The sequence below is a fragment of the Chamaea fasciata genome, unplaced genomic scaffold, assembly GCF_029207755.1.
Source record: "Chamaea fasciata isolate MVZ Bird 193981 ecotype frontalis unplaced genomic scaffold, bChaFas1.0.hap1 SCAF_13, whole genome shotgun sequence".
Lineage (NCBI taxonomy): Eukaryota > Metazoa > Chordata > Aves > Passeriformes > Sylviidae > Chamaea > Chamaea fasciata.
In genome coordinates this window covers 14,262,002-14,405,721 of record NW_027094098.1, presented here as the reverse complement: position 1 = coordinate 14,405,721, position 143,720 = coordinate 14,262,002, and the positions used below count along the sequence as shown (strand labels likewise).

The 143,720-nt window shown below is 44.0% G+C and overlaps 1 protein-coding gene across 6 annotated transcripts; it reads left to right on the top strand.

The window, feature by feature from the left end:
* Window positions 1-62,283: 62,283 nt before the first annotated feature.
* ADAMTS9 (ADAM metallopeptidase with thrombospondin type 1 motif 9) lies at window positions 62,284-142,889 on the top strand. 6 transcript variants are annotated; one of them, XM_066195540.1, is made up of 40 exons: window positions 62,284-63,151; window positions 63,259-63,647; window positions 64,857-65,019; window positions 77,478-77,764; window positions 78,737-78,820; window positions 78,923-79,044; window positions 79,402-79,442; window positions 79,563-79,668; window positions 81,516-81,662; window positions 82,522-82,663; window positions 82,879-82,983; window positions 87,470-87,615; window positions 93,489-93,670; window positions 93,771-93,907; window positions 94,934-95,051; window positions 95,315-95,410; window positions 97,934-98,100; window positions 98,209-98,338; window positions 98,904-99,030; window positions 100,691-100,901; window positions 101,631-101,795; window positions 102,899-103,063; window positions 103,931-104,050; window positions 105,847-105,951; window positions 106,097-106,264; window positions 106,443-106,727; window positions 107,370-107,531; window positions 108,101-108,277; window positions 120,290-120,457; window positions 124,488-124,661; window positions 129,765-129,935; window positions 131,420-131,614; window positions 133,840-133,972; window positions 134,218-134,312; window positions 134,465-134,559; window positions 134,654-134,787; window positions 136,272-136,363; window positions 137,833-137,937; window positions 139,923-140,017; window positions 140,313-142,889. In XM_066195540.1, exons 1-39 carry the CDS (start codon window positions 63,058-63,060, stop codon window positions 140,010-140,012), a joined length of 5,793 nt encoding a protein of 1,930 aa, XP_066051637.1. In that variant the 5' UTR covers window positions 62,284-63,057; the 3' UTR covers window positions 140,013-140,017; window positions 140,313-142,889. The 6 variants fall into 6 exon arrangements, with proteins under 6 accessions (XP_066051637.1, XP_066051636.1, XP_066051638.1 ...); XM_066195539.1 differs by having other exon boundaries at window positions 82,876-82,983; XM_066195541.1 differs by lacking the exons at window positions 139,923-140,017; window positions 140,313-142,889 and having other exon boundaries at window positions 62,436-63,151; window positions 82,876-82,983; window positions 134,654-134,753; window positions 137,833-137,930.
* The last annotated feature ends 831 nt before the right edge of the window (window positions 142,890-143,720 follow it).

Here is a 143,720-nt window from a genome sequence, read left to right as displayed (position 1 = left end):
GTGTATTCTTCTGGGCTGAGTAACTTACCACTGGACATCTGTAAAACACATTTATGTATCTAGAAGGTTTCTGTAGACAAAGATGGGTTAGCTCTAGCTACCCTCCCAGTTTAGCCCCAGGGTAGGTTTCTGCTGTGGATGTCTCCAGTGAGGAACAGCATTCAATTGCTAACAAAAGGCAAGAGAAGCATTTTTGGTCTGTGTTATCCATTAGTGTCTGGGTGCTTGTGCCAAACCAATTCTTATTGTTACATTTGATTTGTGTGTAGATATCAATGGATATACCTCTAAGAGCAATGGAATTCTTTATATAGGAACCCGTCTCCAACAGCTCACGTTTTTATGGCTTTCCATGCACTGCACTGGGTATTGCACATTATTAATACATGTGCTCTCTGATTGCTAAAACCCAGGAGGATACATTTGCTTTTCCTCATTCCTCCAACTTGCAAAAGTACATTCATATGTTCCAATTTTTGCTTGGTTACTGTCTTTATTGACTTCTTTGGACTAATCACAACATTTCATTAGACATACATGTTTTTTTGGAAGGATCAGAATCTTATTTCAACCTTTTTTACATAAACCAAGTAAGCTGTTAACTCTGAGACAGATATAATGCTGTTGGTCTATGTCCCTATGGTATCTAGTTGTGGATTCCTCAGCCACAAATCCTGTACCTGTGTACTGTAAATATTTAAGGAACATCTACAAAAGAGCTAAATGCAATGGAGCAGCCGGGGACACACTCTGCACACAGATATAGACTCGGAGCTCTTTTAGACAGGTGACATTGCTCACTGCACAGAAGTTGTGCATCACTTACACCTAAATGAATACGCTGGAAAATTTGATAACCATTAATAAATCTCACAAGTTCTTCAAGGTGCAAGCAATTTTTTTAATTTTCCAATGTAATTCAAAGAAAATCAAGCACCAACACCTTTTGTATTGGCAACGGCCTCTTAAATCTAGGAATCAAAATTACCTTCTAGCAACAGCTAATACTTGGCAAGCAAAAGTCTACTGAGCCCATTTGCTGGAACGTTTTATGCCTTGCTCTCAGTCTGTATGGGAAGTATATTGCTAGCATAGCACTCATCTAATTTAAAACTGGGAGTGAAGCCATTGTGTACAGCAGAAGGTATGAGTGGGGAAATCCAAAGATATTATTTTCTAGGCCATATTTGTTTTTAAATCCAAGACATGTTGCAGTCTAGTTATTCCAAAGGGGGACAGGAAAAGGGAAATTTCTCCAGAAGTATTTTTATGAACCATGAAGATAAATCACCTTTTTCAGAGCAGAGTTAGCAGTAGTCGAAGAAGCCAGAATTCTCGAGCGGGGAAGGAACTCAGTGTAACCCCAGTTCTCTGTATGCTGCACCCAAGAGTCCTTGTTTAAAAGCCCTGTTCCTCCAAAACCTAGGGGAATCCTGGTGAAAGGGAGCTCTAAAGATACCTGAAGTTTCTAACTACTATTAAAAGCAAGCCTGCAGTTTAAAGTTGGCACTGCATGAATCTTTTCTGATTAGAGGAAGAGCAGCAGATAACAAGATAGAGATACCAACCAGAGCTGGCTCAGAATATTTGCAGAGCAAAGATAACAATGGGGAAAGATGCTGCTGTGAAAAACCCTCAGTTCATCTGCCCCCTAACATTTCTACTGAGTGATGCCCCTGCTGTAATATGTGCAATTTAGCCACCAAAGGGCCAAGCAGAAGCTGTGCTCACCTCTGTGCATCCAGCTGCGATTGAATTTGATGCCTGTAGGAGTCAAATGAAAGCAGCCCTGTGAGAGCAACTTCCAGAGACATCTTAAACTACAAGTCTTGTTTGCTCCTAGTGCCTCAGAGCTCCAAAGCTCCAGGAAGAGGCTGAGCCTTTGGGAGGGGATGCATGAGGATCTGAGCCTCTTACAGTCCTTGCACCCACCCCAGTCTGTGCTCCTACTGTGGGACAGCCTTTGAATGGACACATTATCTTTTACAACTGAGCACAGGGGCCCCTCTCCTGGAAAGGATCTCCTGGGGAGGTATTTCTTCTGCCATCCAATCCCTTCCTGCTGGCTAAACTCAGTCAAAAGGCACCGTGGGATTAACCCTTGGAGGTCTGATTCTGTGACTTTGGTCAGGGATGGCTTTGCAGATTTTAGCCATAAGCAAGCACAAGATCACACCTTCGATTTTGGTCCCTGGTGTCCACAGCTGAAAATGGGGTTTTAAGTGCCCGAGAAAATCAGGGCAAAAATAGAGAATAGAAATGTGTAACTCATCTAAGGTACTAGACAGTGACAGACTATATAAAATGTTATTGTTCAACAAACACTGTCTCTAATAAACTCCATTTACTAGTGTTAGCAGCTTGGCAACTTGGAAACCCCAAACTCCAGTTAAGTAAGGAAACAAAAAGCAGAGCCATTTGATGATACCCATAAACTACGCAGCTGGTTTCTGTTTTAAAAGATATTCTACTTTCCATATTAAATAAAGCTGCTTAGAGTGCAAAAAAATCCCATATGGCCTTCTGGAAAATGAGAACCAAGTTCCAAACTAAAAAATCCCTGGCCATGTACCACCATTAAAAATAAAAGTGTGCTTTCTCTCTAACTCACTACTGTAGGACCAGAGATGAACCCACCTGGGTAGAGTGAGGAGTGGGAGAAACTGCTGCTTCTGATCTCTGGAGACATTTGGACCTCAGGAGACACTGCAGTGGAGCACCAGACACCGTGGTGCTCAGTATCACTGTGGTATTCATGTAAGACCAGATCTTGCATCCCTACCTGTCACAGGTTTCAGTAGGAATTGAAAGATCTCTGGGGTTTGCATGAAAAATCTAAGTTCTTTATAAGAAGCTGACCCTCTCTGCCATCCTTATTGGTGCCATTTGACCTCATATACTCATTGCTGGTTATACCCTGAGGTTTTTGACTAAAGATGATTAACAAAGCCATAAAAATAATTGCTTTGCTTTACAAATCTTGCATACATCTGTGAAATGAATATATATGAAGTATTGCTAATTTGTTTGAAAATATTTCAAACACCCCCTAATTAAATCTTCCGTTTAGCTACTGATGGCAGCGAAGAAGATGACTGCTAATTTTGCCTTTGGTTTGGCCAGTCTCCTCAAGTATTTCACTTGCAGTGCTTGTCTGCTTTTTGAGAATTCTGCTACATGGAAAGTCCTGGAAAGCACCCAGTTCTCTGTCTTGCAATCAACAGGCTAGACAGCCTCTGACAAAATAAAACTGTGGCATTAGCCTGTCACCACTGCCATGAGTTGGTTCTGCCTGTGCATACTGGTTTTACGTGCCTGTGGACAGGTAAAAGTAATTTAAGTCCTCTTTGTATGACTTTTTAAAAAAATACATGTTTATAAGTCTATTTATAACTCTGCCATGGGCTGGTAATGTTCTCCTTCTGCTGTGCTGGATTCCGTACAGACACAAGTCGTGGACCCAGGGGACACTTACAGGGGTATTCCAGTGTTGTTGACTTCTCAGATAGAATGGAGAGGTCATGTGGAAATATTTGTCTAAATCCACAGATATCTCATTCATCTGCGGAGGCTGAAAGAATCACCTGAAAATTTTTCATCCAAGTTTAGTTTGTATTTTGAACATTTCTAATCTTCCTATACTGTTTTCATCTGAAATTTCAGGTTTGAAGTCACCTTTCCTGGCAGTACCAGGGCTCACAAAGGAAATGTGATGTGGTACACCCCAGTCATTGCTTTTCTGGTGGGGAATTTGTCTACAAACAGCTGTTCCTTTGAAATCTGTCAGCAATTTAAAAAACATCCAACTGATGTTTTACTGAGGGTTTTATAAAAGAATTTTGAACATAGAGCACAATTTTCTTCTATCATACAATTTCATAAATAGCCTTTGAAGAATAACAAAACAATTTAAGCTGCAGCACTTAAAACTGGGAAGGAGTTTTGGCAGACTGAATAACTTTAGGAAGCAAATCTTTCCATAGGCATTCATGTAAGTAATACCACATTCATACACATGTGGATTAATATGACAGAGATTAAAAAAAAAAAGTTCAGAGAAGTTGTTGATGTTGGTGATCAGAATTGGAGACTTTGGGTGAACTGATGCTCCTTGCATGCAACTCTGCCCTCTGCTTCAGACAGCACAGCTCTCCAAAGTGTTGGCCCAACTATGGCTTCATTCAGACTGTGCTCCCAAAATGAGGAGTGAACAAAGCTGAAGGGAAGGCGATGAGGAGACTCTGGCTGCAGGATTCAGCCCATGGATGTCCCAGCTGAGTGCTGGAGGGTGGCTGGAGCAAGTCTGTGGATGGTTTCCTGGGTGAAGGGCTGGTTTGAGTTAACAGACCTGACACCACCACCGCCCTCCCCCAGTACATGGGCTACACTGGAAAATACAGAGCAGCATCTGGAGGGCTGGAAAGAGGAAAAAGCAGGAGGGAAAGAGAAGTAGCCTGAAGAGATTCAACCTCCCAGGATAAAAAGCCTTACACAAACTTTGTAGTAAGAGGCAGGTCTGGGTTGAGAACTGGCAACAGTGTTGGGGGAGATAAAGATGAAACATCATTTCTTTCTGTCTCATAGTGAGGAGATAAGGACAAGGTGAGCAAGCTGCTATTTTCAGAAGGGGAGCCCCAGATCTGCTTCCCAGGTGTCACATGAGCACATCAATCTCAAAGAGGAGGTGAATGATGTTTTCAGCTTCAGTAAAGAAGAAATGAGGAGGGATTCACTGGAGTGTGCAGGACTAGGTCTGCAAGTCTGGAGACAGAAAATCTTGCTAATTACAGATCAGATTATTTATGAGGTGTGGGACTGCATCTTGCAGGAGCCTGTGGTGAGACACACAGCTCTAATCCTAGAGAAATGCCTCCTAAGAGCCAGCAGCCTGGGAGATAAGCAGAGAGAGATCCCAAGAAAGGAAGAACATATGTTAAACAGAGGAACCAAAAGGCAAACAGAAGCTGTCTGGGGTCATGAGCATCCTGGGTCTCAGTATGTGCTGGTCCATCTCTGAGCTATGAGGCAAAGGTCGAGAGAGGAGCTTTGCCTCATTCCAAAGCGTCAGTGACTGCAAGAACTAAAAGAAGAAGAAGAAAAGAAATTAAGAGACTTGCAGTATTAAGTTTTCAGATCCAGACTCAATAATTCCAAGAGACAGGAGAGGACTGCCAACCACTTGGCTCCATTTGTATGTACGTTATTGAATCAACAACCTCTTCCCTGCCAACTGGACTGTCACCTAATAAGGAGAAAAAAAATAGGAGAAATACAATAAAACCATTCTGAGTGCAGTGGGGAAATGCAGGCTAGTGATAAGAAACCTCTAGAGCAAGGATGTTACCTTCTGGGTGCATGAGAGCTGCTGGCACAGAGCAGTGTCACCTCCAGCAGTGCAGGAGGGAGGCATGGATGTGGCTGCAACAAAACACTGTGATACCCCTAGCTTAAGCATAGGACAATATCCCTGTGCAGCTTATTTGAGACACAAGGCTTTGTCAGGGCTTATTCTGCAGAGATGGATGGAATCAGAGAGAATTCTGTTTAGTCTTGATGGAGCCGTTAAATAATGAACTGGCAAACTTTCACGGCAGACTCATTAATGCATGCATAAAAGCCAACATAGTCTGGATCAGCAGCCACATAAAGGAAAGAAAAACCTCGAGGAAAAGTAAAGAGCAGCTTATCTAAGTGGAGGAGCCACTCAGCCAAAGCTTTTTACCACTATCAGTGCTTCAGGACAGGCCAGTTCATCTGCCCCGAGGAAAGCATTCTGCAGCTGGGAGACCAAGAGCAGCTGCTGGCACTCTCAGCCAGGCAGGAGCAACATCACAGACCACTTCAGGGGACCTGGCTTTCTGAAAGATGAGCCGGGAAGAGCTGTGCCCAAAAGCCTGAAGACAAATTTTCCACAGATTCAGAACCCTCCATCAGCTTCCTGCTTCTGTTTTTGGGATGGATGTATGAACTAGCTTCAGGCGAACAGAGGTTGAAACATACATAAAATACCTTAGAGTATTAAGACTATAACAAATCAAAATGGATCAAAGCAGGCAGCTTCTGGGTGTAACACAGACTGCTGCAGTGCCAATTCAAAGATGAATTCTGCTCTGATTCAGCCCTGAACTTGCCCTGTCCCTAGCCACCTGTGTGTCTCTTGGCTTCCCTCTGACATCCAGGTCTCTCCTGCAAGTCCATTGAAGGTCCTGGTACATCACACATATTCTCCTTGAGCAAGTGGCTTCATCAGCCTCTCAAGAAGTCCCTCTGAGGAATATGAAATGTGTCTCTTCAGGCCTTTCTGTTCCTGCTTCCTCAAGAATGACAATGACATTTACACTTTGGACAAGCCCCTTTTTCTCTTATGCTGCGTCCAAATGTAACTGAAGAAAAAAGTCCTTCTTCTGCCCTCCAAAGCACAAGGAATAATTTTTGTGCGTAGTGTCATGGTACAATACATCTCAGATATTAGCCAGTCCAAAAGCTGATGTCTTTATGGCGGCGATCTACAGAAATATGCACAAGTTGCAGCTCATTTTCAAAGGAAGAAATGTTAGAGATATGACTTAGGTTTTTAAAGAAAACTGTAAGCATGTTCCCTGGCAAAGGGAGAACCTGATCAGAAGGGAAATGGGAAGTGACTCCCAGGGTTCATACAGGACCATACCCAAAATTGCCTATGCAACCCAGCAGACACTTTACCTTTCTCCTGAACTCCATTTAAATCAGAACGTGGATGTCTTTGGACCTCCCAAGTTCTTTAGTGCTCTCAGCCCAGGGAAAGGGTGATATATTTGAGACACGGTTTATTCAAAGAAGCCCTAGAGATTGTGAGCCTTGGAAACAACACAGCAGGAAAAAGACCAGATCTTTGGAGACAGCCAAGTGTGGCATAACCCCATGGAACAGCACTGCCAGGCACCAGCGAGTCTGACAGGGAAGAAAGGATTTGGCAAGGAGGAAAAGTAGGCCTGGTAGGAAGGAAAGGAGCAGATTGGACTGAGAGGCTTCAGTGTATAGTGGGTAACAGGAGAGCTTTGGGGAGAGCTCAACACATATTGGAAGCATTGTCACAGACTGAGTAACCCTGTAAAGCAGCTGGCATCTTTGGTAGGATCCAATGGTAATGTTTGAAAAGAAAAGAGCAGTGGCCAAGTTTCAGAGGCATGGGTTCACAGAGTGCCTGCACCTGCAGCCTGCTATATTACACACACTGCCCCTGCAAGCACATCAGCAGATTAAATGCAGACCTTAGGTGTACTCTTGGCTCGTGCTCTTCCAGGGAAATGCTCGGCACTTCTTGAAAGACATTGCAATGTGTTGTAAGTACACGGCCTTGCTTTCATCGTGCCTTCAACCACATCTTTTTCATAAAGAGTTTATTTCATTACTCGACTGACATCTAACATAATCCTTGTGACAGAAGGGGGTGCAGGTTGTAAATGACTGTACTGACCATAATGACCTTGCTCCATTACTCCTCATTTGCACGGCCCTTCCTGTTGCAGCTGTGATATTGCCAGGCTGGGACTTCACGATCTCCATTTTCACTGTGAGCATGCCAAGATGGTTTTTCAATACTGTGCTTTAATCACATTGTGTGTCCTTTAGCATGAGTGGAACCATGACTTTAAAACCCTGGCCCAGTACACTTCAGTATTAAAGGACCACCTTAGCACTATTCTTCTAAATTAGGTTCATTCTGAACCGTGACAAATATTGGAGATCTCACTTCTGGAAAGCACATCTGAGTTGTACCAGATACTGTTCATCCTTTGTATCCTTGCTTACTTATTCTGTTTGCTCATTCCAGTGTGCATTCCCTGCTGCACTAATGCTATGATGCTGGTTAAAATTGCTTCATCATTTGTCTATTAAATTAAAAAGTCATCAAAGCATTAAAGTGTTACTTAGTAGCTGCTGTTTACACAGATTGGTCATTAAAGATTCCAAGCTCCATTTAGCTCAGAGCTTACAAAGCAACTCATTAAGCTAAGATTGCAAGGCCCCCATTCAGCAAAACAACTACCATGTGCTCACATACCATTAAATTCAGTGAGTTTTAGGCTCATCATTTTGACTTTTGTCATTCTGTTCATTGGACATTGCAACTGTTCCTAGTGGTTATCTGAAATGATACCTTTTCTGATGCTACAAAAATCCTTTAAATATCATCAGAGTGTTGAAGGCTGTTTTAGAAACCAAAGTCCCTCCAGCTGTACCATGAAAATTTATTTATAATATTTGTATGTACAAGCTTTTTACTTGAGAGTGGAACTCAGAGTATGGTCTGTGTGTTGCCTTTGGAGAGGAGGCAGCCAAGAGACAATGACTGGGAGACACCTTGACCAAGGTGACTCAAGTGTTAACTTTCTGCAAGGCTGAAAAAATTAAACCCAGTCACAGAACACCTGCATCACTCATTTATTATGTTATTCAATAGAGCTTTTTGTGTCGGCTTCTTTGTTTCTCTGTCTCCACTGATGCTATCGTAGATTAATTGGCACCACTGCAAATGTTCACAGCTGTCTACAAGATGTTGGTGAGTGCAATCATGTCAGTCAAGCATGCTATCACCAAGGAGATGATTTCAGTCTTCAGGAAGACAGTTCTGTAATGTGACCTTATAAAATAAAATCTTTCAGCAAGTTTTAGGAGAATATGCATCAGTCTTCAGGTTAAACAAAACAAAAAAAAAAAAAAAAAAAAAAAAAAAAAGCTAAGCTTGTGCTGATGCTTTGTCATTTTAACAGTTAGGCACTGAAATTTTAATAAAGTGGTCAGGAGACAAATCATGTTAGATGATGTAAGCAAAATTCCTATTTAACTTGGGATATACAGAGCATGTCTCCAACCTGGCCAAAAAGGAGATGAGTTTACCTGTTTTATCTATGTATGCACACATACACTGGTGTGATTCCTAGGGATTATAAAGTAGCATTTTGTCTGGCAGGTAAGGCGATGGTTATTCACTTAAGCATTTCAGCCAGAGTGACACCATGAAGAGCTTGAGTTCCCTGCTGTGCTTTTGTACCTTCTACAGGCTGAAGCTGTTGCTTACAGTCACTAGAGATTCAGACCTTAAATATACAAATATTTATATACTGACTCAGTGAAACTACAACTCCAACTGGGACTGCCCCTGCTCATAGAGAAGTGCTGGGGAGGGGCATTAGGGCCAGCAGACAATGCCACCCACCTGGAGCCCCCCAGTGCCCTTGGCTAACCAACTCTAACAAGCAAGACTGAAGGTCAGATAGAGGTGCTTTCAGTCTGTGATTGAGTCCAGTTATTTCCTCTGAGAGGAGAGATTTGGGAAACTGGCTGATGGGTGTGGTGGCTCTTTCTGGTTGGAAGGTACCCTGTGGCACACTAGGTGAAGGAGGTACTCCTTCCTACATTCCCAGGAGAAAATTCAGTCTAGGCTACCTAAAGCCCTTTTTTGCATGAAGACAGAAGATTCTGCATGTGTGTGTTCACCCTAGGTAATGAATCTGTGTGTATCTTTTAACCTAAAATGTTGGTGGAATTGGAATAGTCAGCCTTATTTCGATTTTCTAAGGAGTCTTTGCAGAAAGTCTTGGGCTGTGCTTTCTGAAAAATTGTGTTGCTGTCTTTTTGCTATTGGCTTTTTATAACAAAGGCAGTATAATATATCCTGTTTAATGTTATATTGACTTACCATACCAGACTGCCTGCTAAGTGCAGCTAGAATGGAGTCATTACACCCTCTATTAAAGTAGTAACCTTCAATTATGTCTACAGAGACTTGTTTTTCAGATGACAGGATAATTTACCTAAGAACACTAACCAGATTTATTTTGATTTAGTTCTACTATCAGACTGAACTTATCTACCCAGAGCAAAAGCATTTGACCACCTATGAGATTTTTACTTTTTAAAGTCCAGCCTAAAATGCCTTTAAAGCATTTGTTCTGTGAGATCCCTGCTTTAAAGCATATTACAGGGTGATTGCTGTAGTATTTCTCTTGAATGATGAGCATTTTTTGAAATGACAGTGCATCTATGTCAAGTGCTGGTATGCTGTCAGCATTTCTAATTTTTTGGGGAAAAAAATAATAGAAAACCTAGGCAGTATGTGTAGGTTGGGGATGTATGGAAGGGGAAAAGGAAATTGGCTCATCAAAACCATTTTACATTACAAGTCTGAAGAACGACTCCTTCAAAAGAGTGGTTTCCTGAAGGCCATAAATCTTTCTGCTTTGGCAGCCTATCTTAATTGTTCCTAGCTCTGAGCTGATCATTCAAAATATGTGCTCTTAATAACATTCAGTTGTGATTTTTAGCCTTCAAAAGAGAGAGGTGTGCACTTGTTTCAACAGCCTCTGCTCAGCAGAGATGGCCACAGGTATTACTTTGGTGGTAGCCACAATTCACAAACCCAGGGCTGTTTGACAGCCCACCTGAGCAGGCTGTGCTTATGCGCTGTGTTACTGGAAGTTGAGTGTGCACTGGAGATGGAGAAAGAGGTTAATGGGACAGTTTCCAGAGGTGGTCTTCAAAATAAATTAGATGATCTAGAAGTATGCCCTTCTCATTGAGGCTGTGACTGTTGCAAAAGCAATTGAATCCCAATAAGTTGTGTAGATGTTTCTGTACTTTGCACAGGAAAAGCACTGCAGGGAGATGTTTTGATGGTTTCACTAGAGAAGCAGCAGAACATGTGCTACAAAAGGCCCTCAGGAAGAGGGCAGCAGGGCTATGTTTGTACCACAACAGGCAGCACAGTTGTCCCAGAAATGTGTGAAGGAATTTCAGGAATCACACAATTTCTCGGTGGTAAGGAAGAAGTTATTACAGTGCTTGCTTGGGCTCCCCTTTCCTGCAGTTACTGGGGTGCCAACGGTGTGTGTGGAGGGGTAGCCCTTTCCTTCTCTTTTGAAGTGATTCTTCCATCCTGTGGGTAGGGAAGCAGCTGAACACCTCACTCACTAAGGCTGTGGATAGACAGGTCCCATCCCTTGGGTGATGCTCTTCCCTGTGCTGTTCTTCTGCTCCTGCAGCTGTCTGCTCTGCCCAGGCAGAAGGCCTGGAACTGCCACTTGGATCCTGTCAGCTTTCCCTTGCTCATGCACTTCCATCCATTTAACCTCTTTTGAGAGAATGCAATCTACTGTCTTATTTTTCAATGTGTGAGAAGTGCTGAAATCAGGTCTAGGTTCTATAATGCACAGTTCAAGTCAGGAGTTTGTTATGGTGTAACAGTTAAGGCAATGGGCTTGGCAGGAGTTAAAGGAAAATTAAAACGAACAGAACCAAATAAAGATATTTGACTATTCCAACTTTAGGCTGTAAACTACATATAGTTTACAAATACAAATATGCGAGGTGAGAGAAGAATGTTCCTCAGAGCAACTGGTGAATAATTATCAGTTAGGAGTGTTATAACTTCCACAGCAATGCCCAGGACAGTAATTCACTGGAGTTGGCCATAAATCTCCTAGAGAACAATTGTTTTGTTTCTTGTCTTCTGCAGTAGAAATGAAATTGGACAAATGGCTTAATACACACTGAACAACCATATTTCAAGTTCAGACATTTGTACAGCTAACACATGTAATTATTGTTTATGGTATTGACATTTTTGAAGGTCTTTTAGTGAGAGTTAACAGTCCTCTAGCACTGACCTACTTAAAATCTTTGGTTTAGATCCTCGGCTGCCACGCAGCAGCTGGTGTGCCATCTGAAATTCTACCTGCTTTCTTCACAGACCCAACAGACTAATAGCAGAAAGGTCCCTAATTCTCAATTACATTGGCACTCCTTCTCATGGTTTAAAGAGAAAGGGGTGAGGGAGGCAGGGTATTTGGTGTTCTGAGCCTGTCTTCTTTTATCATTGAAAGCAGGGGAGTTTGAGTCCCCACCCCCTTGGGACTTCATTAATACTTCTCCCAGGTGAACTTAGCCCTACACAAAAGGGTTCTTTGTATTTTGTCTAACCAGCTCTTTGTTTGGGCAGATATCCAGGGCAGCAGGGAAAAAGTCAATATTCTCTATTGAATCAGTGGCTTTTTCTTGCTATGTTTCAAAAGAGCATTTCAGAGACAAATTGATTATAACTGGCCATAGAAATAAATTCAAAGGGGTGTGTGTGTATGTGTGTATATATATATATATATATATATATATATATATAACAACAAGGAAAAAATACCCTATTTACATTGAAAAATTTTCCTTGAAGAGGAAAACTAGACATTAGGGTCATTGTTTCATTTAAAAAAAAAAAAAAAAAACAAAACAAAAAAAAAAAAAAAAAACAAACTCACCATGAAAAACACCCAAAGCACTCCAAAAAAATCCTCAAGGGCTTTGACCAGATGGACATGGGCCTTGCACAGCTGAGCAATTGCAATTCTTATTTACAGTACCTGGTAAAATGAAAATAGCCAGAAGTTGCCCTCATGCCCCCTGACCTGACATCAGCATTTTTGCTATGTGCATGTGGCTATGGATGAAGGGAGAAATGCAGAACTCTCTTAATCCAGACTTGTTTTCCAAAGGATAAACATTAATGGTGCGTTTGGGAGCATCTGTACCTGTGAAGTGCTGCTGGCAGAACTCACACTGCTTGTTCTGCAGGATGCCTGAGACTGCCCACAGCAGCTCTGTGTGCAGCAGGAGCTTTCCTGCTCCCCAGAACCACTGAGTGCAGGTTGTGTGTTAAAGCCTGAAGTGGCTCAATTCTGTTCATCTTTCTTCTTGTCGATAATTAATGTCCCAAAGAGCCTCGTACTGCTCATAACTTCTGGAGAGAGACTGAAAACAGGCAGCTTTAATATGAGCTTCTCTTACGGCTGGCAAGCACAGGTACTCTACCACACAAAGCTGTCTGATGTCATTGTGTCACCATGAGATCTGAGCATCTGTGGGTCCAATAGAGTTATTCTCCCAATACAGAAGGTTGAGAAGTGCCCCTGTGCTCATTCTAACAGTGTGGCATTCAAGCATGGGAGTTGCATCCAGTTTCATCAAAATATTTCAATGCCTAATTAAAGACAGAAAAATAATATGTTTTGGGCTGGAAGAGATCTTAAAGATTATCTAGTTTCAATTCCCTTGCAGTGGACAGGAACGTCTTCTGCTGGACCAGGTCTCTCAAAATCCTGTACAGCTTGGCCTTGGGCACTTCCAGGGATGGGATCCACAGCTTCTGGGGCAACATGTATGACAGGCTGTCGTTGTCTACAGGGCAACCTGAATGACGATGAACACAGCAGTTTAATTATGAGACTAGCATCCTAACTGCCAGACCAGATTTCTTTCTCTAAACCAGTTTATAAGTGTTTGTTTCACCATATGCGGGTTGCAGTGAGGTTCTTCTTCCTCAATGCAGAAACTTTTCTAAATAAATTTGTTTTCCCCTGGTAAATGTGTATCGTCTGAAGTCATGAAAGTGGAAGGAAGAAAAAAATGAAATTGCTAGGCTAATTTTAATTTCTGAGTTTGAATAGACTAAATTTCTCCTGGGAAGACCCTCTACACTTGAGGATGGGAAAGTTTTAAAATATTTTTTCCTTCCCCCCATGGAGAGAACGTGCAACAACCTTCGTAGACAACCATCACACTTTACTGTGCTAATCCAGCACTGAACTGAGACTCATCGGTGGCATGTCCTTTTCTAAAGAAAGAAGAGGAGGAAAAATAAATTTTAAAAAGACCCAAACAACTTGCTTTTACATCATTGCACCAGAATGTAAACTAAAGTGAATCTTTGATGTTACATGCACAGATGTTGTAGCTGACATATCTCATGGCAGGCACCAAGTAAGAAGCGATGGAACGGCAGGAAGTTGAGGAGACCACAAACATCCAGCGCTACAGGGATGGCCTGGAGCAGCAACCTACACAAACACAACAGTCTAACTTCATTGTTAATTAAAGCAGTGCTTTCCAAGGTACAACAGAAAGTTGGTGCTGTACTTGGGATTCAGATTTTCAGCTGTGGTTATTGACACTAAAGAAAGATTTTTTGGGAACAGAAGTCAAGGTGTAGGCACCTGCCGAAAGAGAGAAGCATTTATTGCAGTCCGTCTGCATGCAATAAGTTGTGATATCTGGATGCTTGTTAAAGAGTTACAGATTTTTGGATAATCAAGGAGTTAACAGATGACAGCTGTTTGCCCATGGATTAAACCATATTTTATCAGCTAGACAGATACTCCTATTTCATAAATTATTATGCTTCCATTCTTGGAGTATCAGTGAACAGGGAGGATGTCTTCCTCTTGTAACACAAATAAACTCTTGCAAAAATTATTTTAAAGGATATTTAAACTTAGTCACAGACTTCTGACTCCACATATTTTTTGTTCGGTTTTAACACAGAGTTTAAATCAGTTTAGTTAGTTCCCATCAGTTGCATTCATATTTCAGGTCTGGGAATGGGCAGTGTTACAGAATCAACTGCATTGTAAAGGGGCCAAAGTAGGAAACCACACAGAAACTTAAAGGGCAGTGCTGCATGAGAAATAAAAGAAACTGTGAATGTCTGTATTGAGTAAAATGCACCAAAAAGAGCTAAAAAACCAATAATACCAGACACCATTCCTTTATGGGCTAGTAGAGCTTGGATTTTCTCTTGCTGCAAAATGACTTCATGTGTTTGCACAGGCATCACATGAAAATATGTTTCACCTTCATGTTGTTTATTTAATTCCCCTTTTGAATCCCAAGTGACTTTGGGAGCAGCAGCTTGTACCATGTCAGCAGCAGTGATCCATCCTCTGAGCGGCTTCTGGGGGCAATGCTTGAGCTTACCAGCTTAAAATTCTTTATTGCACTCACTGATGCAGCAAACATCACTGGAAAAGCCTGGCTGGAGCAAACTCATTTCAAGTTCAATAATAATGCTCACAGGTGATTTTTATTTTTCTCCTGTTCTTCTCTCCATGGCCTCTTCGCTTCCCTGTGTACTGCTGTGGTGAGATGCATAAAGAAAATCCAGTGTTGGAGCCATGAAAGGAGAAGTTGTTCTATATGATGTATGCAGTGGGGTTCTATTGAGACCATCCATAACACTCTTGTCATTGTCCTGGTTCTGCTCTTTTAGATTTTGATGGGCTTGGTGTTGACAACGGATTGTTCTGATTTCTCTGGACTTTTTATTTTAAGTTCAAGATGGTAGGAGAATGCCCAATGTATTTGGACCTAAATATTACGAAAATGTGTGTAAAAAATCTGTGCAATCTGTCACAAAATGTAGCACAATAGCTGTAAAATGTTACCAGTTTATCACCAATATAAGTATCCCTGTGTGAGAGAATATGTTTTGTATCTGTACTGCTGGGAGTGTTCCCAGTGGGGAGTTGGAAGGGACGTGCTTGGGACAATGCACTGTTTCTAATCAGCTATGCAAGTGTTGGTGAATGGCAGCAGATTTATCATCTGAAATTATTCTCTTCAAGTAGTTTTTTATTGTAATACCAGGAAACTAGTCTCTTTTTTTTTAAGTGATTTATTGAAATCATCTGGCTATACTCTACCTAATAAAATGTAGTCTATGGCTGCTGGACTTCCTGCAGAAAAGAAGAATTAATCAGATACACACAGGCACTATAAAGTGGAATGGAAGTTCTATCAGTTGCCGTGGAATGATGGAAAATACGTAGGATCCAGGCTCAGTGGGTGTAAGAGGGTTTAGGCACAGGGCAGGTCACTGGAGCCATATCCATTTTCCCCAGCTGAAGATGGTGCGTTAGTGTTGCAGTTGCTCGGGACAAACCAAACAGGAGCACTGGTGCAAATGTTTTAGGAGTTATTTTGCTTCCCTTTCAGTCAGCAAAAGCAATGTTTGGAAGCTGTTCTGGGTGGAAACCATTCCACATGAGAGACTTGAACACGAACAGCCCATTGTCTGCTGTTTACGCAGAGCCTCCTACAAAGAAAATCTTGGTCATCCACAGGCTCATCAGCCATGTGCAGGTTGAGCCATCTGCAGTGGTGGTGAGAGCTCTTTTTCAGAGCCACTTGTAATAATTTAGGTCTGTATTAGGACAAACTTTGCTTCATGTTTGCTCTGCATATGCTGTTGCAGTTGTCTGGTACTGTAGTATTTAACAGCTCACTAATCATGCACTAAGTGACGTGGCTAATACAGACCCTGTGTGCTTATCCAAGGGCAAATCTCTACTGTTTTGATTTTAGAGAGGAGGATTTTTTTGGGGTTTTTTGTTGGTTTGTTTTTTTTTCTCTGAAATTTGTTCCTCTCTCTCTTTCAGAAAAGAGACCTGGTTAAAAATGCCTTCATTTTCCCTAAGAGAACTTATTTTCAATGAGTAAGTAGGAAAGTCAGTAAAATACATTTGTCAGTGTTTTTATGCAGATTATTTCTTTTTTTTCCCCCTGAAGAGAGCTGGGGGAAAACTATTTGTTTTTCAAACAGCCAGCAAGTTAATTTTAAAAAATCTGGACTTGGTGAATCTGAACATTCTCCTTTCCCTGTTACCTGGCGGATCAAGTGAAAATGCTTGCAAGAAGGAAAGAAATTAACAAGACCAAAATGATGAAAACTGTGAGACCATGAGGAGACCAGGCTGCAAGGCAGACTGATATGGGAAAATGTAGTGTCTGGTAGCAAGATAACAGGACTTGTGGTGTCTGTGGCTAGATTGGTTTTGATGAATGACCAGCTTAGTTGTGTTGCCTTTGTGACTCAGTTATCTGAGAGGCCTGAGGTCCCAGCTAAACTGAGCTTGCTATTTTACACTCAACAGTTTTCTCTCTCCCAGTGTGAATTCATGGCTGGAAAGAGCTTGAATTATCTCTGTCGAGGCTAAAATTTTGGTTTGCAAGACTTGTTTTATATCAAAAATATTTTTTTCTTGTTTGAAGGAAAATAATTTCCAAAAGTCTTTTGGAGAAAAAAGAAACGTTTCTCACCATGCATTGTTTGGAATATGATTGATATACAATGTCCTAATTCTACACTAGAATCCTTATGTCAGTCCCTTTTTCATGGATTGAGAATACATGAATTCTGGGGACATCCTTGTAGATTTCATGATCCAGTTGGCTCTGGTAGCATGTAGAATTACATACAATTTGAGCTGTTAGGTGGCTGATCTGGGAAGTGGCATGGCAGGAGAAGAGAAAGCTGGTCCCTCAGGCAGGAGAGATATCCTTTCTTATCTCTATTTATTGAAGGTGGGTCTGACTTTAAACATGCAGAAGTCCAATGAGCCCTCAGGATGAGGATGTGAAATTACTTGTAGCTGAGCCTTTTCTTTCCCCAGTTTTTGTTCATTAGTTCCAGCTCCCACATTGTTTTTTGCTTGAAAAGCTCCTGTTAGTCTATTGTAAAGTTCAGTGTGGGTGGCTTCCGAAAGCAATGCCCGTCTGGTCCCAAGTCAGACAGGGATGTGGAGAAGTAGTATCCTAGGTATATTTGCTATGCTTGCTATTCTTTTAAGTGTTGGTGAACACAAATCCAACGAAAATGTGTCATACAACCGAGGAATATCCTGCAACATGCTTTCAACCATTGAATCCAATACTTGAAAACTGTTTCATTGTTTCTCTTGGGAATTATACAACCAAGTGTTCTCCACTGGAATACCTGGAATAAGCTGGTGAATAGAATTGCTTTGAGGAGGCATTCACCATCCTGAGGGTGAGCTGCCCTCCGGAGCTGCTGCCTGGGGCACAACGACCAGAAGGTGCTGGGCTGGCTCCCTGCAGCTGGCTCTGCTCCAGTCCCCCCCTCTCCTTCAAGGGAAAGGGGACTTTTAGGGGGATGCCATGTATGAGGCAGGATCAGCTGGCAGTGAACAGATCCCATCCCCTGCTGCCCTGTGTTACGCAAAGGTCATGAAGAGTCACCTTGGCTTCCTCTGCCTGAGTTTTGCACCACCCTGACCTTCACCTCTGCCCCAGCTTTACTTCATGAGCTTGTTTTGTTCTCTTTGACATTTTCCCAAGTACATTTTAATTGATTCTGCCGCCTTCTCTTCTTCAGTCTCCTGGCTACTGTTCATCTATTCTTCATGTACAAACAGAAATAAACAGTGGAAAAGTGGTACAAGTCCAGGTCAGAGCTCAGTTAATGCCTTCACTTCGTCTTCAAAGGCTTCAGCTGTCTGGCCGAGGAGCTGCTAGTCATGCTTACCTTGAGATGCCTTTGGCACCAAGGCACACATTTTTGACTACTGGCCAGGATTCTAGGTTTTCACCCTTGGGTTCAAAGGCAGGGACGTTACCTCCAGAGCCACTCACCACTTGGAAATTATTTAAAGTGAATCATTTTCCCTCTGTGCAAGATCTTTGTTGTTAGAACAATCAACTTTGTCTGGGTTTCTTCTGTCTTCCAAGAAGAGGGTAGTTGAGTGTTGTATGCACATTTGGTGGGAGGCCGTTCTCTTTGTTGTTTCAAAAGGGTAATTACAATCATAGCATATAAATCACCGGGAAGGTACAGGACTGTCCCCTCCTAATGCAGCTTTTTGCGTATGAGTGATGATTACTTGCATCCTGATGGTGTAGTAGTTTCTGGTCTGAACTTACCATTTGGATTTCATATTGCTCTGATCCTAGATTTGCCTCTCTGAGGCTGCCAGACACATCCAGGGAAGCATGTGTGAGCTGACCTCTAGCAGAGGCCCTGCAATTGTTGTTTCTTACTCCTTAATCCCATTTCCAAACTGTGGTATTGTTAAGGCAAAGTTTACCACCTGAACTACCTCAGCAGGACAGTGAACAGCTGTGCTGGAGTCAAATTTATCCCGGGGAAGGATATTTCCCTCAGTTTGCTTAAGTGACAGTGACATTGTGCGGGGAGTCACAAGGTTGTAGCCAAAATACAGTGGCTTAAGATCTGTATTAATAGACCCATAATTACTAATGACATTTCAAGAATTAGACACAGTATCACTCAAGTTTGAACTTAAGATCTGGGAGCAAGCTGGCAGAGATTGGTTTAGTTGTGAAATATCTGCAACTGTTAGAGTATCGTAAAAGGAGTTGACTCTACAATGCTAAAGGATGGTTGCTTACACAAAGGAGATAGCACCAAGGGAACAGCTGAACTGTTTCGTTTACAATACTTCCTCCCTTTACAAACAGAGGAAGCAGTGGCTTTGTAATTAAAAGACTTAGTGCAGCAACAATGCTACTACCATTTTGGCTGAGAAAATAATTTATTGCTCCCTGTGAAATTTGTAGAGAAGGAAACCTTGAGCCAGGTCTTAAACCCACCAGGACTGGGGAAGTCCTCCCTCTGGCTCTGGGCTCCCACTAAGTGGTTCCCACCTCTGCTCATTAGGCTTATGTTCCCATCCCATGTTCCTAATCTGTTTGGCTATGAAAGCCTCTTTGGCTAAAATTGTTCTGAATTTCACTGAATAATTAAAAAAAGGATGAATGGAATCCTGGAGTGTATTGGTTAGAATATCCACCTGGAACCAGTGATACTGGGATCCAGGCCAGTAGAAATTACATGGTATTGTTTAAATGCAGAATAAGTATGTAGTTTAGGCTATAGGCTAGATCCTGTTGTGATATCAGGGTAACCAAGTACTTTGGTAATTTATGTATCTAAATAGATGTTTGTCTATCTAAATCTGGTATGGCCCTAGTGAGATTCTTCCAAAGGATCCAGGACACTTGAAACACCAGCTGTATATGGTCATTTTTAGATATTTTTCTTTACTGTTGCACATGTGTATTTTTCTTGCAGTTGTGTGTAATCCAGGAAGGAAACCTTTCCATGGGGAGAGGTAATACATTCAGCCTTACTATATTTTAAAAAACAAACAAATAAATAAATAAACAAATAAACAGAAAAACTGCTACAGTGCAGAAAAAATTTGCATGTTTCTGGACGTCAGGAAGAAAGCAGTGGAGTATACACCCTGAAAACACCTGCATTTGTTAGGTGCACATTACAGTGAGAATGCAACGTTCAAACAATTCTGGTAGTTTTGTTGTGCATCCAACTATCCTGGCTCTTCAGAAATCGTTGCAAATTGAAGTGAGCTGGTAGTTATCCTGCAAGTACCCCTCAGTGCTCCAAGCAGCACTGGAAGAGGCCTTGCTGGCTCATACACAGCCTGCGCCTCTCAACATGATTCCATGAGCTGAGCTTTGCTGTTGTTATGGTACATCTCCATGGGTCGGTAAGTACTGGAAACTGGAGACAGATAAATCTTGCCTTAAAACACGTAGCAAGCATGAGAGAAACGGAGCTGGACAAGCAGTTTGTAAGCTGTTATTGTAACTTTTCATATTCACTGAGTTAGAGGATAGAAAAAAGAGAAGGTGTGTTGGGGTACATTTAAGATCACGGTTATGTTGTAACCATAGTTCATCAGCTAATTCTGTTCTATCAGGTAATGTTGTTCTTCACAAAGTCACACTCTTTTTACTCTTTTTCTGTCACCATTTTTGTCACTTTACCAAGGGGGGTTCCTTGCTTTTCTGCCCCATGGGCCTCCTGCCAATGGCCCAGATCTGCTACCATGACCTTCTGGCTTGGGGTGAAGATTTCCCTTAAGTTGGGCTCCCACAGACTCAGACATGGGTCTCTCATCTCCTATTTCCCTGGCTTGGGGTGATACTCTTGTGGCTGGATTAGAAAATTCACTAGTGTACCTATTGATGCCTAAAAGAGAGCTTTTGGGACACACTGCATCTTTCAAAAATGGTTTATTTGCATGTGTGACTGAAAGGAAACCAAGTTCCTCTCAAAAAGGCAGAGCAAAACAAAATCCCACTTAACCTCCCAGGAAAGATTTAGCCCCTTGACTTTAAGAAGAAAAAAGAAAAGTTTTATATAAATACATTCTGAACTTCATTCAAACTTGTTTACCATTAAAACTTATCTCTAGGCTTGCAATTGCAGAATTTGATGTTGTAAGCATGGCAGAGCCACATAGCACATACTTTAAAGCAATTTACAGTACTGAGAATCTAATAAAGGTAGCTGACAAGATAATTGCTAAATTATAGGAATACATTGCCACCACTCACACACAAATGCTCTTTAATTATTTTTTGGTATCTGAGGAAAGAAAGAGGAATGCTGAGCTAACACGCAACACGTAATCCATCTGTGTTTGTTTTGGTGCATCCTGGGTTTGTGGAAGACACCGAAATGAGATGTTGTCTGGCGTACAATGACCTTTGTGTGCAGGAAAAAATTGCCACTTGCTAGACTAACAGTGTAAAACAAGAGAGTTGCTTGTCTTTGGATTATGACCTGGTCACCTAAAGCATGTGGGAAAAATGTGTTCAGATAAAGGCTACAAAATTGTTAACACTCTGAATTACGTTTAGATTACAGAGCTTTATACAACTAGCAGTCTCCATGTTATTGAAAACCTTATCAGCTGCCATTCAGTGAATGCCTTCACTAATAAAGTGCTTCGTGGAATTTGTGCATGTGTTTGAGCCTGGTGTTTGTCCAGCCACATCTTGGGGATTTCCTTCTGAGGCATCCATCTGATTCTAATCCCAGCCAACAATAGTCATTTTATTCCATTATAGCTTATCACAGAGTAATTAAAGAAATTATTTCCATGCTATTGTTATTATTGTCTGTGCCTACATCACAGACGAAAATAGGAAAAATACTTCTTGTTAAGACAGTCATCTGTGGCATTATTCAGCCACTTGTCTGTTATAATTTCTTGATCCATTTAGAAAATGACATCAAATTACAATGATATGGAACTCTCTAATAGCATCATTGTCTGATTTCTTTCTTTCAGTTTTTTTTTTAATTAAGTCAGGAGTCTATTCTATGAGGAGTAAATGATCTTCATTTATAATACTCCATTCAAAGCTTACTGCTTTAGATAGTAGAAACAAAAGGCTTAATGAAAACTGACATAAACTAGAATAGGAAATCTTGGTCAGGCATTTCTTATGGACAGGACAGATAAACAGATCATTCTTCTTGTGAAATACAGCTCACTGGCAGCACAGAATACCAGGATTATGTGAGCATACATCTCTCACTGATTGTGTTCAGCATCCCAATGTACTCTGTGGAAGCAAATGTGAAACCCTGATTTGGAGGTTTGGTTCTGCGGAAGCCCTGGACAGGCTGGGGGTCAGTGCCAGGATTCAGCATTGTCACTTTGGTGTGCTGGGGAGGGAAATGCAGCAAAAGAAGTGGGAAGGTGTGGAGAGGAGCCTGGAGGAGAGGGAGTTAATGTTGTGACTGTGCCATGGCCTGACACAGAGCACGTTTTCCTTATCTGTGAGGAAAGGCGGAGAGCCTGAACACATGGGGCTGGAGATACCTGGCACAGCCTTGTTGGGTGTTTTCTCGTACCAGACAAAAGCAAGTTGGAGAGTGAAACAGGGAACCCTCTCCAGTAGGTGCACAGAGCAGGGAAGTGATGACAGGTAGTAGATATCAGCTCACTGAGAGCTGGTTGGAAATCCTCTCCTTTCAGAATCCAAAGGCTTGGACTGTTTCACAGCCCAAATCTCTTTGTCTAGATTTCTGAATGGAATCTTCCAAGAAAAATAAAGGCTTGTCCTGAGATGTCATTTGAAAGCCCTGATTTTGTCTTGTGGGGATGGAAATATGCTTGGAAAAAACTTTTGGGTGGGGATTATTGTTCAATATCAGCCAAGAGGCTGGACCTCTTCTTTTTCTTTTCCCCACCTTCAGGTTTTTTGTTTGTTTGAATGTTTTTTTTTCTCTTCAGAATTTCTTGTTTTTTTCCAGCAGTGCAAGGAAATCACTTCATTAGTCACCAGGGTCATGATCTTTAGAGATGTGAAGAATTTGAGATGGACAAAAAGAATGGTAGGATTTCATGTAGTTGCAATACCTGGAAAAAAATTAAAACCTGATCAGAGGATTTGTGTTCACCGCCCCAGCAGCTGGTAACTCCTGGAGCCAGCACAGCCTTCAAGCATGTCTGCTACCAACCTGCTCTCCTTAAGACAAGCTCCCAGCAGCTGCCCTCAGTGGGCATGCAGATCCACTGCTTTTGGCTACCTGGGTGCAGATATTCCTGTCCCACAGAAGTTGTCTGACTTGGTGTGGGTACAACAGCACCAGAGTGAAACAGCTGGATCAGCTTAGAGTGCTCAGGGGACAAGGCAGCCCTCAGCCTTGTGCCAGGTGAGGTTACTACAACCATCAGACTCCATACAAGGAAGCTCTCAATGACAATGTAATTGTTTTGGCTAAAAATATTTCTTTTTGAAGCTTTGGAACTTCCAAGCAGGTCTTCTATTTGTTGTCCGAGTCAGGCCTGTGGTTACAGCTGTGGACATCACATCTGTTCTCATTAGTTACTCATGCTCAGCCGCGTCTCTGATCTGACCTCCCTGTTTCAAGCACATGGTGCAATTGCACATTAATTGGCTACCAAAGTGCATTTCCTGGATAGGAATTTTGCGAACACTTTCCTACTCAGTTTTGCTATTTCCTACTCAAATCCAGTGTTCACTGCCAGTGTTGGCATTAAAAGAAAATCTTCCTCCGTGTGTTTGTCAAAATCAGAGCAAAACCTACAGCTCTCAAAGCAGCATACATCTTCTGGGGGGATGGTGAAGAGGTATTTTCAAAAATATTAAAAAAAAAATCTAAAATCAAAAAAACCCAGCACAGAATAGCTCACCTTACATCAACTTTTTGTGCTCGAAAATGCATGTCTGAGATGTATAAGCTGGTTTTCCAAAAGTGATCCAAAATTGATCCTTTAGGGCACTTAAACATGTGCATTTCTTGAGCACCAATATGATGAGTAATGTAACTGCAACAGCTTTACCAGAATATGGGAACTGAAGTGGTCTTGTCTTCTGCGATCGGTCTGGTTTGCAGGTTCATCGGACTGACCTGTACTTTGGTTGATGAAGAGCATTAAAGCACGTTATCACCCTTTAAAAGAACTCAAGCCTATTCATTTTCTTTATTTCTCTGCATTTTTAGTCAATCAAAAACTGGGGAAGACACATGTCCCCAGTGTGCAGAAGTCTCTGGGGCAACATACAAAAAAATCTTAATTCACCTTAAAGATCTCTTATTTCTCCCCACACAGGATTTCTGCTTTCAGAAATCCTCCAAGTATATTTTCAATCACGCTTTGAATAATCCGTACTTGCAACCAAATTGTATTTGAATTTTTCTTTCTCTTTTTAAATAAGAAATAGTGTAAAATCAATAGGGTATGTTTGCACTCAGCAATTTTGTCTATCGCTAGTTTTAAACAACTTTCCAATTATAATTTATTTCTCATTATATTTTTCTTATCTAATGGCATCTCTGAATTAGGTTTCACCTCTGTGCAGTTAAGAATGTAAAAGCAGTTTAATAAGACCTAAATAGGTGCATAAAACTAAGGGTGTAAGCAAAGGTTTCTCTCAGAGGTAAACAACTGGAAATTCACGCTGCTGTTGTTTTCTGAAGGGTCTTGTCTGAGTCACTTTATTCAAGCACTGCAGTGGTCCTGATGTCTGTAAAGTCCCCAGTGCATGTAAAGTTAACCTTGGATAAGTAGTTGTGCTATCTGGACTTGGGTTTCAAGAATATATTTTGTAAATGTAAATATTGTCTCTCATTAGTGTGCTCCAATATTTGCTTACAATGTTGTTTGTGTGAATTTCCTAGCAGAGAGATTTGCTAACGAATTATAGCTGGAGAACAGCGAAACTGAAGCAAACTCATTTGCAGGATAGAAAAATCAAAGTACACAAGGTACTACAGACGGCAGCCACTCAGTTTTTAGCGACAGCATTTGCATTTCAACACATTTGTGATTAAAAAAAACACCCTCACAGTAAGAGCTGGGCAAGGGTCTCTCCTTGTCCTCAAGAAAAGAGCAAGTATGAAGACTCCCTTACTGTCAACATTTATTTTTCTTTTTACCATTCAAAATACTTTCAGTAGTTGCACTGCTAGCAGGTAGTGTAATAACTGATAAAAGCTGTTTCTTAACTATTTCTGTTTTGCTGTAACTAATTGACATAAATATTTATGCCGTAGTTATCAGTGAAATGTATTTTTCTGTAAGTACCAATAACAAACCAATCCTTTAATTATGAGATAGAACAGCTGGTGGCATTCACAGAAACATTTCCTTTTGACAGATAACTCAGAGAACAGGGAACGGTGCTATTTTCACTTGGACCCTTTCAAAGAAACAGGAAAATACGAAGGGAGTTTGAATATTGTATTCTACATGCACATTAACTCCCACATTATTTTCTGTCCAAGATTATAAACAATGTTCATTTGAGAGGCTTCAGATTTATTCCTATTTTAAATACTGTAGGGAATGATTAAAGATGCTGAGCATTAATCTTGTGATGGAACATCAGAGGCACTTCCAGCTTGTGCCCCGCAAGCTAAACCCTGTGCAGGCACCAAAGTATGCAACCTTTCTGCTGCTCCCAGATCATCTGGTAAAATTTTCATCAAATACTCAACCCTTTTTGATGTCTGCCTGTGTGATACTTGTCGAGAGCTGGAATGACAGATTGGTGCAGGATAACTACTGTTTGGACCCAAAAGGCATTTAATGGCTGTGTTACAATCCCTAGAAACTGCTCAGGGATTCTATACTAGTAGTTAATGAATGTGCTTTAGTGATGAAAACAAAATGAAGTCAGAGTGAGCTGAGCTCTTCCTAATGGTTTGTAAATCCTAAATACAGGATGAATTCTGCTCTTGACTTCATCTAGAAGTTTATAAATTGATATCAGAATGAGCGTGATAGGAAGATATGGCTTAAGGTCAGCTGTTGTCTCATGGTTCTTGAGAACCAGCAGACTCAAATTCAAAGCATCTGTTGCAAAACTAAATGAATTCTAGTTGAAATTTATTTCTAGAAAAGTTGTCCGTTGGGACATTCCTACAGTAAGTTGAATATTTATTTCTGCTGTGAGACATAATTGCATCTGCTGTGTGTTTTTGATTTCTGAACGTCTGGGGGCCAAATCTCAGTTGCTCTAAATGGGTAAAGCTGTTCTCCCTGCTTTTGTTATGGAAAATTCTGCTTGAGATATCAAGCTGTGGGAAAGTTGTTTTGTTTTGGTTTTTTTATGAGGAGATGACTTTGGATAGGTTTATTTTTTGGTGGGTTTGGGGTCTTTTTTCCATGTGGAGATAGCGTCAAACTACAAGCATTTCTACTTGTAGAAATGTTGTTCTCCTGTGTCTGGTAAAAAGCCTAATTTAAATAGTTTCCTTAATTTAAAAAAAAATGGGCTGTTCTAGTAAAAAATATTCTTTTGTTTTGCTCAAGCTTTTATTTCCTATGAGCACGATAATATGTCATTAACAACCTAAATATTTTCATTCAAAATGGTGCCACTTGTCCTAGTTGGGAGTATGAAACTTCATCCTTTCATCCTTCACCATGGGTCAGGTTCCCTGGCTGAACTGACATCCATCATGGGGAGGAACATAAACTACATAAACTCTTCCTCTGGCTGGTTTCCAGGGACAGAGATTTGGGGCTTGGAAGATCTTTTGACGGTGTTTTGGAGTTTTGTGTTGTTGCGTTTGCGGGTTGGTTGGTTGGTTGGTTTTTTTAGTAAGAAAATACTTTATTTTTAACATCTCTAGCTTTGATGGGTTTTTAAACAAATTCCACAGCAAGGTTGTTTTGCTCAGTAATCATTTTCCCCTTGAGAGAGGTTTATATGTGATCTCCCAAAACATCTCCCCAAAGCTTCTCCAGTGTCATTGACTGCATGTTGAAGAAGGTTTTTATGGAAACAGGGCCATGCAGGCAGAGTAGGTGCACATCCCTTTACACCCCCCACTGCAGATGTCCCATGCTCTGTGGATCTCAACGTGAGAATCATGAGATACCTTCATAATGTTATCATTTTAATACAGAGGTTTGGGGGTTTTTTTCAGGATTTCCAGCTGTTGTTTCTTAGCTCTTTGTCTAGCTACTTTGTGCATGAAATAGTTCATGTGGTTTGGACATCTATTCAGGAGAAGGCTTTAAGTTCAACTTTTAAACTGTTTAGTTTTGTGTATGAGGCATTTTTTTCCCACTAGCTTTACTTTGGACTATTAGCCATAGCTGTATCCGGGCCAAGATTTTTCACGAAGCATCAAGAATTTACTGAGTACATATGTTCATTCTGTTTTTCCCCCTTGAGACTACCTTTCTCCTGCAATCCAGCCTGGAAAAGAAACTTACCACTGAAACAGCCTTGACACTTTGCACGACACTTCCTATCCTTCATGAACCTCCTCCTCTTGGGTTTTTCAGGAAATCACTGGGGCAGCATACAAAACTGCAAATAAAATGCAAATTTACGGTAATACCACTCATGGATAAAAATCACAATTTAAACAAATAAGTGTAAATATTGGACATATGCCAGAAGACAGGACAGATTAGCAACTTAGTTGATATGCAGAAATCTTTCCTGCTTTGTTAGTGTTGATACCACATGCTAGTCTGTGCTTTAGGAACTTGAAAGCAAATTTCTAATCACAGAGGGTCAAAACTGGTAGCTTTGAGCTGTGGACCTGCTTCATGTTGATTTTAATTTTTTTTTAACCAGACCAATTGAACAAGTTTCAACTTTCAACACAAGATGGGTGACCTAGGAAAAATAGTCCTCAGCCCCCTGATTCTTCTGACCTCATCCTCCAAAATCTTGTCCTTTCCTACTAATTTTCCCAGGAAATGCAGCCTTGCAACAGACCCAGTTTTATTATTTACACTATTTAAGATTGCCCAGCTTGAAGGAGATTTTCCGGCAAAGGTGAAGGGCTCCAGCTGCTTGGGTCTTTTAAGAGACCTTAAACTTGTCAACCAAAAATCATGTAAGCAATTAATGCATCACACCTGAAACTCTGGTCTGTTGTTTAGTTATATGTATTCTCACCAGATTCTTGTTTCTGTTCAAGCTGTGCATGACTACAGCAGAAGGACAGAAACCCTGCTAATAGTCCTGCATACCCATTCTTCTGGGTCCTCACACTGGGGAGTTTGCAAGCTCTTGGTTGTGCTCTCTCTTTCCTAAGTAAAAACTGTACAAGTTTCTCTGCCTGCTTTGTGTTAGTGTTAGCAGAAAGGAGGTTGCTGTAGAATGTGGACGCGAAGCAAAAGTTTTAAAGGGTTTGGGTTTTATCTTAGTTGGCTAGAGTGAACTAGAGTCGGGAAAAGTGAACTTTACCTTTAAAACAAACAGTATCACTTTTTCTGTAGCTGTTGTCTGTGTTCTCTTTGCCCTGGATCTCCAAGAGCTCTTGTGTTTTGATTCCCAGTCACTGAGTGTGACTGCCCAAGGACTGAGATGGACGGGTCAGAATCACCAGACTAGTTTTACCTTCTCTGACTGATTTCCAGGCAGGACACAGATGTTTGTTGATATCAGGACAGCAGTTTGTTATTGCCTGAGGCAAATTCTCCTCATGTGCATGATTGCAAATGCTACATAAGCATTATGTGTGATAGAATGTAAGAATGTGATAGATGAAGTACAATAAGTAACTGCACTTTGCAGAGTTCATATTTGGTATTCAGCTTGCAGCAAGAATAAGAAATTGGATGGTTTAACCCAGTATTTTTTGAGGACTATCACCAGCAGTGATAAAAATGACAAGATGACAAGACCACATGTGCACTTAAGGCTGAAAAAATAAAAACATGGGATAATTCGATCTGTAGATTTAATTTTCATGCATTTGCAGTCTCTAAGGACTTACATGACTGACAACTCTAATAGCAAAAATCTGGATCTGAGGGTCTTCCTTCACTGACCCAGCAAACCTTTGCCAAGTCATGATGGCTGCCTGATGCACAGCCTGAGTGTCAGCTGAAGAAAGAGAAACACCTGGGATTCAAGAGCTGAAAAAGACATTTAAAAAGGAAATACAAGATGAAGTGGAAGAAGGTCACAGGCAAAGAGCAAATACTTCAGCAGCTAAAACTAACAGTATGGGCATTGCTGGAGATGAGACTGTTCCTGCTTCATGGATCATATGGATTTCCAGCCTTGGTGCTGTCACTGACAACACCATGCTGTTGTGATATTGCTAGTTTGAGAGCGGATCTTCTCTAAGCGTCCATCGTGTGGCAATGCTCTGGGCAATGGGCAGCTCTCTTCCTCTGAAAAGAGTATCAACCACACCTGGGTGTAAGAGAGGTGAAGGATGCACCAGGGAGCAGTGGGCTGCAAGGAGAGGCTCTGCAACCAACTGGGAATGCCCCAGAGCTCATCTGCAGATGTGAGCTCCTATTTAATGTGATTTCCAGCAGATCTTTAATCGAGCTCATGACCAGCCTTCTTATGTCACTTTTATCTGGATCTCTCTCGTCTCACCCCATAAAAAGTGGGTTTTATGAAGATGTGGAGTAGCCTACTGCACAAGCGACACATCACCTCCTGAAATCTAATAGAGCTGTCATCCTCGTGCTGCTGTTGTATCTGTTAAAGCCATCAGCTGAACATCTGTCCCTCTGTATTTTATACATTACAAACCCCTTTGCCAACTGCCTCCACCCAGCCAGGTTGCCGGAAACACTGCATTTTAAATGCTTTTAGAGTGGGAGGAAAGAGGGAGTGTTTTTTTCATTTTTCAGTCAGCTGCATCTGATAAAAGAACACTTTGTAGTGCTGGGTAACCCCAAACATGTAAAGGCTGGTTTGCAAACCATGCTGCAGTATTATAAAAAGGACTGGAGCTCTTCAAAACTCATTCGATTGGAATCACATTGGACCCAGATTTGGCAAGAAAACCACCTAATTTCAGTGCTGAAATCTCTAACAAACTGGAAGTAATTCTCCATTAGCATGGAGTTCATATAAATCAAGGCTTCTGCTTCCAAAACTGAATTGCCCACAACAGCACAAGCTATTGTTGCTTTTAGGAGCAGACATCCAAACCCAACAATGTCCAGTTCCAGGTGTTCAATGCTGTAATGGGGGCCAGGGTTTTTCAAGATATTTGAATAAGTTAAACAGCATGTTGAGCTTTTCTGAAAAAAAAACTGGTCTCCTTTTGGAGGGGATTTTAACCCTTTCAAAAAAAAAATCTGATCTGTTTTTTCTGATTCTGAATATTTTTAGAAATATTCTAGATTTCTATAGAAATATTCTAATTTTCTGGCAGGATCTTTGTATTTGGGTTGGTGATGCCCACAGGAAAGAGCTGCAAAGAGGTAATGAGCCTGGACCAGCAGCAGTAGGCTGGAGAAAGCAGTGATGAAACAGAGGGAACAGGAGCAGACTCCAGGGCATGGCCTGAGGAGCTTCAGTGGCAAGTCCCTCTTCCCCACACACGGTTGGGTAACAAAATTTCATCACCTGCACCTCAAACAGAATTTGTTCTCCTTGTAAAGAGCGAGGAGCTGAGCAGATTGCTATTAAAATCAACCAGATTTTGTAGAATTAACTGTAGGCTGGCAAACATGAAGTAGCCAACTGCTATTTCTTTTTTACCCTTGTTTTAATGCTTTTTTTGCCTAAACAGCAGCAGGTGTTCTGGGCTGCCCTGTCAGCGTTTCCATATGGGTCAGAAACTAAATCAGCTACCAAATATGGATGCAGAATAATTAATTATTCCTGCAGTACTCCCTCTTTGCTGATATTGCATTTACTTTCATTTTTGGGCTGTACCTGCTTGTGTGGCAGCTCCCAAGGCAGTGTCTCACTCTGTTTGCAGCTTGGTGTAGTGAAAAGAACATCTTTTGCTATCCCTAATTCTAAATGTTACTATTGTGTTGGGGGGTTTTTTTCACCTGACACCTTTTTCTTAGACAGTGCTGGAGAGTCAAACCATATGTAAAGATGCTGTAGGTTTAATGCACTGCGATTGGGATTGATATGGAATATGGTGTATTTGAGAGTTCATCTTGAGGGAAAAGTCACTGTACAACCAGTTTATTAGCCGTGATGCTTCTTGATATCTTGAGAAACTCACCCTGTTGCACCTGCCAAGAAAGGCTGTCTCCTGGAACAGTGAAGGCAGTTTATCTCAATAGATACTTGGATACAGCATAAAGGACATTCGCTGGCTGTGTACCTGCTTTCAGAATGGGTTAAGACTAAACTCTGTGCGTCTGCAGTCTGAGTATGTGCTACTGATAAACTCACAATCAAAGAAGTGAAACCCTTTTGAAGATCAAAAGAACTGTTGTTAAGTGTATCTGATTACAAGCAACAGTCTACAGGGTTTCGTAGCAGCAAATGCAATCAGTGGCACAAACAGGAGTGGTTGGGATGGATTGATGGAGACATGGGGCTTTAGGAGTCTCTTCTCTCGTCTTGGGCACTCTGACCCAGTGTCAGGAGAAAAATACACATTACTGCTGCCAGATACTTCCAGTTTCTCTTACAAGCTGAGTTTTCAGTCAACTGGAGAGACCTGGGAGGAGCAGTGAAACTGTCAGATGTATTTTGTCATGGAAAGATATCCTGACTTTTAGAGAGAAAGGAAAGCTGTACTTTCTCCCCCGCTTCTCCTTTTCCATATCAGACGTGTCCAAGAATGAGGGGGAAAAAACCCACACTTAATTATGACATGTCTCATCCTTACATTTTCCAGTGTTATGAATTCATGTTGCATGGTTTAGGCTTTGTTCTAGTCCTAAAATACTTTCTGGTGTAGTAATATTAAGAACTGGGAGCCCTCAGTGCTCTTTCCTCTTCCTCAGACAGTCTCCAGGATTCCCCTCCAGGACCATAACCTTGTCTGTCTCCTGAAGTTTGAGGGATGGGGGGAATTTTTTTAGACTCAGGGCACACAGCTCAAGGAGTCCCTGAGACTAAAGTAGCCATATGCCAAGATCAGTGCTGATGGTGTGTGGAGGAGTTTGATTAATAAGCTGAAACTTAAGCTGTGTCTGCCAGAGGCTGGTACTAAAATACCAAAAAAAAAAAAAAAAAAAAAAAAAAAAAAAAAAAAAAAATTCGAACAAGATAAATGTTTGAGAAATGCTGTAGATGCTGTAGACACCTCATGTTGTCTGGGGCACAGGGAGGAGAAACTTTGTTTTCTTGTACTTCTGCACAGGCCAGATACTATTTTGTCAGTAGATATTGAGAAGCATGTGAGAAAGGATAAATGGAGTATCTGGCAACAGGGATTTCCACCAAAGCCACCTCAATGGCAGCCCCAGAGCAGGTTTTTCAGTCTGAAGCAGGTCATACGCACTGACATGCGCTGTAGCTCATCCTTCCCTCCCACATCCTCCATTCTAGGCAAAAATCATCTGTGCCTGTCAGCACTTGCAGGAGTTGTGGTGTAAAGGGGTCTGTACTGTGATTCCAGTCTCATCTAGGGTATAAAGTGATCATGCTCTCTTCCTCTCACCTCCTCCCCCTTCCATATATCCCAGCAATGGATTTCCCAGAGCACTTCTGTCCCATAAATAAGGCATGGTGTCACTCTTGTTTGCCTGCCAGAGAAACTGGGTAACACCTGAAAATCTGAAGAGGAAGGAAAGAATTATTTCATTGCAAGTGATTTCTAAATGAAGAATTTTAGAACAAAAGAGCCAAAAGTGCGTCTTGAGGAGGAGGGAGGTTCAGTAAGGCACTGTATGTTGGAAATTTCAGCTGTTGTTTATAATAAATGCTGAATAGAATCATAGCACAGCCCAGACTGGAAGGGATCTTGAAAGACCATCTTGGGTCTAACCTCATGAAAGGTCCAACCTCGTCATGAAGAAAAAAAAATATGATTAAGAAAATGTCCTGGTCTTGCTGTTTCCAGGCATGTGGGATTGTTCCTTGCTTTTGCCAGGGTCAGATGGTGTCACTCTGATAAAGCAGAGTGGGAAATGGGGCTGGTGGGCCACTCCTGTTAGTTTTCACACTCTCTATGTAACCAAAAACTGAAGTACAATCAGTTGGCACGAGATTGTCTGTATATCTTAAGTTCAGTCAAAGAACTTTTTTGAATACTTGGCATTTTAGTCTCAACCATGGTTTACATCTGAAGTAATTTGAAGGTTTATTTTGATTAGAATCTGAATAGTCATTTTTGATTAGCAGTCTGCATAGATCAGAAATGATATTGCAGATCTGAAGCCCTGCTGATTGCCAAAGGTAACACATTCTCCGTGCTTACTCAGGTTTTCGGTGCTGAACTTTTTTGAAGTTGAGCTGAACCATGCAATATTTGTTTGCTTTGCAACTGTTGTCTAGCCATCTGCTTTAAGTTTTGCTTGATTTCAAGAAGGGTTGGATTGTTTTGGCTTTTTGTTTTCTATTAAAGATGTTGAGAGCATTAATCCTCTGAAAAATCAAAACGCCCTCAAGATTAATTACAGATATGGGTCAGCTATTTGTTGCATTCTACCCATATGAAACAGGTGTTTGGGTTGGCAAGTCATCCAGGAGCAAAGGAAGGACTTCATAGGTTATTTTTTTTCTCCTTTGAGTTTATGGTGAAACTGAGCTTTACACATTCTCCAGGAGTCAATTACTTCAAATGCTGTGTTCTGCAAGCAATTCTTACCAGAATGGTTTCATAAAATCACAGAGAAACTGAGGTTGGAAAGAAAATTTAGAGGTCACTTAGACCAATCCCTACACAAAGGAAGACCATCTGCCTTTGTCTTTGTCATAGCCACCAATGAGGTAGCTGGAGAAAGCAATTTGATGCACCTATCCTCAGCTGGTTCCCTTCCAGGCTGAAAAAATGCCATTCTTGGTCTGTCCTGTGCTCCAGTCCTTGCCTGACTTGGTTACAGCATTTTCATGTCTCTTTTGACTGAAGTACTTCCTACGGGAGCACAGGACAGTCTCTTCCCCCTACCTGACGTCTCCACATGTAGCATGAAAGGTTGGATTGGTTAGAGAACAATGCAGGCGAGGTCTGGGGAGATGAAATGGGAAGGCAGTAAACTGACAGCTAAGACAGGCACCTTTGGCTGGCAGCTTTCCGTGGGAGGTGGTGAGCTCGCGGTGTTTTCCTGGGGGGAATTCTCCAGTAGCATATTTCGGTGTTTCTGAGACTTGGAACACAGGTTTGTTTTCCTTAGATCTATTTGGCAAACAAATAGTTCTTCCAGCGGCCAACAGCACTTCAAATTTGATCCAGCAGGGAGCCCTCTCATTAGGTAGAAGGGATTCAGGCTGCAGAGGTTAAACCCAAATGCTGGAGTCCCAGTTCAGCACCCCACTTATAGGAGCTTGCTTGCCATATGCTGACAGATGACTGTCTTTTCCTCCACAACTAAACTCTTGTTTAGCTTTATTTCAAATGTTTACTTTTCTGCTGGGATTTCAATAAAAGCCCCTTGTCCTGCAGCAGCAGCAAGTCATCCAGGACAAGAATGGGGTCTGTAAAACTGTCCTGGTTTTGTGCTTGTAAAGCTGTTTGAGAGAGAGTACACTACCCATCCTGTGTTTTGCTTTTGGAAGGAAGTTAAACATACATTATTTAAGTTATTTGTGTTATTGTTAGATCATGGGGACAAAGGGGCTGACTGGTAACAAGCATAAAATAGTTGAAATATATGCCCCTATGATTCTTTTTCTAAAAAACTAAACAAAACAAACTCCCAAAACAGGAAAGGAAGAGGCAAGGGAAGTGAGGATCAGTTGTTATGTTTTGAGTTGCTTTGGTTTATGCACTGTATTTTTTTCCTTCTGAGCTCCTATTAGCCTACTGCATCTCAAGCTATCTCTGGTCCCCAGAAATAAGGTCACTTACTCAGTTTCTCTAACAGAAGTGTTGCCTTTGAAAATTAAATTCTGCAGCTAGATCACTAGTGTATTGGTTCACTGAGGAGAAGTAAGTACTGTGCACTTGCCCCTGTTTCCTGATGGCTTTTCCCTCTGCAGAGTGATCAACTCCCTATCACAGGACAAATGCTACGGCAGCTCTGGACAGGAGCAGAAAGGTGTCTTTTAAATTTCTCTTTGCCTTTTCTGTTTCCAGCTTTAAACGGTTCTGAGTAGTGGAAAAAATCTAGCCTTAAGGCTAGAGCAGCAGCAGCAGCTCTCGAGCCCGTGGGTGCTGCAGCCGCCGGTGCCTTTGGGTGTGCTCAGTGTTGACAGATTCTGCAGCTCCCGCAGCATCCAGCCCGAGTGCTGTGCTGGATTCAGCCCTCCTCCCCGGCTTCTGCAGAGGAGGGAGCCACGGAGGCAAGACCTGCGAGTCCCTCTCCCCTACTGGTGTTGACTAAATCATGTGAGAGGGATTAAGGAGAGCAGTGAAGCATTTTAACCCTGCTCTCACCGCAAGAGCACTGGGGAACTGGAGTGTTCTCTTAACAACTGGGCATGTGTATCCAAGGGGCTCGGACATGAGAGGGGGAGTTGAGGTGGAGTTTGACAAAGAGCCCGTAATCCAGTTAGCTCTTGATGCTGCTGACGGGGCCACAACATGGAACTAAGGAGCGTTTGCTCCAGGATTTCCTCCCTCTGGACGCTGAGCACTAAGGATCTTTTGCTCTTTCAGGAAGGCAGCAGTACCACAGCAGATTTGTGTGGTGCTTCCACAGCCGTTCCCACTCCTCCCTGGAGCTTTCTGAAATCACTCTGCCTTTTGATAGTGGCCCAGCTCCCCAGTTCAGTGCCTCCTCTTTGTGCGGGCACCATGGAGTCCAGGCTGGAGGGAGATAATACTTCCTGAAGTGCTCATTTATCCCAGCGGGAGAGAGGCGGCTCGCAGCATCCACACGGGTTATTAAGCTGCACTGGAAAGAAAGAGCAAACTACAGAGTTGTATTAGTTTATGTATTATCAGCATTTGTAAGGTACCTGTTGCCCTAGTAACGAGGAACAATGTATATAGCTTCGACCAGGCAAAATCACCCTCTGGTCAGGGAAATAAAAAATTCATGGCCTTTCCTCTGGAGCCACTCCTCCAGTGCTTGGGGAGGAGGGCTTAGGAGACAGAAGAAACTGAGCTGGTTGTTATGATCATACAATCCCGGTTTCTGTTCATTCACTGCTCCTGGGAACCCTGCAGAGCTGCTAACAAGCTGTGTGTATATTGAGAGCACGTAGGGATCTGCTGGAGGCAGGGGGGACGGGGGGGGGACGGGGGCGGGGGGCAAGCTCACGTAATTCGAAGCCTGCACAGTGCCTTCCAGTGCAGTGGGCTTGGGGATATCCTGAGCTGAGCTTTCGGTGTCCCTCCTGCTCTCATCTCCAAAGGACTGGCTGGGGAACTCACCAGTGGGGACCCCATTCACCTCGGGGACTAGGCTGTCTTGGCATGAGAGGAGTGACAGGCTTTGCTGTTTGTGTGACAAGTGCATGTGCTGCCCTGTCCTCACTTCTCAAGGCTTAGTGTTTTATCATTAAATAAGAATCACAGCATTGCCAGACCTGAAAAGCTACCACAGGTCTCACAGTAGCAATTACTCTTCTAATGAGGACTGAATGAGGGAATGAATGCGGTGCGGTTGCTGTTTGTGTCACGGATGGTCTGAAGACCATCATGCTGGGCACTGGGAGCTCACCCTGGCACAGTGTTCCCACTGGTTGCCCCGTCTCTGGAGCAGGCACCCTGGCTGAATACAGGGTCCTCTGGACTTTCAGCTGTTTGACACTTGATATTTTCCTTACGGAAAAGTAGATTGCTCTCTATAAACAGTATAACAAGATAAACATTGTGCTCAGTGTGACAACCAAGGAAAATACTGCAAGGATACCTTAAAGGCTGAGATGGGTTCAGAAGACAATGCTGACTTTGTGTCAACATCAGGGGGAGAGTCATTGCTCAGGTCCTGGCAGTTGTAGGAGGTAAAATAGCACTTTCTATTGCATGTTGGTCAGCTAGTATGGGCTTGCTCCTAGCATTGATTCTATATGCTGACAATACAGTTATTGTTCTTACACCTGTTTGCAAAGGGAAATGAATTGATGACAGAATTTTAGTGCCTCTCCATGAGACAAATGGGTCAGGTTTCTTTATTTTTGCCATTTAGTGCAGGACATCTAGTCTCTTAAATCCAAGCTGCAACCCAAGATATATACAGGCAGTTCAGACCCTTGTTTTATCATCTTCTAAAAGACGATAAAGTAAGTCATTAAAATCTCCACTAGAGTGAAATAAGAGGTGAGATTCTGATAGTTGTAAACTAGGCAGCCAGCTAAGGAGAATCCAGTTATTTGTGGCAATGTAGGGTTTTGCTGCAGAATCACATCACAAGTGGTAGCCAGCAGCACAAAACTTACTTCACTTTGGCTGGATGCTTGTCACAATTGCTACACAAACAGTAAAAGCTCATCATCTGTTACTGTTCCATGTTACTATCACTCTCACTTTGTTGCATCAGAAGAGTCTTCACTCTCTATCAGCCACCACAGTGATTGCCTCACAGTGACTTTGACTGTAATTTTAATTGTCTATAGATCCTGCACTGATCTTTCTGACACTGAAAGATTTAAGAGTAGAGTTAAGCTCCAGGATCAATGTTAACAAGTCTTTCCTTGGGATCCTTATTTAATAAACTCTCATAGCCTCTAAGGGTGATTTACAAAACTGACCTTCACCGACTGTCTGTAAAACCAGAAAATCGGTAAATACATTTCTTCAGAAAATAATGGATGCTTCCTTATTGGGAATCACCATGGCACCTGAGTCATGGCCACAGCTTTACCTGCCCCAAAGCATTACTGGTCTAACTTTTGAGTGCACGATTTATTGCCCTGTGAAGGGGGGAATAAACCCAAGCTTCTTGTTCAATGCACAGTAATATGTTGCAGCAGAGGAGAAAGTAGCTGATTACTTGCAGTGCAGAACCTCTTCCCATGTCTAGCAGAACTGACAGTGTAGTTTTAAATGGTCCAAGTTATAGGAGTCTTAACCAAATGTTGTAAAAGATATGGTTTGGAACAGCCAGGCTTTGATGAAGACATGGCTGGCTAACCTAACAGGCATTCCTTGGCTTAACAACCCTGCAACGAAGTGCAATGAGTTGTGTGCCTTTGAGTTCAATATGAAGGTTTCTGCTTTAAAAAGTAAAGGGGAAAAGAAGTAATTGCATAGGCATTCTGTTCCGGCAGACAACGTGCAAGTGGGACCATGCTCCCAGTGAAAATGCCATGGAGACAATGTGTCTGCTCCTACCCATCACATCGCTTTCCTTGCCAGTGGCTGACTTCAATCCATAAGCAAAATGCAGGCTGCTGCCTGCAGTGGCATTTGCAAAGGTGAAATCATGCAACTGTTACTGAAGCCTGCTCGTTCCTGATTGGAAAAGTCGATAAACATTTTACAGATGATGGGTTTGGGCTGCGGCTCCAAAGTGACTCTGCTCTGCTTCCTTTTGCCCTCTGATTTGACTGCTGGAGGTGCTGTGTGTACTTCATAGTAAATGGGTAATAAAGGATTATTAAGTGATACAAGTGTGTTAAGAAGTGCTATCCACAAATCAGTATAAAATATTCTAGGCTATTATAAGGCCTCATTACAAGAAAATTGAAGGATTTTGCATCAGTTGATTAACCAGTTATGAAACTGTGCCTCTCATTAAACTTTCATATGACACATTAAATGTACAGTTGTAAATGAAAGGTGACGAGGCCATTTATTGCAAAACAAATGGATTGATATGATAAAAAGGGGGCTGTGCTTTTGTGTGGGGATACTGTCAAGGGGAATAGGAAGAGCACTCCCAAAAATGAGAATGCCACGATGTGCTTTTACTTCAAAACAGAGTCCTGAATCTGCCCTGTTAGAAAAATCTATCACTGAGACTTGAGTGAAGTATTATCTAACCATCTGAGACACAGCCCTATAATTCATGGGTCATTGACACAGTAGAGAAGATCAGTTCTGGCTATTGTAGCAGCAGAGGGACTCTTAATCCATGGATTATTAACGTGGAAAATTGAAGGGGCTGTTACAGGCTTGTGGTTTATTAGACTATTGTGGATTTAGGGAGCTTTAATTTGAAGATTATGGACACAATGGAGTGCAACAGATCCCTTGACAATGTCAGTGGCAAGGCTTTTGTACAGCAGAAAGCTCCTGCCTGAATTCTGTCCTTCCCCATCCCACAGGATACTGCTTAGGAAAACACTTATGGGGCTGCAATCACCTTTGAAGCTCATTCGATCAAAGCAACACAGAAACGCACTTCTCTGAAGATAATGTTCCCTCAGCTCTCCAGTCTGGAAATTATTTTGTTCTAGGAAGGCTTTTCTTGCCAGCACTTGATTTTCATTCCCTGTTGCTGTTTTGTCTTGCAAAAATCTGATGCTACATCATGTTTGTGTAACATCATTAGGTCCATGGGATGCTTGCAGGACAAGGGAGCTGAATGTGTTACATGGAGAAGGAGTAAGGAATGAAACCTTGGACCTTCACTAGCAGCAGCTTTGTGAAATACCCTTCTGCCCCTGATCACTATCTCAAAAGCACTGAGCTCTCTGCTCCCCATCCACCTTGAATGACTAATAGAGATGTGAGGAGTTTCAGATGGAGAGGTACAGTGAGGCTTGAACACAACCACGGTTCCAAAGACAACCAGCCTGGTCTGAAAGCCCACAAGAGAGAGTTTCTTTCCTGCCCAAGAATGTTGTATGGTCTCCTTTTACCCCTCTCTGTCCCAGAAGAAGGGAAGGAAAATGGAAATTGCCACAGAAAACACTGTAGGAAGGGTTGGGGTTGAGGGAGACTAGGAACTGGCATTGGGGTAAACTCTGTAACTTCAGTGGTTCCACTGCACAGCATGAGCATGAACTGGAAACCTTCCTTCTCCATTCTCTGATTTATGTTTGCAATACAAGAGGAGGAGCTGTGAGCAGATCAGCACAGAGTGGCTGGTTGGATCAAGGCTCTTGGCATGTCTTCTGTGCCCGTGCTCAGCTCACGCTGCCAGCACAGGTTGTTCTGCATCTTTTCCATGACTGTCTGCAGCTGGGGAGTGGACTGAGGTGAGCAGGGAGGAAAGCCAAAACACCATCTATGCGGGCATTGTTTGGTTTGTTGTGCTCTTGTCCAGAAAAAGCACAATTTGTTCATGGAGCTTCTTGCTGCTGGAAGCTGAGGAAGCCAAAGCATGAATGGAATCAAAAGGAACTGCACAAGCCCATGGCTGGTGGCTCATGAATGGCTTTTGAATGTTGTCTCAGACATAAAATCGACACCAAGATTTCTAGCAACAGGGAGTATAACAGGGAGAACAGCCGTGCTTGTCCTCTTGTCCAGGTTATTTCCCAAAGTTGGATAGTTCCTACTTTTTCTATTAGGTTTCATTTTAGCACCAGACAAAACCTTAAAAGCTTTCCCGACAGGGGAAAGAAGAAGGCAGCTACACAACATAAACTGCAGCGTGTGCGAATTGGGGAACGAGAAATAAAAATGAGGCAGGAGGTTCTTCCAGGCCAAGAGGGGTGAACTGAATGCTCCAATTTCCTCACCCAACATCAGTGAAATAGAGTCACTGTCAGTATGTGACAGAGAAAGCATGTGCAGGACTTCAGAAGGCAACTCAAGAATTTCTAGGACCACCCTGGGCACTGGGACAGTGCCTACCCTCTGATGCCCCAGTGTGTACCCAAAGGCTTGGTGCATACGCAAAATCCCTGCAGTCATGCAGAGCCTTGATTAAATTGTAAAATTGGTTGATTGATTATTTTAATTGAAAAATATGTATTTACTTAAAATAAACTCCTGTTTCGCAACTATGCTTATGTTATACAGATAGTTTGGTTTATATTTGAATAGAAAATGTTTAATATTCAGGCTGGGAATAGTTATTTAGCACAAATAACTATTTCTTCAATATTAATTTCCACTTCAAGTATTTACATTTTCTTGCTTTCCCTCCTTTGCCCTCTTCCATTCCTCTCCCCATCAAAATTTACTTATATTTCCCATGGAATATATGTGGTTTAGAGTAATGCAAAACAAATGACGGATTGAGTGTATTTGCAATGCCCTTTGAAAACTATCCCAGTGTTCAAATACTGCTCAGTTTTATTCCTCTAAGTGTTCTGTGCTTACTGCTGCAACATGTCATCTACACAGCCAGGAAGTTGTACAAGATACACAAGATTCAAGCCAACAGGATAAAATCCAAGTGATCTTTTAGCCAGGTTTTGAAATGAATATAATTTTGTGACCCAGAACTCCAGAAATTAATATTATCTCAGCAGTCAAACACAGATGGTCCACATGCAGTTTTCTGTGTGCCTTCTAATTTGATATGTGAAACATTTAATAGAATTTTTAAAAATATACTGTGATTTTTAGCCCTATGCTATTTAATAAAGCACATATTGTTGCAAAGGAACAAAGACCCGAGAAGTGTTTGGTGCAGGAACATTGCCAGGCTTAAGCAGCTTTCTGAATTTGTGTAGCCAAAGATGCCTGATTTTTGAGAAGCATTGTACATGCAACTCCATGAAATGGGTGCACACCTTTTGATGGTGATGTGCTGGACACCTGCAAGGAGTTCTGAAAAGTTCAGTTGCTCTGACACACTAAACTCTCAAACAGTGGGAAACTTTCCTTTGATTTCAGCAGATGTCTCCCACAAGTATGCAAGAAAATGTTTGTCTTTATATTATCAGCAGTTTTTATGTTACAAAATAGCCAAAGGTCAGAATTTCATTTTCTCTCGGGCATGGTGCTGAATGAACAATAGCTGAATAACTGTATTTGGATTCAGTCACTGATTACACTCCCTCAAGATATTCTCACAATCACTTATTCTTCCATTTCTGCCCAATAAAGGGGCTGGAGTTTGGTAAACAGCTGGAGTCAAAGGGGTGTGGGAGGTAAAAATACAACTGAGGTAGGTGAGAGGTTCTACTGGTGAGAAGATGAAGGAAGGAAAGACACTGAGTTCCCGGAGCTCCGGGCATCACCCTCCCTGTGAGAGGATTGGGAAACAATGCTTATTTTGGTCATTTGGTTGCTAATGTTCAGAGCAGAATTACAGCCTCATTTCAAGTGTATTGCTAGCAGATGAAGCTTTTCTACTGAAGCCTAGGAACAGAATGGTCGTGTTTGACAGTCATGGTCAGAGGGGATACCTGGGGCTGCTACGAAACGCTCCGTTGCTGTATGCGGTGAAAAGGAGCTCCCATTGCCATTGCCACGGGAAACGCTGTCCCTTGCCCCTAGGGGTGCAGGGGAATAACACTGTCAGGCAACAACATGGATTTACTCCTACTCAGGCTACTGCTCCCCTCTGTCTCATGGCCTTCCAGTACAATAAGGTCACATGGGGAGCCATCAGGAGACTGCTGACACTGACTCAGAGCAAGCCTGGCCATTTTTCCTCCTCAGCTTTGCCAAGATAACCATCTCTGCTGGGAAGAGCCAAGGTGGGGATGTCTTTCTTTACTTGATCAAAGCAATTCAATTACTCCTTTTAGAGCTTTATATATTAGCATCACATAACATCTCTTTTCACTTAACTACTCCAGCCATTCATTACCCGTTCAAATGGAACCTGGCAGAGCTTCCTGTATTCAAGTTTATTTGGATCAGTAGTTACATCTGTTATTGGTCCAGAAAACATCAGCTTTCATCTGACCTCTCCCTCGCATGGAGCTTTTCCTTTCAAACCAAAATTTTTGTTTAAATATTTAAACATTTATTTATTTAAGTAGCAAACCCATGCATCCTCTACTCTTGTCAAATTTCACTAGACTGCATTTCTCTGGCTTTGCTTGTTGTCTTATGGCTCAGCAGATAATGTATTAATGACCTGTACAAAGCCTCAGCAGGATATATCCTAGGGATAAAATGGACAGTGTAGGGATTTCTCAGTAGTCCTTCATTTGGAAATGTTACTCAGAAAGATGTTACAACTGCGATGAAACAAATTCAGCTGCTCCTTTGCAGATGCTACATCCACAAGGAAAAATCCTCCATCTTCACTTGCCTTGATTCAAAAGTTGCTGGTGTTTCCTATAGGAACACTAAGCTCTGTGTTTATTAGTCCAATAAATGGCCGTCACTTAATGCTCCAACCAATCCTCCCAGCAATTACCATCAGCAGGGTTCCCATGCTGTGCATCAGTGACGGTTCGTGAACTTGCTTCAGTAACTTCCCATGAGTTAACACAGCTGAAGCAGACAAGTCAAACTACGATTACTTAGTTTTTGTTGGGGGATTTTGAAGCCTGGTTTCCTAAAGAGATTTCCACCATCACACTGTAAGTCTCTACACCTGAATACGTTGTTAAGTTCCATCCAAATTTGACAGACAGCTGGATATGTCAGCAATAGCAAGATAAGCCACTGAGGAGAGATTAAATCCATGCCACTCAATCAGGAACAAAAGTTGACCTGTAATCTCAAGTAAATCTCCAAATCTCTCAGACTACTCACAGGAAAAGTATTCCTGCAATAGGAGGTGTTCTGACTTGGGGTTTGTGTTACTACCCAGAGACTGGCCCAGCCCTGAACCAGGGAGCCAAAGGAAACAAGACTTTGCAGCTTCTGTTGCTCACAGATGAGCTTCTTGTTAAACTCTTCCTAATTTCACTGTCAGAGATGCGTGTCAACTTTTGGGCTTTTGTTTTAAATACACGAAGGTGTTTTTTCCATCAAATATTGTGCAACTGTGCTGGGAGGTGCATTTCCAGTACTTACTTTAGTAATAATTCTTGAGCATGGACGGGAAACTGAACCTGAGGGCAAGGAGCACAGAAAGCTTTATTGTATTAGAGAGGATGGCAACCTGAGAATATCTCTGTGTGGGACCACAGCTTGTAGAAAATCAAAATATAAATGTGCCAGATTCATCTAAGGTGGTACAATGACTCCATGATCCCAGAATTCTGCCTGGGACATTTACATTTGGACCTTAGTGGTCCTGTGATGAATGCTGACAGAACAGTGAGTTCCTTACAGGTCTCAGGTCTGGTTGTGTGGTGGGGGCCTGTATGTTTAGTAGACCCTCATGACCAACTCCACACCCTGTCACTGCTGAGGAAAGGTGTTGAAGCTGGACCCTGCTTTCGTGTGTGAAGCTTTTCTCTCCTCCAAATCTGCAGCAGCATTTCCTGCTCAATGGAGAAGAAGGAAAGCAGTGATGCTGTCTAGACTCTAGGTAGCATCATCCATGTGAGGATAGTGGTTCTGATGATAAATATTTCATAGGTCATTCATGTTTGATAAAGGTGAGCAGCAATACATTAAACTTTTCACATTCCTTCATCCATCTCCTTTTTTTCAATGACTTGTTTGCTGGAGTGTCACTCTCCTGATCCTTCCTGGTGAGGAAGGAAATCACTGACTTTGACATTTTCTAAATAGGAAGAGCCAAGACAGAGAAAACTTCATCTGTTGAAGCAAATTCGGAGAGAAAGAGGCACACAGAGCAATTCTTAAAATTCCCCCAAGATGTCCAGCTCCCCTAAGCACCAGGTATTAAAGAAATTCCTATAAGTTTTCTATTAACATCTTTGCTAACCTAAATCCCTCTGAAAGTCTGGTACTAACTCATCTACCCATGGTTACAGAAGGAATTTGACATATCACAGAAGAAAACTGATCCTTTTCCAATGACAAAACCAGTGTTTAGTTGCTGTCTTTTCCATTTCACATGCTGCATCCTGGAGAGTTTGCCATTTTGAACTGAACACTTTATTTATGGAGGGAAACTCTCAAACTGCTTTGCATCAGGAACAATTTCTACGCATACCTGTATATTAGTATACAGAAGTGTATGTATATAAATACACATAGTGTGTATGCATATGTGTGTTTACAAAATATATTTACAGTACTAAGAAAATAAAAAATGAGAGAGAGGTTCCAAAATTCCAAATTCTCATCCAGATGAGAATTACGCCTGTTGCCAGTAGCTTATGAAAATCTTTGAAGTGTGAGTGCTACATTGCACTACATTCCTCACAAAACTTAAGGATGGTAAATGAACACTAGTAAATCCTGAGTAGCTTTTTTCTTTTTAAACTTAATTTTCCCAGTAAACTCCCTCCTACCAGAAGTTCAGCTGGGACTGCTTACTTAAATTTATTTTGCTTAAAACAGGAACTGAGATTTAAAACCTTTATTAATAAACAGTTTATTTTTCACTGTGAGGCATCCAACATAAGTCAAAAATTATTGTCCACTAATTAAAGACACTCACCTTCCAGCTGTTGTTCTAATCAGCTCAATCTAAAGCAAATAAATTCAGTGCTTCGCCAGTTCTGTCAGGGACTTTGGTGCAGGCACAAGGAGTGTCAGGGTTCCTTTCCTCACCACTCCAGGTGTTACTGGGGCCTGTTGGAGCTGATTTTCAGAGGCTCTGAGACATCCCTGAATTTCTGGAAACTCTTACTCTTCATCAGCAGATTGTCTAAAATGTCTAATGTCTTACATGCCTGACCAATAGAGTGAGCTCACCCTTTATCTTTATTTTTTTCTTATTTTCCTTGAATCCAATAGTGGACCTGTGAGAAATTAAAGTAACTTGGCCACAGCTATCCTGGAAGAGCAAGTCTGCCATTGATGTAGCCAGCAACTTGCCCAATGACCCTTCAAGATAACCCACATACAAAATCAGTTTCTATGAAATTGAGTGGGGTGTTTCAGGTAGCGGGTTGGAGAGAGGAGCATGTTTTTCACAGAAAAAAAAAATTCTCATTTTCAGTCTTTTCTACAGCTGACTCTCTGTAAACCTCCTGAGTTCAGGAGTAACCAGATGAGTCCATGGAAAACAATTCTACTGAGAGTTATGAAATACAAATAGAAAGATATCACCCTGACCCCAGAAATCACCCGTGAAGTTTGTTAGAGAGGCTTCAGGAGACATGAGATGGGAAACAGAAGATAGAAGTAGCTGGAAATGTCTGGGTTGGGAAATTCACCCCACTTTTGGAGAAACCTGCAGAAGAGGGGACAGTGGGTTAACCTTTGCTTTTAGATATGTGTCAAAGGTGTGCATTCCTCTTCTCTGCATCTCACCCTTAACTGACTTCTGTTCCCAGTCCTGGTATGCTCCAGTGGCATCTGATGTGATTCACAGGGGGGTGAGAGAGAGCCTATGATGTCTGCAGATAGGAGAAACCAAAACATGGCAATAATTGCAGGTAGGTAGGTATTATTCTGAAATCACACAGAATTTGACCAGCCAACTCTCTCTGGCATCTACTCTGTCAGGCCCCAGAAAGCTGCCTGGAACCTCAGTGCTTGTGTGCGAGGGCAGACAGAAAAGGGATGAAATGCTCCTTTTGCAGTGTCTTTTCAAGCATCCAAGCCATATCTGCTGACCAAGTAACAGCACTTTAGTGACTATCATCTGCCCAGTGACATTACCACTGGTTTGAAGTTAGATAACTCTTCTCAGAAAGGGAAATTTAATCTATCAGATTACTTTTTCTGAGCAACTGGGGCAAAACATACAAACAGGGAAATTTTGCAAGGCCAGAGTTTGTTTTTGCTTATGACGTCTTTTAAAACAAAGGTTAACCTTCTGTTCAGAGAATTCCTTGTAGGGCTAAGGTTCAAAACCGAAAGTAGCAGCCTAGCAGAAGTGTGTAGCAGTAGTGGTAACTGGGAATTGTGTAGCAAGTTGGGGGCTATGATAAATCTGAATTCTTACAAGAATATATGATGGCTGGGGTGCTGCTATTTTGGGTTAGTCTTCTCACTTCGTGAATTTTTAATATTATTTACTATTGCAATTTATTCTTTATTTTAAAAAAATGAAACATTTTTCGGTTGGAGAGAGGTGGAAGAGATTGATGAATGCAGCCTGGGAGGCTGAACCCAACTCTTCCCTTCTCAGAGACGGATATCCTCTGAACCACTTGAGCTGGTTTGGGATTTCTCCCCTTAGCAGCTCTGTCCAGGGTCTGTTCCCATGAAGCAGGACCATTAACTAAAGCCTGAGCATGTTGGACCAGGGTCATTCACTGCAGAATGTCCCCTTCATGTATTGCAGCAAAACTGGAGCTGGTGCCACTTGACTGTGTTAGGTCCTGTGTTTGTGGATTTAACTTCATTTTCTGCTACAGGCGTCCAGGTATGTAAGAAAGCAAATTCAAGCTTGTCACTGTGTTCAGTGAGGCAGCAAACTTGCAGGGGGAAATTTGCCTCCTTCTGTAGTTCATGGTGTTCTTCTAAACTATTTATAAATAGGTCTGCTGCAGCCAGTGTTTGCATTTGGACAGCCTCACTGTTCTCATTTTCAAGGCTTCTCAGATCTGCAAGTAAAGGTCAGGTTGACTCCCCTCATTTGACATAGAGAGGAAGAAAGTTAACCCTGTAAGCAGGTGGCTCAAATGCAGTAATTCTCAGGAAAATGAGTACACCTTCCTCTCCCTTTGGCTCCATTTTCATGTCTCTGCCCTCTTCATTAGCTGATGATAGTTCTAACTTCCTGCATCCTTTTAAAGAGATCCCTCTGCAAATCATCATCTGGCATTCATGAAATGCAGAGATGTGGTAAGCAGCACAAATCACACCCTTCTGGCCTGCACTTGCCAGAAGCTCTGGATAAGTTTTCAGCTGAGTTTATACTTCACCTCCCTCCACTCTACAGAACAGTAACAAATGGGTCCATTTTCCCCAAAAAGCTTGCACCAAAACCCTGCAATCCACTTCATGACTTCATGAAGGATTATTTTTTACTGATTGAGAGGTGTTTGGAAATGACTGGCATCTGATCTCATCTTAAGCCTTAAATTGCTGTAAATCCTGTATTGGTTTACTTTTTGCTTTAACCAAATAAGACATTATCCTGCCTCAGAGTTAACACTTTCCAAGCTTGCCTCAGCTGAGTGTTGTCCCCCAAAGGCATTATTATCTGCCATCACTGGACAAGGCACTGCACGGAGCCAATTCATGTGTGACACAGGTAAAACACTAAATAGGATTACGTGGCTCATAAGGCAGGAGAAGGAGAACCAGCCAGTTAAGCAGCCTTTGAGTTGTCCTACATACATTTAACAACCATTTTGCTTCTGTATGGGTCCTTTGAAGGGCAGGTAAAATAATGAAACAGGCTGAGATGCTGTGTTGTGTGTGTGGGCAAAGGATGGAAGGTCTCATCATCTTCCAGATGTTGCTATCCAAAGGCTGCAGTAAGAAGGAGTTCAGTGGATATTTATTTCAGGGAGGACCTCAGTGGAGGTCACAGCCTATGTCTGAATGAAGAAAACATGAATGAGTGTGCGAAAAAATTCACTTCTGAAATGGAAAACACTTATTTTTTTATTTTATGTTAAATATTCAAGAGCATTTTACCCTCCTTTATCCCTAGGAGCTGTCTTAGCAGTCTCCTTCAGAACGGATTATCTTTGACTCAAGTGGTACATTTATTTTGGGATGGATTGCTCATAAATAGAAGTTTCTAGGTGTTCTGAATGCAGGGAATGTAATTGGTAGGCAGGTACATTATGAACCTAACCAAAGAAGACTTACAAGAGTAAATATTGTTTTATTGCCTATTTAAGACTTTGAAATGAAAAGTTTGTATAAAAGAAGGTGCATTATCCCAAGACAGTGGTTTTATTTGTGCTATTACTTAACACAGCATTGCAAACACCCAAGAGGGCTCTGTAAACTTTCTGACTGAGCTGTGAATTGAGGCCAAGGTGAATGTGATGCTTTGACACTGGCCAAACTCCAGGCACCCACAGGACTCATTCGCTTCCCTTCTTCTGCTACAGTTGGGCAGAGGTGAGGGGGAAAAAAAGAACCAATGAAGGGTTCATGAGATAAGGACTGGGAGAAAAACACTCTAGGGGCAAAACAGGTTTAAATTAAAAGGTATAAAGTAAATTTATTTTTAACAGTCAGAGGAGGAAAAGAGAAGTAAAGTAAGTCCTTAAAACACCTTTTTCCCCCCCCAGTCCCTCCCTCCTTCCCACCAACAGCACAGGGGGACAGAGCATGGAAGTTTTGGTCAGTTTGTCACTGGAGATCTTTTTCTGTTTGCTCAGGGAGAGGAGTCTTTTCTCTGCTATGCCGTGGGGTCCCTCCCACGGGCAAACAATCTTCCCCAAACTGCAGTGACATGGCTCACTCGTCCATAGGGAGCAGCCCTTGAAGGACAGGGGGCTCTAGTTTGGAAGCAAGGCCCATCTCTCTCTATCTCTGGAAGCAGGACTCTCTCTATTCGGGTCTCCCACTGGATCACGGCTTTCTCTGGCACCCACCCGCCCCGGCGTGAGCACTTTTTCCAGGGGCCACGAGTGGATCTCTGCATCCCCCGTGGACTTCACGCATTCCAAGGGGACAGTTTGTTTTCCCCCAGCCCTCCCCACGGCTTGCAGAGGAATCTCAGCTCCGACACTTGGAGCACCTCCTCCCCTTCCTTTCTTCCCAGTGACCTCAGTGCCGCCATGGTGTTTCCCCTCACATCCTCACTTCCTCCTCTTCTCTGACTGGAAGAAAACTGCTGCTTGTAGGTACCATTGTCAACGAGTTCCACTAATTCCATGACTCTTGCAAGATCCCACAGTGCCAAGAAGTTGACCTGGTCCAGGTTCTGTGTCGGGGAATCAGATTGGCTCTGTTGGACATGGTGGAAGCTTCCAGCAGCTTCTCACAGAAGCCCCCCCTGTGGCCCTGTCCTGCTACCGAACACCAGGCTGTGCCAAATCAACACAATGAATTTCTCTCAGTAAGTCCCAATCACTTGGGACTTACTGCGAGAAGTAAGGTAAAGGGTACACCTTGGGTAAAGGTGTTCCCCTTAAGGAGGTGTCCTGGTCAGAATGGCTAGAAGTGTTCTGATCAATAACAGAGCTACTCTATATGCATTTTTATGGATGTGTGAGTTTTTACCCACCAGTAACACATGCAGGTATAATTTATCACAGAAGCACTAAATAATGCATTAATTACCGCCATTCTCCTTGGGTGTGTTCAGCTGCTGCTTCTTGTGAAAGTCCCATGGGCTCTGACGGGTGGTTTCTGTGCAGGCAGTAGCTTTTAGCTTGGCAAGCAAGTGTTCACCCACTGTTTAGAAATCTAATTTTCTCTGCTGGTATGTGGAAAATTGCATGGCATTCTTGTCACAAAATTCCTTTTCTAGTTTTCCTGTGTTTTGCGCTTTCACAATTCTCTTTGGCACAGCAATTATTATTGTACCAGCTGTAATGCTTGTAAAAGGTGATCATAAAGAAACCTTGGTAAGTGTCTTGAAAAATTTCAGCACTGGTGAATATGGACCCAGCCAGAGCTTTTATTATAGATTTTGCTAATTCATTTGGGTATGCATGTGAAGGCTCTGATGTCATTTACCTCACATGCTATATCCAAATGAATTGCCATAATTATTTACCTATGAACCATGACTTTTTATCTAAAAAAGTAGAGTTTGTGGCTGGTGTTTTGGGACGAACTTCTGCTCAGTGTGTTCTTTGAACTGCTTGGCACCTCAGTTGAACGACACAGGTTTTAGTTCTGTACATCACTGAAAAAAAGCAAATTTATAAAACACTGGTAATAAGAACTAACTCTGCATTTCAACAACTGTTTTAATAATTACCAAATTATTTGTTTTACTGTATTGTCATTTCAAATTTAATTTTTGCAGCTCTGTTTCAAGTATTGAGACTGGTTATATTTATATTTATATTTATATTTATATTTATATTTATATTTATATTTATATTTATATTTATATTTATATTTATATTTATATTTATATTTATATTTATATTTATATTTATATTTATATTTATATTTATATTTATATTTATATTTATTCTATATATATTTATTCACTGAGACCTTAAAAATTGAATTTGTTTTTGTATTTCTTCTATTTACATTGATAAAATATCATACACTAAGTAATTCCCATACCCATTAACATATTATTTGCCCACTCGTTCTTACTTTCTCATCCTTACTTCCTCAGGCTATTTTCAACTTTAAGCCACTGCTAATCCATGACCTTAGTGCTTTTGTCTCCAGGTCTGAATTATATAAGTATTATGGAACAAGGATTGAAATGAACTACTCTTGACTTTATTGTACAATAACAGTCAGCTGATTAGGTTTTCTATTTCCACTATCTAGACCAATAGAGCAAATTTAAATACTTTAATTATTCATTTAAAATTTTTATTAATTATTTAAATTTTTTTCAATGTGGGAAGGCCAATAAAGAAATATTTCTGAAAGGAAAGTGGAAATGGAGGAAAATAGTAGCAGTCTGCATTTTCTGGGTGTCCAGAATTGCTGCCAAGCACACAGAAAGACAACTGAAGCAGGAATGTACCCTGCATTCTGTAGTTCTGTCTTGGGATGCAATATGTAACCAAAAATGTGTATTTTATTTTCCATCTGTTGAAACTAGTTGGGGAGGGGTTTTTTTTCATCTCTTGTATAACCCATTCCTCATCACTCCAGGGGGGAGGGGGCGGGTGCCTTCTGTCAATGGGCCAGCTGTTAAAATCAGGTGGAGCAGTGTTCTTATCTCTTCCACGACCCATCCTCCCTCCAGGGAGATATCTGCTGTTAATGGGCCATTAAGGCTCACCACATGACTGATAAAATTACATCATCCCATTGTGAGATGCTCCACCCAGCAGGAGGAGCCAAGCATTTCTACCTGGATAAAACCTGCAATTCAGAACACCAAGGCAGTCTGTTTTCCACTGGATTTCCCAGAGGAAGACTGGACCCATCTCACCACCACTGAACCCTTTCTACAGGATCAGCTCTACTCAAACAGAACCACATCTGTTACTCCAGGAGGATTTATTTATACTGCTTCCAACACCCTGACCAACAGGGTGTCAGGTCGTATTCTGACTCTGTCAAGGTTTCTAGGATTTGTTTGCTTGGATTTTTTTTGTACTACTACATTTGTATTTTTTAATATTCCTAGTAAAGAGCTGTTATTCTTATTCCCATACCTTTTCCTGAAAGCCTCTAATTGCAAAATGATAATTTGGAGGGAGGGTGTTTACATTCTCCATTCCAAGGGGAGCTCCAGCTTTCCCTGGCAGATACCTGTCTTTCCAAACCAAGACAAAGCCAAGACAAAGTGCCCACTGCAACGGTAATAGAATAAAATCTACTGAGACAGAAAAAAAAAAAAAAAAAAAAAAAAAAAAGCACTTTGGTCACAGAGCTGAAATGGAAAAGCTGCAGTCGCTAAAAGGAACCTTTTGTAGTGTGTCTCCTCAAACTCTGTCTCCTTCCATGAGACTACTCAAAAAGCAGAACACCTGTAGAATGTCAGGTTTCCTTTGGGATGCAGGAGAGCAGCATCACATGGCATGGCCATGTCTCCAACAGGCTGGGCACTTTGCTACTGCTCCTATTTCAGCTAAGCTGACTGATTCTCATTTGAAATGCCACCTCTAAGCTGCTCTTGTTCAATTGCTTACTTTCCTGAAAGGTTATAATCAAAAGGTCAGACTTCAGGAATAATTTGACTCCCTTGTATGATACTGGTTTCCAAGCGGCATGTAAATAAGGGGTCGCATTTTCCAAAGAGAGCACTGCCCCACCATCAGTACTGTGAGAAATCTGCTTTGCAGCTCCATGGCTGAATTTAGGGGGAAGCATTGCTGACAGGCTGAGTCAGTGGCCCAAATTCTTCTCCCTTTATCCATGTAACCACATGAAATTGTGCCTCCTATCCACAGAATGTGCATGAATAATTTGCTTGGCATGGGACTGGAGCTAGCTAGCACAATAACTATGCTTTTGTAAGCTCCATATGTCCCTTGCCTTGGAGCTTTTCAGATGATACAAAACCCTGGTACTGTGACTAAAATGAGAAAAGCCTGGGCAATGACTTCAGAAGCAATTGGGAGTGACTTAAAGCTCCTAAAGGATTCTTGGCTTCGATGATGTTAACTCAGGTCCATCAGACTTATAAGTTACATCTAGACCTTACCGAGATCCTGGAATGACCCCTGCAGTCTTCAGAGATGGGTTTTTAAACCCTGCAGGACAGTCCGAATTTCCAAGCACTTCAGAAACACCAGACTCCTTAAGTGTACTTCTTGAAATAAGTTCAAGAAACGAGTGCACACACGTTGCCTATCCCTCTCCTCCTCTTTGCACTCAACATTTTTGGTGTAGGAGAGTTCAGTAACGGAAGTGTAAACTTTCTGTTTACATCTATAAACAAGATAAGGTACAAATTGCTGCAATACAAACTTCCTTGCTCTGGCCCTTCGCTGACCTCAGCTATAAATGACAAGGACCCTTCTTTCTCACAGTTGCAGGAGTCTCCAGTCTCTAGGGCAAAGTTTAAACCAGCAAATGTGCTTACAAAATCTTCTGTGTGAATTTTTCTGACTGCTGTGCTAGTTACACACTACTCAGGGCCAGGGGCTCATGCCTGTGATGTGAGGGACAGATGCTGCTGGACCTCCACTTCAAGGGTGCCCCAGACACCTCCAGCTGCAGTGGGAGCCTGGGTGCATTTGCACCCATTTCCTGAAATCAAGGAGCAAGCAACAAGCACTTTTGCTGAAGGGCTTGAATAGAGAAGGGCACGCTTGTACCACATTTTAGACTGACAGGAAACATCCATGTCACTGTATCTCACGCTCAAGTCTTCTCCTGGAAGCTCTATGCTGGGTCAAATAAATTGGTTGCAAAATATCCAAGATTATGCCAAGTAAACACAAGAATAATTAGATTTAAAACTACTCACGCATTGTCTTATTTTTATAGATTTCAATGGGTGCAGAAAGAAGAGCTGCCAATAACACAAAAGCTGTTCTAGGCACGGGAACCAAATTCCTTGGTGACTAGGACAGATGACACATGACCTGAGGGAACAACACAAGAAGAGGGCTGGGGCATGAGAAAAATCATAGGGAGTGGAGCAGAAAAGTAAAAGGGAACTTCTGTCCTTGACATCTGTAACTGTATCTCCATGCCCTGAGAGATGTCACAGCCACTAGCAGTCACACATACACATCGTTGAGACTATGGTGGTTATTCCTAATCAGAATTGGTAATCTGGGATTTCCACAGCCATGTCCGTTCTGGGTGGTGGAAATGGAAACTAAACCATCATGTTTGGTACTGACATCAGACCCTAGGGCAGTGCAAGGTTGGGCTTTTGAACACCAGCACCGCATTTGCACAAGAACGAGACTTACAGCCATGTTTGTGTGTCCCCAGACAGGACTTGTGTCCCTCTCCTCCTGGAGCAGCTCATCAGAGGGGCACAAGGACATCATCTCTGGCATGGGTCACCCAACTGCAGATCCCTGGAAGATGGATTGGTGCTCAGACCATGGCCCTGTAAGCTTTCCTTGCAATGTCACTGCTGAATGCTCACCATTGGTGTGCCCTGGAGAGAGTGTGAAATGGCTCTAAGAGGGCCAGGTCAGTAGTTCTTGGGTATTTAGGCAATGCAGAAACTTCTCTTTTCTTCCTTGTGCTGTGTGGTGGGTTGCAGGAGAATGACTCAGGGATATCTGCAAGAGAGAAGGGCCAAAGGGATGGTTCTTGGTCAGTGCTGTTAATGATGCTGCAGAGAGGTGGTGACACTGGATCCCCTCAAAACATTTTCAGCAGAAGCATGTCAGCTTCTGAAAAGTGCCAGCTCCTGGCCCAGAGGCTTATTTTCTATGCATAATGGCATCCAAAAAAAATTCATGCAGTTAGATACTGCTGCCCTAAACCACATGGTTTTATATGTGTAACCAGGGCTACGAAGTTCCATTCTCACTGTTCAGAGGAGTTAATTGATGCACAGAATCAAGCAGGATAACATGTGTTTGTTTTAATGTGGCCAGTTCTACTTATGTTTGGGGGAAGTTGGTCTTTTGGCTCTCCATGTGTTTCACAAGTTATGTCAAGTCTAGGAGTCTCAGCCATGGGTGATCATCTCCCTCTCCTGCTGTTGGAGGAACACAAACATCTACTTTGTTGGTGGATGAAATGGCTCAGATTTGGACAACTCTCTGCATTGACTATGGGCTTTGTGTTACAAAGAACCATGTGCTGGAACCTCCTATGAAAACAGCAGAGAGAAAGAATGCTGCTGGTGTGTATGAGAATTCTCCCTGCAACAAATGCTATTCTTAGCTGGCTGGCTGGTGTGGAGTAACGCATTAACTGAGTGTGATAAGGCAGGGGAACGCCGATACTGGCCCCATTTTCAGCCCTGTGTTTGCTCTGCCATTAGACAATGGGGTCTTGGTCCCCTAGGAGGCCCTGACATGTCAAAACAATGTCAATTAAGTCAACAAATATGCTCGTGTTACAGTCATTTCCAAATCGTGCTTTGCCCCTTTAAAAATTTTGAATGGAAAGGTTAGGGATATTTAAAAATTAAGATGATAAAATATGGGGAGATAACATGGAAACAGCTGGCTTACAAACACAAGCCTGATTCCCATCACCAACATTTGTTAATATTATTTATGTTGTAATGTATATGAGAAAGTTGAAAGGTCTGAAAAATATGACATGTATATCTCAACATCCATGTGTTGTAGGGCAGCAAACTACCCCCTTAGCAGAGCTGCCACACCTCCAGACATGCAAGGTATGCTGCCCACATGCATATCTCTTGGGTCTGCCATGCACCGGCAGGTGATGAGGAGCTCCAGCAGGGCCATTGTTCTCAGGAAGGTCCAAATGGTCCAAATCCTTTAGATAATTTTGGGTAATACTTCTGACTGGGAAAGAAATGTCATGCCCTCACACTGGGTATATGGGAGCTCAATTCCTGGTGTCATTGAATTCAGCCAATATTGTGGGTAATAGAGCTGTAATCCTTACTGCAAACTGATCACACCTGGATTTAGAAGTAAGTTGCGTGTGTGAAAGCGACATTGAGATTGCTGACAGGCTGCTTATTCCTACTGGCATCTTTATGGCTCCTGTCCCAGTTCATCCCTCCTTGCACGCAAAAGACAAAGTAAGGTTCAGCAGGAAAGTCTTGGGAATTTTGAGGGCTGACCCATGTTCTTGTGTGCTTAGAGTTGACAAAATTAGCTACTAACTTCATTGGCTGAAAACAGATGAAAAGAAATACCCACTTGTGCTATGAATAATTCATCAGTGAAAGAAGGTGCTGCAGGATAGTATTTGGGAGGAAAATTGCATAACAGTAGTCTCACAAGTCAATTTGCTACCTAGAAAGGAAGGGATTTCTGTTGGCTGTCCTCTCTTCAGGAAAAAAAAAAAACCACCTCCTCTTAACACTGTCTGCATTTGGAAACAGCCTACATTTTAAGTAATTAAAACTGATGTTCCTGACAAACACTTGCCTCCAAAGAAATGGTCCATTGTAAATGTAAACTCTCAAGATCCTCCCAGGCATACCAGCAGACTGTCTTCTAAAAATTCTTCCCAAGCCATCTGGTGCCTTATCTTTGTAGCCAAGCCATACAATAACTTTAAAAGAGGATTTTTGCTCACAGGGTTTAGTCTCAGGACTACAGATTCCCTTGGAAGTATCCCAGTTCACTCTGAATTCATTAGGCAGGCAGCTCTGGCTGTGTGGATTCTTTGCTACTTTTAATCAAGACACAAAATGTGCAGCTGTGGTTCTCTGGGGAGATCCCCTCTTCCTGTGGTTTGCAAAGGGAATGAAGGAGTTACAGAGAGAAGCTGAAGATTTCCAAACAGGGATTTACACTCCATTAATTCTCTCGCCGGCATCCCAGCCAGAGTGGCATGACATGAATGTGGTTAGGAAGGCTGCAGCCAATTCACATCATTCTTGTAGCTCTCCCCACACCTGCGAGGGGAACGTATGGATTCCAGGTTTGCTCCTAGACTGCCTTTGCCATCAAAACAGGGTATTTAGCGAGTGAGAAGGCATGAAGGCATAGAGCAGAGGTGGCTGTTGAAAACAGCTGGGAAGAAAAAGACAATTTTGTTTCAGCTTTGCAGATCATCCAGTATACTCTCCCTTGGTCGCATCCTGCTACTTTTGTGCCTGCTTTTTAACATCTCGCCTAAACTCTTATCTTCTAAGAAATCGAAATCTTACTGTTAAGTCCCCTATTTTGGTTGCAAAAGCAGAGTCTGACAGAGAAGTTAAGTAACAAAGCCAAGGCTGCAGGCACCTGACAGCAAAGCAGTAGTTCATGCACAATACAGAGTGAGAGATCCTGTGCTAGGTGTGCCCAGCTGCTCAAGGCAGTGACAGCCATCGTGAGAAACAGTGCAGAGTGTGCAGCTGAAAATAGAACTTGTTCACCACTCCTTCATCCAGGGCAAACACAGCATAGTTGGGGAGAGACCAAATCCATTTTTGGGTTTTTGTCCTGCGTTTATATGCTGAATCTTCCGCACCAAGCATTTCTAGTCTGTTCCTTATCAATGCTGCTTTCAGAGGAAAGGAGGAAACTGGGTGCAAGAGTGTAGGAACACCTATAAGAAGACAGCTGTTTCCTCAACATATCCTGCAAGTTGTTGGAGGCTGCTGACAAATCTGAAGCATCACATTTAAGCAGCACCTCTTAATCATTTAGCAAGGGAGGGCAATGGCTCTGGTCTGTTGCACACTCTGGCTGAGGTAATGATGTGGTACAAGCAGTGCTACAAAGTGATGGGCTGCTATTAGATTATCTTCTCCCTCCCTGTGCCCATCTGTTCTGGGAACCCTCAGCTACCTGAGAAGAATTTTAAAACACCCCAGTTTTGGGTACTGCATCTTTGCAAGCACAGACATTTTTCTAAGTTAAAAATAAATGGGTTTTTTTCAAGATGTTGCATCTTGGTAAAGAAATACTGGATGTTATATATGCTTGTCAGGTGGATATTAATGAGCAAGATGTGATGCTGTCAGATAGCTCCTGGAAATGACAGAGATTCTGCACTTCTGCAAGTCAGTGGAAGTTTTGATGATGAGTTTTGACAGGCACTGGATTAGGCCTAAAACATTTCCAACTTTTTGGCCATTGACAATTTTTTTGACAGTTTTATAACCAGTAGAGACTTCCTACCACAATACAAATACGACAACATGGTAAAGACTTCCCCCAGGGAGATGTCTTTGCTTTTAGCTGGGTACCTTCTTACACCCCAAGGGAAATCAAACAGTGAAGGGAAAAAGAACTGTGTCTGTAAAGTTGCTTAGCTTTTTCCCTGCTCTACTGGATATTTGTATTTTGTTATCTCTGGAGACAATCTACTATTTGGAAAAAGAAAGAAAACAACCCTCCTAAAATAGAGTTTTACAGTTTAATGATCCCTGCACTGAAATACTACATTATACACTTAGGCTGCATACTAGATGGAGAGGGAGAGTGGAACTACCATGAGGTCAGAGCTCCATGACCCCGTGTTCTTTGCCAAATCAATCATCTCAGTCTCCCCTTCATAAGGTGATGGTGACACCTCACAGAGCTGTTATGATAATTTGTTTATATAATAAAAGTACATGGCTCAAGGGATAAAGCTTTTTGTACCTGCATAATTTCCAACATTCCCAGGTTGCCTTTTGGTGTGGGATTACAGAACATCTGCTCTATTTAGTCCTCCTAGTATTACTGTTAATGTTTTGGCAAAGGCACCTGGAACACAGCATAGATGCACACATACATAATATCAAAAGTCATGAGGAGTGTATTCAGGTCCTGTTTGATTTATAGCATGTCAAACACAAAAGATAAACCAATATAATGTTTTGCTTGGTGTGGCTTAATTTGCACAAAAATGGGAAGATTCAGAATTAAGTGTTTCTTAGCTACTTTAGGACCTGTCCCAGGTTTACCTGCAGTAAAAAGAGAGATGGGATCTATAACTGCTTATCAGGCCAAAGGAACTGCCAGGCTGAAGCGAGACCCAGCAGCTGGGCTACCCTGAGCACTTTCCACGTGGCAGATAAGAGGTGTAAGGAACAGGAGCAGTGTTCGAGCAGTCAGCAGCAATGCTGGGAGCAGGGGAGGGGTGAGCTGGAATCAGCAGTTTCAAGTGGAGAGCCTCAAGGGATCATTATGTTCATCCATGCTGACCTGAAGATGAAAATCCCACACATTTGCAGTGTCTACGTGGGCTTTGCTGTTCCCCCCACCCAGTCCCTTGTTCTATTCATGTATCTGTTTTCCAGGGCCAGAGTTGTTTCTGAGGCAAACTGAGGGCCAGTTTCCTTGCATGTGAGTGGAGCAGTGTGACAGACTTGTTTGCTTTCCCTCCTTCACCTTCTGTTCCCAAATGGTGGTTCCCTACCCAGGCAAAGAGCAGGGATGACATCTGCAAGGACAAGGCCACACTGTGTTTCCACTGTGCCCCACCTTGCACCTCTGTGCAGAGCTATGGATGGCTCCCACAGGACACAGCTCCTGCTGCAGTGCACTGGCTGGGAAGATGTTTGAGTTGCACAGTTTGACCCAGGATCGAGAAGAAGGATGTTTGGGTATTATTTCCCTGGGTGACCTTGAATTAGTCACCTCAATGTGCACATCTCAGTATTCAGGGGAGTAGGATGGCACCGATGGCTCTGCAGCATCCTGGCACATCATTTCACATCTCCCTCAGCCACTGGCCCTAAGATGGGGACCAGGACATGGGCCCACAGAGGGCAAATTGTGGCAGCAGTGATAGCAGTGCTGTGCCAGTATTGCTGGGAATGGCAGAGAGCACTTCCCCGCCTCCTATGGGTCAGAGGAGCAAACTCCCAAACAACACAGTGATTCAGACCTTGATGGCAGCAGCACACTATATGGGGTAAGAAGGGAACCCCAGGGAGGAAGCAGGAGCTTAAAGCACTACAGTAGATGAGTGTATTTAAATCCTTTTAATGAGGACCAAAAAGAGTTGGCTTGGCACAGATAACAAGTTTGAAAATTGAGTATACACCAAGAACTTGCAAGTTTCAGTCCCTCCAAACAAACGTGAAAGACTTAAAACAACTTAAAAATCCAGCTTTGACACAACTGCTGAAAATGTCTTTTAAAGAGAAGCCTTTATGAGAGCTTCCAAAAGAAAGAGAAAGGCACCCCAGGGTGGTATCCTTGTTACGAGCATCAGCAGATAAATGAGAGGGGTAGGGGAGGAGAGTCAGCTGTTTGAAGGGAATTAAATCTTTCACTTTCTGACCACACAGATTAGACATAAGGAGAAAAGTTGGCTGTTTTCAGGTATCTTGTAGCACTGAGGAACAACCATCAAAGGGAAACCGTCTGCCTTGTGAGATAATCTTTAGGCAAGCAAGAGGATGCAGCAGATAAAGGAAGATGACACTTACCTGGAGAGGCTGAGCCACAAAGATTAGTACTGGGGATGGCCTCGCGTTTAGGGAAAAGGAAATGGTAACAAGGGGGGAAAGCAGTGCAAAAAACTGGGTTCCTCAAGTGTATTATTGCAGTGTGCACTGCCTTAAATTTCTTACTGAAGTTTTGCTGTTGTGATCAAGTTCCGATTTTGTAGTTTATAGAGAGGCATTTGCAGCTCAAGTTCTGTGGTATTTACATAGGCAAAATTCCCAGTGTTTTAAGGGGATTTTTCCATGGGTAGGTATGGGCTCTTAAGGCTTACTTTTGACTGGGTGAGGACTTGGAGTCTGCACAATTGCCATACCGTAAGTATTAATAGATCCTTCCTAATAGGAAAGTTATTTGAATTTAAGATTGCAGCTTAGTTTCTCTAAACTGCACATAATCTATTTACTTACAGTACAGCTTTCATTCTGCACTTCCTAATCTCCAGCTGTAAAGATTCAAAATGCCATACAACATACAATTTGTGCATATTGATGGAAATGGCTCTGGAAGTCATGCCATGCTGCACGACGTGCATAAATGTAGGTTTAGTGACATTGCAAAGCCAGGATCTGGTCCTGGGAGGTTTCACACCACTCCCAACTCTAATGGAAGTTCCCCATAATGGAATCCCATGAGTTGGATCCCCTCTTCTGAATTATGGACTTGTGTTTCTTGACTTCCCTCAGGTTGGTGGTTTCAGATCTGTGGGTGGGGCTGTAAGGATGCTCCACAAAACAACCTTGCTCCATTCAGCTCAGTGCCAAAAAGGAAAGGGTCCTACCCAACCAAGGCACAGGTGTGTGCTGCCCCTTCTCACCCTGTGCCAGTCCTGAGCCCTGTCAAACCTCACCCCAGTGCCAAATTAACTGGTCACTTTGGAGGAAAACTAAGGAGAAAACTCCAAAGCTTTGATAGGTTTTCCTGTGACAGTGAGCTGAACAGAAGGAAGGCAGCTCTGACCAGTACCTAACATGGCACAGGCGATGCTGAGGCTGAGTGTGGTGGGATGTTTGTGAGATGGGGATGCCCTGGGGGACTCTGCAGCCCAAATAAACCAGACCTGTTTCCCAAAACTACGCTGATCTGAGGCCTGAAGGCTGCACCCCTCTTCCACAGGACACTGGCAGGACTAGCTCCACGTAAGCCTCCTCCCCTCCCCTCTGACTCAGCCCTAATGCTATGCTCAGCTTTTCACCTATCCTTCCTCAGGCAACTCGGTTCACTTTTCCTCACTCCCCCTTTGCTGATCAGCCGCTCAATATTGCTCCACACGCCCAACTGACAGCTCAGTCTCCTCCTGGCACTCCTGGGAAATGTGTCCACACCCACCTGAGTTTGGGATACAGCTACCCTTCCTTCTCCCACCATGATTTCTGGAGCATTATACCAAGCTCAAGCACCCTGTGTGTATCTCTCTCTGTCAAGACTGAAAGCTTTGGAGTACCTATGGACATTGTAGGAAGGTAGTCAGGGCTCAGCGTGCTCTGCAAGCACTGCAGCTCAGAGAGATGTGGGTGAGTTATCACACGGTAAGTATCCGAGATTTTAATTAAACCTGGTTTACAAGCGTGGGCACAACGCCAGGCAGGGAGGTTATGTGCCATTACACCTTGCCCTAAGCGTGTGCTGACTTGGGTCTCCACAGTCCTGGAGATTCCTGCACTGCCGAGGCTCTGCCTCCCAACCCTGCAACTCTGGTCAGCCAGTCACAGGGTTGAAGATGCACAGCTTTGCAGGTGACGCTTTACTTATTCTGGCTTTTATATTCATCATACAAAATTAATAATTGACTCCTAATAGTTGAGGTTTGTAAGACTTTACCAGTTGTTTTGAAGAGTCATGATATGCCGTTTTGCCCAGAAGTGGATTCTGAACTGATTTTTATTTTAAAACTTTCCCTTTCTGCAGCAAATACCAACATTTCTGTGCCTTGTCCCAAAGTTGAGCAAAGAACTTTGACATTTTCTGTGGAAGTGCAAATTGAACTTTGAAACTTCTCTTTTCCCTTGCTTATAGGCTTTAAAGGTTTAAAAACCTTTTAAACCAAGGCTGAGGGTTTTAATTTGAGGAAGGGATAGCAGACAGTGCTTAATTACATTTAGCTCTAAAGGATGTCTTGAATTTTTACAGAGACCTTTCAAACTGTAAAATAAAACAAAATAAACTCAGATAAGGATATAATCTTCCTTCTTGGTCAGGGTGCCTAAAAAGTGTACAACACAAATCTAATCCTGAACGAAAGTTGCTTGAATTGCCTCTTATCTGAGAAATGCAGAATAAAACGACTGCTAGAAGAAGTGCCCCACGGGATTCTCCAATTGTTGGTCCACTTCTTCAAGCTGCCTTTAGGGGGGAAAAAAAAAAACCAAAAAAAAACAAAAACAAAAAACGGAAAACGTTAATTATGTAAGGAAACTCAGCTCTCCTCCCAGTGACCCATCCCCAGCAGGACCTGGCAAAGCAGAGCTCTGGCCGGGCTACTATGGGATTTTAGAGCTTTTTGGAAGGACCCGGCGGCTCGGACTCTCCCCGCCCACTCCGTCCAGCTCCAGCTTTGGTTTTTCCTGACCAAAACCTGCGACTTCTGCGTTCGCCGGCAATGAGAGAAGAAAGTGACATATTGGAAGGAGCGGAGGGGAGCGGAGGAGGGCGGGCTTTCTCCTGCTTGATCTATGGAGCACGCCCCTTTTTAAACTGAGTCCCGGCAGCTCTCGTCCACCAGCCCGACGGGGGGAGAGGCGGAAAGCGAGGGAGAGCAGGCAGGCAGGCGGGCGGGCGGGCGGCTCCCCCGTCCCGGCCCGTCGGTCCCGACCCCGGCCCCGGCCCGTCCGCCCCCCGCGCACCATGCGCGGCCCCCGGCGCCCCGCGCGCCGCCGGCCCGCCCGCCCCTAACGCCGCCCGGCTCCTGCGCCTTCCCGCGGCAGCGCTCCGGGGGCCGGGAGGGGGGCCACTGGAAAGGAGAAGAGAGAAAAAAAAAAAAAAATTGAAAGAGGGAAAGGGAGGAATAAAGGAGGAGAAGAAGCGGAGGCGGGGAAGGCTGCTCCTCCGAGGACAGCGCGCAGCACCATGCAGCTGGCGCCGCTGGCGCTGGCACTCACCACGCTCTTCATCGACGGCTTGAGGACGGGAGCGAGGAGGCAGAAGCTGCACCCCAGGCAAGGTAAGGGGGTGCTCGGGGAGGGGCGCGGGGAGTGCTGCGCTGCCGCCCCCCGGGGCCGCGGGGCTCGGCCACCTCACTCAGCGGCATATGCGTCTGTCCCCTCGCAGCCCAGCTGCTGGAGAAGCTCAGCGAGTACGAGATCGTGACTCCTACCCGAGTGAATGAGTTCGGTGAGCCCTTCCCCACCGATGTCCACTTCAGGCGGCGCCGGCGGAGCACCAGTGCTGCCCCCGACGCCTGGACGGCGGCCGCCGCCGCCTCCCCGAAGGCACACTACAGGCTGTCCGCCTTTGGGCAGCAGTTCCTCTTCAACCTGACGGCCAACTCGGCCTTCATCGCCCCGATCTTCACCGTCAGCCTCCTAGGAGAGCCCGCCGCAGACCAGCGGCGCCTCTACGCCGAGGCGGCCGACGCCGACGTGAAGCATTGCTTCTACCGGGGGCACGTCAACGCCCGCCCTCGGCTCACCGCCGTTATCAGCCTCTGCTCCGGGATGGTGAGACCCGCGCCCCGACCGCCGGCCCGGCCCCGCCCCGCTGTGGGCCAGGGGCGGAAGCGCGGAGGAGGAGGAGGAGGAGGAGGAGGAGGAACGGGCCGAGGGAGGGTGGGCCGGCCGGCAGAGCCGTGGGGCCCGCCCCTTCCCCTCACCGCGGCGGGCGGCTCCGGCCCACCCCGCCCGAGCTGTCTCGCCCGGCGCTCTTCATCGCTCGGGTTCCGGCGGGCGCTGCTCCTGCTCCGCGGGTTTTGGGGGGAAAATGCCACCCGCCGACACCCGGGCGGGCGGTCCATGGGCCAGACCCGGGCGCCGATCCCCGTCTGCCTCCTGGGGTGACGGTGGGGATGGCTGCGGGCTTACCACCAGTGCCGATCCCGGAGCCGCCCAGCGCCCCGCACCAGGGGCATGGCCGGGTCCCTGCTACCCAAGCTAGGTGCCCTTCGGTGCAGGGGTGTTGGCACCGGGATGAGCAGAAGCTCCTAAAAAGGCTGTCCCTTCTGTCTGTCCTGGTGTCTTTGAGTCCCACGGGTGTCAATCCCAGGGGGTCCCCGGAGGTTTCTGCTGGCTTCATTCAGTCCAGGAGCTCCTCTGGGTGCATGTATTCACCTAGGCTTGGGCACGTGTGTGTGGCTTCCCTCCCAGGTACTGGCCATAGATCCAGTGTGGGATGGCTGCAGAATGTTTTGTCTTGGGTATTTTTTTATTTACCCGCCAAATATTTGCATTCATAGTTGTATGCATCTAGGAGTGTTGATGTCTTCTCATAAGCAGGGATTTCACTAGCTGGACACCTTCCTCTGGTCCTTATATATGGGTTATAAGCCTGTCTCGAGGAGTTGTGCTGTGTGAAACCAGCACATGACGGGGTTGCACTGGAGCCTCCAGTGCACAGCAGCATCATCACCCTTCGGGCAGGACTGGCTTGTAAAGGTCACTGGCATAAGGACAGGGTCTGGCAGAAGTGCCCCTCTCATGCTCCCTGCCTGTAGGTTGGTAATTAGCCCTCTGTAACCACCAGTGGGATGGCTGTGCATTCCAGGGTGGGTGCAAGCAATGTGAGCGAAGCTGGAGCTCCAGCCGGTGCCGTCACAGGGGTTACCTCAGAACTGGGCACACCTCTCTCAGGAACTGCTCGTTTCGTGGGGTAGTGCTGCTAGGTGGCTTGTCATTGCCCAAAGCTGACCTGTTCCTCTCTCTGGTCCCTCTCAGCTAGGCACATTCAAGTCTGATGATGGGGACTATTTTGTAGAGCCACTCCTATCACTTGAGGAACAGGAGTATGAAGAAGAGCACAATAAACCACATCTTGTCTACCGACACCGGACACCTCCAACCAACTCTTCAGAGGACAGGCAGACTTGCAATACTCCAGGTACTCATTTTGTTACTGCCTTGGATGACTTGATACGTGGAAGTGCTATTTGCAGTTAAAAGGCAGTAGGTCTGTGTGGGAAAGAAGGGATGTGCAGTTGAGGCACCCCTCTAGAAATGGTGCTGTGAGTGCTAGGACTGGGCTTGTGGTGGTAACTCTGTCCTGGAGAGATGTGGTGCACCCGTGCTTTCTAGGAATTGGTTATAAGGAAGTTGCGGTCAGAAAAATGTTGCAGTTTCCTTTTGATTCCTGATAAAAAGCTGGCAATCGAGATTTTGGTCTGTCTTGCCTTAAGTATTCTGTGAGCCCTTAAATTTGTTTTCTGTTCTCTCCTACATGTAATTCCCAACCATCCTAATCTTATATATTCTGTCTGATACTCATGACATCCTTCTGTCTTGGTCTTGCTGTGCTCCTGGTCTTCCCTCCCCAAATCTGACTCTGAGTTGCCACATCTTACTTCTTTCTAGTGGAAATGAGTAGGTCCTAACACCAACCCTGACAGTTCTTCCCTTTGTAATCACTTTTCCATGGTTCATTTTCAAAGGCTTTTTTTTTTTTCTCGTGGCCCTTCCTCCACCAGCACCATCTCCCTGACCTCCTCACTTTCTCTTTCTAGTCCTTGCACATATGAAAGAGCACAAACCTTTTTCTTTCCCCCTTCATGTGCCTTGATGAGCAATAGCCTTGCTCCTACTGTCCCATTATCTGCAGTGGCCTCCTGCTGCTCTCTGCTTCCTTGACTTCCTGATGTTCACAGCTAATCCTTCCCTTTGGCAGAAAATACCTAAGTTTTCTCTGAGGAAGCTTATTCCTTCAGTCTTCTGTTTCACCTGCTGTTTTGCCCTCCTCCTTTGGCCTGCAGCTAGAGTCTACAGGAACTTTAAAGCCTGAACAGAATAGACCTTGACTGGGTTTCCTTGTGGGCTGCAAGCTGCTCATATGCTGCAAAGTAGGTGGAGTTGGTCAGGAAGTAATGGTACTACTGGAGGACAAATATGGTGCCCAAATTAGGCTGCTCTTAGCACACATTACTTATTTGGCACCCGTGACTGTGGATTGTGGCTGTGCTGTTGAGCTGTCAGTCTGTTCAGCTTGCACTGATCATGCTAAGTCCAAAGATGCTCTGATACTCTGTGACTAGCCAGAGAAACATGTGTTTCTTCTAGAAGACCTAAATCCGCCTCCACATGCAAATGTATGTGCCAGGGCACGGTGGCACATCTCACAAGGCTGTCATTGTTTGTTCTTCCAAGGGTTGCTGCTGGAATATGCCATTCTGGTTTCTCTCTTCCAGCTGTTTCTGCTCCCTTCTTTGAGATCAGATGCAGGAGACTCAGAACAGTTGGAAAGAAACATGGAATCTGGCACATTGCATCAGTAACCCTTGGAGGAATGGAGCAGCAGATCACAGGACTCATTGAATCAAAGGTAGCTGGGAGGGCTCTGAATTTTGCTTTTGGACTTGACTCTGTGCTGCTGTAACAGACTGCTGTATTTCACCCCATTGTATCATAGTTCCCATTTAGGATATTTTTCTTCTGTATTGTAATTCTCAAGAATAATACTCCATCTGTGATTTTACCAATGTGGTGTATATCTCTTCCTCCTTCGTTCCAATATGCTTTGCTTCTTGCTTGTCTTCCCTTTCTTGCTTTTCTCAGTTGCCTCATGTAGTGGAGAGAGGAGTTCTCACATCTCAAACACAAGCTTAAGTGTTCCAGATAGGCATGAGAGTCTTACTTGTCTTCCTGTCCTCTTTCCCTCCATCTCTCCCTCTTTACCATCTGTCCTTGTTGTCATTGTCCAAGCTTTTGAAAGGGAATGATGCTATGGCCATATGTATATGGTGAGCAAGTCTTGGTTAATTCATTTAAGGAGCAAGTTCAGAGCAGCTTGGGCAACGCTGAACCTTGGCATCCTCCCTGAGGTAACATCTGGTGTGAGACGGTGTCTCGCATGTCTTTACAGCAGAGGTGAACATGCAAAATCTAACAGCACTCACTGTTTTAGACAAGGTGTATCTCTCACTCCTGCCAGAGAATGGTTTAATGAAAGTTTGGGAGTTAGTCATAGTTGAAGGGGGTTGTGTGAATCCAGTCTTTTGTCAGAAGAACGTGTGAAACAGTGCATTTGCATTGCAGGCTCTTCTGGCAGGGGGTGGAAATTAACTCGAGGAGGAAATTCATGTGAGGGAAATCTAAGGTACCCACCCTGAAGTGAGCAAGGGACCCCATGTTGCCAGGCAGTGTTGCTATTAAGAATGACTTTCTGATAGTCATCTTCCTGGAAATGATTAATAAGCAACATACTGGTGTGCCCTTGCCATAATGATGTAATTTTAGACTTCTTAAGGTATTCAGGAAAGTTTCCCTTGTGAATTGACTAACAGATTGAGTAAAAGCTTTCATTTGCAGCAGTCTCTCTGGTCTTACTTTTAGTTTTCAGCATCCTGAGGTCAGCCTAGAAAACCAGGTTTTCAGTTTTGTTAAGTTTCAGTTGGCAGTTTCTGATAACAGTTTTAGGTCCTCTGACATAAAAGATACTCTGCAGGTGTTCTGGAAAAAGATCTTTTTCCTGTGAACACTGATGGATATCAAATGGAAGCTGTGCTCTGCAGATGAACTTTCATAGCACAGCACTGGGGTCTCTGGCAATGCGTTTCAGCCGTCTGGCATACAGCTCAGCTGCTGCAACAAAAACTTTGGACAGAGTTTTCCTTGGGGTAACAGGTTAATGTAGTTTCAGTCGTAGGAAATGGTGCATTTTCCTCTCCTTCTTTTCTTATAGTTAGTGCCATGAATCAGTTTGTCGTCTGGCCGGGAATCTGGCAGAATAATTAGTTGTGTTTTACTGAATAGCCCTGACGGGATGAGGACTTGGCCAGTTTGACAGCATGATGTCACTATAGGTGCAGCACCACTACCACCCATTGCTTCAGGATAGGAAGCTCTTCCGACCCAATTATTAAATATCCGCTTTTTTGAGGTGGAGGAGGAAGAGAAAAGAAATTGCGATCCTAAAAAAAGAAAAAAGGAAGTGGCTCGTTGCAAAGCTGGAGAGCACAGCTTTCCTGCGCCCCACAGAGGAACAACCTGACTCCAGTGATAAAGGTGTGGAGCTGCATCCTGCATCTGTGTGCAGCCACCTTTGTGAAGTCACAGTACCTCCCCAAGCCCCCATCCAGTGGGGCCTTCTGCCAGGAGCAGGCCTGTGAGCCCTTTCTCTGTGAAACCCTCAAGGTTTGGTCTTGCAGAGAGGTGTCCAGCTCCAGATGCCGATAGGACACTGCCTTAAATAAACCACTTCAGGCCATCACTTCAGTCATCACTTAAATAAACCACTTCAGGCCACTTCTTGCTTTGGGTCTTATGTCCGTTTCTGCTGCTTCTCCTTTCTATCTTATTTCCCATGTGTTTTGTCACTGATGTGTATATATATGTATTTGTATGTAAATTTTGGTTGTTGAGTTCTCTGGAGCTCTTCTCTTTCAGTTTTGTTGGGGTCTGTGATAGCTTTAGCCTTTTACTGAACTTTCACAATCATTCCGCCTGTTGGCCACCCCTTGTTATGAGACAGATGTGGCCTCCACCTGCCTGGTTGCACTGAGCCACAATTTCCCTGTGTGTGTGAGTGAGTATAATTGCAAGTATTGTGCCCTTTCATTGCCCCACTTCTGTTGCCTGCCCAGCTCTTGCTGCCAACTTAGCAAATTCTATGCAGCTTTTACTGTGAGCCTAGTGCAGGACTCCTGACTAAACTTTTTGAGGCAGCTCCTTTCTCTGTACCCATTGCCTTCCTTTGGCTGATCCAATTTCCATCCCAGCTTCATTAGGTAAATACATCTCTGTTCTTGCCTCATTTCTCATAATTCTTTTATAGTCGAGACCTGTCTGGGGCTGAGATGAATAAAGCAATGACTGAATGTATAGTAAGTGTGAGCTGTTCCCTCGGTGCTGGTCAGCTGTGCCCATCCTGAGGCTGGCATTGGACCTGGGCTCTGGGGCTGCATGTGAGGATCTTGCACAAAGTCCTCGCTCCTTAATGAGAGCATTTAAAGCAGGAACATCCACCACGGGCAAAACTCCTCATGCAGAAGCAGCAATAACACTGTGATGGTGCCAAACTAGTAGGAAGACGATTAGAGCTGTTCCTGTTTCTGGAGGGGAGCCAAGGGGCTGTAGCCAGCAAAGAGGCCTTCCAGCGGTTTGTGCTGAGGTGGTGAGGTTTTGGAAGCAGGCTCAGATGAGTGCAGGACAGAGCAGGTCTTACCTGCATCGTGCTGACTGTGCCCCCACCCACTGCTGGCAGAGATGGGAAAGCTGCTTTCCAAAATCCACCAAGTATTACCAGCACAGATGGCGGTGGGACACAACCTGCAGGCTTGGAACATCCCAGTACCTGCCAAAAACACATGCAAAAGGTCTCAAATTTGCTGATATTTCATTGAGTGTTACAGCAGTTTGACTACTGGAGAGTACGTGTGTGGCCAAGCAGAGCAGCTCCACAAAAGGAAGCCCCATATGGTCCAGGTGAGGAGGAGAGAAGCTCTGTGTCTTAGTTGTGCTGAGAAGGGTCCTGTAAAAAGCACAGGAGAAACCAGCGACATGAACCAAGTCTTGCTGCTGAGCTAGCATTACACAGGAATACTCAGTAATATGTCACTGAGTTTTCAGTTGCATTGTTGAGTAATTTGTAATAGATTACCCTTTCATAGTAACTGTAACAACCTTTCCCACTGAACATGACCCTGGGGAACTACCAGAGCAGAGGAGTGCTGCCCTTGTGTGTCTTGAACAAGCAGATGCCCGGTGCTGCCAGCTCAATGACTGTGATCTTGTTTCGGCATGACAATTAGCACCAGCCTGCTCTCCTAATGCCAACCAGCTGCATGGGAAGTCACTGGTGAACCCATGGCACAAGCAGGAGAGGGTCCTGTCACCATGTTCCCATGTGCTTGCATGGGGTGGTCAGGTTGGGGTTGCCGGAATGGGGATCTGTTAGTGTGTTATCAGTACCATGACCAGGGAGGAGACCTGGGGGAAGGATGTGTTTGGGCTCTGGTGCTATGGCTAAAGCCTGACTTTGTAGTGTGGTCTTTTACTGGGGCAGGGAGGGGATGAGCTTTGGTTCCTGCTTGAGCTGTGTTTCAAGGTGTGTCTGTAGTGTTACAGTTGGCAATGAAGTGGAATGGGGCCAGTGATGGAAAATTTCCTGCTCCTTCTACAGACCCTTTGTATGTGTTATGTTCTTACTTTATAGCAGTTTTGAGGCAGAAACTTTGAATTCTTCTTCCACAGGACTCAATGTTTGTACTCTTGCGAATGATCTGTGGTGAGATCTGAGATCCTTTGTGCTTGGATTGTTGGTCTACAGTCCTTAAGTATTTTTGCTGTTTGTTTTGGACTCTGTCTTGCTTCCAACTGTGTCCCTTTTTTGTTGTTGTTGTTGTTTTTTGTTTTTTTTTGTTTTCAACTCATTCATCCAGCAGAATTTTGCATTCTAGGTGTCTGGTTTCCAGGCAGGTCATCAGGCAAATTCTGTACTGCCGAATGTCACGTAAACTCAGGGTTGCAGGAGATCTGCAGGGAGGTTTTCTTAAGCCTTTACTTCCAGGTTGAGCAATCCTTGAGCTCTTTCAAGAATCTGTTTAAGCTGTCAGCTTTGCTTTTGGCCTCAGGGTAAAATACTGATTTTGTTCTTTTCCTCAGAGAAGTTTCTTATCTTAAAGAAGTGGATTGTAATTTTTAGTCAGATAGTAATTAATTCAGGTTTCCTTCCCTCCCAGAATACAGAAGAGAATTGCATCACAACTCCCATATGCTAATGTAATTAATTCTATTTCTGCCTCCCTGTTGAGGTAACAGCATAGTAAGAGCCAACTGGTTTTTGGTCAGATGAGCCTGGGAGGTCAAGCATAAGCTTTTGCCATGCTGAGCTGGGGAAAGGATCAGTTTGTAATGTTTGAGGTATCTTGTGATGTTCGCAAGTGAAATAAGATAATAAAAAACATTGATCACAGTCAACGATACAGATCCCATAATTAGGTTTGGTTCAAGATTTCTCAGTGTGAGTTATAAGTAAGATGCATGCATTTTTTTGTTACTCTTAGTATTGAAAATGTATCAAGCATCCATCTGGAACCCTATAGAGGTGTAAAACTTAAGACTGTGACTAAACAAATTATTGTTGATTGGTTATTGTTCTGCAATTTAAACATGGTAAGTGGACAGAGTTAAAATATTCTCCTGGAATCAAAATGGATATATTTTTTCCTCATCTGTGTAGACATCCACTGAAGGAGGACTGGTAGGAGAAGCAGGGAGGGATCACTTCGGTGCTTTCTGTCTGTTCCCTATGGCATATACTACTGAAAATAATCAGGCTGACTATTCTGTACCTTCCATTCCCATATGCCTGTAATGTCATTATGAATATCCCTGTGACAAATTGCTAGACAGTTTATTTTTTTTCTAATGGGATATTTTGTCTTATCTTTTACTGACTGTCAGTACAAAGTTGTGATGGCCTCAGTGTTGTTCTTGTTGGCATGGTACCTCATAGGTGTCACTAGACACAAGTGTGGAGCACAGGCTGGTGTGCTTGTGGCTGTTGTGCATTGGAAGTTGCCTGAAGAGCATGTGTGGGAGTTCTGTAAGATGATCTTGAATCATTTTCTGCCACATGTTCAGCTTGTGTGTTAGTATCTCCTTCCAATTTGTTTTGTTCATTAATCTACTTTCTGTCTACTGTGCAAAATTGATAGCTTTCACTTACAACTTTTTGCCTTAGGCAGAAAAATAATCTTTTAGGCTGGAATGCATTCTGATATTCATCACCAGGAAAGAAAACATCTAGAGTATGTGTGGTCTTTAGTGTTAGCATGTTTTAAACCAGAGAATGTTGTACTACTAAGGGAAGTTGATTGCTGCTCACTGCAAGTCCATGGTTCTCAGCATTCTGGTTCAAGCAGTGAGAAGAAAGCCAGGGTCACCCTGACAGAAATCAGGGTTCAGCATCACCTTGAGCTCTGGCATCTCCAGGTCTCTATAGTCACAGACACAGGATGCAGTGAGTGAATTGGGGTGGAACTGTTGGTTTTTGCATCAGTGATGTTTCATGCCAGTCTGAACTGCCCATGGCTTTATAGCCTTGCTTTCTGGCCTTAATATTTTCACATATTGCAAACACAAATTTCAGGCTCTGGGCTTGACATGTGGGACTGACTTCAGCAGCAGGAGCTGCTGGACATGGACCTGTCTGTGGATCTGAGCATTGCTGCAGCTGGACATTTAGAAAACCACTTTACTAAAGTGTGTGTGCAAAGTTCAAAGCAGAGGAAGGTGAGAAATTTAACAAGTAGGTGTGCCTTGGTCCTGAGGGCTTATGATCCATCCATGCAAGTATTTTTCCTAGCAGCAAAGAAAAGTTCTTTGTAGAAGCCCAAGATTGTGATTCTCCTGTAACAGTTTGGGAGGGAGCTATCCTGAGCCCAGGACAGTTTCATAATTCAAAGGGAAATGTGAATAACATGAGCAAACCAAAGCTTCCTTCCTTTGTATTGCTCTAAGAGTGGCATTTGTGATAGTGCTGATATTTTACTGCATTTTCAATAGTTCCAACCATGAAAGTTTGATTAATGCAATTTTGTCCATCTCTTGCTGCTGGAGGTTGAAATCCCAGTTGATGTCAGTTGAGTGGGCTCAGATTAATTTGAGTGGAGCACTTCCTCATCTGCAGGTTTGGAAAATCAAGCAAACTTTCCTTTCCACTCTTAATGCAGAATATCTTTCTCTTTGGATCCCAGCTGGCCCAGATCCTTCATTTCCCTTGCAATGTAGCTAATAGATCTCACTTCTATTCATAAGACCTCTTTTCCCTTCCCAGCTATAGCAGCAACTCTGGTTGCACAGTCAAGGAGTTATCCAGAGGGAAGACAGGATTAGTCCTGCTCGTAGGACTGATGATCTCAGTGTGGTACAGGGCAAGGCAGTGGCTGGTTCCCCATTATGTTTCCATCCCTGGCTCTCGTCCCTGGCTCTTCTCTGCTGGCAGAGAAGGTGTGTTCAGCTCTGGGTTATGCTGACCACAACAGCACCCCACATTAACAGAGGTGAAAATTTGGCCTCATGCAAAGCCATCTGAGATACATTTGTAGATGTATAGAAATATAGAGATACAAAACATCTTGATGTAGAATTAATACAGACCTAGGGCTAGAAAAATTCATTGGTCCAGCTTAGGACCTATTTGTGTCCTAAAGAGGAGCCAACTTCCATTCCATTTCTTGGCAAGAAGAGCCTAAAAATGTGGTTTGATTTCAGCCAATCTGATCTCTGCATGAGGGCAATTCCATTTACCTCTCTTCTCAGTTTCCCAAGTGATGGCAGTGCCTTGGGTGGCTGCTGTTGTACCAGCTACAGCAGCAAATCCAGTCAGGCAGCTGGAGCTGGAGCTTGTACTGCAGTTTTTTTCCAGGGTTTGCTCCTGTGGAATTGAGGGAGACAGGTCACATACTGACTGACTGCCTGAGGGGAGCTCAGCTGAATTGTGGTCTGTTTTATGGAGGTGTGCAATAAATAATTAACTTCCAAATGATAGTTCTATTATCTGTGCGACTGGATCAGAGCAGGGCTAGAAGTGATGTGGGCCAACCACTGAGTGGCAAACTTTGTTAAAAATCCTAGGTTACACATTCAGAAAAGTTATGATAATAAGTTGGTTTGAAAAGATCACACTTTTTTCCTAGCAGGGAGATGTTCTTAGCTCAAGAATTTCTTCCCCCCCTTCTCTTGCTCTCTCTTTCTCTGTGTTCTATATTTTTTTTTTCACTGCTATGTGCAGCCCTTATGAACTTGGAGCTGAACTGGAATTGCTTGAATTGTTATGTCTTACTCAATTGTGCAAATTGCTTTCTATTCCAAGGACTAGCTAATGTAGAAATGGAAAGGATTAGGACTGTTGGGATAAGGGAGCATTCCATCTTCTAGTATTTGGGTTCAGTATAATGATAGCCACTATGTCAAAAGCAGATCCTGACTCTGCCCTGTCACCCTTTCATGCAGGCAAAGTACTCACGTAGGGCCTGAGTCTTCCCTGCCCTCTTTCTTGTGATAGATCCAAAGTACATTACCCAGCAGGAAGCATCCATAAATCAGCTGAATGGGTTCTGGGCTGAGGCTTCTTGCCCAAGCGAAAATAAATCGCGTTAGTGGGAAGATGCCATCAGGAAGCAATATCCTTTCACAGGATTGGGTCTCCTTTGTGCATCCCACATTACAAAGAAGAAACCAAACAGAAAGAAGAATTAAAATAAACTACCAGGTCTGTATAACGGCAGTGAAAGTAGCATAGGTTGTCTTAGTAAAGTATGCAGTAAAGTGGACATTATTCTTGCCTTTACCTGTCTCTCAAATGAATATGAACTGTTGAATCGGTGCATGGGCTCGCCTGATACTTGAATTATTGAACTGTAGTTTGCATGGTTTTAAAGGGTTTGTCTACTCACTGGAGTTCGGTTTTCTACAAAGTAAAAAAAAAAAAGTTTTGTTTCTTAAACCCATCCAGTTGCTATCGTGTGTAAGTAGATGTGTTTCAGGTCATTGCAAAGATTGAGGGCTTGCCAAGCAACCCATTTTTCTTCCAGATTTCTGTTACTATGTTAACACAATAGAAAAAAAGAAGAAGGAAAATAAGGTGAGGAAATATCACACCCTTTTCTGGTGTTATGTGTGGCAGTAGGAAGCTGGTGCTGCAAAATCACAGTTTTGTGTAATGTGAGAGATTTTTCCCTTGTGCCTGATGGAAGGGGCAGCACATTGCACCATTCAGTGTGCTGTTGGTGGCCATTGTAATGGAGCAGGATATCAACAGAATCAGGCACACAGAGTTCCTGGCAGCGCCTATATGCAGCTCCCATTAATGTGGGCAGGGTTTTACAGATGGGTTGAAAGCAGTGCACAACCATTAGCATTTAATTTTTTACAGGTGAGTGCACACTGTCTACATGCAAGAAAGATGGGTGAAGATAACTGTTCACTACTAGCAAAGTCCAGGAGTGGCTTTTCATGCAGTGCATCCCCTTACTGGTGCCAGGTTTTCCAGTAACCAGGCTGACAAATACAGGTCACCCAATACATGACCTGTCCAAATAGGACACTGCAAGTGTTGGAGTGACTTTGTGAGTGGAAATAATTCAGTTGTTTTAGAAGTGATGATGTGTCTGACTTCATTTTTGTGCTGGATGGGGAAAGAACACTGATAACTATACCATCACTTTGGCAGCATTAGATTAATGATTGGACTTGATGATCTTAAGTATCTTTTCCAACCTAAATGATTCTGTGCCAGATCTCTGCCCAAAAAGGAAAGTCGTTTTTCCTGTGTGCTGGATGTACCTGCCTGTGTTGGACTCTGATTCCCCTGCATGATCACGGGCAGGTCAAGGCTCTCAGAACAAGATGTGGAATTTCATGGGGTACTCTCTGGGTTTGTGGGGGTTTTTTTAGCATGTGGCACCAGCTGCAGGATTTCAGTGCAACCCCAGTGAATATCAGTTAATTTCTTTTATACACCTTCTGTGTGATAGGTGTCTTCCAGGATAGGTGTCTTTGCAACTCCCTCTTTTTTTGGCGTCTAACTTCCCTCTGCCTGGATGGTTGGAGGAGAAGGCAGCTGAGCCTCGTGGTCCCACCTGGGGCCCTGCAGAGCTCTGTCTTCACTCTGCAACCTTGTCTTCAGCCTCACTCAAGCCCTGTTGAGCATCTCTCCATCCTTAACACATTTTTTCCTTGGGCACCTGCTCCTTTTGGAAGTTAATGGTTTAAAAGGTGAAATTTGAGTGGCAGGCTGAGGGTGCAGAGAGGAGAGGAGCTGGCTGAAGGGCTGGGGTTAGCACTTTCTCCTCAGTCTGGTCCTCTCCTCACCTTTAAGTTATTTGTATGCATAGTTGGCTCCCCAAGCTGATTGGCACTGAATGAGTTGGGATAATGTCATGGTTGCCCACGAAGCGGTGCCAGCATGAGAGCACAACCTTGCCAACACAAGGGCATTGATTAGAGCAGAGGAACTAGGGCAATCCAATTATAACCACAAATGCCATTGGCTTTCTCGAATTCTTACTCAAATAACTGCAGACTCTCTGCTGTATTAAGGTGGTCTGGACTATATCAAGAAAGGGGAATTTAGAGGGCTTAGGTAGTGCAGAGGAGACCGGATTTAATTCTTAACTACTCTGTTGCCTACTTACACATAGAGCAAAAGGATAGTATTTTTCAGATAGGTAGAAGCTGGCTGATCCCCTTTGCCTGCCGTGGTACTGCAGAATATATTTCTTTTTTTGGAAATTACTACAAATATTCCTAAAAGGAAACTACACAGGAAAAATAACTTAGATATTTCCTATCATTTCAATCTTGTTTGAGCATTGAATATTCCTTTGTTCCCTAATATTATGCTTCCTCTAACCTACTCAATGGGTCAGATAAGGAAATGTGATATTTTTCACCACCATGACGAAATTAAACTAAAGCTACAAAGAGCATGAGGGTTGTAGCCTGGAGTCGTAGATGAGTAGTTCAGATCTGGCTTTATATTAAATGCAGAAGTGAACAGTCTTTCGTGGATGAATCACATTCAATTAGCTACTTCCTATGATGAACTGATTAAAAATTAAGTGGCATCAAATAAGCCTGATTTTGCTCTTACATTTAAATAATGCAATAATTACATACTAATCAGATGGTAAATCTTAATTGTACATGTTCCATATGTTTTATATGCCTGTTCTCCCTCTTTACTTGGTCGTCTTTGTATCAGCATGGAGTATATTTTCAGGCTGCTTTTATGTTTGGCCTAATTGAATATCAAAAGCAGTATATGTGAAACTTCCTGAATTCTATTCTTTCGCTAGTGGCAGCTGTGCTATTAGATGACCTTTACCATTCCTGTAGCACAGAATAATAAAGGGAGAGGGGGAACTGAAGCCTAGGCGTGTTATTGTTAGAGACAGAAATAAATCATATATAATTGCTTTGCTGTGAAGGCCAAATCCTGCCGTCCTTCATGCCTGAGTTAGAAATACAGGATCTGGACCTTTGTTTCCTGTGATTTCCTGGCCACCTTGGATGTGCCCAGAATCCTCACGCTGCTGCTGCAGTGGCTAATTACCATTGCAGGGCTCCATCCCTCCTGTACAGGCCAGGAGCTGGCTCTATTGCAGGGAATGTCCACCTCTAAGTGCTACTGGCTTCCCCAGGATGGCTTTATAAATGAAGCCTTAGATGTTGGATTACATGCTGGGCTTCCACAGAGTTCTTCTGTTTCAGATCCCTGCTTGTTTGGAGCAAGCCCACACAACTTTGTTGAGGTAATAGGTATTTTGACTTAACATACACGTGGTATTAATTTTATTCACTCCAGAATGTACTGTATGTTTTTTTTCTCCCTTTTGACCATAGATCATGACCACAGTCACAAAAAGAACAAGCGGAAACACTGGAGAAGGCAGTGGGCAGAGAGCAGCATATTATCTGACGTGGAGATGTTGAAACACAGCCTGGAAGTGAATTCTTTTTCTGGGGACAGCAACAAGACGGGGACCGTTGGTGAAAAGAAGAGCCACAAGCGAACAAAGCGCTTCCTGTCCTACCCACGTTTTGTGGAGGTGATGGTGGTGGCTGACAGCAGGATGGTCGCCTACCATGGAGCCAACCTACAGCACTATGTCTTAACCCTGATGTCAATAGTGAGTGTTCAACCAGGGCAAGTAGATTCACCCACAAACCATTTTCTAGTGCTCACAGAGGCCCTCTCTGCTGTGTTCATATGCAACGTCATCAGTTTGCCTTCCCAGGCATGGAAATAATGCTGGGGTTACATTAAAAATGGTAAAATGTGGCTGGAAAACACTTGTTGGAGTCTTCTTTCCCAGATCCATCATGCTTCCTGATCCTTCTCACACCTCTCTTCTCCAGTTTTCTGAATATCAGACACCATGAGCAGTATCACTGGTTGTTTAGTCCACACACTGTACTCTTTATTTAAGCCCACGTGAAACAACAGCTGAATTTGAAAGGTACTTTGGGCACTCTGCCTTCCAGGGGAATGGTGCTGGTAGGTTATGCAGTTGCCTGGCTTCCCTTGCTGCCGCAAGGAGAAGGAGCCTGTGGTCACCTTGTTCCTTAGCATAGTTCTCAAATTAACTTTCCAAGCTGAGAAGAAGCACCTTAGTAGCTGCAGGTACTAGGATGCAGTAGTGCAGTTTCCAGACAGGCAGTTCGGTAGATGCAGAGTGACTGGCAGGGAATATCCAACATATTTGTGTCTCTGGAGGGATGTTCATCCTGTTTGAGGGTAGAAGTGCAGTGAATATGTGGTCTGAAACTGCCCATGTCAAAATCAGGCATTTGGAAGAGTAAGTTGCTTTTGACAGTCTTGGTTGGTGGTCTTTGTGTCTCAGAGCAGAATGATCCTTTAATTTGGTGAAATGTGTGCTAAAGCAAAAGGAAATGTTGGGTTTCTGTGATACCATCGGGTTTTTTTCATTCTAAAATTGTGTTTCTGCCAGGAGGTCTCTCCAAGTAGCATCAGAGCACTGAGCAAGGCAGAAGAGCCACCCAGGAGAAAAACAGTTGCAAAATGGAAAATTCGTGTGTTGTCTTACTTGTTTGTTTCCTTGAATGTAAACAGTAATTCCAAATATTGCTTTTTGAAACAGGTGGCTTCTATCTACAAAGACCCAAGCATTGGAAATTTAATTAATATTGTTATTGTGAAATTGGTCGTGATACATAATGAGCAGGTAATTGAAATTATTTTCTTCACCTTCTGCTTGACAATGGCATTTGCAGTGAGCATTGTCATGAATCATTAAAATACCTGCTTTCTGTGTGTTGCTTATCAGGATGGCCCTGCAATATCTTACAATGCCCAGACAACATTAAAAAACTTCTGCCAATGGCAGCAGTCCCAAAACCACCCAGAAGGAAGTCACCTTCGGCATGATACAGCTGTGCTTGTTACCAGGTGTGGTGAATATTCTCATAAAAACTGTAGCCAGTTGTGTGTCAGGGGCCATGAGCATGCAATATACGGGAAATGTTCGGGGTTTAATATGGATGTAATGATATTTGTAGTTGTGGGAGCGTGTGGGAGCATAATGAGATAATTTTGAGAGGTTCAAGACTGTCTAAGGTCTGCCCATGGGTTTAGCATAAGATGAAAAACTCTGACTGTGGTGGGGAGTTAGTTTAGATGATGTGGCAAACCAGCATGAGAAGGTCCATTGGAGGACCAAGAGTTATTTCTGCTGTTGTTACTGTGCTTGTACCTTAACTCACTGCTGCATTGAGAATTAATGCGTCAGGTCTGTTCTGCTTTCAGACAGGATATTTGTAGAGCACACGAAAAATGTGATACTCTGGGTAAGGAGAACCTTTTCTTTGTCTTTTAATAACTGGGTTTTTTTAGTGACAATGTTAGTTGCCTGTGCTGAACTATGAGTGACATTTCTTTTTCTATTCTAAACCTCTCTTTTCTCCTAGGTCTGGCAGAGCTGGGCACAGTCTGTGACCCATACAGGAGCTGTTCAATTAGTGAAGATAACGGACTGAGCACTGCTTTCACAATAGCACATGAACTTGGCCATGTGTATGTTTTATGTAAATACATTTACATTTAAATAACCCAATGTTTATGCTAACTGTGGCTTGCCAGCCAGACTGGGAACTGGTACTAATTATTTCAGGGAAGAGCAATATGCTTGGCTAGAAGATGCACCACTGAGGTAGATGAAACTGTGGGATGCTCTGGAGCCTACCTGAGAGCAGCAAAACCAACAGAGCCATGTTTTGGGGAGGATGAATGACAGAGTACCATAAGCACCACCTAAGCAATGACATCTTGACCAAGCCATTGGAACTAGCCAGGATTTTGGGCAGAGATGGAAGGTGCTGGCTGCCTTGGAGAGGACCAGGGCAAGTGATGGTGGAACATCTCAACTATATTCTGGGAATGAAATATTCTCTGAGAGCAGGTCCTCAGCCTTGTCCCACAACTCTGTGTGGTGCTGGTGAAGGCAATGCAGCAGCTGTGTGTGAAGGAGGAACTTACACAGGGCATCTGGGGGGTGATGAGCTGTATAAGTGAGCTTGATTCAGTTCTTGAAGTGTTTCTTGTGCTGCTGGACATCCCCAGAAGAGACGCTGCCATTCACCCCCTCCAGCGGAAATTTCTTTCAAATGTTTTTTGCTTTTTCCCACTACTGAGACTTTTTCTCACTACTAAGCAGTCATGAGAAAAATCATCTTAGATCACATAGTCCTTTACCCCTGGCTACAACCTTAGGCAGCTGACTCAATCCCAAACCACCACACGCTTGCTTTGCAGTGGAGGTCTGTAGGTGTGGGATGGATGAGTACTTGGGAACAGATCTCTCATTGTTCTCAACTGTTTGCATGGAGAGCTGGCTGAGACAGTCTATTTTTAACCGCAGTAGTTATTTGTTTAAATGAGACTTCCTGACAGAAAGTCCCCAAAGTTTTGGTGTTCCCCACACCTAACCTGTGGCTAATTCCTTTCACTGATACTGCCCTAGAGTGGCTGAGGGGGTTTGCAGTGCTCCCAAGCAGAAAACACCCCTGTGCTCTTTTTTTCAGAGAGCAGAGTGAAAAGATGGTTTGTTGGAGGTAATCTTAATGGAATACAAACTCCACAGCCTTGGAACACAGGATCACACCAGGTCACTTCCCCTTCCCTACTTCAAACAGTGCAGTGCTTTAAGCCGCTCTGTCTCCATTAGCGAATTTACCACATTCTTCAAGGTGTCATGTGCTGCAAACTTCACTTTGGTTTCTGCTGATACCAATGCTTGCTGGCATTTTGTAAACCTGCCACATAAAGTATGGGAGCCAAGTCTATCCCTGGTGCAACTCCGCTTAGGCAGCAGTGTGGCCCAGGGTATTCAACTGCATTAGAAAATATTTTGCATCCAACACGGTATTGCCTGTGTGCATGAGGGTCTGCAGTCAGTGGACTCAAGTCAATCCATCTCCTTCAGAATTCCCTCACATCAACTCTTGGATCTGTGATCAGTTCCAACGTCTTTGCCATTTTTATGAAGGAGGGGCCAAACTCCAGCCTGTTTGCAGGTTAGCAGCCGTCAGCTGAAAAGGAAACTGCAGCTGGATTTGCATCTTGCTCCAGGCTCCCTGGAGGACTTCTCTGGCTAAATATATGCAGTCATGGACTGGAGAGCCTAGCAGGGTGCTGCACAGCTTTTTCCGGATGAGTGCTAGGAGCCCTGTTCATTAACACTTCTGAATTTATTAGGAATATGTGTGTATTAATACTTTTATTCTGTAATATCTGTCAGCAGGGTATTTAGGAAAAATTTTTGGGTTTGCTTGCATTTAGTTCACACTGTTGCCCTTGCTATGCTAAATACTTGATGTTTGCCTTTTAACTGACTCTACTTTCTGCCGCTCTTTTCCTCTTAGATTTAATATGCCACATGATGACAATCACAAGTGCAAGGAAGATGGAGGTAAAAATCAACAGCATGTCATGGCACCAACACTGAACTTCTACACCAATCCCTGGATGTGGTCAAAATGCAGTAGGAAATACATCACTGAATTTCTGGAGTAAGGCCTTGCATATGCATGTGTTGGGCTGTTTTCACATGTCCATGTGTCCCATGGAGTTCTTCGGTTAATTTGGAGTCCTAGTGTGCAGCGTTTGGAGGAAATCAGAGGGATTTGTGTGTGCACGCATCCTTTACATAGAGCAGGAATGCGCCCCTGGCATCCAGTCCCTGCCAGTTCAGCCTCATGATAAGCTGGCAAGGACCAGCCTCTCAATGGGGAAGAATAAGTCTTCCCCCATGGATATTGCTTTTAAGGAATGTGTGTTCTCCTCAAACCTGAAGAATGACTTTTCCAAGCCTTGTGGCCCAGATACGGAGCTGTGTTTTAGAAGGCAGATTGAATCTGCCTTTCTGCTCCACAGGTCAAGATAAAGCCCTGGCACTAATCCTTGGTGGGAACACCGTTCCAGGAGCCCACGGGTCAGTTTGATGCATAGTGATTAGCCCATTTTGCTGTGATGCCTTCCCGTGTGTTGTGGTGTGCAACAGAATGAGAGCCATGATGGTGTTCTGGCAAATCCAGGAGCTCAGTCCCTTGGGCAGTTCTGCTAATCAGTGATTTTTCTTTCTGAATTCTTTATAAAAATGTGCCAGTGCTTGCTCAGCAACTAAATGCACACTCAGAAATGCTTTTGCCGTGGTAGCTGTGCTGTGGTGGATGGTTGCTGTCACAGCACAGGGGTGGTGGTGTATGGGTAACACACCCTCCTGTGCTTGAGTTTGAAATAGCTCTTGTAGTGCTTGTTAAATATGGCAAACGTGGTGTGCAACTGCCCTAAGGCTAATTCAGGCAAGCACAAGTGGGTTCTGATCTCACTGCCTCCTGTTTAACATCATTATTCTGATTTGTGTTGTAGCACTGGTTATGGGGAGTGTTTGCTTGATGAACCTTCATCAAGAACTTACACATTGCCTCAGCAGCTCCCAGGGCTGATTTATGACGTCAACAAACAATGTGAGTTAATTTTTGGACCCGGATCCCAAGTGTGCCCCTATATGGTAAGTGAAATTTCACACCTTATTTTTCCTGGTTTTGCCAGAGCAAAATAAGGTCTCCTGGGGTTGGATGAATGGCAGACTCACAATCCATCAACTTACTGTCAAGCTTGTGAGTTAATGATAAATCCTAGGGGGATAATTGCATAAAGGATCATCTGTCTGGTAAGGCGTGTGGCACATGTTTAATGTTTTGATCTCTGCAATCACTTAAGCAGATGCAGTGTCGGCGACTTTGGTGTATCAACGTCGATGGTGCTCACAAGGGATGTCGAACCCAACACACACCTTGGGCTGATGGGACTGAATGTGAGCCTGGAAAGGTCTGTAATACCTTGTGGTTTGTGCCTTGTGGCTCTATTTCCTTGGGCTAAGGCTGAGCATATCCTGCCCTAATGCCAGTTGTGTGGGGCACAGCTCTGGCTGCGCTGGTGGAAGCCCAAAGCAGCTCGATGTGTTTTAAGCCTGGTGGTGCCTGGGACATCTCCAGCCCAGATAACATGATTGAAGTCAACTGCTTGGCATAACATTGTTTAAAGCAGGTATTCCTTCTGGAGAGCTTATCTTTTTAAATTAATGCCCTTGAGTGAACTTTTGAGCAAAAGTTTTGCAAAACTTCCCTAAGCTTTTGTTAGAAATTGCCTATGTGATGTAAGCAGTTAGTAATTGTGTGTAACATAAATTTGTCAGCTGGCTTTTCATTTTGACAGCTTCAGAGTAAAATATGGAATTAGTTGACATTTTCTGTATGGAACATTTTCAGCAGTAATTCATAGAAACTTTCCATTTCCATGTGCAATGTTAATTTTCAGCTAGCATTGTGGTTTCTAGGATAAGTGTTTAATTTTTAGTTGTTCATATCTGTAGAAAAATAGTTGAGAGGATTTTTCTTTTATTGAGACACTGAAGCTTTTGAATAAAAATGCTAACTGGTTCTTATCATTTGTGTCTGAACAAAAGTATTCTCCATCTGTGTCTAGCAAAAATAGTGGGATGTTATTCTATATGGTATAGCTTAGAATTTTGCTTTTCTGGCTCTTAAGATCAACATTAATAATAATAATGTTTTCTTTAGAAAGAGTCAAAGTTTTAAATCATAGTCTCTGAAATGTACTTTTATAAAAATTCTGGATGCTATTTTCAATACAGTTTTCGATACAGGCTGTGGAACTCTGAAAATTTGTCTTTTGATACATGTGTCTGAAAACTCAATTGTTCAATGACACTTGACTGATTTCCTTCAGGACAATGTGCATCATGTATCAATTTGCCTTCCTTTATTAGGGAAAAGGATTTTTTTTAGTGGTTGAAAATGTGCATTAGAGATGTAATTGGAATGTCTAATGTTTTTGTGTAAAATCCCTATTTTGAGCGTAGGTATCTGCAGAGTCCCTGTGACCTGAGACCTTGTGCCCTCAACTACTCTGTTGGTGAGCTTGGGATCTGCTCACTGCTGAAAGACCAGCAGTAACTTTGAAATTTTCTTGAAATTCCAAAAATCTGGGCTGCAGCAAACCTACACTTACCCTTGGATATGACCAGAGTTATGTGCAAACAGCAGCAGCTGGGCAGATCAGCAGCCCCTCAGAGCCACCCCATGTCATGCAGTGTCCAGCTGCATGGCTCTTCATAAAGACTGTGTGAGCAAAAACATTTCAGGCCACAAATTTAGACAATCTGACAAGTTTAGACAAACTAGGCAAGTGTGATCTGAACGTCTCAGCTGAGAGCAGATGGACTCTTAAGAAAAGCTAATGCAGCCCACTCGTGTTCAGGCATTTAAATGTGTTCTCACCAAAGGGCTTTATGGAGTAATTTTTCTAACTGTGTGTTCATCTAATTCAAGCTTAAAGTTTGGATCATCATAAACTCTGCCCTGCTTGGTATTTACTTGGGCTTGTAAAGTGCTGAGGTGCAAGTCTGAAGTGCTTTTCCTTGGAATAAGTTGCTGTTTTTGTGCTCTGCTGTGGCCAGGAGCCCTGTCAAACTTCTGCTTGCTGACTAATGCCTCAAGTCTGCATGTTTACAGCCCGTGCTGTATGGGTTGGCAGATGGAGAAAATACCATACCATTTTTTATGGAGATATCTTTGGAAATAAGAGAGCCTGAATAGCTAAAAAAAAAAGATCTAGCTAAAACTACTGGAATGCAGATTTAACTGGGTTCTAAATTTACTCTTAAATCAAAGGCATTAAAAAACATGGGAGTATTAACTTAAGCATATTTTGCATGTGAGGACACTGAATCTGATACTGCTAAATCAAGCCATAAGCCCAGCCCAGAGTCTGGCTTTGCTGGGTGATGGTTTTACCATGTTCCACAGATCCAGCTCATTGTTGGGTGTACATAAATCTCTGAAAGAAGATAAAGGGGATTGTAACTTTGGGCCACTCTCATTGTGGTTTTCAGGGCTGTTAAAGGAATGGTAACAGAAGAGCAGATGAACAGTAATGATTTGTGTCTGCTGCCCTGTGGCAGCAGGTAGTGTGTCTGTTATGCATGCGTGGAGGCGCACAGCCCCTTCTGCCCCCTGCTACTCCATTCAGCCAGCCAGCCAAATCAATGATGGGAAGTGGGTTTGGGGTTTTATCTGGAACTCCAGTGGCAAGACAAAGGAAAGGAAAGTCTGCTGTAATGTCTTCCATCCCTGCTAGTGCTCTCCAGCTCCACTGTGTGTCTTAAGATATTTTGAATTTGCTCCAGACAATCTGCCTTTTATTCTCTTCATTCTGTGAACTGCGAGCTTATAGGAAAGAGGACCCTGGCAGGCTTTTTAGTCTTTCTGCTGTATCTCAACATAGAAATCATTTTTAAAATACGAGAGGCACAAAGGTTGCACAGCCAGACTGTTCACAGTGTGGTTCCAAGAAGCACCATTGCGTTTTCATAAGATAATCTTGCCATTTATTTAAAACAGCTGCTCTTTTTCCCTGCTTTGCTGTACCATCAACTCCAAACTCCAAATTTTATTAAAAATCAATGGATGTAGATGACTTCCTGGTTAATACTCAACCATGGGATGGGAGACATATAGGTCATGTCATGGTCTGTTAGCTGTGTTCATTCACTAGTTAGCTATTCAGTCATCTTCTCTGGGTCAGTGGTGCCAGGCATGACTCTGGTTAGATATTTAGCTGTGAGCATCAACATTGCTGTGAGAAGTTCTCCACTGGGACAGCACTGTTGGGTTGATGTCATGTATTTCTGTTGCTTAATGATAGCTGTCAGACCTCTTTGGACCTGCAGAGGAACCCCAACCTTCAGGTTTTCAACCTCTAAATGCCAGGAGGAGTTGTGTGTTGTAAGGGTTTGTCCTGCAGCAAAGAAATAGGAATTTCAGCTGACTTTATTGCTGTCCTTTACTGTAGCAGATGGGTTTTAGTCAGCTTTATCTGGGAAATCAAATCTTTAGATGAAGGTAAATCTAGGGCACTTTGCAGCCTAGAGACCATGCTTGTCTCTTAGCAAACACCACATGCAGGACTCAAATTATGACTTCTTCAGCTGTCCTGCAGGCTGCGCCTGTGGGCAGATGCACCTGAGATCAGCTTTCTTCATCAGCAAAGCTATGTAAGAAGTCAGCCTTCATGGGCAAAAGGTGTCCCTTGTGCTGCAGAGCTGGTGTCCTGTGGGACACTATCATGGGGTGCACAGCCCCATGACAGCTTGATTCTGCTCTGTTTTCCTAGATAGCTTTATCCAAGGCAGTTCATAAGGGTGTCTAAAAAAGCAGGATGAGCTTGTAGTGTGTCTTGACACAACCTTGTTGTGCTGTTAGTGGAAGGGTTGGAAAAACATGGTGCATCAGCAAATTTGACCCTGTTCCCATAAAGATCATCAGATCTGAACAGCACCTGGTGCACAGAAATACTGCAAGGGAATATTTTAGTGATGGTCTCTATCTGTATTCTGTAGCCTCTTCTAATCTGTGAGCAATCAGCAATGTTTGGGCTTCCCATAATTACAAAGATACAAAGATTTAGGCATCTGCATATCTGTGGGTTTAAATCAACTGTAGCAAGCACTGTTCACTGAGAAGGGACATTTTTTCATTTACCCTGGTGAGGCCAGAAGGTGACTTTTCCCTAGACCTCACTTCTGCAGAAGTCTGTGTAGTCCATCTAGTAAACAAAGGACACAATTTATACCATGAAAATAGGGATGGGGGCTTGCCAAGGTAACTTAATCCGGTTTTCCAAACAGAGAAAACAAGAGTCGTAGCTGGAAAACAGAAGCATAGACCAGGTCTTGGCAAGTCCCATGTTATGTCTGAGTGTTAAAAAAAAAAAAAAAAACCAAACACTTGGGGTTGAGGAATTAATATTTTCTATTTTTGCCTTTTGGATTTGGAAGTTTTCTGCCTTGGTAGCTGTGAGGAAGTTTGAGTTTTCCCTGATGTTTCTCCTCATTGCCTGTCCCCTCCCCTGACACAGCACAGTTTCTGCAGCTCTCCAGAAAATCAGATAGAGCAGCTTTTTGAAAAGCCAGTGCCGTGAGCTTGCTGTGATTCTTAGCACCAGTAAACAGGGAATATTCAGTGGTTTCTGTTGTCCTCAGTCTTCATCCCATAAATCATTCCATGGACTCAGCACCTTGCCTTCACTTTGCCATTTAAGGGTATGGAGAAAGAAAAATATGGAGGTGACAGGCAAAATATAAAATAGTTCAGTTTTATTTGATCACAAAATCATTGTGGGTGGCTGAGAAATAAGCGAGGCTGAGTCTTGTTGCCCAGGCTGGTCGCTGTTGATCTCTCGTGATGCAAAGCAGCACAATCTCACCTTTGGCACATCTCCCCTTCACGTGCAGCACTGCAGGTTTGGGATGTGTGTGCCCAAGGAGCGAGAGGCGCCGGTGACAGACGGAGCCTGGGGCACCTGGAGCCCCTTCGGGACCTGCTCCAGGACCTGCGGCGGCGGCATAAAGACAGCGATCCGGGAATGCAACCGGCCCGAGTGAGTGCGCTGAGGGGAACTGACAGAGGGGGCATGGGGAAAAGCACTTTGGGTTGCCCAAATGGGCTGAAATCAACTTTCAGTCCCTATGGGCACCAAGGACAGGTGGCTCTGCCCTGGGGATGGGTGGCTTTGCCCGGCATGGGTGAGGCAGGATCCGGTCTTTGGTGTGTGGGTGAAGTGCTCGAAAAAGGGATCCCTTCAACGGTGAGGGATAAAAAGCTGATGCCTCCATGGGTTTACTGCCTTCTGTTTTCCTGGAGGCACAGCTGTGGTCCCACTTCCAGAGGTGTTTTTCTTTTCTCCAAAGCTGTAATTCAGAAAGGAGTGAGAAAGGAAGGAGCCTTCCTTTTTCACTATTTTACCCCTGCTTCGGTTGCTTTTGCAGCTGTTCCTACAGGCCTTTATAATAAAGTTTTCTACTGTTTTATTCCTGCTTTGTCTGGTTTTACAGTTTCTGGCTGCTTTTGCAGCTGATCCTTTATACAGTTACATTTCAGCTGGTGCAGACCAGCCAAACCTCAGAAGAAATCTGTGCCCCGTTAAAAAGTGGCACTCAAAAATATTTGCTATCAGCCTGGAATGCAAAATCCTGCACCCTTTGAAACGGCTGGGAATTTTACTGTGGGCTTCAAGGAGACAAATATGTAGCTGGTGCAATAGTAATAGCTTGAGCAACTGGTATGAAAGCAGCCTGTTTACGTAAATTGTGGATTGTGGTGGTTTCTGTTTAACTGCCTTGCAGAAGAAGGAGTGGGCAGGAGGCTTTTTGGGCTTTTATTTGGGACTGAGATACAGAGAGGAAAGGGGTCTGTGGGGTCTTAAAAAGATTCCTGTTTCTCATTGCTGGTGTTGGATGGTTTATTGCCAAGGAAATTGCCACTAGGGATGTGCCCGTAGTAGTTTCATCACTGCTAATGGGAGTAGGGAGAGCTTTTACCTATGACACTAGTGGTGTAGTAACAGGAGAGGCTGCTCAGCACAGCTGGGCAAGTGTCAAAAGTTGAGGCTGAGAGAGTAGGACACCAGCATGTTAATTAAAACAATGCTAAGAAAAACACAAATGGGAAGAGCTCTCCTCTGGCTGTGCTGAGTCAGCACACTCCATATGGTCTTCTGTAGCCATGGAAAGACAAAAACAAAGCATCTTTCCAGCTCTGCTGCTGAAACTTTGGATGCTGTCAGCAAGAGGCATTCCTGTCTTCTGAGAGGCATCTATTCAGACTGATAGCTTTTTGTGATAGAAAATCTCCTTTATCCTGAAGGCTAACCAAGGGATTTGAAATTCCATCTTCCCTGATAGCTTGTGGTTTGTATCCTGATGCTTCAGTAAGTGTATAGCTGTGGCTGGGATTTGCAAAAGCACCTAAACACACTCGGCACCAAGCTGCCCAAGAAATCCTTATGATTGATACTGGTTATTTTCCAGGCCCCCTTTCCTGAGCCTTGTGCTGTCACTGACCTCTCTTCTCCCGTCCCTCACAAGGTCTCTGTGAGGAGTAGTCTGTCCTGGCACCATCCACAGAGCTTTCCACTGATTGTTGGTTTGTAACTTGACACCATAGTGTGAGCTCCCACCACCCGTATCCCCATTATCGTGGGTCTGCTAAAACGTCGCAAAAGGATGAGATGAGGCCCCACTGGACTTTTCACCTCCCCAAAGTACTTCAAAAAGAGACTGTTTCTCCTCTGTTGTAGAAGGCAGCAAACGCAACCCAGATACCTCCAGCAAGGTCTGAAATAATTCTCAATAAATCTTTTCTGTTCAAAGATGGTTTAACTTTTTAAAGTTTTTTCTGTGCATGATGATCTAGGGTGGAATCTTGCATCTAGCAGCCAGTAAAAAATTGTGTTAAATCTGGTGTTGAAAATGACATCCATTCCCTCCATGGTACAGAAAGTAAGGCTGCAACTCCTGCCTTTCTTTGTAGAGTGCTCTGACACCTACATGGATGAGTATCCTGCAGGGATGCCGGGAGAGAGCTGTAAGCCTCTGGAATGGCAACAGACTGTTTTGACATATCCTGAAGGAATGTGTTTGCTAACCAGACCAGACCCTTCCCACTGAGATTGCCCACATGGGAATTTGAGCCTGGCTGGTGGACAAAGCCCATGGCTGCAGTGCATCATCAGAGGGTCTGTGGTGCAAGCCCTGGTTTTCAAAGACATGTTGCAGAATTATGGAAAGGGAGGGCCTATTTGATAAGATGTCAGTACCAGAAGCCCTGTTTTCAGGAATGGCTTTTTGGATGAGGACATGCTCTGGATGTGAGTCAGATCACATTTACATTTTAGTCCGTCACAGAAGTATCCACCTGTGTTGAAAACTGTCTGAGCCTGATGTGTAAACACACATATCGAAAACAGTGCTAGCCACCAAGCTATTCCCAGTCCTAGGGCTTCCTGGAATGTGGGGAAGGATATGTCAAACTGATATGTGCACACTGGAGCTTCATAGGTTTTTCTGCAGTGACACATGAGCACAGGTACATGGACAAATGTGCAGATGAATGCATGTGGCCTGCAGTTAATTCTCCTGGGGCTTTTCCTTGTGACAACCTCAGTGCTCCCAGACAGAGCTGCTGCCCATGGAGCAAGTACAAAGCACCCCCAAAATAGCACTTTTTGGCAGGGTGTTGTACTTGGTGCTTCTGGACTGCTGGCAGCTGGGTGCTGCCTCAAAATCTGCAAGTGAAAATGCTCAAGATGATGGATTAAGCATCATTTATTTCATTTATTGTTAGGGTGGGAATGGGGATGAGACCCCATCATTCCCTGGGCCTGAGAGTTTCTGGGCTGCTGGGAGGAGTGCAGTGGGTTTGAGATGTGTGCAGGAGCTTGTCAGGGGAATGGATACTGGGTTGAAAGTGGGTCCACTCTGCCTCTTAATTGGTCAAATAGATGATTCAAAGAGAAGGGAAATGGAAGCAAAAGAAGGAGGTTTCTACGCATGTACTGCTTTCCCTTCTGTCTCTGTGGTACATAGTTGATGATCCATAAAAATATTGCACAGAATGAAGTATGCTGTATTTCTTCATGACACTGAAAATCAATGTTATATGAGGGTGACTTATTTTTCAGGGTCAGCTCTTTCTGTCCCTCAGATTCTGTGAGAAGCAATGCTGGTTAAAAACACTCTGAAACTGTCAGGAGAGTTTGGAGCTGTTTTTAAATGTCAGAAGTGTGAGTGTGCTTCGGCCCCCAGCACTGTCTTCAAGGAGATTCACTGCCATGGTTACAGAGCTGACAGTTTGCAACATGGTCGCAAACTTTAGCATCCTTCAGTTTGTGGTGGGCCTGGGTGTCAATGTTACATCAATCTCAGGCATCATGTCTAGAGAAGAGAAAACGAAATAGTAGCTTGAGGTATTTGGATTTTATCAGACATACCTTTAAAAAAAATGGTTTCTGCATGTTCTCCATGTTCTCCTTAACTAAGCAGTTAAGAGTTCCATTTTAGTTAAATTGATTTATATTGGAAGCAATGTGGTTGCTATAAAATGTTATAATTGCATTTTTTTAAAAAAATACATGCCTGCTTAAAGGTTTGTATAATTCAGGGGCTTTGTCAACCTGCAACAGTCCTGCAGAGGTACAAATGCTTTTGAAGTGAAAATGCTGGATCCTGTTAATTCCCCCATGAATGACTCAGACTCACCCAGGTCTGGAGAGTGCTGCTGCCATCATTAAGAAGTTTCCCTGAGTGCTGTGTAGTGAGATGGTTGAGATATCCCTTTGTAGCTCGAGGTAGCTCATGTGCCTGCATGGGAATACTCCATGGGATGGGCTCTGGTATTGGGAAACCCCCAGCAATTGCCATTGTGCCTGCAAGGCAAAGAGGAGTTTGGACTGTGTCTGCAGGGGCTGCTGTGCTGGGATAGCCCTGGAGCTGTCCCAAGTGCAATCAAGTAAGTTCTTTGAAGTTGTTTGTCACAAGGTGGAAAACAGACTAAATCAGTAAAAAACAGGTTTAGACTTACTCCTCCACTAGGAACTGTAAAGGTGTAAAATCAGTCTGTAATCAGGAATCTGCAATGGGCACTGTGCAGTTGCTTGGGCTTTTTATCACTTGTACTTGCTTAATTGCAAACATCAGAAACCTTTGTGAGTGACAGGCATTTCACTTCCAGATGGCATGTGAGAACTGCCCTCAGAGCAGGTAGAGCTGCTGTTTGTAGCTGTTGCTCAGGGCTGTGCCTGAGGACAAATCATACCCCTTGACACTTAGGATAGGACCACAGCAGTGAGGATCTCAATGACTGGAGGATGCTGGCAGGAAAAATCCCATGTGTGTTAACTGGTGGTGCTCAGCATCTCACCTGCAGCTGCTCAAGGAGGCAACTCCTTCTGCCAAACCTGTGAGCATCCCTGGTGTGGTACTGATGGTGTGGTGGGAAGTCTGCCTGCCTTTCCTGGTTTTGCAGGCAATCTTTTGGCAAGGGCAAGCTGTTCTGTGCTTCTGTCTATCATTTGTTTCACAGGAACTCTGCTACTTGAGTCACATCAAATTTTTGAGCGTAAGAGTGGAGAATTGTTATTTGTGGGAGAAAAGGCACTGCTGGGCTTCCTGGGTGGTAGAGGTGCAGAGATGCTAAAAAATTCTGTTCAGCTGCAGGAACTTGTTGACTCACTGTGTGTAGAGACTGTGCGTGTGCAGGAGGGTGCAGTCCCTTTCGTTAGAGGTGCTGGCTGCCTACAACGTGGCGATCTCATGGTGACATCTCTGTTCTGAGGGAAGGGGTGGTTCCCGTTTATCACTCGCTCATCTGCATCTTGAAGGGTTCTCCAAGTGTGCAAACCTTGTGTTTGTTCCTTCCCAACCGAGCTCCAAGGGAAGTAGCATTCTGCCAGCATCCTTGGGACACTGATGGGTGTCTGGTCCCCAGGCAAAGCAGAGCTGATCCTGCAGAACAGCCCTGGAAGGCAGGAGTTGTGGGTGCCAGAAATTGTTGGAGCCTGGCAAGTCGCTCTTCTGATTGCACTTCTTGCTAGTGAAGGCACTATTTTTCAGGGAGTAGGTAGAGGATATAGGTTTGGTGGTTATTTTGATGTGCAGCTCATTCTTGCACCACTGCTGGCAGCAGATGGAATGGGAGAGGCTCTTTCAGTCCCCAGAGTGATGTTGTCTGGCAAAGGCTTCATCTACATATGAGAAAAAATAGTTTTATGACTACAGCCCTGAATCTGTGAATCAGGAAATTTAAGATGATAGCTTCTCCTAGGTTTATCCACTGGGTTTTATGTGGCTTGGATGGAATCTCTCTTCCCAGTTTATACCAGTGTCATCCTGCTATAAAATGGGAGTAAGCTTTTTATTGGCCATCTTTGGTGCTTTCTGGAATATATGGAGGTAAAAAAGTTGTTTCAAAGTGCTTGGCATTACCGTTTCTAACATTTGGGGCTAGAAATCCTGAAGGACTAAATGCTGCCTGACCTTTCATCCTCTATAGGGAAGGAAGCCTTTTCTCCTGTAATGTTCAGTTATTTGCAACCCACTGGATCAAAGGCAAATTGTCAGCCACCAAACCCATAGGACTGATGGTGTTGCAAGGAGACATGGGCCTGAGTGGGATCTCTCAGTATGAAAATAAATCCTCAGGTGGGGAAGAAGATGCTGCTCTTCCTTTCTGGTTTTTCTCACTACCACGGCATCCATCAGAAAGCAAATATTCTCCTTTTCATGCGTTTTTATTGCATATGTGTGGTTTTTTGTTAGACACCAGCATAGCATTTCCTGCTTGTCAACCTGGGATATTAATTAAAGATAGGCACAAAGACAGAGCTCGCATAATGGTTCTGCAAATCCTGACTGTACTGTGCAGGTTGCAGAATTGCAATTCCACCTCATTTCCAGCCCGGTGTTGTCTCTGCAGACCCAAAAACGGTGGGAAATACTGCGTGGGTCGTCGCATGAAGTTTAAATCCTGCAACACGGAACCGTGCTCCAAGCTGAAGAAGGATTTCCGGGACGAGCAATGCGCCGACTTTGATGGGAAGCACTTCAACATCAACGGGCTGCCCACGAACGTGCGCTGGGTTCCCAAATACAGCGGCAGTAAGTGGCTGGGGGGATGCAGATCCTGCCTGCTGGATTGCTGCCTGGGGGTGAGAGTGTTCAGATAACGTGCTCCTGGTGTCCCTCCCTCCCCCCGCAGTCCTGATGAAGGATCGGTGCAAGCTGTTCTGCCGGGTGGCGGGGAACACGGCCTACTACCAGCTGCGGGACCGGGTCATCGACGGGACGCCCTGCGGCCCCGACACCAACGACATCTGCGTGCAGGGCCTCTGCCGGGTAAGCACTGTCCCTCCTCTGCACCGCAGTTCTCTAGGGCAGGCTGGTGCTTCTGCACCCTGCTCCAGGCAGTTGTCAGCGTGTCCTCGTCACTCAGAGGATGCCAGCAGCTTCTGCAGGCTCTGTAAGCCCCAAATGGTCTGAAACTTGTGCCAGCCTCCAGATTTGCCGAAGAGCCGCACATGGAAACGTAGGATCGTTTAGGTTGGAAAAGACCTTTGAGGTCAAGTCCAGCCATTAATCCAGCACTGCCAAGTCCACCACTAAACCATGTCCCCAAGTGCCATATCTAGAGGTCTTCTAATACCTCAAGGGAGGGTAACTCCCACCACTGCCCTGAGCAGCCTGTTCCAGTGTTTGACAACCTTTTTGGTGAAGAATTATATCCTAATATCAAATCTAAACCTCCCCTGTTGAACGTGACGCTATTTTCTCTTGTCCTGTTGCTTGTTACCTGTGAAAAGAGCCTGGCCCCCACCTGGCCCTAACTTCTTTCAGGTAGTTGTAGAGAGTGAGAAAGTCTTTCCTGGGCCTCTTTTTCTGCAGGCCGAGCTCCCCAGCCCCCTCAGCCACTCCTTATCTTACTCTAGACCATTCACCAGCTCTTTTTCGGACACATTTAAGTGGAAGATGTTTGCACATCTGCCCTAAGTTACTGAGGGCTGTGGAGTCTCAGCCTAAATCCCAGTGGTGCTTCCTTTTGTGCTTTGCCCCAGTTCTTCCTGATCAGACCCCAGAGCCCTGCATTTCCATTCACAATTGTGCTTTGCACTTTTCTTTGTGGGAGCATTTATGCATTACCTGGTGCAGACAGTTGTTCTGATTCTTGCTTTGTAAAAAAGCCTTTTGTTGTAAAACCTTGTGGGATGGCCACACTGTAAATCAGTGCAAAAATGTGGGGAAGCAAACCATTTTATCTCACAGCAGCCTTTTGCATACACAGCTTTTGTGTGCCTCAATTAGATTTGTCAATGCTGTTCTAGTCTGTATTTGCTCAATCTACTTTTTTCAATTTTTCTCTTAAAGCAAGCTGGATGTGATCATGTGCTGAATTCAAAAGCAAGAAGAGATAAATGTGGTGTTTGTGGTGGGGATAATTCTTCATGCAAAACTGTTGCAGGCACATTTAACACGGTGCATTATGGTAAGAATCTGTTGCTAAAAACTTTATAGTGAAAAATGTGTGTCTATAAAAGCCATTATGACACTTAGTCTACAAAAACACTGATGTAAAACACAAAATCCTTCTAGCTATAGTATATTCCATTTTATAACTATTTATGCTCTCCCTAAATGAAAAGTATCAGCTTGTGTAATGTGAGGTAACGTAGCTCATTTCCCTTCCCCTGTAGAAAACAAATCAAATGCCTGTGTAATATCATTGACTTTCTGTTGAATCTTTCCTAGGTTATAACATTGTGGTTCGCATCCCAGCTGGTGCCACTAATATTGATGTGCGTCAGCACAGTTACTCAGGGAAACCAGAGGATGACAACTACCTGGGTGAGTTGTACTCCTTATTTCACTCCAGAAATCTGCTTCGTTGTCCGGTTGTTGTAATATGTCTACTGGCAGCTCTCCACTAGGGAGGTTGAAGAATTCATTTAAGGGAGATGTTTTCTTGGTGGGAATTTTTTTATGTCTGCCAAACATTCAGCCTTATCTTCTCTATTTTTTTTTTTTTTGTTCGTGCCATCCTAGATGAAAAGTTTGAGAGGTTCACCAGTTATAAAAAAGATTCCCTTAGGGTGTGTCCAGGGCTGTGAAGGACTGTTGAGCCTGGGTGGGAGCTGAGGGAAAAAAGCTGGGAACCAAGCAGGATTTTGAGCTCTGCTGGAGTCTCCTCACTGCAACTTTATCTCTGCTGTCACCATGCTTTGGCTGGTGCCACGTCCTGAAAGATGTTTGTGCAAACACATACAAAGGGAAATTATTTTCTATTCTTCTGAGATCAATAATTCTGATTTCCTTTAGTGTGAGGCCTTCTTGTCCCTGCCTGATAGTGACATGTAACTGTAAAGAAATACCCTGCACCAAAGATGTTGGTTTGATTTAAACCTAGCTGTAACTTGGCCTTTGCTGTTGGACTTTCATAGTCACTGTTTTCTCTAATCTGTGACTGTGTCTTTAGAGGCAGATGAAAATGCTTGTGGTGCTGTGTTGACCACTCTGCTACATGCACATACATATATGCTGTTAGCATGGCCGTGAGTGTCTTTTCCACCATGATCACTAACTCACCCCTAGACAGTTCTGTTTGGGTTCAATAGCAGAGATAATACAAATAAACATCATGACTAATGTTACACTTGCCAGTTGAAGGCTGATTTTGCCATGAAGTCCTGTTTGGAGTCTCTCAGAGTCTCTGATCCTCCTCTTTTGCACACTCTGTGTCTTGCACCACCAGTTGTGTTCCAGTAGCACAGGGTCCTGTACTTATATCTTTGAACAGGACACTTCATCTTGTTCCATCTCACCAAATTTCTGTAACTAGGTATGTTAAAAAGGGGAGCTGGTGACCCCTAGCCCATAAAAGGTAAAAGTACTAATTTGAGTACAAGTACCAGAGACTACCATGCACCAAAGGGAGGCAATTCTGACAGCCTTGGCTGTTGCTCTGAAATGCCATCCATGTGACTGGACCCTTCACTGAGGCAAAAAGTTGAGGTGGTGCAGCATGAATACACATCAGCACCAAAAAAACGTTACTGAGGTCTCAGAGTTTTCTGTCCCGGAAGAGGAAGCCAAATTTTATTTTTCCTCTTTCCTGGAAAAAACAATCCTCCCTATGTTGTGCCTGTTCAAACTGGTTCACCCCAGAAGGAGCCCCAAACTTCTTAGCTCTTCTTGGAGGGCCTTTAATCTTCTTGGGAAACAATGAAGTCAAATCTTCTTTAATGTTGCTTTAATATTGCTGGGAAAGCATCTCTTCACATTAGGCCTGACTGGAAGCAAATGAGAAGTGTGCATGTGTCCACTTACTTTGCAGCTCACTGAGTGTGAAATCTTGGGCCCTTGGTTACTGTGAACCTTGCAGTTGTTTAACAGTTTAGGAGGAATTTGATGTTGTCATCAAGTCCAAGATGTACCTATGGTTATAGGACATACAGTAAAAGACAAGGAATCCTTTAATGAGTTTTACTACTGCCTAATAACATTAAAACCTCCGAAGTGTGATACCTGGTTGAGTGTAGCCTCTGCTTTGTGAGGTTTTCTCTGTCTGTGTGTGTTTGCTACTGAGCAGTGTTTTGCTTCATTATCTCTCCTCATTTGTTGGAAAAACCTTTCCTTTGGTGTTTTGGTGTTTAGATTTTTCAGTACAGGGGCTTTTTAGTAACGTAGCTGTGATGGGTGAAATGGTGGGGAAACTAACTTAGGAAATTAGCTACATAATCGCATTAGTGTGAAGTTGTGCAGCAGACTGCTGTTTTCAGGAAACTGTTCCTTTTATAAAGCATTTAGGCTTTAAGCCTCCAGTGCTCTCACATACCTTAAGATTTGGAATAATAAAAAGTATGGGGGCGAGAGAGAGACAAAGGGGGAGATACTGACCAAACTCCCTGTAATTATATAGTAGAAAATTGTGTTTAGGTAATTAAGCTGCGTACATTTACCCTAAGAATACACCTGGAAACACCAGGGAAGCCACCCTACCCACACAGCTAATGAAAAGGTTTGGGCAGGATTATTTCTGTGGTTTATGTGGGGATACAGCCTATGTGTGCTCCTTGCGGCACCCAGCCCAGAATGCTTTTTGGATATCTCTGCATTGGGTTTTGAATGAACTGTTTAGCAGCACTTCAGGAATTCAGCCTTCATTTTTAGGAGGCTTTCCAGTGGAAAAAGGAGAAGGCACAATGTCTGCAAGAGCTCTGCTGCTCACTTTACATCCTTTCTGTTTGAGAATGCCAGTGGGCTTTTCCCCCCACCCCAAGGGAAAGGAGCACTGAGAGCACATGACTCACGTTGTTATGTACGTATGAGTTAATTCTGCCTCTTTAGTTCTTGTTTTTTGCACCTATGCAGCCTTATCTAACAGTCAAGGAGACTTTATATTAAATGGAGACTTTGTCGTCAGTATGTTTAAAAGGGAAATCAAAGTTGGGAATGCTGTGATCGAATACAGCGGCTCTGATAATACTGTTGAAAGGATTAATTCTACAGATCGGATCGAGCAAGAAATAACACTTCAGGTGAAGTATATTTTGTGTGTATGGACAAGTCTGCCCAGCACTGTTGGACTGAAAACAGTGGGCAATGATATCTGTTGGTTTACTCTTCTTCATTTTTCTTCCTCTCAGGTTTTATCAGTGGGCAATTTGTACAATCCTGACGTTCGTTACACATTCAATATCCCTATTGAGGACAAACCTCAGCAATTTTACTGGAATGAGCATGGCCCGTGGCAGCCTTGCAGCAAGCTCTGCCAAGGTGGGTGCTTGGGAAGGCTTACTTTTGTCCTGGATTCATTTGAGGTCTGGGCATTGCTGTCACATCCCTCTCTGATTTCTTTGAGATTTTCATCCTGTGGGTATGATTGTTTCCCTGGTCTGCAGTGGAGGGTAACATCCTACAAGGTGTTTCTGGGTTTCAGAGCAGGGCACCTTACAGCCCCTCCCAGCCAGGTGAGCCTCACAACCTGGTTTGCAGGTGAGAAAGCTGAACACAGAAAAGGTCATGAGGCATTTCCTAAGGCTGCAAAATGCACCAGTGTCTGGTTCTGGGTCTGACATTCAATCATTGCCAGTGCCCACCCTGCTAAATACTCACTCAGAACCCATCCCTGTGGGGGTACTGTAGCTCTGTGCCTGTCTCCATCCCATCTGCGATAAACCCCTTCTGCTCAGCTTAGTCTTAAACCCCCTCCCTGTTTCTGACAGAGGTGGAAAAGCACACCTGACATCTCTTAAATACTACTATGAAAGGTGTAAGAGAAATAACTGAATTGATAACTTTGCTGCATGACTCCAACCAAGTGCTGGTTTTCTCTGTGCAGGAGAACGGAAAAGGAAGCCTGTGTGTAAGAGAGAGTCAGATCAGCTCACAGTGTCAGACCAGCGATGCGACCGAATTCCCCAGCCTGATCCCGCCACTGAGCCTTGTAACACAGAATGTGAATTAAGGTGCACTGTGCTCAGCCATGTATATAAATAACATTGTGTACTTATTATTTACTCCTCTTTCCTTTCGCTTCTCACCATAATTGCCTTTCTCACCAGCCTGTGTTAGATTTTGAAAATGAAAAGGATTGGTAGTTGCCTCTTTGTCAATCAAGAGGGGTTATCATCCACCAGTGGTGTTTTGAAAGGAACTTCTCAATGCCTTTACATCTCTCTTGCTGGATTCAGTTAGGGCTAACTATAACAAAAAACCTCTAATGCTGAAAAATCTCCCTGTGCAATACAGGGCCTGAAATTTGCATCTACTTGGATAAGAAATGCTCAGCACCATTCTGCGTACAGCCTCCAAAGATGGGAAAACATATACTTAAAGCAAAAACATAGCTAAGACTTCGATTTATTATTGTTTATTTAAAGCAAAGAATAGGCTTAAGTGTAGAATGAGTTCAGGGCTGTCCCCAGACAATTCCAGACAAGCTGGAATTGGTGAAGCACAGCCTAAACCATCACAACCCAGTTCCCTTTAACAAGCAATCTTTTCTCCTTTCTGGGGCTTAAATATGGTGGCATTAAGCAGCCGCTGGTGAAGCAATTCAGATGGCCGAGTTTCCCGAGGGGTTTCTCCAGCCCTGTTAGAGTGGGGCTGTGCAGGGGCTGTGCAGGGCTGGGTTGTCGCGGTAACAGCTGTTGCCATTGCAACAGGTTGGAAACTTGAGAAGGGCAAATGCAGGAGTCTGAAAAGCATGCAGGGATGTGAGGCTCCCACCAGTCAGGAGTTATTGATTCCAAATCCCCTTGATCTTATTCTTCTCTGGGCTGTGCTAGAGTTTGCTCTCTTGGCTTTGGAGCTGGGCTTTGTGCTCCCTGTACAGGCACAGGAAGCAGCCCAAGGGTCTCCAGGCCCCCCAGAGGATGTCACTGCCTCCTCCCTCAGAAGCCACCCCTGCCAGGTGTGAGGGCAGTGGGCTCCTCTTGGCTTCAGGGTCTCCAGCACCTCCCTGGATCAGGCTTCATGTCCAGCATCTCATTCCATAGCTGGGCTGATGTGAAGCAGGGGTGTATCCCCAGGTGGTCCTTGGGGGCCTCCAGCCCCATCCTTTTTGTCCTTCTCACAGAGGAGGCAGCAGGGTGGGAATCTGACTGTCAAGAGAGAACACTTCTAACCCCTGCTGACACAGCTAGGACTTGAGTGTCTTTTAGCAAGTCATTTGCTTGTCCATTGGAGAGCTGAAACTGCTTTGTGGGTGTCCTGCAATGTGGAACACCTCTCAAGCCTGTGCAGATCATTTTCTGATGCTGTGTTTTCTAGCTTTTAGTTTTTAGTGGCTGAGGTGACAGGTGCAGAGGAATGTGGGGTGGAAAGCTTTCAGAAGCTTTCAGAGCACTGTTCCTTGATTAGCCATGAACCTCCTCTTGCCACCTTGGCTGGTCTCACAGGGTTACAGCGTGGCTTTGCTGTCTTTCTTTTGCTTAAGAGAGACATGCTGACAGTTCCTTTCCTTCAAGCAGCAATGCCGGGGTAATTTTACGTCCCAAAGCACTGGGAAGTGTGACACAGAGCCAAAACTGCCTGTTCAAGAGCACATATTCCTTATTTCTGTCAAACACCCTTGAGCACATTCCCTGCAGAGCCCGGGGCTGATGTTTGCTGTCCTCGGCGCAGGTGGCACATCGCGAGGAAGAGTGAGTGCACGGCGCAGTGCGGGCTGGGCTACCGCACCCTGGAGATCTACTGCTCCAAGTACAGCCGCCTGGAGGGCAAGATAGAGAAGGTGGACGACCGCTTCTGCAACAGCCAGGCCAAGCCCAGCACGAGGGAGAAGTGCACTGGAGACTGTAACGTGGGAGGATGGCGGTACTCGGCCTGGACTGAGGTGAGGGATGCTCTGTGGCACAGCGAATGCTGCTCCTTGCACAGGAGTACATTGGGCTGTTTAGGTTGCTAACAGAATATATGTAAAATACGCCCACAGTGGTTCTGCTTTCATTGCTTCCCCTGGAGGACACTCTAGTCTGAGTCAGCCTGGTACTTCTTACCTTCCACTGCAATTAATCTGTCCTTTAAGTATCTGTCTTCATTACATGAAGCTCTGCTAGCTGTCTTTTGCCATCAAAGCTGTCACCACTGCCAGAGGCTGGGAAGGACATGTTGCCATCATCAGAGGACTTCTGAAATTTGTTTCCTTTACACACCTTAGCTTTTGCGTGAAGAAGAAAATTCCTGAATACAGGCACCGAGAGATTGACGAGCCTGGGGATTTCCAGGGAGGGCACAGTGAAGGGGGGGCTGTCTGGTCAGAGAGAATTAATCTCTCCTAAAATGAGAATGAGCAGCAGCCATTTAGGAGAACTGAAAGGCAACACTTATAAAAGTAATAATGGGTTTATAACCTGAGATGAATTTGTGAAACACATTGCCACGACATTTTATTAAGCTTAGCAGGATTAGCTTTTTAAAGAATTCATAAAGTAAAAGCCTGTTACTTAAAGTATAAATTGTTGTTGCGGAGGCTTCCTGCAGTCACTCCTCAGTGACTGCAGAGAAGGAGGAGGCAGTAGCAGTAGAGTGGCAGGAAATACTGACGGGGTGTGTGTCCCTGCAGTGCTCCAAGAGCTGTGGCGGGGGCACGCGGCGGCGGCGAGCCATGTGTGTGAACACCTACAACGACATCCTGGATGACAGCAAGTGCAGCCAGCAGGAGAAGCTGACGGTGCAGAGATGCAGTGACTTCTCCTGCCCACAGTGGAAAACCGGCGACTGGTCTGAGGTAGGTGCTGGTCACCAGGGTGGGCTCACCCTGCTGGTCCCCCACCTTGAGGGGCTGTTATCTGCAAGGAGATGTCTCCACTCCTGCTCATCTATCATGATTTGTTTTTGCCTCGTGCAGAAGGTGCACAGGGAGGCTTCAGACAGGCAGCAAAGTCATTCGCCTTGTGTCATTGGCCACTGGTCAAGTGGCCACTTTCCTCCCTGCAAAGTCACAGGGGGTTAACATCTCTCCATTCCTGCAATAATTTCTCCCCAGCTTTTCTGCAGTTCTGCTGTACATTTGGGAAGAAAAATACCTGCTGCCCTCATTTTCCCTTGAGATTGTCCTCAAGAGCCCTGGCAGCGCTAGCTGTCACTGGAGGGCAGGATTGCACCCTGCTGATGTTTTGCTCAGCCTCTCTGCTGTTTATTATTTCTTCCACTGCTGCTGGTGTTTTTTGCAACGCAACAAAACTATCTTGATAGGTTTGTCTCTGCAGCAGGACTGGGGGTGCTGGAGAACAGTCTTCAAAGGGTGCTCATAATCACTGTGGCCATATTTCTCTTGTTTCTGTGAGTCATATTCTTCTAGGGCATAATGAAAGCAATTAAATGGGAACAGGGACTGTTCTCTACCAAACGTGTCTTCTGATTCAAGCTGGTGGCAGTCCAAGCCATGCCAGGGCTGTGGAAGAGGCACTCACAGCCTACAGAAGCCAAAACCCTTAAAATGCACACTCAGAAAGAACAAGTTTTTTAGCAAGACCCTGTTGTGCACAGATAAAACCCCACGGGGCAGTGCTGTGTCTTTGCCCCATGTCTCACAGCTGCTGGAAGTCAACAGCCTTTGTGGTCTCACTTTGCCCATGCTGAAGGATTCTTGCCCAGCTGTGCTCTCCATGCTCCAGCTCTAGACCAGCTCCTGAGAGCAATCTTCTTGTTGACAAGACACTCCCCTGTCTTCCAGGACATGTTGATGTTAGCTGAACAGCTGCACTTCAGCAGCTGTTTTTTAAGCAGTGATTGCAGTAGGTCTCCAGGTTTATTTTCCAGTGCCAGGGCAGGTGCTGAGCTGGCAGTGCATCCCTGGCACCACCTGAGCTTGCACTTTTCTCCTCGCAGTGCTTGGTCACCTGTGGAAAAGGGCACAAGCACCGCCAGACGTGGTGCCAGTTCGGAGAAGATCGGTTGAACGACAGGTTTTGCGACCCCAAGACGAAGCCGGAGTCGGTGCAGATGTGCCAGCAGCAGGAGTGTGCCTCGTGGCAAGTGGGGCCTTGGGGCCAGGTACCACACAACCCCACAGGGCTCCTGGCTAGGGGGACCTGGATGAGGGTGGCTGGGGCTGGGCGCTGCCCTTTCATCCAAATTCAGCAGCATAACTGTGTTAATTGATTTGCACACCAAAGCAGCCCTCTGTTTGCTTGGGTTCAGTGGATAGGCAGCAATAACAGTACCTGCCCTTTGTGCTAAATTTAATCTCTGTCATACTAAATTGGCTGTGATTTTCAAAAAAAGGGGTTTCCAAGGTTACGCTCCTAAATCCATATTTAGGCACCTAAATACATGGCCTAATTTTCACAGAAAAACTGTTCACATTGAATAACTTTTGTTGCTTTTAATGTTTTCCAGTTTCTAGGTTAGTGAGGGGTTTTTTTCTGTTAAAATACAAGTTACTTATTCCTCCCAGAGTGCTCTGGCATCTGCTTTTTCACAAAGCTGTTAGCTCTTGAATTAAAAAACAGCAATAAACCCAGACCAGTTGTCCCAGTCAGACATATTTCCCATCAGTAAAATTATTCATTAGCTGCTCATGCTACCATGGGGCTGAACAACCAGTTTTAAAGGAGGATATCATGCAGGTTCTACCAGACTCTGATTCTAATGTGTGCAACAAAGTAAATCATTTCAGTGCTCGCACCTTCCTTCCCAAAGAAGCAAGTGAAGCGTGCAAGGCACTGGTGGCTGCAGCGAGTTAAAACTTTGACCTAATTTAAAGCTGAAATACATGAACTGAAGAGAAACCTGAAGGGAAACTCTTTTATTTTTAGTGCTCTTGCTACTTGCCTAAACAGAGGCTGGGCTGATTAATACTTTCTAACCAAAGCACCTACTCAGACCCAGTGCTCTTTTCTCCCATCTGTCTTCTCCCAGTGCACCGTGACTTGTGGCCAAGGCTACCAGATGAGAGCAGTGAAGTGTGTTGTGGGCACCTACGTGTCAGTGGTGGATGATAATGAGTGTAACGCTGCAACCAGGCCTACAGATACCCAGGTAAATCCTGCTGTCTTGTCTACATCTTTTCCCAGGGTGTGTATAGAGGCATCCAGGCTACAGGTTCAGGGGACATCTTGCTGCAGCACAGCCGTGCCCTGAATGCCAGCCCTGCTGAGCAGTACCTTGGGCTGCTCATGGTTCTTGGAAAGATGCAGCACAGCACCCTGCTTTGGTAGAAATGGGATAGATAAACTTTTTTCAGGGAGTTGCCATCCAGATCCTCTCCATGTGGTTCACCTTACACTCTGAAGCACCAGATTGCCAGGAAGGCAACAGACAACCTATGAGTGTATCAGGATTTGTGGGTGAAGATTAATTACCTTTGCTTATGGTTCATATCCATGGAGCTCTAGTCATACAATGGGTTGTGAGGGTGTGTTCAGATGCAGCACTAAAGCTGGACTCTTAGGAGCTCATAAGCTAAAGAAGCTGCAGTGTATGAATATGGGATAACAACAAGAGACCACAAGGTTGAGACAGTATTTACTGGCTTCAGAGGTTCAGGTCCTGGACACAGCAGACACTTCCTTTGGCTTGCATGGGGTCAAGAATGCTGCAGTCTGGGCTTATGTGGCAGCAGGACTGTTGCTGTTGCCCCTCACCACAAATCACAGTGAGAGGCTGTAATTTCTTGTCTGCTGGATGTGACAATATAATGTTTGTGACAGCTACAGTTCCAGACACGTCCTTCCTAGCCAGATAAATTAAGAAATGTTGCATACCAGTTGCAAATTTGCTGAAGAGGTTTTCCATACTGTGTACTTGGAAGCAAACATGTAAATTCCCATTTGAAGCAGAGGATATGTCCAAGGTGTCTGGAGGAGCTGAATAAAACAGGACATTAACATCTATCTGTCATCTAGGAGAGTTTTAGAGCTCATGCCCTGTGCAGCTTCAGTCTTGCATGAACTCACAGAGTTTAACTAAGGCCACAACATTTGGGAAAGAGCTGCTTTTCCCATGTGTGGAGACCAGTTGCACTGCAGTCAAGGGGTAACAAACCCACCTGTCATCAGCCATCATTTGGCATGTATGCCTCCAGCATAAGTGAAATCACAACAATATGGAAATCGGGTTTGCCATTTGTCAGAAGCTGCTCTCCCCCTCATAGGGACAGTCACTACTAATTTCCTTTTTGGCAAGGACTACTCAATGGAGTAAAGTCATGGATGTTGATAGTTTCTGGCACCAGACCTCCTGGGAGGTCCAGGCAGGACCAGAGCCCTCCTGTGAGGCACCGTAGGAAGTCTGAGCAGAATGACATGTCTATCCCCAAAACCTCACATTGCTTGGTGTGTGGTGGAGATCGGCACATGGGTATAGGTGGTCTGGTGGGCTGCAGGGAATCAAAGGGCTGCAATCAGCAGCATAACCTTTATTGTGTGGGCTGCAGGTCTCACGCTGAAGGAAGGGAGCTTTGAAGGGAGATAAAGTTGCTGTTTTGCAGATGTGTGTTCATGCCAGAACCCTTAATGAACTTTCATCTTTTGCCTCAAAAACATCTGGTTTCAATGCATGGAGATGGCACATGGTTATGGGAATCCCTATTGTAGAGTTCCTAATAAGTCAAAAGTCCACGTAGGGTTCTGCATATGAAGGCCCCAGGATATTGATACCGAGTTTTGCTGGTTCACCAAGAGGATGCAGGGAAGAAGCCTGCCTGCACAACACGTGCAGGTCAGAGTTTCAAGATGTTGCATGTTCCTCATAATTACATTGAAGAGGAGGTAGTTTAATCAAAACATCTGCAAATTCTTTATTTCCTGCTTTTCCCCCATGTATTTCCTGTACAGGACTGTGAAGTAGCTGTATGTCCATCCCATCCAAATAGTCCTGAAGCCAAGAGAGCCGTATCAGGCACACACAGGACACAGTGGAGATTTGGATCCTGGACACCGGTAAGCACACATCATAATACTTCCAGGATTATTTTATAGTAGAGAATGTGATATTTTTGAGTGCATGCACCAAACTTTTCATTGCAAAGTCCTTGCAATGTATGTCAGGCAACTTCCTAGTGGAGTGCTCTTTCCTCTTCCCTAGTGCTCCGCAACATGCGGGAAGGGAACCCGGATGAGATACGTCAGCTGCCGGGATGACCAGGGCTCCGTGGCCGATGAGTCAGCTTGTTTCCACCTTCCAAAGCCATCAGCCACAGAAATGTGCACCGTGACACCCTGTGGGCAGTGGAAAGCCTTGGAGTGGAGCTCTGTAAGCATCACGCTGTCTCTTGCAAGAGACCTCATTGCTGGAGATGTGCTTCATTAATCTGTTGCACTTGCCCTTTTATAAGTGAGGTTTATTTGGGTTTTCTGCTGCTCGTTATTAGGAAGAGCTGGTTTTCAAAACTGGAAATGTGACTGTGTCTCCTTTTCCCACTGTAACACAGTGCTCGGTGACTTGTGGTCAAGGTAAGGCAACGCGACAAGTGATCTGCATCAATTACAGTGACCAGCTGGTGGATAGGAGCGAGTGTGACCCAGATGACCTCCCTGCCACCGAGCAAGACTGCTCCATGTCTCCGTGTCATCCAAACAGCCATGACTACGGCAGGCCCATCTCCCCTTTCCTCTATCCGGATCATCGCCTCAAACCGCACCCTGGGGGCAGCCCGAACCGAAACCGTGCACACATACCAGGAGGCAATCAGTGGAGGATCGGCCCCTGGGGTGCTGTAAGTGCCCTGATTCTCTTATTCCTGGGTTTTGTTTCCTTCTTTCCCAAGCTGATCCAGTCTTTTCTTAAAGTCAGCACAAAGGGAGAAGAGAGAGGGACCTTTCTCCCCACTGTCTGCTCTCTGCTCACACAAGCAAGTGTTGCAGAAGGGCTCAGGCATCACTTGTCAGTCTCTCATACCTTGTATCTCCAAGGTAGTCTAGGCAGAAAGCTGACAGCATCATTTTCCATGAGGCAAAGGCCAGCCTCTGTTTCTTGGCTGTCTCCTGGGACATTTACAGCTGTGCAGAGTTGTTGCCAAAGCACAGCAGAGCCTCGTTGCCTGCTCCTCTCATTGCATACAGTATGCAATGCTTTATCATGGAAGTCTCTAAAGGGAATTAAGCACAAATGGGATGTCAAACACTGCAGCAGGGATTACTCACCTCCTTAAAACTAGGCTGGCATTTACTTTCTTTGCTTAGTCAGCACCTAAGTCATTGCACTGTGATTAGCAACAGCCGGGTTTTGAAGTTTAGTAATGCCTGTTAGCTGTATGAACCTTCTAGCAGTGCGTTCCCACCACAGGGCACTGGGAAGGAACTGGGAGTGCAGACTTATTCCTGGACTCAATGAAGCCGTGGGCAATTGTGTCTTGCAGTGCTCTAGCACGTGTGCAGGGGGTTTCCAGCGGCGGGTCGTGGTGTGCCAGGATGAAAACGGATACACTGCGAATAACTGCGATGAGAAAAGCAAACCCATGGAGCAGAGATCCTGCGAATCTGGCCCCTGCCCTCAGTGGGCCTATGGCAACTGGGGAGAGGTGAGTGCACCATCCATCTGGGCTCCCTGCCCAGGGCAAGTCTTTCATTAGCAGGTGGCTGAAAAATGGGAGAAGAGAGGAGTATTGTGGTGACATTTATTAGAAAGATTGGAACTTGAAGGGCAGCCTCTGACAAATGAGTGAATGTTAGCAATTTCTGGGTGGTGTTTTTGTTTCCATTTGTCATGGGAAAACTTTCTTCCCAGGCAAAAGTAAGTTTTACAGGAACGATGACTTTTTTTAAGGGAAGCCTAGTTTAACTGAAGGCCTTTTTTTAAAAAAATTAAATCACTGCTCTCTTTGGAAAATTAATCTGAGATGAGCAATTGGAGGTGTAAACCTCCACTGTTACACTGAGTCGGGCAATATCATGGTGGAGCAGCATGAACAGCTTTAGGAGGAGAGAAGCTAAATGTCCATCTGAGGCTCAGGAGGGGGATTTGGCTGGAGTGGGTTAGTTGGGAACAGAAATTGCCATTGGTTTTTGGAGGTGATAGTGCTTTGGGCAGCAAGTGAGCAGTATTTTTGCTCTCCCAACTGTGATTGCTCTGTCCTCTGCTGACTTGCAGTGCACTAAGCCATGTGGAGGAGGGACAAGGACACGGCTGGTGGTGTGTCAGCGCCCTAATGGAGAAAGGTTTACAGATCTGAGCTGCGAAATCCTTGACAAGCCACCAGACAGAGAGCAGTGCAACGTGCAGGACTGTCCTAGAGATGCTGCCTGGAGTGCTGGTCCTTGGAGCTCGGTACGACCATAAACTATTTCTCTTTGTGAACCATTTTGTAGATATCCCCTAACAACATTTAATTTGCTTCAAACCAAGGTGCTAATGCTTCGTGTCTTAAAACTGCACTTACAGAGGATTATTTACAATGTATTCAGAATAACACCTGTTCAGGAAGGGCTTACATTAGGGGCGCTTGAGTCCTTTAATTTAAAAGGCACTTTCTGCTAAGTAGCCACCTTTGTCCATTTTATTACGCTGTGCAAGTGCTGTGCATTGTGAATCTTGGTTCTGACTAAGTTTTTGCATATGGATTTAAACCTGGATTTTAAGTGGTACATTCCCATTGAAGTTAAATTGTTCTGCTCTTTAATGGTAATACTGCACTGGGCACCTACTGGTTTAGCAGTTGCGTGTTCTCTGCCAAAAGCAAGATAAGTGGGGAAAATGTGCTAAATGGCATCAATTCCCAGGCATGTATAAGTGTATATAGATGTGTGTGCATGTCCCTACCTGCCCACACACAGACCTACGTAGTTCAGTGAACCTCCATTTTGGAGTGGCCTTTAAACAGATGTCAGCCTTTATTGTGTATTTTGTTATAAAAGCATTTGCAGACTTTTTTTTTTTTTTTTAAATCTGATTCAAAAGCACTTTATAGGAAAAGGAAAAAGAGGCCTGTTTTTTAATGTATTGGACTTCCATAATTGTCATAGTTTGGAAAGTCATCTTGCCAAAACCTGCTCTCCTTCTGTGGGTGCCTTCAGTAACACTCTTCAATATTTTTATCATACCTCAGTGAGTTCTGCAATAGCCATAAAACTGCTGAACTGGTGTGTATCCGGTGCTTCACCAGTACAAGAGACAGTGCTATGAAATATTTCATTTGAGGTGCTAATGTACCCCTTGTCCATCAACCTGGCTGGTGTTAAGGATGAGCAAGGTGAGGTAAGCAGAGGAAGCGATGCGTGTGCTGGCTGCCCCACAGGATTTGCCAGCTGGGAGGTACTGCCAACCTTGGTTTACCTGTGCTGGACCATTTTCAAGAGCCAAAGGTGTGGCCAGAGTTGTGTTTCATTCTGGTGTCACTCAGCCTTTTCGTGGCTGTTCAGAGCAGGCTCCAGGGCTGCACCTGCTTCTCAGTGTTGGAAACGCGGGGTGCAGTCCTCTAGTCTGATTGTTTTCTTTTCACCCAGGAGAAGTTCCCTTGGCTCCACTCTGTTGTATTAGTCTCAGTGGGTTGTCCTTGCTCTCCTGGGAGCAGGTGGGACATGTGGCAGACAGGTGGAGGGCAGGGACACCCTGTCCTGCCTGCAGTGTCTCCTCCCAGCTGGCGCAGGGTCACAGCCCTGGGGAAGGGGCTGCAGGGCTGAGCCCCCGTCATTGCCAGGAACTGATCTGATTTTTCAGTCTCATTTACCGAGATGTCCTTGGGCTCTGACATAGGGGACCCAGAGCTGTTTGAAGACTGAGAAGTATCTGTGGGGTCCCCAGGGCTTCGTGTCCCTCCAGCAGAACACTCCACGTGTATGTCTACCTCGTGCTACTACTGTAGGTAGTAACGGCCAAATTTTTCTCCTTTAGTGTGGTATCACCTGGATTTGCTTTAGCTCTGTCATCGGTTGCAAACATCATTCTTTAGCTGTACATACTTCATCCCCTGGGATGGAGTGTCACTACCATATTTTTTTGGTCACTTTTGAAACAAGAGTATAGTATTAGCTGAAACTTCTCAGCAGTATGTATTTATGTAAAAGTGTATTTATTTTTCCAATACTGTAATTTAATTTTATATAAATATTGCATACATTTACAATGTTTAATGTTAATGTTGAACAGTGAAAATTAAAGACAAGTAGAATGTAATCATAAATGAATTTGTATAATGATTTCTTGAGTCTATTGCTAAATTCAGATCATATACTTAGTTTTGGTAACTTTTGCTAAATTTTCTGAAATGGTTCTGCAATATTCCATCTTTTATCTGGTTTTCTTTTACTTGCTTTGTTCTCCAACAAAAATTGTCATTCTCAATAATTAAACGAACACAGTTAAAAGTGTATGAATTACAAAGTTTGGATAACTAATTTCTTGCAATCATCTGACTGGTTTAGCATTACTCAAGTTTCAGTGAAATTAGTACTATAAAGTACATACAAATTAAAGCAGAGAGAGTCCGAAGTATCCAACCCGCAGTCCTCGGGCAAAATTCCACTGGGATTTTACACAGTAAACAAGTGATCTTTATCTGGCTGGTTAAATCCAGGTTTGGAAGAGATAATTAAATGGATAAACAGATTGTATGTGTAAATGATAATTTTACAACAGGAGACCGGTGAGATGTCTTGTCATTATAATGTGTGTTCAAAGAGGACTAAGAGGAGGTGACACTTTTATTCCCTTGCTTATTTAAGAACATGTATTTACCCATTGCAGAATTGTACACCATGTGATAGACCTGACTTTCTTATTAAAACCATGCTTTAGAAAACGTGCACTGACTGTCACCAGAACACAGAGAGTGTTTTTTCTCCTCTGAATGCTTTATGGTATGAATGCAGATCTCCATACACACTCTTGAATCCTGAGAGGAAATCTTGCCATGTTGTCCTGAAAGAGGGAGATGTTCACAATGAGAATTACCCATTGCTTCACTTAAAACCCGAGGTTTGGTTTTAATAAATATACCCATATATATACCACATATGTAAAATATATGCATAACCTCCCTTAAAGTACCTGTCTTGGAGCAGATTTGCTCCATGCAATAATCTCTGATACTTTGAGTTTGCCTTAATATCCAACTGTATCCTGATACAATTTATGAATAATGCTGAATTAATTTCTTGTGGGCTTCTCATTCTTTCCGAGTTAAGAAATGGTCACAGATAAGATAAAACAATTATATCTCACAGCAACCCTGGTTCAGTTGAGTGAGTGATTTGGGCTTCACTGCACAGGGCAGTGATCATTTGACTTTGAGCTCTGGAAAATGGGTGGGTGAGGTTTAGATTTATTTGGGATTTGTTTGGTTTTTTTTCCAAAAAAGTATTACAATTTTAAAATTAGTCTGCTTTGTCAAGTACTTGTCAGTCTTGGGTGTCTAAAGTTCAAGCTGCTGGTGCAGTGGTTGTGCAGCTCTCAGTACTTCCCAGCTCTGTATGCTGTAGGCAGAGGTGCTGGTATGAGAGTCTTGGAAGGCCCTTTGCTCTAATGAAGAATCAGAAGCTTACTGCCAAGTAATTAGAACATTAACTGGCTAAGTTCCAAATTCTGTTATTGTGGATTCTGTTACTGTGGATGTGAGTTCAGGTTTGGGCTAGGACAGCATTGGTTTCCCTTGGCAGGAAGCTGGTGGCATTGATGGCTTTGCAGGGCTCTTTGGCTGCACACAGGGACAGAGCAGCAAAGGGGCTCTGAGCTGGGTGGGAAGTGGAAGAACTGCCTGGCCAACATCTGTGTCAGGCAGCTGGCGCTCCAGAATTTTAATTTTAAAGTTGGTGTCAGTGGAAACTTCGGGTTATTTGTATTTAATTCTGTCAAAGCCCCAACATGTTGTTTGCAAAATGCCTTCCCCATGCAGCTGGCTGAAAATAGGCTGCTCAACAGCAATATTCTCTGTGTCGTTGTTCTGATAATGTTCATAGCAGGCAGGATGTCAGGTCTTGCTAAGGCAGAAGTGATAACCAGGGACAGATTTGGTTGCAAGTACATATAATGCTGCTGTTCCCTTCTTCTCTTCTGCAGAAAATAAATTTGCTGTGACAGTAGTGTTGCTGAAGTGCTGTTGGGGTTTTGTTTGAGGAGTTCCAGCCTGTTGCTCTTCTGAGGCAGTGGTGATGGATGCTCATGCATCTCTCTCCTCACCTCAGTGCCCACAGCTGGTGGCTCCAGGGCAATCACAGGTGGGCAAAGCCATTGGTACCCAACTGCCCAATAGAGGAACATCATTTTTTTCATCTCTTTTTACCCTAAAATCTTCAAATTTTGTTTTTCTTTCCTTTTTTTTTTTTTTTGGCTATTATTGCTATCTTTCGTTGCTCCTTCTGTTTCTGCTTCCTAAAGGAGAACTGTATAGGTATACTTTTGTTATCATTTCTCTGTCTTCTCTTTGCTGGTGTTGATGCTCCATTAGCAGGAAAACAGCCATGGGAGCCCATCAGCTACACCCTGCAGGTGAGGGACCACCCTGGGGCACTGTGCTTAACACTGACCCAGCACCTTAGTGATTCCTGGATCAACTCTTCACAGAACTGTTTTCCTGCAACTTAAAGCTCAGCTGTTGCAATCCACTCTCCCCCTTGCGGGCCCCCATTGGTCTTTGCACCCCTCATGACCTTTTAGTCTGATGGAGAAGTGAAAGGACTGGTCAGCAATGTCCATTCTGACCTGCCTGATCCAGTGACTAAATGCAGGGGAAGTACCAGGGAAAGGAGCTGCAGAGCATGTCATCTGCTGTCCTTCAACAACCTCTCCTGTTGCCACTGCCAGGACAGACAGGAGCTGTACCAGTGGGTGGACTCACAAAGGTTATTTTCAGGTATCTTTAAACTCTTCTCATCTCTTTGCCCCCAGACAGTCCATCTTCTCCCCAAGTTCCTCAGCACACTTTCCCACTCAGTGCAGTCTCTTCCCTCCCATAGTGCAGTGGCTGTTTGGCTGCATTTAGCATGCCTCTGTGGTTGCCTTTTTACACCTCCTTTCTTACACTTTTTTCTCAATAAAATGGTCATTTTCTAGGCCTAAACTCAAACAAGAAATGGTGAGGCTGCTGTTCAGCAATGACTGGCTTCAGTCCTTGGGTTATGGGTGGCCCGTCCCTGGCTGCAGATCTCCTGCACATCTACGCGTCCCCACACAGGAGAAATAAAGCAATAAATAAAAGGGCAATTGCTGGGAATATTTGTCTCCCAAAGCACTGGCTCTGAGTACAGGAATGCATTAGACTGCAAGGGACCCATTGAAGCAATAACACACTTTCAGGGATGTGTTGTGTAATGCAGTATCTTCAGGCAAATCCCTGAGCTGGGTTTTGGGAAGTCTGCCTGCAGTTTTGCCCATTTTCCAGTCACACTGTATACTCCACACTGCAATCATTGCTGTTGCTCAGATCCTGGGGATTTAGAAACAAGGATGTAACAATGAGGGGCACTAAGCACAAAGAGATTTACTATGCTTCTAACCTTCCCAGTGACTGATTTGTGAATTTGTTAAGAAAAAATGGTGTAGTCAGTCCCGTTCCAAAGGCACTTAAAGCTCTATTCATATTTTAATTTTACTAGCTCACAGGAGAGGTGTGTGAGCCAGCAGCATGGATGAAAATCTATCTGATGCCCAAGACCGTGTGCAAGTTGACAATATTTATCCCTAGTGCATTAAGCTAAGATTCTTCTTTATAAAATGGAGGAGCAAGCAGTAGCCCAGTGCTCTTACAACTCCCCAGTGTGATGCACACCTGTGAAATTTCTTGGAGAGCTCTTTCCTTTGCGTTTTACTCCATCCAACACAGAGAAATCCTATTCTGGAACAAAATATCTAAATGGCATTGTAGTACCACTGTTCACTAAAAATATAAAGTGTCAGTTAGCTGAGGCACCTTGCTGCTTCAATTGGTACTCTCCTAAAAGTGCCACAGCATGGAAAATAGGCTTCATCAGTACCTTCCACGTCCCAATGTATTGGTGTCCCTCGGTAGCTCACACATCTCCTAATTTGAGGAAGTGCCATCAAATGCCTCCCTGCCTGGAGAGACCTAGACCATAGAGCAGTGGCTCTATGGGGCTTTTGTTTGCTTGTTGTTCAAGGTAAATAGAGTGGAGCAGGGAAGGGACACAGCTTTTAGGAGAGCTTGGTGTGCTTACATCCCTGCTAGTTTCTGTGCTTGGTGAAGTCTTTTGTAGTAACAATAGGGCAGGGAAAAAAGGGGGAGAAGGTGCTGCTTACTAGGTGGACGCTGCAGAAGAGCAGCATAGCTTCTCCTACTGCAGTTACCTCTTTCTTCCCATATATCTTGTGAGGTTTCCCAGCTTGGGGAAATTATTGTATTGAGTTTGGCACTCGGGGCCCTAAATCTTGCAGGAGTTAAAGAACCCAAGAGCACCCTTTCCTCTGGGCAATTTGTGCTGGAGCAGTGGGCTCCAGACACACAAGCTCTTTCTTACCCTGCAGCAACACATCAAATTGGACCCTTTTCTCTGAGAAATTTTCCTCCTTTTTTCAGTTTTTTTGAGGCCACATCATCTGAGGCCACTCACCAGTCCCTGCAGCTGAGTTTGGTGCTGGGAAGGTGAAGATTTAGTGGGATTGTTTCATTTCTCCCTTTTGCAGTAATGACTTTGGAAGCTCTGTGCCTCTGCTCCAAGCCAAGACCCAAGCCTCTGGAGGATGGAGACCCTCTGGGCTCTACAGAGAGGGCAGGCCAGCATGGAAGTTCCCTCTTGCCCATGCCCAGGGCAATGGGGACTCCTTGGGGCAAAGCCTGCTCTTTTTCAGCCTGGGGGCTGTCCTCCAGCTCTCAGAGGGCTGAGAGGGCTCCTTAGAACACTTCCACAGGGGCTCTGGACAGTGCTCACCAACACATTCAGACTATACATTCCAAAATCCCCAATGTTCATGCCTGTTTTTTCAATCACCCTATTTCTCTGAGGAGTCAGTTTGGATTAAACATTTCTAAAGCCTCTTTCTAAACTGCAGTGCAGTGCTTTGGTGTGTTTTGTTCAGGACTCTGGTCCATTTGCCCTTCCTTGGATGTAGAGACCCCCTCTTCCTTTTAAAATGTGCAAGAATCATATGTATTTTCTGGCCATGCAACAGCTAAAATCACCATGACCATACACACTCAGCACCCATGTGCCTTAAGTCATGGCTCCTTAGTTTGTCAGGAAAGGAAGGCCAAGCTGGGTGACTCCTGCCCTGCATGTATCCCCACCCAATTTTATGGATTTCTCACCATGCCAATGCAGATGGGCACGAGACCATGCTAAAACACATCAGTGGGAGAAACAGGGCTTCAGAGCAGTAATCAGTATTTCCTAAACATCTCCTAAAGTGCTGCAGCCTTGCTTTTAGCCTGTCTCACTGAAGCCAAGGGAACTACCTGCTGAAATACGTTGCTGTTGTGAAGCTAATTTGGTTTGAATGTCACAGAGCCCCTGTTGCTGGACAGCACACGAAGGTTCCAGCATTTTAAGATTCCTGGTAAAGGTTCAGCTGGTGAGGAAGGATCCAGGCTTTCCTTGGTGATGTGTCTGTTGATGTCCTTTGTGCTCAAGAGACTTTAGAGGTACAGAAGTCACCGAAATATGGTTTCAGTATCTGACAGCAGCAGTGTTAGTGGTAGTAAAAAAAGGTGATACAGATTAATAGGCTGCTGAAAGGTACCTGTGAGGGCACATTGTTGAGTTTGCTTGTAGTTGGAGAGGTTTGCAGGCATCCAGGAACACAGCCCTCTTGGAAAATGGGTGTAAAGCATTGGAGGGCTCTGTTGCTTTTCTGCTTTATTTCATCCAACACGTTTTGTCTCAGATTGTTGGAAAGGATGAACCAGGGCTTACTTACAGCTGCTGACTTTCCATAAAATCCTTAATGTGGGGAAGTCTAAATCTACAAGGATTGATTTTAATTTCCTCCAAAAAGTTGCTCCTGGCAGAATCTGATAAAGCCATTTTTAGTCTAATCCTTCCCAGCCCTGCCCTTGCTGAGCTATGGGAGCATACCTATCTTTGGGAATTCATTTGGTGATCACCACAGCTTGCATTCATTGTCTTAAATACCTCCCAAATCGTTGGCTGATGCACAGTGGGTTTGAGAGTGGTCTGACAGCATTTTCTGCAACTTTTCACTTCTCGGGGAGAGTGTTCCCAGGTTCTTGCTTGGGATATGCCCTTCTGCCCTTCGTGGAACTGCCCCTCCAATGCCAAAGTTTACAAGGAGCAGTCATTCCATTTCTTCCTGACCGGTCTGTGCTGCCTTTTTCTTCTTGCCGAGATTTGTTCATTGGTGCCCAGAGCTCTTGAGTCCTCTTGGTGCTGGACTGACCCCGCTCTCAGAAATTCATCAGAAATTTTCTACAAAATTTTAAGAGACTTTGAACGTACTCTATTTCTTTTTTTTTTTTTTTTCCCGCTGACAACCCTGTGCATCAAGAAGCAGCCTTTCTATTTTAGGGAGGTTTTAATGAACAAGATGTACCTCATCTTCCAAACGATCAGATCAGGAAATGCAGAAAGAGTTATTTTAAAGCAATTTGCACACACTTGGTAAAACAAAATGATCATCTCCTAAACCCTGAAATAGAAAACAAATTTTTTGTGGAAACAAAAACATAAGCAGAGCAGAGCAAGGCATTGCAGGAGATGTTTAGCATCGTATTCTGACCTTTATGAAAACAGTTGATATGGAAATATCTCTGCTGTATTTATTTAAACCTTTTTCCTTGCATTTATTTAAACTAGGCAGTATATTTATTCGAAAATATCAGCAGCATGCCAGTCTCCAGTTCTTGGCATGTTAACAACACTAATCATGCAATAAACTTAAAGCCCTTAAATCTGTGCTAAGTGCTTTGATCCTAATGCTCTCAGGAAAGTCCTTTTGTTTTTGTTCTCCATGTAGAATGCCAAGTGCAACTGTGGTGGGTGTAGGAGATAATAAAGATAATAACAAGGGGAAGGTTTGCTAGAGTTTTAGAGTGATGGCTATAGCTGATTTTTCGAAATACTGTTTCTCTATTATTAAATGTGCCTCAAACGTTTTCGTGGTATTTTTTTTACTGAAACATCACAATTTGTTGTTTTCACACCCTCCTCCATGCCTGGCTGTCCTCCCAGGTTCATCCAGGGGTGCTATTTGCTGTTGTGCCTCAATCACAGGCTGTAAACAGCCTTTCAGGGCTACATTTTCCCACACTTAACTGGAGGCAAGAGGCAAGTTGACCACAGGCATGCCCAAGTGCATGTGATCCTTGACTCTAGGAAGCTGGCTAGTGAAAAAATTTCATACAATACCTGGCTACACCTTCAGGGCTGGCTCAGAGGTGCTTAAAACCGGTAGAGGCTTTTCTGTTGACTCAGAGAGCCTTGGATAAGGTGAGGCTGTTCTTCCAGAGAGCCACCGTCAGCCCCCAGTACTTGGAAGCATTTTCTGTGGGGGGTGTGGGAAAGAAGTCAAGAAAAAGAGGGATGTGAAGACAGTGATTTTGCCAAACGTTTTGAGGAAGGCATGGTCAAAGCTTACCTCATGGTGGTACTGTTATTGGTAGGTACCATAAGCAGGCGGCATTTGCAGCCACGAAGAATCCTGTTAATGAAATGCAAAGTTTCTCCAGGGTCCAAAATAAATGATGAGGCTGATGGTGGTAGAAATTCTATTTGGGTGTAGCAGTTCCTGGACTCACATAGTGTTGAGATGCAGCCCGCTATTAAATTATGCTTTGCATGTGGCTCACATATGCTTAAAATCTATGTGCCAGATAAAAGTTGAATACCTGAGATGAATTAGATGGCAGTTATTAAGTAGACTCTTTGCAAAGGAATTTTCAGTCTCTGATACTTGGTTAAATTAAATTATTCAACCTTTCTTTTCTGTCAGTGCAAATGAGATCATAACTCAAATGTGCATGAAAGCAAACGGGTGGCTTAGATCTGAAAATGCACAGCTGCCTAAATTTGATTTATATTAAAGGCAGACATAGAAATGATTAATTCCAGCATCTTGGGAATTACATTTAAGTATTAACAAAATTAAGCAAATTATGCCTCAACCTCTGAGTGCACCGAGGTTTGCACGCAGACTTGTTTGATCATGGCATCACAAGATAAATGTCAGAATCGGGCTCCACGCCAAAGTTAAGCATTTTGTAGAAGGGGAGGAATAATTTTGGAAATAACTAGTGCCAAATTGTTTGTGAGATCAAGTATTTATCAACCAGCTTCAGGTCCCCAGAAAGGTGCTTGCATTGCTGCACAGTGTGGTTAGTCTTACCTTAGGATAAGTAGTGGGATCCCATGTATTTTTTAAATTAGGGATGCTCTGGACTGTTCCAGCTCAGGATGTGGGACATGAGAGAGTCCTGATCAATGCTGTAAATTTACTCTTTAACTTAGGCTGTCACAGTAAAGTGGCATAACCTGCATGAAGGCTGTTTACCAAGGAGCACTTGAATTTTTGTTTAAGCAACAGTGTTGGTGTTTAGTCCAAAGATAGTAAATGGATGAAAATATTAGAAGTTTAGAACTGGATTTTGTAGGATGTGACATTTCTGTCTTGCTGCTGACTTCCGTTGCCTGGGGAGAGAAGTAGAGAGAATGAAAAAATTAACTCCTGATGAAATTTGAAGGCTTATAAAAATAGAGTAATATTAACTTGATCTTTCTTCTGTTGATGCCAAAGAAAAAAAAGTGAAGTTTATGGATCTGGGTAACTCATGGAAGTTTTATTTTATTGCAAGGGACAGCATTTCTTCTGTTTTTCAGTGCAAGGTTGGATGTTGCTTGTTGGGTTTTTTGGCCTATCTTCGAATTGGATCTGGGCTCAGGAAAACTCAGAGGCAGCTAAAAAAACTGAGAGGCTCAGCCTCTCGGAGGAGCATCATTAACGGCTCTTAAACCTGTTGATCAACGGGACCTCAGTGATCTTTTGTCAATCTGTAACACTCTTACAGCAGAAAAACAACCTTTTCAGGGCGTCGTTTATACAAGCTTGTAAGCATCAATGTCTAGTTTTAGGAGCTACATCCATTTCTCTCCACATTGGCCTAAACTTTTCCATTTAGAAACTGCTCTCTCGCTGGTTCTTTGTGGGCTGAATGAGCTGTAAGTAGAGCTGTAATATAAAATATTCACAGGTGTCAATGTATATGCCAATTTCTATTCTAGTGGATCCTTCCAGAGCTGCTATATATATAAATTTTTTAGGTTTCAAATGTATTTATAGGCTGGGAAGAGCTTGAGCTGTAATATATTTCTTGGGAAATATGCTGGTGGAGTGACTCCAAAATGAAGCCTCGAGGTCGAAGCCTCATTTCTGCATGTTTCCTCCATTCTGAAAAGAAAGCAGAACATTTTATATGGAGAGATGGTTAAAACAGGGTGTTTGCCCTCAGGGATTAAACCAGTATGCTTATGACGTAGCATGCAATGAAGAAATGGAAGCTGAGTCTCTGGGTGCATCATGCTGAGTAAGAGGCTTGTTCTACATGAAACTGTCATATTAAATTCGTGTCGTGATTCCAGACCCCTTTGATTGCTAAATCTTTGGAGGAGACTAATCTGAAATCAAAGTGAAGTTGCTTGGGGTTTGCATGCCAGAAGTGGTCACATTTGAAAAAGTTCAGTGAACCTGCAGAGGGAGGTTGAAATTAGTTGCTTCACTACAAAGCTTGCAGCTAACATACCTGCTGGTTTGCTTTTTGCTTTGATTCTCCAGGCTTTGCCTTCTTGCCACCTTCTGAGTTGTTTTCAAAATGCATAAATCTTAAGGATGAACATGTCCTGGTTTCAGTCTGTTTAGTGAAGGAAAAAAAGAAAAGTCAGACTACACTGATAAAACAAACACGAGCTTTTGTACCAAGGACAAGGAAATGCTGCACTTTTCTGCCTTGTCCTTTGTGCAGTTATTTCCCTCTGTGAAAGTGCAGAGCCCGCTTTACCCTCCTGATTTACCAATATTTGACATCCCTTTGTACCGAGGTAAATGGAAATGGTTCCTTTCAAGTTCTGAGTAGATACTGAGGGCTCCTGCCTTGATCCCTGTAAGATGACTCTGCTCCTTTGAAACGGACTGGAGCAATGCCAGGAATCCAGCCTGTTATCCCTGCTGAATGTCAGCTGTTTTCTCTATTTTGATACTGGCATTTTTTGGGGCTTTGACCAAGAATATCACACGATATTAAGCGTCTGCACTTGCCTCAAGGTTTTTGTAGCTTGCCAGGCACCTGGGGAGGTGCTTTTTGGTCCAGCTAAAAGAAAATGCCCTGGGTAGCCATGGCCCCTGTATGAGTGTGAAAGCTGATCTGTTGTTACTTTATATTTACAGTGTTCTGTCTCCTGTGGAAGGGGCCAAAAGCACCGCAGTGTGTACTGTTTGTCAAAGGAAGGGAGGCATGTAGAAGAAGAGAATTGTAAACACCTTGCTAAGCCCAACGTGCAAAAGAAATGCAGAGGGGGCAGATGTCCGAAGTGGAAAGCAGGAGATTGGGGCCAGGTGAGACATGTTGTGTACCCTTCTGCACTTTTTGGTATTCTTCCTCCATCAAATTGGTTAGAGCCTGGTTTTCCTATCACTTCTGTCCTCATGAATTATTCAGGGATAAAGCTTCTGGGCCAGATCCTGGTGTAAAACAGTGTAGCTTCATGGACAGCAGTGGAGCAGCACATATTTGTACCAGCTGAAAACTAGGCAGCTTGCTTTTAGTGTCTATCTGAAAGCAAATTCCTTGTTGTATATTTTAGGGTTTTGCTGGAAACATCGTTAGTACATAATATTGAAGAGAATCTGCTATTTCTTCCTGTTTTAAATACCATTTAAATATCATATCTCAAGTAAAATCTTCCTTAGTTTTGAGAAATAAACTCATTGCTTGATTTTCCCTCATTAAAAAGACAGTGATGCATAGAGCAGAGGCTGCTAGAAATGAAAAAAATGTTTTGAGTTATTAAGCATCTTGCTTGCTGAAAGTATACCTTGCATCCTTGTTTTCCTGAAAATGTCTTTATCATCACCTTGAATCTGCTGCATCACATTTTTAACTCTGAACCTTGCTTTTCCCTCTACCTCATTAGTGTGGTAGTCAGAGGAATTCTTGAAAATCCCAGACTAAATGAACTGCTAACTTGTAAAATATTGTGTTCCCTTGCGTTCTGTCTTCAAAATTTAGGTACAAAACACCCATTCTTGCTGTATTCGAGTTCCCTGAAAGACAAACCATTAACATTGCTACAGGCACACATGCAAATGTTAGGACTAGGACAGCATGCTGTTGATTAATGTTCACTAATAAAAAGAACAATGAACCCATTAATGAACTATTATTGTTTTCAGACTTGTATTAGTTGGGGTTTTTTGTTTGTTTGTTTGTTTTTAATCCTTATCTTTGGATTCACAGGATAGGCGTATTTGCCATTATGTGGGTTGAGGACTAAGTGCTCATTCACCGTGGAGGTTCAGTTATCGAGGTCTGGGTTCTTTACCTGAGAGGATAGGAGCATCCAGCCTGTGAAATCCACAGTACTGCTCCTGTATTGGAAATTAAGTCAATATTATTATCTTTATTACCTTCAGGACTGAAACCTCAATTTCATACCGGAGCCAGACTGAAATGAAATGCAAGGCCATTAGACAGTCTGTGGTATCCAATTTGCACCTTATTTAAAGTGACTGCTCCTGAAAGCAGTTTTTTACAGCTAATAATTGTAAACATAATAATGTAATGGCCTGTCAATTGCATTAAAATACACTAATACTAATTGATAAAAGTGCTTTAAAATTCCCAGCTTTCCACTGCATCATGGATGTTAATTTTATGCAACTAGAGAAAGGAGCCCAAGTTAATAGGAGGATGAGGTGATTTATGGTCTGAGGTAATTTCTTATGACCAGGCAATTAAGGAATATTTGTATGCTAATGATAAGGCTAAGAACAGGCTTTTCCAGGAGTAGCTCCTCAGCCCAGGTTCCTGATGTAGGATGTGCTCAGCCAGCCAGCGTCTTGCTTAGGGAAAAAGTAAAGGGGTAGAAACACTTACACTACAATGTCAAACTGGGCTTTTTAAAGCCCTGTGAAATGCTGTGACATGGATCTCTGAGCCTCACTGGTGCTGGCAGCATTTTTTTTTGCCTGTGACAGATGAAGAGTTTGGGCTGTAACAAGTTGGGAGTGCTGGCCCTGGGTCCCTTGTAAGGTGTGTTCAGGGCTTTGCCAGAGATTTAATGCCTTGGAGCCAAGCTGGATTTAGATGCTGAACTTCTCATTAAGAGCATGAAACAGACACAAGTTTGGTGCTCAGAATATACAGTAGATCAGGGTATAAATTGGGCATGAAAACTCCATGTGACTTTCCCTATCACCAGTGCCACCGCTGCAGATAGGAGCCATGATAAATTTCCACTTAGATATTAGCAAAAAACCCAAACTTTCTGAAGGTTTAATTGTCTCAGAAAGTTAATCCCAAAGCTGAGCTGCTGTGCTTTTTCTCCCAAATAAACCAGCAAAAGTCTGCATGAGAAATAAGGCAAGGTTTTCCATAAAAGTGCATCCTTGTTGTCACTATAAATGCACAGGACCCATTGAATATACCTTTAAGCGTTGGGGGGTTTTGCCTTCTGGAAAAGGAATTACTGAGAAAATGCAGATCAAAAAATACAGGAATGGTTAAAAATCAGTCTCATTTGGACACTGGCTGTGCTGGTGCTCCAATCCTAGGTTTTTTTCTCTTTAGATGTTTTGTATTCAGAGGGTGGTTAGTTCTTTTCTAGGCTGTTAAGAACCCACTTCCCTGGAGCAAAGCATTTTTTATATATCTCTAATAAGGGTTTTTCTCCAAGTTTTAAATGTGTTTATGTCTACACTGAAATGTGAGATTTAATGTGTTTGTGTCTCCTAAGTGGTGTCAATTATGGCCATTTACCTTTAATTTGACAAAAATACCAATATTTATTCTGCTGTCTGGTATTTTCATACTTCAGCTACAGGCTGAAATCCAGCCCTATCTAAAAACACAGGCAGAGCATCAGGTAGAGCCTCTGGCACAGCCCAGGGACCATCCTGTCCCCAAATCCAGGTGTCACACACAGTGCAGCCCCCCATGAAAAAGCCACGGTGTCACTTGTGCTCTTTTATCCATACCTCGGCTTTTTATGTTGGTGATAAATTCAAAAGATATCCTAGAGCATGGTAGGCATCCTGGTGTATATATTCTCCAGGTTTGTGCCTTTTTTCAGTCTAAGAGTCCCCTATGGAATGTGTAGGACAAAGTGCACTGTTAATCCCAGGGAAGCAGCAGCATATGGGAAGCATTTGCATCGCCAGTGACAGAAATCTCACTGCTGCTTTCAAAAGCCACACAAAAATACTCCCACCCTCTTATGAATATCTGAAGCCAGGCAAATACTCACAGTCAGCTTTTCTCTGGTTCTCTCGGCTTTATGGCGCATTTGGATAGTAAAGCAAAGAGCTTTATGGAGGAGTACAGAAGAGGGAATTGCTTCCCCATTAGGCACCACTTAAAATTCCCTGCCTTAAGAAGGCTTGTTTTAGTGGGCATTGCAATAACAGGCTGTGAACTTATTATCTTAGTTCCTGATATATTAATAATTAATATTGGTTGTTATAAATAACTAATATTAGATGTTAATTCAACAGTGTTTTTAATACACACCTTTAATTTTTATGCACTTTCTTCTAGAAATGCATATTCTCTTTACTCCAAATCTGTATAGAAGACTTTAAGGTCTAGCCAGGAGGAATCTGTTCCGGAGGACTATTAAGCACTGCTAAACATATTAGTGTGCAGTCACAACACTAAGAAATGTTGCGTGAAAGAAAAAATAGGCTGTTAACAGTATTGCAGGATTGATAATAATTTAAAGATGTCTGAGGAACAGAAAAATTCAGTCATTTGTTGCTGTGCCTTGAAGTTGGGAGAAATGTGCCCACAGTGTAATGCCGGAAATGTGAAATGCAGTTAATTTCAAAAAGCCATTTGTTTTCAAAAACTAGCTGTATTCCCTGCCTTGGTACATGTGCATGTTTAGATGCATGCTGGAAGAAATCCCAGCTCTATCACACCTTACAGCTGCACAGTTTCTTCTATACAATCCAAGTTTGCTTTTCATTAAAGCCCACTCTGGTTGTGGCATTTGATGTATTTTGAACTAGTACTTTTTTGAACCAGTGCCTGAGAAGCAATACTCAGAGCAATACTCTGAGCCTGGCCGCCTCTGGCATGTCAGGGTGGTTTAGCAGTGCCGCTATTTTGCAATAAAAACAGATTTTTCAATAAAAATCCTGTGCAGGAACTCCTGACCCCACTGAAGCCAACAGCAAATATTCCCACTGGCTTCAGTATGACTTTTTTTTTTTTTCTTTTTCCTTTGCACAACGAAAAGCCTCACTTGGAGGTTTGATAGAGCATCGCTATGGCTGCCGGGGGAGCCCAGAGCAGAGACTGAACCCCCTGAACTTACCGCGGTGGGTGCGATGGGCAGCCCCGCTCACCTTGTGTTCCTTCCCGCAGTGCTCCGTGTCCTGCGGCCGGGGGGTCCAGCGCCGCTCCGTGCAGTGCCACAGCGGCGCGGCCAAGGCAGCCGAGGAGGCCGAGTGTGACCCGGCCGGCCGGCCACCCCCGCAGCGGGACTGTCACCTCCCCGCGTGCCCCACGCACCGCTGGGCAGCCGGAGAATGGCAGGCGGTAAGCGGGGACCCCTCCTTTCCTTCCTTCCTTCCTTCCTTCTCTCAGCCGGCCCTGTGCTCTCAGGCGTGGGATGATGCTGGATGCCGAGGCTGGGGAGCGCTGCCCGAGGGTCGGGGTGTTCGGGTTGCAACCCGGGGTTGCCAAAGGGAAAAAAAAAAACTCGTGCATGCTGAGTGAAAGGGGGAGCGGAGAAATGCCTCTGTAGGGTTAATCTGTTGCTTCGTGCTGCCCTGTGTTTGGCTGGGACCTATGCAAATACTTGAGCAGGTTTTGGGTAGGGCGGATCTCTTCCAGGAGACAGAGCTTTGGCACTCTGCTCCAGCCTGAGCCCCGTGCCTGGAGGGATTAGGGACCAGTGGTAATTCCCTCACTCCTGCCCCATTACCCCAGCTCCATCTGACGTCCCTATCCTTTCACTGAGCTCTTGGTCTTGGCTCACCACGAGCAGTACTGAGATCAAGTCTTCTGTGGGAGTTGATGCTTTTCTGTGTGACCAGGATCAGTTCCCATCAGAAACAGCTCCTGAGACTGGAACTGGGGATAAAGCTGCTGCTCCAGTGGTTTAGGAAGTGACTCCAACTCTCCTGCAGTGTGGGCAGTGAGTGGCCTCAAGGCTGGTGGGTGGTAGGAGGACAAGGGGATTCTGAGCAGGAGGAGCCCTCCCGTGCACTGCCAAGAGGGTGCTGTGTCAGCCTGCAAATGCACAGCAGGTTTTGGCAGAGGCAGTTCAGACCAGATACCAAAATGATTCTTTTCATGCTGGTTTTTTTTTTGTTTGTTTGTTTGTTTGTTTTTCAATTTTTAGCCCCTGCATGTGGTACCTCAGCCTGACGGGAACAGGACACACAAGTGTAACTTCATTTCCCCAATCTCAGCAGTGCTGGGAAATTGGGTTTATAATCCTGTGTAACCCGGCCACGAGTGCAGGAGGCCAGAGGGGGCTGTGCTCTTGCCCAGCTGCTTCCCGGTACACAGGACGTGTGATGGGAAGCAGCGGGAGGCAAAGCCAGGCTGGTCGCACAGTGGTACCCAATGGAAACATCCCAGCCAGGAAAGGAAATGTAGGAACAGCTGAGGGGGCTCCAGCAGCTTTCTTGTAACAAACTTTTGGTTTTACAGAGCCCATTAACTTCTTCGGCTAATAAATTTAAAGGCAGCAAAGAGGTCACCAAACAGCATGTAGTGCCTGTCCCTACCAAGCGGTGTAATCAACTCTGAAAAGAAACAGCTCCTGTCCTATCCTTTTGTAGAATCTTAGAATCATTAAGTTGAAAAAGACCTCCAAAATCATCAAGTCGAACTTTGAAATAAATTTTGCCCTCTCTCCCTTATTTTTGCAACTTCTCAGAAGAGTTTGGAGAGGCGCCTGCCTCCACCCTTCTGAGTCTTTGATGGGATACAAATACTGATGTTTTCTGAAGTTTTCCAGGACTCCCCGCTGCACTGGGGAAACTTTGAACATATTATGGAGATTTTTTTTTTTCTCCAAAGGAGTTTTACTAGGAGGATGGGCTGGTGGTTTCCTCACCCTCTCAAGTACTCATAAGTAACCATGAACAGGAAAATGCAGGAGGTGCCCAGTGTGAGCTGGCCTCTTTGGCTGATTCCAAGCATTTCTTCCAAGCACTTCTTATGTTGTTCTGGTGTACACAGTGAAGAAAAGGAAGAGCACCTCGGCCCCAGCCATAGGCACTGTCCATGAGGAGGCACAGATTGCATTGGTATTCTCTGAGCAGAGAGCAGCAATGAACATTGACAGGGAAGGCAGGATATAAGTAACATCTCAATGCTGTCTTGTTCTTGATTTCTTATCTTTAAAGGGAATCTGTCAAGAGGGTTTGGAGTGTTTTAATTGTTCCTTTTTGTTGTTGTTGTTGTTGTTTAGAAACAAGTGTTGGTCTTGACAATGAGAAGGAATATGAAACTTACTGGAAACCATTTACTGCTTTGTTGGTGTGTCACCATTAATCACCTGTTCTCAGTGCCCTCACCAGGGAGAAGAAAGTCAATAGAAAGAACCTTGCTAATGTCAAAATAAAACTCAGACTGGAGTCACAAAGAAAAAGGGAAAATTGGGAGAAAGAAGGGGTTTTTTATTTAATATGAGTCTCTGTGGAAGGACAATGCATGGCTCTGGAAGCTGCCATGCAACTCCTGAATCTTTGACATTTGCCTTTTGGGGGGAAGTTGTGCCATCCTTGCCTGATTTGAATTGCAGAGTTACCCAAGGCAAACATTTGTGGCATTGGGGGTTGCATTTCATCTCTGTGTCAGATTGTTATTTAAAAAAAAAAGAAGAAAACAATCAATGCTTTTGCGAAGCAATGCCTTTGGGGTTATTTTAATTATTGTTATTGCTCTTCTAAAACTGTTACAGAAGTGCTTGAAATTATGCTTAATTTGAACTGCCAGGAAAATAGTTAAGAATTTGGGAAATGAGGCAAAAGAGACAAATATTGTCAAATGCCTGACCTGTTTTTCAGATTTTGCTATCAATAGCTGTTATAGCCTGGCCCCACTGTTTAGTGTGAGATTTAAATCAGTCTTGAACATCAGATTTCATGCAAAATCTGTCACTGCATTAAAAGGAAAAATAGCTTTTCCATGCTAGCTTTTCCATGTCTGCTTTCTACATGAATAGTGCTTTTTACCTTTGGGGTGGCTGATTGGAACCTCCACAGTGTTTCTCTTTGACTTAGTTTATGATGGTCTCACTGTGGTTGAGCCTCATTTAATATTTCAGTGGGATTATTTTAATTGCCAGTTTCCCTTAAAAATACAAATAATGAAACTTCCAATTTCTGATTATGACAAAATGCACAGATCTGGCTCAGGTTTATTTGGCCACACAATGTTATTTGCGTACAAACCGAAATCAGGCTGGCCTGCGCTTGGGAGTGTCAGTCCCTCATCAGCAAGTAATGATTTCAAACAAGGATGGGCTTTTGATGTGATAGTTCTAACTGCCAATGTTAGAAGATGCCTTGATGGCATAGAGATGGTTCACCCTCTTAAAGTGAAGGATGAGCCAATGTACTTTGAAAATTTAGTCGGAAATATACATTGAGGAGATGAGACAAAATCAGGCTTGGTTCTTCCCACTCCTTTCAAGGTGCCTCCTTTGGCTGTGAGGGACCATGAAACAGTTCACCCTGTATTGCTGACCCCTTGCTGAGCTGGAAAATGCCAAACCAGAGAAGAGGGAAGCTTTGAGCATCCTGTGACCCCACTCCCACTGTGCTGGAGAGTCCATCCTTAGGGAGGAGCAGGAAGGTCAGGGCTCAGGCTGCCCCAAAAGGTGCCTGGAGAGCTGTCGGGGAGCTCCCTAATGATGGAGCTGTAGTGGTGCCATATTCACACACAATGACCCCCTTTTCAGTTTTTACTTATGTAATAGGGAGATAATCAGAGATGGGCAAATATAGCTCACTTTGTTTGCTTTCTGGGGAAATCACACTCCAGCAAATTCCTCCAGCCCCTGTAGGATTGCCATGTTTCAGCACAGACCTAGAAGGAGCTTCCACTCCAAAGACTCAAAGCAAGAGAGTAAATAAGGTTGAAAGCACACAAAGCCCTTGGGGTCTTCTGGCAGACTGCAGATTTTGCAATGTTGACTGTTGCCTAAGAGCTCCTAAGTTATTTCTTTGGAATAAATGCTGCTTTGTGGAGCAGCCTCTCCTTCCCCATCCCTTTCCACTTTGCCCCAGTTTTAAACATTTACTCCCAACATCATGATGTGCTCACTGCTGCTCTCCTGGTTTGCTGCTGCTGCCACAGACTGATCTGATTTTTCAATATTCTCAAATAATTTACAATCCTGGTTCTGAGACCTAATTACAGAAACAGGGCCATGACAGTGCCTGCACTTTGCAATTAGCTGAACCCACTAATATCCTCCTAATTGTTGGCCAGCCAGGAGAGCAGGAGCTGCTTCAGGGAGGCTGGAAATCATGTTTGGAGGGTAAGACTCTAGCTGGATTAAATTGGCACAGAGTTCCAAGCCTAGGTGACTTCAAACAGTGTTTCTGTACAGATAGGGATGGTCTGATTGGATGTTTTATCCATTTCCTTAAGGGGAAGGCATTTCCAACATGTTCTATAAAATGATTATTTTCATGCATTTTTCTCCTTGTTAATCCAGTTAGTTAAAAGTGTTAGAAGTCCATTACAGACAATAACTAAAAGAAAATAGAGTTTTATCTAGACAGCTGCTCTTACACTGATTTATTTTGTTTTATGTGTTTTTTCTAAGATGCTCTCCAAGGACAGCCTCACTCCCAGGAATGCAGCCTCACAGTCAGGCTCATTTTTCCATGACAAGCAGAGAAAGAACTGAGTCCTTGAAGTCTCCAGAAGGCCCTGGGGAGCAGTTGTACTTGGCTGGCATGGGTTGCTCTTAATATCAGGCAGGGCAATGTTTAAAAGATAATAAACCTGTAGGGCTGCTTCCACTGCAGTGGTTGCAGAGTTGTGTTTGAGGCCAGGCTGGGTGACACTCTGAGCAACCTGCTCTAGTGAAAGGTGTCCCTGCCCATGGTAGGGAGTTGGAATGAGATGATCTCCAAGGTCTTTTTCACCCAAACTATTCTGTGGTGATTCTATGATTCTGTGTGCCCCGATGCCAAGGCAGAGAGCTGAGGAAGGGGCTCCCCCCACACCAGCCACAGGCAAAGGTGCAGCAGTGTGCTTCTTGCAAGGGGGAAGGTTGAGTTGTCATTCACCAAACACCTGTATTTACTAGGGGCTGAAATAATGGGGGTTGGCCCCTTTCTTCTCCTGTTGGCCTATCTCCTGGCCCAGCATGCCCAATCCTGCATCTTTTGATCCTATCACAGCTGAACCCCACATCTGCCCCATCCCAATACCTGCTACCTTGGTTTCTCCTCTCTCCTGTGGATTTGGGTTAGTACCTGCAGAGGTTAGGAGCAGTTTGTCACAGGCAGCAGCACGTGGCACAGCAGGGTCCTGGTCGGAAATTCTCCCCCAGGTGATACCAGTGACAGCTTTCAGGGGTTGCTGGGAGGAGGGCTCGCTCTGCATGTGGATTCGTTGCTGGAGTCCCTCAGGGGTTGCATGAGCTGTTGTTTGTTTTGCACGCAGTGCACGAAGACGTGCGGGGAGGCGTCCCGGCTCCGCAAGGTGTTCTGTGTGGATGAGAACAAGCAGCTGCAGAGCAGCGGCCACTGCGACGCCAGCAAACGCCCCCCCGAGGTGGAGAGCTGCGGGCTGCCCCCCTGCGAGTACATCTGGATCACGGGAGAGTGGTCCGAGGTGAGTCCCCATCCCCGGCCCTGCACCAGGCCATGCTCTCCTCCCCTCAGCACTGCCCTTGCTGAGGTGTCACAACCCAAATCAACAGTGGCAAGGCAGGGCCGTGGATTTTAATTGTTATTTTTTGGTCTGTTTCAGTGTGCAGTCTCCCTGTTGGATAGAAAGGAGCAGTGCTGTGGGAGGCAACCAGGATATTTTAGACTAAAAGCAGCGTGCTCAGGGTCCTAGCTAATATTGTCTGGAGGCAATGTTCTTCCAAAACACAGTGCATTCAGCAGGCATCCTCTTTGGTTTTCTGCTGGTTTATTTCATTTATGTAATTAATTGATTTTATTCCCATCCACTCCTGAGGGGCTCTGGGGCCCTGTGAGTTGTGTTAGGGGTCCAGGTGTGCATCATGGGGGAGAGGCAAGCCTGGAGGTGACCACGGGGGCACATCCTTCCTCAGTGCTGTCTTTGCAGGGGCAAGGACCCAGAGTGAGGGAAGGCAGGACATTCACCCTCACAGCTGGGAGGCAAAGGAAAATAGATGAGTTTTCCTTGCAGCGGGCGCCGCATGCGGGAGGACCCAGGCTAATCTCAGCCTGTTTCCTTCTGCAGCCAGTGAAGGATTACTTTCCACTTGGAGAAACAGCAGAGGGAAATGAGAAGGCAGCTGCTGACACAGCATTGATTTAAAAGAAAGAACAAGAAAACAGAAAAAAAAAGAAAACATGCCGGGACTGAGGGGGAGGAGAGACAAGCCACCTGAGATAGTGCAAGGAGGGAGAAACATGGAGACATGAGACTATCTCAGCGCAGCTTGCTCTCCTGAGTGGTTTCATAAGAGAAATATTGAGGTGCCTGTCAGGCTGGAGCTCTGGCTGCTCCTTGCCCAGGCACCCTCTACCCACTCCCAATGCCTGGGAGACCGCCTGGGAGCACTCAGGCCCTTGAAGACAGAGAGGTGAAGAGGGCTTACAGAACCAGAGTGTGGCTCTCCCCAGGTCCCACTTAGCCCTTTGATGGGGAAGGCAGAGGTGCTGTTTCTCCTTTAATTACAATGAAAAATTTCTCATTCTTCTAGTTGCTGACAAGTACCTGCAATTCAGGGTCAGCCTTGACCATTTTCTATCTCTGTGTATCCCATGTCGAAAAAACCACCACCAAACCAAATCAACTAATAGAGGCGTTTCCAAATTCCCAAGGATCTGCTCCTTTCTTTGTACTTGGGAAGAAATAACATGTGCCCAGGAGCCAGCCCGGAGCAGGGAATCCTGCAGCAGCTGTAGATCCAGCCCAGAGAGGAACTGGGTACCCAAAGATAGAGTCAGGCACCAGCCCACTTGTAGTAGCCACTTACAATATTCATGACTGGCTTAAATAGATACCAGTGATCCCTTGAAGCAGTTCTCTGTGTTAAAAGCTGAGAGGCCTGGTTTCCTCCCATTCTGGGCAACCTTCCTGAGGCACGTGGTGCTCACTGATTTTTCCTCTGCCTGCAGTGCTCCGTCACGTGTGGGAAGGGATACAGGCAGCGCCTGGTGTCCTGCAGTGAGATTTACACCGGGAAGGACCACTACGAGTACGGGTACCAGAACATGGTCAACTGTCCTGGCACACAGCCCCCCAACATCCAGCCCTGCTACCTCGGGGAGTGCCCCATCTCGGCCTCCTGGCGCGTCGGCAACTGGGGAAGCGTAAGTTGGGCAATCTTCTTTTTTAGCCAAAAAGATCGGGACAGCCTGGGGTTTTTTTAGACACAGACCGAAGGTTTGGCAGGGTGTGGGCCTGATATTTCTGCGTCTGAGAGATTTTAGCCTGCTAGCAGCTGCTAACTTTTTCCCAAGGAAAAATTTCTCAATAAATCATCTTCTCTAAACAATCTTGGCAAACAACTCTCCTTTCTCAAAACAATCTTGCTCCAGGTTGTGTTTTGCTGTTTCTCTAGTTTAACCAATGGGATTAGAGAGGTGTCGTTCCTATTCACCAATCATGTTAAGTCTGTATCAGAACACCTTATAAAAGGTAGTAAGAATTAGACAATAAAGCCTTTTTCTGTGCTCTTTGCCTTCTGAAATATTTGGAGTCGCTCATCTTTCTTTCATGTCCTACAACGACAGGCAGAGGAATGTTTTCGAGCCACTTAAATTAATGCATTGAATATGCATTATATGAATTTGAATTGAATGTGCAAAAACAGTGCTGGTGCAGGAGCAGCCCTGGTGCATGTCGGGCTCCTTACTTCAGACTGAACCCCTTCGTATGGGGGAATCCCAGCAGCTACAAGTAGAGTCATTCATGAGAATTGGGATGTAGCCAACATTTGTGACTGTGTTGATGGCCATGCCGAATGCTTAGTCAGAGAGTGGGGTCATTGCAGAAAACAAGGGTTTGAAAGCCTTGTGCTAGAAGGATTGGTAGGTCACTGGCAATTGCAGTTGATCCCACTTGGCCACGTGTATGAGAAAGACTTGGGAGCCAGAATTAGGCTGAAACACTGGTCATTTGAGTCTTTAAAGGATTTTTTTCTTCATTTTTCCTCCCTCTCCTTCTCATAAATGCTGGGACAGGTCAGGGGAAAGAACTTGGCCTTTCTGCTAAAGTTATTTGTGCTGAGCCTCTTCTGGGACCTGAACTACAAGATCAAATTTTAGTTAAGGTGATAACATTTCACTTCTTAGAGCTTCTGACATTCTTTGAAATGTGATGTTTCTCCCATAAACTTGATTTATTAACCCAGCTCAGGCATTCATAGGAATTTGTCAAACCTTTACAAGGCAATGAGTGTCAAGCCAAGTAAAAGGTAGTAGAAGTTGTCACGGTAACTGGCAAAGCCATTTGAAACCTAAGTTCCTCCTGCCCCATAGGAAGCTTCAGATCCTCCCTGTGAGTCAGCACAGAGGTGTTACAGAAAGAGCTGAGCCTCAATTAATTGGTATTTTCCCTCAGAATTTAAGTGCAAAATACCCAACTCATTAATCCAGCTTCACTGCAAAGAGCAATCATTTCAGAGAGCAAGACCTTTCTCCTCACTTTGGGCTGCTGAATGTCCTGGTGACTACCAAGTGCCATGACCCTTTTCAGCTGTGATTTTCAAAGGGATTTAATGTAAAATGCCATTACCTTTGATGGACAGAGAGAGTCCTACTCAGCGCTTTAGCTAAGTTTTATGGAACTGGATTTGATAAAGAGTAAATGCCCAAGGTGTGAATACCATGAGCCATTGAAGATTACCTTTTTCATGGTGTATTCCTTTAGAATAATAATTTCTAAATGGATGAGCAACTTCATTTTCTTTCTACCAGCCTAACCTGGTAGTTGTGGAAAGAGCTGATTTTCTTTTCTCAAGTACTTGGAAGAACAAGTTATGGAAGGGGAGCAAGATGCTCCTACCTCCCATAGCCCACACTCAGTAGCTGGATGCTCTGCTGCTTGGTAGCTCCAGTAGCCTGTGCAATTTCAGTCTTAGGATTGCCCTTGATCTGGGTGGTTTGAGGATGACCCAGTGTTTGCACAGATGTAGCCATTTTCCCAGCAGGTGAGAGAAGATTTGGAGCCTTTTTTTTTTTTTTCTTTTTTCTTTTGTGCAATTGGCATAGGAAACAACAATCTTGCTAATGTGAAAAAATAAGCAACTTCACTTGAGCACATGGTTCACTTTAACCAACTGCCTCATTTAGCAAAGTGTGCAAACAATGAGCTAAGTATGGTAGTCTTGAAGTAATCAATGATAATAAGGAAGGGAATAATTACCAAAGGGACTACTCATTTGATTAAAATTAAGCCTGTATTTGAGCACTTCACAGGATTGGAGTCTTTGCTGCTGTCTCTTGATACAAGGGAAACCATCTGTCTCTGTTCTTTCTTCTGGAGCCCATAAACCCTTGAGATAAACCAGGAATCTCTGTCTTGTGTCCCACAGTGCTCTGTCACCTGTGGAGTTGGGGTCATGCACCGCTCGGTGCAGTGTTTGACCAACGACGACCAGGTCAGCAGCTTGTGCCATGTGGACCTGAAACCTGAAGAGAGGAGGACATGCCACAATGTCCATGACTGTAAGTCTGCAGATTTACACCTTCTCTTGCCTTTCTCATGGCTTCAGCATCTTTTCTCATCAAACCCCTAGAGATCTGCACTATTTCCAAGCATTGTGAACCATCCAAGTAAGCACTAAGACACTTCAATGGAAGCTGTTAAAAATAAAAAAGATGTTTTGATGCTTTGGAAGCCTCAGAGTGTTCCAAAAGAAATTTTGATATATAGTTGTTCAGTAACTACAAGTATTTCTGTTTTGTTTCAGGTGAATTACCAAGGAGTTGCAAAGATGTTAAAAATCTCGAAGGTGTCACTGAAGATGGTGAATATTTCCTGCAAGTCAAAGGAAAGACATTAAAGGTGCACTTCAGCAACAGAAAGATAGTTAATGGGTTTTCTAAAGGTTCAAGAGGACCCTGCATGTGGTCTTCACTTCCACTCCTGGATTTTCTGCCTTTGGTTGTCTCGGTGCTGCCTTTGCACATGACACAGTTCTGGCTTCTCTCTCTCAGGTTTATTGCTCTGGGATGCGCACTGACAGCCCAAAGGAGTATGTGACCCTTGTAAACGGGGATGCAGAGAACTTTTCAGAGGTGTATGGATACAGGTAAGAAATCCTGTAATCATGAACCTGACAGTGTTTTTGTTTTCCATGGCAATATTTCCTGGTCATGAGTAGAAAGGGTTTTCTTTTGATGTAGACTGCATAACCCGACTGAGTGTCCGTATAACGGGAGCAGACGAGAAGACTGCGAGTGTAGGAAAGATTACACAGCTGCTGGTTTTTCCACCTTCCGCAAAGTAAGGCTGGACCTGAACACTATGCAAATAATAAGTGAGTAAAAACAGGGCCTTGCCATTAAAAAAAAAAAAATCTTTATTGTACACAAACATAGGTATAACTACAAGCAAGGAGTAGTACTTTAGTGAGCAATGTTCTTGAGAATAAGTGTTAAAAGCTGCTTTTAGATTTGGTCACCTGTTCGCTGCTTTACACTTGGAGACTGCAACTTGAGTACATCAGAGATGCTCGTGTTATTTCTCCGTAAAACAGGAAAATACTAAGGCAATTGCTGGTGTATCTGCTCTGCAGAATGAATATTTGCATGCTCCCAGCAGCCCAATGTGTTTTGTGAAGGATTTTGTTTTATTTCATTTGACCTCCTCTTATCAGACTGGATTCGGACACAAAGCCCAACCAGGGAGAAGCTGCCCCACCTCCCCACCCCGCTCCACTTTACCCAGAGAGGCGTCAGGAGATCTCAGTGCAGGGGTTCCCAGTGGCCAGGGCAGAGAAGTCTCTTGGCAGAGCCAGACTATGGGGAAATAAATTGTGTTGAAGGCTGGGGACATGGATTTGCAGTACAGAAAGAGACTATAGCTGTGCACTATGAGTAACACACTCTCTTTTGTCATTCCTATGAGCTGGGAGCCCATCCTACCAACAGAGACCCTGCAGCATTCCTTGGGGTTCTGGTTTCAAGTCCCCCTGACTCCACTGCTATCAGTTTCCAGGAAATGTTTTAAAAATACAACATATTGTTGGGAGTTCATTCAGTAAATAGCTAAGTGGTTTTTTAGCAAATCAAAATCCTTCCCTGTAAAACGACTCTTTATCTGATAAGTGGGTTTTATCACTTAATTTCCAAGACCTCCCAGTCTATCAATCTGTAAAAAGCAACTAATAATCTGTAAAAGCTCCTAGGTAAAGATCTCAAAGGAACCACCCTCTGGGAATTTGATACCAGCTCCCTTTGAATTTCAAAAGGAGCTGGGCACCTACCTCTGTCAGGCAGGAGCTATCTCACATCCCCATCTAAATGAGTCTCAGTTACTTCAGATCCCTCCAGAGCAAAATACGCCAGTTGCCTTTGAAAACCCGACCCCTGGGCTGGGGCAGCCAGGAGAGCAGAGATGTTGTTTGCTTTTGTTTAAAAGAGAGATTTAGAAGGTGCTGTAGCGTTCTTGAAAGTGGGGAAATTTTTGATAGCGAAATAAACCTCAGCTCGAGTTTTGTTGTTATTTTTACCTTGTTCCTAAATCACCAACAGATTTAAACTGAGCTGTAAATAGTGAGTGTAAGTGTCCTGTTAAATTCAGTGCTCATGAATGATTCATATGTGGGGTGAATCAGGAGATTTAATATTAAAAAAATATAGTAATCTTGATTTCATAAAAATATAGTAGTCTTGACTTCATACATTAATGTGGGAAGCCAGCTTTGGTGAATTTGAACATTAGCAAAGAGCATGTTTACATTTATTTTGTCTCTCTCCCTGCATCTTTATTTCCACGTTATTCACCAACTCTTCTCCACAGCAACTGATTTACAGTTTGCACAGACACATGATGGACGGCCTGTTCCTTATGCCACTGCTGGGGACTGCTACAGTGCTGCCAAATGCCCGCAGGTATTTGACAAGAGTATTTAACAGGAATTGGTGCCATTTCTTATGTCCAGGCCCTCTATTAATTACTGCTGATCACAGCAGCCCAGCTTCAGTGAGTGGCACATTCTTATCTCAGCGATCTGAAACTCTTTCCTTTGTGTAGATGGAAAAAGTGATGGAGAAAGTTCCCTTTGTGAACGTGAAGAAAGTAGTTTCCATTTTCCATGTTATCCAACCAGTGGCTGGCTAAAAGACATTCCCTAGGGCCTCAGTAAAGGAGAAAAGGAAGAAAAAAAGAGGCTGTGGGCGGAGAACTGGGTTTTGCCTGCATAGGTGAAGATGAGGGGATCGGTCCATGGCAGGACTTGTTGGAAATGCTGGGCAGAGAGAGCAGATGCTTTTTGAAAGTCTGTAGAAGACAAATAACAACGTGTTAGGGATGCCTTGCTGCATGTTCCCACAACACCTTCTTTTTGTGGGGCTGGAGATGATAAGTGATCTGCTTGGATAGTCCAAAGTAATGGACCCCATTGGGTGGGCATTATAAAGGGCATTATGAGTCACAGCAGCAGAGGGCAAACCTCTCCCATCTCCTTCCCTCCCTGCTTTCAGAGCTGACGCTTCCCTGCACAGCTCAGCAGCTTAGGGATTGACTCCTTACCTCAGGAATGCTAATAAATGTTAATATCCATCCACCTGACCCAGACAGTTTGCTCCTCACAGAAAAAATCAGTATTCCCAAGGCAGCAAGTGCAAGGAGCAAAGCTAGCAGCCATCTGGTACTGCACGGCCGTGCTGGGCTGTGGGTCAGCCTGGGGATGTGTCCCTCTGTGGGTGCAGAAATCGGCAGGACTGGGGTCTGCCATGGGGGTCAGGGAAGGGCTGGGGGGCTGAGTATTGGATGCTGGCATGGTCCTTAATTTTCCATCCATCTTTTTCATTTTGAGAATGGGTAGAATTAAGTGTTTTAAAGAAATAAGCAAATTCAAGAGTTTTTATTTCACTAGTCTGGAGGGGGAAAAAAAACCCAAAACAGTGGAAACTAAGGAAAACAAGGACAAGTGTGCCCTCTCCAGTTGAGGAGGGAGCAGTGACAGCGGCTGCAGCACATCCCTGAGGTTCTTTCCCATCAGCTGGAGCATGTCAGGCTCTGCAGTTTCTCATAGGAAAGCCAACAATGCCCTCAGCCGGCAGAGAAGAAGCAGTGCAAAACCAGGGGGGAAACAGTGCAAAACCGGGGTAAAGCAGCGAAAACCTGGGGGGAAAAGACCGTTCAAAAGCAATCTGAAGCCACTCCTTCTCTGCAGCCACCAAGGAGAAGGAATTTCTAACGTGAGCCATGCTGTGATTTGTACAATGGTCATGGTCAGAGCAGTGGAAGAAAACAAGGAAAACATTGCTGTCAAATCCCTTTAGGAAAGTGACACGATGGCATGCCGGGAGTCTGGAGCACAGCATTTTGGGATAACCAGGCTCTTCTTGTTTTTTAGGGACGCTTCAGCATAGACCTGTACGGGACAGGCCTGTCCCTGATGGGAACAGCCAAGTGGCTCTCACAAGGGAATTACGCGGTGTCGGAAATTCAGAAATCCCCAGTAAGTTGTAACTTTAATTATGGCCATATCTGCTCATCAGAAGTCTTTAATCACCACATCGTCATTCACGGCAACATCTTCCAACAGGGACTAAGAAAAAAGGAGCATCTGACATTAAAGTGTTGCATGTAGTGGTAGTGGGGTGAGGCCCTCGCGGGTTTAACTTGATCAGAGTTATTGCAATTAATTAGTGAGCCTGATTAACTGTGAAGCTGAAAGCGCTGAGTGCTGTGGGGCAGACATATCCTTAATCAGTTGCCTGAGATGTTCAGCATGGAGTGTGCATCACAGGGCAGGGCAGCGGGACAGGGTCAGGGCTGCAGAGCAGAGTTGGACCTGCAGGTAGGGTCTGGTGCCAAGCAAGTGCCCTGAGCAGGAATTGTTCCCAACACATTGCTGGTAAAGCGTGGAGGATGTGGACATTCCTGCTGGGCTGGTCTGGGTTTATCTCCTTGGGAAAGTCTCGAGTCACCGAGTCACCGGAGTGTTGCAGAGGCACCATCTCCTGTCACTGCCTGTGGCTCTGCTGCCTGGAGCCTCAGGGTAAGCCAGGCAGCCCTTCTCAATCAGTCAAAGCCAAATTTGTGCTTGTACTGCTTAATTTGCCTGCCGGTTAACACTTCCTGCAGTCACTGTGCGCCTTCACTCTGTTGCTTCTGTGTCGTATTCTGAAATGGTGGAAACCCAGGATTGCTTTTTTGGCTGTTACTTCATGTGAGTCATCCCAATTGCCCCTGTTAAAATTCTCCAAAGGAGGTCACCATCATTTAACAAACAGCAATGTGCAAACTATCCTCTCCTGTACTGCTTTCAGTCTCCCCCTGGCTCTGGGGAGCACAAGTCTCCTCTGTGCACTTAGAGGAGAATTAATGCTACAGATCTGATCATGCTACAGATGGAAGAGGACCAGCACAGGCCCGGTATATCATTCCAGCAGGTGCTTTTCTATTCTCCCCTTCTAAAAGGAGAGAAGTCAGCTTTGGGGTTGCAGAAAACATCATGGCTGGCAAAATTAAAACAAACTTTTAAGGGCTGCTCAAAAATCCTCCATCACCTAGTGGCATCTGTCAAGTGCTGTTCCAAGGGTGTAATTGCCTGCAGGAGCAGAAGAAAGAACGGTGTAGTGAGAAGAGATGATAGCAGCCTGCTGCAGTCACAGATCAATAATGTCAAGGGCAGGGTGGAGCTCGTTTAAAAATAAATGCTTTGTGCAAGCTTGTTGTGTGCTTAAGTCAAATTTTCTGGTAATTGAGGGTTGAATTCCCCTCAAGGACTGTCTGTCCATTGTAATGACCAAGAGGCGAAAGACTCTGCAGAGGTGAGATAAGGAAGGCCAGATGGAGGTATTACTCGCCTGACTGAAGCCCAGAGTTGCACCCTGCTTGCTGGGCTCACCTGGAGACCAGGTCAACCTCAGGACCACTCCGTACTTACCCCTTCTGGCTGTGGGAAGGGGAGGAGGGTTGGCACCTCAGCAAGTGACATCACCTCACCCCCTCACTTTCCCTCCTCTCTTGTCTCTGGAGCCACTTCAGGACTTTCTCTTCCCAGTGGATGTTTCCTGGTATTGCCTGCAAATTCCCTTTACCTGCCCTTCCCATGCTCAGGCAGAGCTGGGCAGTTGTTACTGACCTAGGGTGGTTTTGGTCTTGCACGAGCCAAGATTTTTACTCATTACTGTTATTCACTGTGGGGCAAACTGGAGAAAGCAGATACCCTTGAGATGCCCTCCAAATGGTCTTCTCCTTGGGCAGCTTTCAATTTAATAAATCAAAACTACCCTTTGCTATTTGTGTCCACCATCTGACCTGCTAGCACTTAAGAGAATTACATATGTATACAGCGGTGATTTCATTGGTTGATTTCGGCATCATTTGTTTTCTTATACACCCTAAAAACCTGGCTGGAGTAACCCAGATCTGGCCTTTCTACAGCATGGAATTCCTGAGCTCTTACTGAGCTGTTATTTCTCATTTTGCCTGCAGGATGGTACCAAAGTAGTAGGAAGATGTGGTGGTTACTGTGGGAAGTGCACTCCATCATCTGGAACAGGCCTCGACATTCAGGTGTTATAGCAGTGGTGAGTTCACAGCTCCTTCTGCATGAAGGGAGATCTTCCCCAAAATGCCCTGAAGGAGCAGATCAGGCCATGCTTGCAAAAGGACATCGTGGGCATTGGTGACAGCCACCCCACAGAGCATGCCGGTGGGATCCCCTGCTCCCCCAGTAACCCCTGTGGATACAGCACTGTCACCTGGAAATACCTCCCCACCTTCCTGGCACCCACTTTTGCTCTGCTCTTGTGCCAGTTTCTCTAGTGACATGTTCCAGAGGCCAGGATGACTCTAAATATGCACCTTTTCTATGTTTTCCAGGTTCTCTGGGAGCAGCCAGCGGAGATGAGAGATGGATGAAGGATAGTGATGCAATACCTCTGCCTTCCACTTTTATATCTGTGTATATGTGTATATAGATTGCATATAGTATAATATTTATGTTTGGAATTATTTATTTTGATTTAATATTTTTGTACGTAAAATCATTTTATTAAGGCTGCTTTTACTGTTTTTATTTTTTATTGTTAAATCCTGCAGTCAAACCACTGCATTTTGTATACTCTACATTATATGTAGCATTATGACAAGTGATACTTTATTGTCACTGTATTCAGTTGTTTACTTTCAGTCAGTAATTTTCCTTCAGTTATGGGCTGCTTTGGCCCTCCACGGTGCTACACAATCTGCATAGGGGTATTTTTGGCATTTCAATCTGTCTTTTTGCAAGGAAATTAGACAAGATGTGCTTAAATTTTTATTTTTAGGGATTAGGTTGACAGCACTCAAGGAAAACATGACAATGAATACTGTGCTAGTTGCATTAGCAGTCTTTATCTTCTAGGTACGTTTTGAATTTCACATGACCTCTGTGGCCAGTGCTGGAAGCACTGGTTTGGTGCTAACATGATATTTATTAATGCTCTGTAGTTTTAGTTAATCCAGTGCCTTTATCATTGAAGAAGGGGATAAAGCAGAAGAATTGTCAGGCAATTCAAATCAATCAAGATCTACCCTAGGCTCAGGAAAATTCCTGCAAATGGATCTTCAGCTCAAGCCCCCTTTTTTTAGGGTTCTGAAGTGAACTCACTTGGTAAAAAAACGTATCTTTGTCTCCTAATTGCATGTGCCACTGTGCTTCCTGACTCCATCTGGAAGCGGGGTATTAACTCATCCCAGACAGGCTGATCAGGCCATATGTTTCCCTGGGCTCTGTGCTCAGAAGAGATGTAGTTTCTTACAGACTTTGTTACAAAATCCTAGCGTGAAGCTGAAAGCATCCCTGTGGTGTTTCCTCCCCATGGGGCTGGTGAGGACCGTGGGGACAGCACACCCAGGGATGGGGACAGCACGCCCAGGGATGGGGACAGCACACCCAGCCAAGCCACCCCTTCTCTTGGCCAGGGTACTCCTCTGCAGGCACTTGCAGCATTTCCCCAGCTTCCTACTCACTCTCAGACCATCTGCAAAGGGAGGCTTCGCTGCCTCCTTTCAACAAGATCACTCTGTACCTACAGATGATTCTGCCCCCCCTTCAAAAGCAAGCTGCTTTACGCCTACTCCTGTGTTGCTTTGGATCTTCCTGGTAAGGCGTCTGTGCTCCTTGCCTCTCCTCATTCCCATGTACAGCCAGACATTTACTGTTGGCTTTTTTTTAATCAAACAGAGGAGCCATGTCCCTTAGGTGTGGAGGCTCCTGCCTGTACATAGCCCTGTGCCTGTGGCACGCCACGCTTTCACGGAGCCTTGTAGCACATTGAATGGGGGAGATGTGACCAGATTATTGCTGTAGTCTGTGACTATGTCCCTTATCTCTTTCTCCACAACTTTATTTAGTGATAGGAAGGTGCTGCCCTTTCACCTTACATGTTGAGGCAGCCAGGAGCACAAAGTACAAGGAAAGGAAGCTTTTCAGCACCAAATTACCAGCAGTTTGGAAAACCAAAGAGGCTTATCTGCTACTCCAGATAACTCTTTCCATTTTGGATGCAAGCAGTTACCAAATGCAACCTCAGGATCTTGTGTGAGTCTTTTACAGAGCTCCCCAAAGGATGTGTAATCAGTGTGTTACTAAACAGTCGGATCAATGGTGATAAATCATCCCTGGATTCATAACCTGTGTGTGCTGGGCTGTGTTCAGCCTTTGGAGTGAAACCTGTCTGGGTTTGTCAGGGATTGACACATTCCTGTCAGCTGGGAGACATCTCACTGGTGAGCAGGGCTGTGGTACAGCCCAGCAGCTGAAGAACTGGTGAAGGAAAGAGGAAAAAGGGAAAGAGAAAGAGAAAAAAGGGAAAGGGGAAAGGAGTAATAATGGAATAGTGATTTTTCTAATGATAATTGCTTATGTATAAATTCTGTAGGGGAAAAGGGAAAATTGCACTATGAACTTTAGAAAGAAATAGTGGTGCTTTGCCACTGTAAGTGAAGTGAAGTGAATGGCTATTTATAAGAAGAAGTACTATTTTGACCTGTACACATTCATTTCTACCATGTAGTTTCAGAGCGGCTGTTAACAGAGGTAGCAGAACCTAAAAAAATACAAAATAAACTATAAGGGAAAAAATGACAGAGCACTGACCCTGACATTCCTTAATGGTCATCATTAAATAGAGCAGATTTTGAGGATCAGAGACAATAGACATTTCTTGTTCAGGAAAGAACTCTGGGTTTTGTGTATCAATGCCATTATTTTTCTACAAACTGGGGTATTTTTTTGCGAGCACTTTCCTGTACAATGTTTCTTTTCTTTCTGCTTATACTCAAAAGGAAATGAGAATACCTGTATGAAATGTCTGCATGGTCTTGCTGCATTCGCCATCGTATTTCAGTATCTGTGTGCTACTATAGAGGCAAAATACTTTGTACACAAGGGAGTAATACATTGAATGGTAAACATTCCTTTCTGTGCTGGTGTTTATTTCCAGGGTTTGGGTTTGATTGTCCCATGCAAAAGGAATGAGGGATGGGAAGAATGTTGTTTACATGGAGCCCTGCCCCAAACCTATGTTGGAGTCTGTGGAGCAGGGGCCACCTTGGAGAATGGCCATGAGCACCCATTGTCCTGCTCCCAAATTTCTGTCCAGAAAGGACTGCTCCAAGGTGCATAATATACACAAGCACATCTCAGAAATGCCCCATGCATTGTTCAGACATGTCTGGTGACTGGCTGCTGCTGCCTTCAATGACCAGGGACACCCCTTAACAAAGCGTATAAGGGAGACGAGCAGTTCATTTTGCAAATGTTTTTGAAGGATGAGCTGGGATAATGGGCCTGGTCCACACCACTTACAGTGTTACAGAAAGAAATGTGGAAAACAAAATCAACTTCTCTAAATTGGTAACGATAGTATCAAATATACAAAAAAAAAAAAAAATCAGGCAGGAGAAATTTGGTTTAAAAGGAAGCAAGTGTAGGGACTGCCTCCCAGGATGGCAGCTAAGTGTTGAAGTGCCAGCAGTCTTACATCACCACTGCCCCAGATACTGCAGGTAAGAGTGAAGTTGCAATTTCTGTCTTCCCTTATATGTTCCTCCTGCTTTGTCTCAGAAAATGCTGCAGATCTCTTAGTGCTGGCAGGTCCAGCCTTTTCCGGCTTCTGCATTTTCAAAGGAGAGAGGATTCCTCCCTTGTGCTCTCTGAAACACTGTCAGATGCAGAAAACAGCACATGCAGTGTTTCAAAAGCTCAATTCTTATTTTAAATTACCGATCTCGTAAAAGTGTCTT

Excerpts from the sequence above, each read along its gene's own strand:
- ADAMTS9 (XM_066195539.1), top strand. The coding sequence starts at position 63,058 with ATGCAGCTGGCGCCGCTGGCGCTGGCACTCACCACGCTCTTCATCGAC. Across the intron at positions 81,663-82,521 it reads TACATCACTGAATTTCTGGA|CACTGGTTATGGGGAGTGTT; the intron begins GTAAGGCCTTGC and ends TTTGTGTTGTAG. Across the intron at positions 93,908-94,933 it reads GCGTGCAGGGCCTCTGCCGG|CAAGCTGGATGTGATCATGT; the intron begins GTAAGCACTGTC and ends TTTCTCTTAAAG.